The sequence below is a fragment of the Camelus bactrianus genome, chromosome 11, assembly GCF_048773025.1.
Source record: "Camelus bactrianus isolate YW-2024 breed Bactrian camel chromosome 11, ASM4877302v1, whole genome shotgun sequence".
Lineage (NCBI taxonomy): Eukaryota > Metazoa > Chordata > Mammalia > Artiodactyla > Camelidae > Camelus > Camelus bactrianus.
The window spans coordinates 24,149,888-24,293,502 of NC_133549.1; the positions used below are offsets into that span (position 1 = coordinate 24,149,888).

Sequence of the window (143,615 nt, forward strand, 5' to 3'; positions counted from 1 at the left end):
AGGGACAATAGCCCTGTCAATACACACATGTATATTTAAGCCTCAAATGAGTCTATGACGTCCGAGGCCACCAATAAATCCACGTGGGCTGAGAATTTCATGGCGCGTTAAGAACGAGCCTCCTGCCCATGTCCCCACTTGGGTATTAGATTACTTGCAGTGTGGAAACTGAGCTTCTGCCTTCTTGCACAAATAGGGGCCAGGCTCAGATTTAAGGAATAAGGAGACACTCATAGAATTAGCCGTTTAAAGATGTTCCCCAACCAAATCTCTATTTATACTTCCAAACTGTTTGTGTACTGAAGGCTGATTCTGCGATTATTTTATAAAAGATTTCACCAAAATCATTTGTGGTTGATTTCCAGGAATCATCCGTCATGTGACCAAATTTTACCTTTAAGTGAAAACAAAGAAGGTTGACTGTGCAGGTGGTGGCTCCAGGCCCCGTGCACTGGGCTTTTCTGAAATACCCATTTCACAGGTCTCCAGTCACCAGCAAGGAGGGTGAAAACAAGGAGTGAAAATAGAGACCTCAGGACATTTGATCTTGGGGCCCCAGAACAGTGGGGCTCCTGAGATGGTAGGAGGTGTGTTGGGGTGTCAGGCAGAGGGCAGGACAGAGGGCCAGTGGTGGAGGCCCCCTTGCTTAGCCGGTGGGCACCAGGCCTTCAGTTCCTCCAGTCCATCCTCCAGGGAGGCTGGGGCTTTGAGTAGCATATCCAGCCCTTCTAGTTTGTAAAGCAGGTTTATTTGCATCATCTCACTGGATGCCCACAGCTATCCGGGGAGGTATGTGTTGTTATTATGATCACATTTTACAGATAAGGAAACCAAAGCTCTAGAAAAATGACTCATCCAAGGTCACACTGCTGGTTAAGAAGCAGAGTCAGGACTCAAATGTAGGCTTCCTGACCCCAACCCACCCATGTGGAGTCATTTCCTGCTGCCTCCTGGGGGACAGTGAAAAGAGGGCATTGGCTGGGACCGAAAAAAGGTAGCTCTGAAGATAGACTCTGAAGCTGCCCGTTTTGTTGCTTTTATGCAAGGTTTGCATCTTCTCGGTGCAGTTCTGTTTGTGCTTAATTTAATAATTTGTAATGAAGCATTTTCACAGCCCTAGTGAAAATACGTGTAATTACGATGTGTAATGATGTAAGAATCCCTGAAGATCCTCACGGCAGCCCCTTCCATGGGAACGGGAGGCTTCCTGCAGCCCACTGCTTCTTTACCAAAACATCCCCCATAATTAGGTCGCATTAAGGACGCAGTGCCCGTAAAATTGGATTGTTTAAAAATAATGAAACTTTAAGCAGAAAAAAACCAAATTTTAACAATTAAAGATTTTCAGAGGGTGATTAAGGGCGATTTTCTCCAGTTCAAACTGATTAAAACGTCACCGAGGGAATCGGGTGCTGGGAAGAAATGAAAGGGGCACCTTCATCCCTATGATGCTGGAGAGACCGTGGTGAGTTCCAGCTCCAAGAAGGGGGCAGCCATGGTGAGCTGCACAGATGGAGTCTCGGAGGCTTAGGGGCTGTGGGGCCAGTTACGGTGTGATTGTGGGTTGAAATATGGCTGCTGTTTTTTGAAAGAAGCCCAACTGTATGCCTTTTGAGCTTTGATTTAAACACTGGGGAAAATCAATTAAGTCCGCCCAAGATGCCCAGTCTGGGTCCATCTCTCCCATCACCATTCCTGTGGCCCTGTCTGACCCCCAGGCACAGCCACCATCCTAACCCACCTTGTTTACAGAGGTATCTGCTCAGTCTCTGTGCCCCTAGACTTCAAGTCTGGGGTCAGAGAGAGGTCAGAAATCTTCCTCACTCCTCCCCTGGAAGCTTCCAGAAAGCTCTCTAGAGGTTCCTGGAAACCAGCCCAACGAGCTGAATTAGGAGGAATGGGGCATGTCTGCTTGCTCAGGGAGGGGCTGCTCCTTCTGGCTGAGGTTGCACCCTGATTTGGGGGCCCCCACCTTGCCTTCTGTGGAAGATTATTCTGAGTCCTGAGCACCCCACTCACTGGTCCACTCACTCCTTCATGCAGCGTGATTGAGGGGGTGGGCGCTCTGCCTGCTGTGTGCCCTTATCAGGAGAGGCAGACAGTAAATGAGGGGATAATACATAAAAAAATACTTGAGGATACCAAGAAAGTGAGCAAGGATGATGTGGGTGAAGGTGGGAGCCAGGTTACAGAGGCCGGAGGCGGGGAACCAGGAGGCAGGAGAGGACCCCAGGAGGGTTTGCAGCCCACGAGCAGGTGTGTCCGAGTTTCCTTCACCGGCTTACAGAACCTGCCTTTTCCTGAGTCAAGAATCGCTCCCAGGGCTTGTGGTGAGCAGGGTCCCCAGCAACCTGCTCCCTTGTGTGGGAGCTGCCTGGAGGGATCCTCTCAAGGATGAGGCCTCCCACCTCCTGGCAGGTCCCCCAAATGCATTCCGCTTGCCTTTCCCTCCCAGTGCTCCAGGCCCTCACATGTGGGCGCCCTAGGCTGGAGAGACCAATTCCTCCTGACAGCAGTGTCTCTTGTCACTGTGGATGGGACGAAGGGGCAGGGTCCTCCAGCTGATAGCTCGGTCAAGGAGTGGAGGGGAAGCACCATTACCTTTCTTTCCTCCTGCCTCAGTCCTTTCTGGGCCAGTGTTCCTGGGGCCTCCATGTTTATTATCAAACCAAATGCAAAAAATAAGAAAGTCCAGGTGAATACTGGTGCTCTGGACCACCCAGCCTCTCAGGAAACAGAGCCAGCTTAAGATCGGGCCACAGCTCCCAGGCCTGGCTGCACTGCTGCGGGTGCCCCTTGATTCTGATTTACAAGACCTTTTCAGAACTGTCTGAGCCTCAAAGATGGGGTTGGTTATCATCCCACAGCACAGAGTGGAAACTGAGGCTCCCCGAGAGCACAAAGGTGCTGGCAGATGCCTAGCAGGTGTCAGGGCTGGGCCTGGAGCCCCTGCCTGCCTCTCTGAGACCTGGGGCTGCCGTAACACATTACCCAGACTTGGTGGTTTAAAACAACAGAATTTGTTCTCTGATATTTCTGGAGGCCGGAAGTTTGAAATCAGTATTTCTGGGCCAAAGTCAAGGTGTTGTCAGGGCCGTGCTCCAGGCTCTAGTGGAGAATCTGTTCCTTTTCCTTCCAGCTTCTGGAGGCTGCTGGCCCTCCTTGGCTGTGGCCATGTGGCTCCCACCTTCAAGGCTAGCGTCTTCCATCTTCATGCTGCCTTCTCCTCTGGGTGTATATAATCTCCCTCGGCCTCCCTCTCATAGGATTACATGTAATTGCATTTAGGGCCAGCTGGGATAACCCAGGATAATCTCTCCCTCTCAAGGTCATATCTGCCAAGATTCTTTTTCCTTATAAGGACATTCTACAGGCTCCAGGGATTAGAACCTGATGTCTCTGGGGCCACTATTCAGCCTAGCACACTCTCCAAACCACGGAGGCTGCAACGTCAGTGAAGAGCTTCCAAAACGTCTTCCAGCTTGAGTTCGACTTTGAGTTTAGATCGATTTCTTCAGCAGCTATCCAGTCACGTTGGATTAGGGTCCACCTCAATGACCTCATTTTAAGTTAATTACCTCTCGAGAGACCCTATTTCCAAATACAGTTACATTTGGAGGTACTGAGGGTCGGGACATAAACACACGGGTTTGAGGGGACACAGTTCAGCCCATCGTGTGCCCTTCTCTTTCCCATGTGGCACTTTCCCACATGTCCTTCAAGTCTCAGCTACACTGGGGCACCTCCTCGGTGAAGCCTTCCTGGCATTCCTTTCCTCTCATTAGAGGCCTTCCCTGCAGAACGGTGTTCGCTTTGCTCACACAGTCCTGACAGGGCGTCTCACAACTGCTCACATACCTGTGTGTTCTCCCTCTTAAGCTCAGGGACTAGGGCCACTTCACCTTGGCTTTGCCTCAGTGCCTCTGGCCCAGGGTTTGGCCCAGAGGGCATGCTCACTAGACATCTACATTTGCCAAAAGAAATTAAGTGGCAGAACCCTCTTTTCTAAACTCCGGGCTCTGAAGGCTTTCTGACTCTTGCCTGTGGTTCCAGGTGGGAGTCTGACAGCTTCCAGCCTCTGGTGTGGCTCTGAGACCCCCAGCATGAGCTTGGGTCATGGGCGATCTAAGAGGCCAAAAGGAGCAGAACATTTCTGGCAACCTATCCTCTTGTCTATCACCTGCTTCTGTATCTGGGATTCTGATTTACTAATAACCCTCCTGCACTGAGAGTTAATTGCCACGGGCGCTTCGGTCTAATTGTCTGCAAGAGGGGAAACAGTAACATTCCCTTAAGTGGAATAAAGCACCAGCCAGACCCAAAGCCCAATAACATGATGATTCAGAAAGTTCTTCAGGGCTCCAGGGATTAGATGTCTGATGCCTTCAGGGCCACCATGATGCTCCCTGGACTTCACTGAGGCCGAGATGAGTTAGCGTCCATGACAACAGGCATGACTGGCAGGTAGGATGCCAGGCAAGTCTCATCTCCCTGCAGGGTTGGACTTTCTACCCACCCCCTCTTTCTGTTTCTTCTCCCCACAGTTCGTGGGGACAGTGATCTGGCTCTGCTCCTGTGTCCCGAGTGACCTCAGGCCAGCCTAGCCTCTCTGCTCAGAACAGCTTCCCAAGGAAGATCATCAAACTTGCCCCGAGCCTTTCCTGGGCTTCTCCAGAGGGTCTAATGAGCCAACACATGCAAAAGAGTGTTGAAAACTGTTGTTTAAGTATGCCATTAAAAATCGTCATGACTGTTAAAAAGCCCCACATAGGATGAGCCACGTGGCTGAGAAAAAGAGACTGGTCCGTGCCAACATCCCAAAGACCCACAGGCTGTGGGAGCGAATCCTGCCCTCTGAGCAGGGGACCAGGCTGCAGGAAGACACTTCCGGTCAAAGCCTCCCTGGCCACTGTGCTCAGTCAGTCCCCAGACAAGGGCTGGGCCAGAGAGCTGGGACCAACTGCCACTTGCCCGCAGGCCTGGAGCCCGGCTCTTGGGTCAGGCCATCTGCATGCAAGCCGAGGACAGATAAGACATTGAAATTTTACCAGCTCTCAGTTATGTGCTTGACATAGAGAAATGGCTGCAATTCTTTTTATCAGCTGAGAGGACAGGCATTAAATGACAAAATATTAGCTGGGGCCTAGATTCACAAAACCGACAAGTTCTGAAGCAGCTTCAAGAAATGTCAACTTGAGAGAGTGGGAAGGGCCTCCTTTTCAGGCAGGCTCTTCCAGCCCCTTGTCCAGGCTTGTATTTATTGTTTCCCCCAATCACTTTATTCATCTGTCTGTTTATCTCTGTCAACCCATTTTTAAAAGATTTTAATTCTTATTTATAGACTGACCTTAATAAACTCTATTCAAGTATTGCAGGTTTGTCACTGTCACGGATGAAAACATTATTAATGGTAGGCTGTTTGACCAGCGACAGCGGCTGCCCTTTAAACCCCTTGCAGCTGACCAGCCTGCAGAAACCCGGCCGGGGAGAGGGGCCGCGGTCGATGAGGTGGGGGTCCCGTCATTAACGCCCTTTCCCATCATCACAGCGACCCCGCCCGCAGGTGGAGCGGTCTGCTCCTGCACTCATGAGCAGTCCCAGCTCTCAAATGCACCGGAAAATCCCCAGCAGTGACCCTGGCCTATTTGCTTAAAATTAAGACAGATAAATGGGAGATGGAGGCAGCCGGTGAAGGAGAGTGTGTCTGACATTGCCCAGGGGCAGGGAGCCACTGGGAAGTATGGGGAGCAACGTGGGCGAGGCTGGGGGAAGTGGGATGCCGGTCCCCTAAGCTCCTCCAATGAGTGGCCATGGCCAAGCTGCCTTGTCCTTAAAAGAAAGCCGCTCCTGGAGAAAGATTTGAAGCTTGGATCCCGCAACCCAGGTCAGGGCCGATGTACCCATCAGGCACAGTGCCTAGGGCTCAAAGAAATGTTTTAATTTTCATTTTTTCTTAAATCAGAAGGAAAAAAATTAATATAACAGGAAAGACTGTATAATAATGAACCCAGCTCAGCTGTTATTTGTCTTAATACCAATGCTGTCATAAAATATAATTTTAAATGTATAAATATATGGCATATCTTTCTATACATGTTAATATATTTTTAAAATTTTTAAGTTACATGTTTTTTAAATTATTATTTTTTTAATGGTGGAAGGGACCCACAAAGGCAAAAGCATCTAGGACCCATGAAATTTCGAATGCAGTCCAGCCACTGACCCAGGCTCCCAGGTGGTTTTAAATTGGGTCAGACATTCTTCCCATAATTTCATTGACAGGTATGCCCCAGTGTTGCCTTCTCTTGTTCCCCAAGATAACAAACATTCCAAAGATGCTGGCTTTACAGGGTAGAAAAACATTGGGTCAAATTGTAAATCAAGGCTGCTCCCAGTTGCCTTAAAATTAGACACTTCTACGTGAACACTTGGACGTTGGACATGCCCTTAACAGACCACAGTCACCAGCCTGACCGGGAAACAGGCTGAGTCCTCTTTGTCGCTGGAGGACTAACCTGCTTGAAATAGATGTTTTTTTTCCTAGTGACTTAAAACAGGCTTAACCATTATTTGGCCCCATCTCTCACACCCCACTTATTTTCGTCTTGGGAGAGGCCTGTCTTGTCTGGTGATGTGGTTTGGGTATTGAAGGCGGAGCTGAAGGGCTGAGACACGACGGCTTCCCCAAGCACGTGGCCACACGGATGTGGGGAGTCCTCCCCGGCCACGGGGCCCAGAGCCGGCGAGGTAAATCATGCCACGTCCCCATTAACGTCTCCTGTTGTTGCAGAGTGGTAATTTTGACAGCAAAAAAAGCCACAAAACTGCATATGCTATTGGGTGACATGCAATTTTAACTTCATTCAGGAGCGAGACCTTTGAGACATTGTTACCTGCGGGAGCAAGCCATAAAACAAGGATGTACAGGGATGTGTCAAATAGAGGCCCTTCCTAAATTACGCCGGGAGGCCCAGATTAATACATTTAATATATTCTGGTCATGAGTGAAGTGCTCACAGCAGAACAACTGCTCCTTCAGCGATATCATTCATGGGAATGAACTACAGTCTCACTGACAGCCTGGAAAAATGCCCCCACTTTTCAAACTGTACAAATGGTGGTTGGACACAGTAACTCAAAACTGGACACTTCATTTCAAGTTTAAAGCTAGTGGCCCAGCCACAAACTATTACTCCATCTTCTTTATTTGTGGTCCATGGTTTTGTACTCTTTAAGAATCAAATAAATACTGGTGTAATGGTTAGCAACTGCCAGTTCAACGAAAAATACTGCTAAATTCACCAATAAGTCTTTTTTCCACCCACACAAATTTATGCCCCAAGAACAGAGCCCATTCCTGCCACAGGGTCTGGATAGTTTTTTAATGTAGAGGGAGACTCACTTTAGTGATAAGAGTTTAAACCCTTCCTCCTTTTTCCTTTCTTCTGGCTCATAGATCTAGCGCTGTGAACAGAGGGAGGTAAACGATCAATATATGTAAGTGGAGGTGCATTAACTCCAGCCTTTCACAGTTCGGGGGAACCGGGCAGGACTCCTTCCCACCCCGTTCCAGCTGGACTTGCCTTCTGGAATTCCAGTCCATGCTGCGAATCTTCTAGGTTGGCTGCCTGGGCGTCCACCATGCACTGAGTCCTAGCCAGCGTCATCTTCTTGTAATATTGTTGCTGTGGATAAAAATATCTCCTGTTTTCAGAAGGTCATTTTTTTAAAAAAAAGTTTTAAAACAGCTTTATCCAGAAATTATTCACTTATCACATGATTCACCCATTTAAAGTGTCCAGTTCGATGGGGATTAATAGATCAGCAGATCTGGGCAACCATCAGCACAGTCAGTTTTAGAACATTTTTATCACCCCGAAAAGAGGCCCCAGACTCATTAGCAGTCACTTCCCATTTTCCCTCATCCCCCCAGGCCTTGGCAACCACGAGTCTACTTTTTGTCTCTGTAGATTTGCCCATTCTGGATATTTAAGTTAGTGGAATCAAACAGTATGTGGTCCTTTGTAACTGGTCTCTTTCACTACGCATGACATTTCCAAGGTTCATCCATGTGGCAGCGTGGGTCAGTACGTCATTCCTGCTTATGGCTGCGAATACACCAGTGCATGGATAGAACAGATTTCATTCATTGGTTGATGGACTAGAGTGCCCCCGAGCATGTAGAGCGCAGCACAGCGTGTATTCATCCACATCTCTGAGGTCTTGTGATACACCCTGAGCACTGTACCCGGGGCTGTTAGTTTCTGGTTAGCTGATGGCCCAACTGTCTTACCTGGGACAACAGCTCAGAATGTGGCTTTCTGCTCAAGGATCTTCCTTCTACACAGATGGATACACCCTTTACGGGGTCGTAACCCTGGGAAAAGCCCCTCTCAGCGAGGGAGGGAAGTTGCTGAGCTGTGCGTTCTTTAGAGATGTCGCCTCGGGATCCCCAGGGTTCAGCAGCCTCATGAAGACCACATGGTGGGGGTGGGGACAAGCTGCAGAATGCAGAGGTCTGAGCTTCAGCAGAGCTCCTCTCAGTACCTGCCCTTGGGTGAGGGCTTGGCTGTGACTTAGCACCATTCCCAGGGTAGAAATCCCATCAGGAGGCAGGTGTGAGTCCAGGAGGGCTGGTTTCACCCAGAAGCCAAAGCAGAGATTCGGGCATGGCAGCCTCTGTTTCTGTGTGTTCCGTGCAGAGACAGTGAAGGCATCACGCCCTGGGCAGAAGCTCCAAGTTCCCGCCTGATGTCGTTCTCCCCCTTCTTCCTTATTGGCATAACCTGCGTTACCTCCAGGCATTCGTATGCCCAGTTCAAGGACTTCATTCCCCAGACTCCCTCTCTACAAGGGCTGGCCAATGGGAAGAAAGTAACAGTTGTTGGGCAAGGATTATGGGAAATCTCTCCTTTAGAAGAAACAAACTTTTTATTAAGAAAGTTTTCAGACACAAAAAAAGGGTAGAGTGACAAGGGTAATGGACACCCATATATATACCTATACTCAGGTTTAATAGTTGTTAACATACCACATTTGCTTCTCCACCCCCCACCCCCCCCCCCCCGTATATTAACCAGCCCATGTTTGAAGTTAGGAAATCTCTTTAAAAGAAACTGACTCAAATGGGAGACAAGTGTCCTTTTTCCCTCCTCCCTTTATCTTCTGCTTTCCTAAATCACAAACATGAAGGCTGGAGCCCCAGCAGCCATCTTATGACTCTGAAGCCACCAAAAGGATAGAAGCCAGGGATAAGTATGGTAGAGTGGAAAGAGGGAAGGGTAGGTTGCTGGATTAGGGAGGAAAAAAACAAACTTAACAAAATAAGATATGAAAGAAAGAAGGAAAGAAGAGAGAAAGAAAGAAAGAGAGAAAGAAAGAAAGAGAGAAAGAAAGAAAGAGAGAAAGAGAGAAAGAGAGAAAGAAAGAAAGAGAGAAAGAAAGAAAGAAAGAAAGAAAGAAAGAAAGAAAGAAAGAAAGAAAGAAAGAAAGAAAGAAAGAAAGAAAGAAAGGAAGGAAGGAAGGAAGGAAGGAAGGAAGGAAGGAAAGAAAGAAAAAAGGAAAGAAAGAAAAAAGGAAAGAAAGAAAAAAGGAAAGAAACAAAGGAAAAAAAAAAATCCCCAAACACCAGTTTACTTTGAATTTCAGATAAACAATGAATGATTGGTTTCATATGTCTCATGCAATATCTGGGACATATTTACATTTAAAAAATTATTTGCGGTTCATCTGAAATTCACATTTAACTGGGCATCCTGCATTTTGTATGGCAATCCTATAATGGGCCTGGGTCTCTGGAGTTATGGAACTGCCAGACAAGCACTGGAGGACTGTCTATCTTCTAGCCCACCCATTTTATCTAATTAATTCATTTAATGAGCAAATATTTAGGCACCTATTATGTGCTTATTCTTGGGCAAGGCCCTGTGAACACAGTCACACGGGCACAAGGGATTCACAGTCTAGTGCATAATATGACTCTTAAGGCAAATACCCAACTACCAGTGAGATGAGTAATAAAAAGGGGGCATGGTTCTTCCCTCCCCTACACTTGTCTGTACTGATTTTTCCCAGGTCCCTGAACACTGGGCTGTTTCCCACCACTCGCCTTTCCCTCATTGCCTCTCATCCTGGAACGCCCTCATCTAACACATCTGCTCATTTCACTTCTTCCACTCATTTGTTCATTCATTCATTCATTCATTCATTCAGCAAACTCTAGTTAAGCATCTGCTCTGCCAGGTACTGGGGGACAAAAGGCCCTGCTCTCCAGGTGCTTACAGACTCACCGATGAAGTCTTCCATGTGCCCCATAGAGGTAGAACTGTGTGATGATGGTGGTGCAGGCACAAGAGGTGAGGAGGAAGGGGAAGGGCAGGCCAACAACAGACTGGGTTCCTGAGGGATTTGTAGGAGCTCACTAAGCACATGAGGTGTGAACACATCAGTGAATGGATGGATGAGTGAATGAAGCTGACCATACAGATGAGGTCATCCCATGTCATGACTGGCCCCTGCCTCTCCTATCTCCTCCGAGAGGAACAAGCCAGATCCAGGGAGCCTTCAGGGTCCCCGCAGGGTGGACAGAGCACTTCTTGGGAGCCAGATAGCATTCCCCTGCCTCTGGCTATGCAGTCATATCCTGAGCCTGTCCTGGCGTAAGAAGCTGGAGTCAGGGCATTTGGGCCACAGCTTTCTCTGCCCAAAACTTAACACTCTGCACAATGAAGCTGGAAGGTCCCTGGGTTGGCACTTTCCCCAGTCCCCTCCAGCATTTCTGGTGCCCTCTAGATCAAGGCTGGAAGACTTCTTAGCCTCTATCCGGTCCAACCACCCACTTAACTGATGAATAAACTCAGTCCCAGAGAAGGGAAATAATTTGCCCAAGGTCACATTCCATAGCCTAGATGGGCGCAGCTCTGCTGGACCCTCATTCCCTGGCCTTCCAGTCCTACACAGGGTCTTCCTGTGAATCAACAACAGAAATTGTACCCAGCAAAAGTTACTTTTTCTTACTGAAGTATAGTTGGTTTACAATGTTGTACTAATTTCTGGTGTACAGCATGGTGATTCAGTTATATATATATATATATATATATTCCTTTTCATATTTTTTCATTATAGGTTATTACAAGGTATTGAATATAGTTCCCTGTTCTGTACAGCAGGACCTTGTCATTTATCTATTATATATATAATTGTTAGTATCTGCAAATCCCAAACTCCCAGTTTATCTCTCTCCCTCTTCCCCTTCGGTAACCGTAAATTCACTTTCTATGTCTATGAGTCAGCCTCTGTTTTTTAAAAAAGTTCATTTGTGTCATTTTTTTAGGCTCCACATATAAGTGATTATCATATGGTATTTTTCTCTCTCTGGCTTACTTCACTTAGTATGACAATCTCCAGGTCCGTCCATTTTGCCACAAATGGCATTATTTTATTATTTTTTAATGGCTGAGTCATAGTTCATTGTATACATATTTATCACCCCAGCAAAAGTTATGAATACTACCTTGTGACCAATTGTTTGGGGCCCCCCAGCAGTGGTGTGATCCCCTTACACACAGACCGCAGCACTCTCAGGCTGTAAGCCCCCGGCAGCAGAGCTTGGCGGCCCCCTCCAAACACCAGCCACCTTATGGGATACAGGCCGCCGCTCCAGCAGCCATCCATCCTCCCGGAGATGGCCGGGGCATGCTGGGGACCCTGTTACAGGGGCACAGGGAGGATTCCTCTTCCAGCCTCAGGTTCCTTTCCTCCCTCTGGGGACTCTGACCTCCAATCCAGCCTGCAGTGCTGCGGCCACAAGCAAACGTAGGGAGGAAGCCATGGCCAATTATTCCTGCTGAGGAAAGTGGGGAGGCTGCCTGGACTGAGCAGATTTGGGGTTGCAGCCTGCTAGGGCCAGCATATCCAATTATGTGCTTTGGGAGCCATGACAGAGCCTGGAGGTCGGGAAGTGGCTGGTTCCCCTGGACTTTGGGGGAAAGTGAGGGCAGGGCTGGAAACGCCTTCCAGAGAGGGTAGCCCTGGACTGGGTCTTAGACGATCATTAAGATCTGCCAGGCTAATCCCTGAGCTACTAATGAGGCCAGAGAGGACAACTTCGCAGACAGTGCTCAGGGACAGCGAGAGGCCAGGACGCCAAACCTAGAGGTCCCCTTGGGGTCCACCTTCACCCTAAACCCTCAATAGATGCCAGCTCCTCCAGATGCGGATGTGGCCCAGGTGGCCCACTGAGGATGCTCCAGGGTCCCGTGATGTGGCCGTCCTAGGTGAGAGTGTCTTCTCAGGAGTGCGGGGCATTACCCTTCATGGACTCAAAGGTTAGCTGCCGATTCCACCTTGCCGCCAGTAATGAAGAGCACGGAAGACAGATGGAGGCTGCGCCACTCACAGTATGCTAATTCCGCTAACCAGTGGACCAGGAAATGGCCAGTCATTTGCGCCGCCATCAAGAGTCAGAGATGCTGCCTCAAATCTCACTTGTCTTTAATGCTGTCCCCCTGTTGAGGATCCTCAGAGCGATCACTCCAGCTAATTTCCAGAGATTCAGGCAGCAGGAAGATGGGACCAGTGATGGATTGCGGGCCTTGGACGAAGCCCTCCAGCAGCACTCAGACAGCCCTGGGTCCCAGCAGCGACTGGGTGCCCTTAGGCCAGTCCCAGCACCTCCACCCCTGTTTCTGTGCCCACGAGGCATCCATCTCAGGACTGCGGCCAGGACCAAGAGGCAGGCGGGCTGCTTCGAGGGTCATAAGGCTCCTGTAAAAGAACAGAATCGCTATGGTGGCCAACGGGCTTTTCTGAACTCTCTGCCGGTTCTCAGCCCCCAGGTGGCCCCTCTCCTTGCTCCTGTGGTTAGTGGATGAGGGTAGGGTCAGAACACTGCCTGGTGTGTGCAGAGCTGTTTTCAGATTCTGTGACATGCCTGAGGCCAATCCGGGGGCTGTCTTCTTGGCTGCCATTCAATCCCTCGGGTGTCCAAGCCCTAAGCCCCAGTACTTCAGGCTTGAATCTGGTCCTCCTGGGCCCCTTTCCTTCCAACCACCAGTGGTTCTTTGCTGTGGGGAAGTTACCCATACTGGGAAAGCCCTCCCTGCCAAGATAACACAGACCTGGAGAGGCTGGGCCCCCCTGGACCGTGGGGGTGAAAGCTCTGGGGAATTGATTCATCTGTGTGTGTCTGTGTTTCACTCTCACTGGCAAAGGTATGTAAGCAACGGAGCTTTGAAGCTCTGAGCCCATAATATAAAAATGTACGCCTTTGACCTGGTGATCCTGAGATCTCACCTGGGGTATACAAGGTCCATTCATCCCAGGAGAAGAGATGCTAGCAAAGGTCCACTTTAAATGGATCTGTGTTAGACAAGGATCTCCTTTTAGTAAGTGGTGAAAACTAAAGAAGCTTGATGTAGAATTTATTAAACTTAAATTTGTCTTAAAACTTATAATTTGTATTACAATGTATTAAAGTTAATTTACTTTGTTTTTTTTTAAGCTAAGGCCATTTCTGCATCTGTAATCTTTTGAGCAAAGAATGAATTGAATGTTGATTTGGGGGTATAAATTTTTCAGCACACAAATCATGAGATGGCTCACTCTGTAGTCATTCTTTGTGGTTGATTTGCATGGTCTTACCAAGTGTCATTTTTGCAAAGTTATCCAAAGGCGTCATGCATTTTCACAGAGGCACATCTTAATCCATGGCACTCAAATCATTCCCTTTAGAGAGCCTGCCATGTCATCACCCTTGCACTTTTTTCCCCTTCAAATCAAGAATCCTCATTTGTCAATGGCTTTGCATAGAATTCGAATGCTGCTTCAGCATTGTTTTCACTTCAAGAAATCCTGTAACTTCAGGCACAATTTGCATATTCACTTCACAATCAATTTATACTTTGCAATCAATTTACACGGGTTTTGCATAGGTGAGAAAAGATGGATGCTGGAGTTTAGGGGAAGGGGGCGCTGGGTGGGCATCACATTTATACAGGTGGTCAGGTCTTTAGCGAACGATGTTACGATGACTCACTTCCCTAACGAAGCTACGTGACTGGGGGACTCAGGTACTGAATCGTAGAATAACGAGGACCCATGTGTGACGCTTCTCCTTCTGTGGTTCCAGATCCTTCTCCTGACAAGGAGTCGTGGGGGACACATGCTTCATCTGCCTGGTCTCCTCTGGTTCTTCCGGGACCACACCTGAGACATCCTGGTAGGGGACATGAGCTTCTGAAAAGGACCGGCCAACTCAACACAGCAGAGATCTATCAAAAAGAGCTCCAGATTTAACTGTAACCTCCTTAATTTGGGTTCCGGCAGCCTTCTCATTCCTGGACAGGGTGTAGGATTCAATCTAAGATGACACTTCCCTGCCATTTTCCCTGGGGGCAACAGGCTGCAAGACCCAAGGAAGTGGTGAGAGGTACTTTGGGACATCCCTCTCTTTAAACACCAGTGGTCTTCCAGATCTTAAATCATAATAGTAACAAGTAAAATGTATCAAGTTCTTACTGTGTGCCAGGTATTGCTGTGAACACATCACGGGTATTATCTTATTTAATTCTGAACACCCTTTTAGTGTTCCCCCCATTTTACACCTGAGGAAATAAAGATATAGAAAGCTGATTTTCCCCCACCCCCAGGCTATACAAATGATAAATTGCAAGTCAAGATTTGAACCCAGGCAGTCTGACCCTAAACCTCATACTTGTAACTAATATTGTGTTGGAAACTAACCTGGGTTTTTCTTCTGGGTTTGAATAACGCTGGGGAGAGTGGGGGCAGAACTGAGGTGTTATAGGATCATGCGGTCCCATCCCACGTTTGATAAGGGAAGAAAACTTGCCAAGTGCAGCCCCTAAAATCAACAACAAAGTGCACTATGAATCCAGGGTTTCCGAAACTATCAAGCATCCTTTATGTTTAGTCATGAATCCATTTTGAAAATTCTATGTGAAATTCAAGAAGCTGCCTTTTAGGAAAGTCATCCCCGGAAAAGCTGTTGTCCCTCAGCAAGGGAAGTATTTTCTCAAAGACGCCTCATTTCTTGAAACTAATAAAATAATTGGGTTGAACATGTTCAATGCAGACTTTCCCCCACCAGTGAGCTCTTTTATAGCCACTGAAAAGTCACTTTTTGGGGGGCTCATTATCCCTCAAGATCCCGTGCTGCTCATTTGCATATGAAAGAGGAAGTTCATAAAAGCCCTTTCTTATTTTCTAACATGAGTTCAAATCAGGGGCCATTATCACCCTATAGAAAGACCCAAATGGCATATGGATCATTCTGGAGAAGGGGGTGAGCGCCTTTTAAGAGAATTGTTTTAGTTTTTGCAGGAAATTAATCAGAGGGATGGGCTTTGTGGAGCGGGGAGCAAATCTAATCTGTCCTTTATTCGAATTTGCCTTGCTCCAATTCCTAGCAATTGTAGACAACATGCTCTTTTGTTCGGGAGACACTTGTTACATGCATAATTAGAGACTGCAGTAGCTGTGTTTAAAGAAGAACTGTTTTCCAATGTAATGTGTGATCTTGATAATAGTATTTTCATCAAAGGTAGCAATTACATTCATTAAGCTGGGACTGGCGTGGCGGCAAGGAAATTAAGTGGAAAGTGAATAAAAAGCTCCCCTCCCCCCCCATGTTATCTCCTTCTCTTTATAAGTTTCAATGCACCATGGTGAGCTGGAACTGGGAAATACACAGTGCATATAAAAAAATAAAGTCCTCCTTAACCTTTCTGAATAATGACCCTGCGGATGTCCTAGGGACAGCAGCTATAGATGCACTTTTCAAATTATAGGGCTTTATTCTCCCTTAATTTCCTATGCAAGTTTTAAACGAGCTCAACATACGATTCAGGTCTTTAAAGGCTGCAGGGCTCTTTAGGATTAATTCACTGATCTTCGCACACATAAATTAATAGTTTTGTGTTCTCAAAAAAAAAAAAAAAACCACAACAAGGCATAAATCAACCAGTGTAGGAGAGAAATAAAGCCATTTGCCTATTTTTAAGTATCCCTAACTACTCATTTTGGCTTCCTTATACTTTAATTTTAAAGATCCTGTACATGAAGTCCACACATGGGGGTGGAAACACAGGACAGGAAAAGAGCCCCCCAGTTTCTTGAATTTCACTGTGATGCTGTGAGAAATTTATTCTGGAAAAGAAAAAAAAATCCCACACATATGTGTGTGTGTGTGTGTGTGTGTGTGTGTGTGTGTGTGTGTGTGTGTGTATTTCCTCCAGGCAGATGCTCTATGTCCCCCCTTCCCTCGCAACACCACCCTGGATTAAAAGTCCTGCTTGAAAAATGTCCTTGCAATGCCTCAAAGGGCTTGATGATTTCAATTTTATTCAACAGAGCACAATGATAGGCAGGCATTTCTGGGCAAAAGCAGATGGAAACATGCCACCTCCTATCAGCACCCTTGCTCCAGCCAATGTTTGACCTGAAAAGCTTTCTGAGAAAATGAAACCAGTCCACAAAAATCAATTGGGGACCCCTATTTCTTGTGATTGGACATGCACGGCTCTGCGGCAAGAATCATTATCTCTGAATTGATTGACCCAAATGTCATGCAGATCATCTTGGAGTGGGAAGCCAGAGAGCTTGAACGGCCTCCGCATTTTCTGCTGGCTGCACAGCCAGATGCGGCAGCGGCCTTGATGGCCAACCTCTAACCAGGCGGGTCAGGGTGTTGTACCCTTGGCTAAGGGAGTTGCTATGATTTGAGAAAAAGAGAGACTTCAGAAGTTTTTCAACTTTACTTTCTGACCCACTCATTAGCAGTTGATTTGACCTTATGAGACAAGGGGATTGAATGAGGAGCCGGGAGACCCTCTTGTGGTCCCAGCTGGTAAGAAGAGCTGATGTTTGTTGAGTGGCTTAGTGTCTGCCAGGTCCTCTGCTGGGGGCTCACACGCATTGGATACCTCCCAGCGAGACTTCAAGGGGAGCGTTAGTTATTATTTCCATTTTATAGTCAAGAAAACAAAACGTTAGAGAGGGCCAGTGAGCCACCTCGGGCTGTCCAGCTAAGAAGTGGGGGTGTGGACATCCTGCAGTCGGGGATCGAAGACCAACCCTTGGTCATCAACGGGGTGATCATGGGAGCAGGAGCTGCTGCCTCTGGTCTCAGGTTCCCTGGACATAAATAAGTGGGTAGCTGACAAAGCCCTAGAGTCCCAAGCAGCTCGCCAAGATTTTTCAGAACTTCCAAGTTATCTTGTCAAAACATCTAGTTGCTTGGTGGGGGAGCCTCCTTTGAAAAGCCATAGGTAGCCCCCAGAGCAGAGAGAGCAGAGAGAGGACAGAGCCAGGTGCCCAAGGATCCCAGGCAGCTGAAGATCCCAGGAGGTGGCGCAAGGACAGGTGGTGGCTGTGGATCTCGGTCCCCCAGCTCGGGTGAGCAAGAAGCAAACAGCACACTGAGTCACAACGTTTGGGGGTGTTTCCTAACAGTCACCCCCAATTCCCCTCTACCCCGGCCCTCTCTCCTGCGAGGGGGTCGCTCTTCTGGCAGCAGTAGATCTCAGCTCAGTATGACAGCTTCAGAGTTGCTTTTGGTTCACAGAACAGCTTAGGTTCTTAAGACTTGGCCCTGTTCGCTTCAGCACTGCAGCTCCATGTCCGTTTTGAAGCTCCTGGGTCCTGACTCCCAGCAGTGCCGGCTCTCCCTTGGCTTCTTCCTGTTTCCCTCTGCTGTTGGGGTTGGCTGTGGGTTGGGAATAGAGGAGGGGGAGACTGCTGCCTCCTACGGTGGCTGGGCAGGTGCTGTCCCCTCCCTGACTTTGTTTTCTAGCTCCTTCTCTATGTGCATGCATGTTATGCACGAGGGTTGGCTGTCAGGAGACTTGCTTCCTGGGCCTTGGCCGGCGGGGGGGGGGGGGGGCTTTTGCAAAAGGGGCTGCATTTTAGCAGGGGCTCTTTTGCATTCTCCCTCCAGGCATACCTCTTTGTCTGCAAGGTAAAAATTCTATAGAAAGATCGTACAACACCATCTCACCTAACCCCCTGTGCCAACTCTCAGGCCTGGGGGCACAAGCAGGATCCATCTGCCTTAACTTCTCAGAACCAGGAGCTCAAGATGGGGTGGTCTTGGCCCTATCTCTGGGTGCTGTCCTTGTAGGGTCCTCAACTTTGGCCCTGGGGAGGTAAAGCCCCCTCCCCTCCACTCTAGTGGGCAGTGGTGAACTTCCTCTCTCAGCCTGTCCACCCATCACACGGAAGATGGTTTACTGAACTGATGCCTCTCTGAGACCTGGGAAGTGGCTGGTCCCACTCCTGGGGGTTTGCTGAACTCAGTATATGAGGTGCTTATGTATGGTGACCTTATAATTTATTGCCCAAATTAGAAGGCCTTTTGAAAGTGAAAGATGGCACTGTTAGTAATCCTTCTGAGACAACAGGCATAAACTGGGACTGTCCAGGGAAACTGAAATACGAGATGCCTGATCCTCGAGCACCTTTGGGCAAGCTCCTGTTCTGGAAAAGGGAAAAATCACACCCCACACCCTCCATTCCATCAATCAGTGCGACATCAGCCCTGAGCCCCATCAAGCAAGGTGATAGGATACGCAACTTTGTTCAGGGCTCTTCGCCCTGGGAGTTCTGTTTGGGTTTGGGGCTTACGCAGGGCCAAAGCGCCTCCGGCTTGTACCACACCGCCCGTCTCCACCAGGGAGGTCTGTTCTCCTAGCCCCAGGCACTTCCTTCGGGTCAGCTCCTCTGCCTCGTCTGCGACCCGCTTGTGGTTCAGCATCCTTTGTGAGGCCAGGGGGCTCTGCCCAGCATCCAGCCTCCTGGTGGCCTCTGTGTCTTCTCTGACACATATTCCCAGGGTGCTGGTCTAGCCATCCATGTGTGGGACACGCAGGCCTCTCCCTATACTCCCAACCTGGGGACATCCCTCTTTAATTTGGGGCAAATTCATTTGGGGCAACTCTCTTCAAGCCTTATTCTCCACATTGGACTTAGGTTTCTCCTTTCCTTCAAATCCTGTTTTCCGCTGAAAACAGGGACGTCAGTCAGGAAGCGCTGCTACCAGCCTTGTGGGAGGCACGGAGTGCAGAGACTGTGTGAGCAGGGGGAAGAGGGGAAACTACCAAAAAGACCGCCCCACCCCCGAAAAAACACAACCCTCCTGAAGTTGATCTTTCCACGCTGCTTCAAAGCTGGAAGTTCTTGGAGACCAGTAACGTTTGCTTGGCGAGATGCTCTGGGCTCATCCTGCTCTTTTGAGGGAGCAGCTGCTAGGCTTCTGGAGCAGCACGGATCTATGGAACTTTCTGCCGTAACTGAAATGCCCTATATCCGCCCGGCCCAGTATGGCAGCCACTAGCCAAACGTGGCTAATGAGCACTCGAAACAACTGAGGAATTGGAAGTTTTAATTTAATTTTAAATAATTTAAATAGCACGTGTGGCTAGTGGCTATCCTATTGGACAGCACGGTTCTAGAGAAATCACTAAAGGGGAGGGAAAATAACCCAACTTTTAATGTAAGGTTGTCTCAGGCTGCTAGATGGAAAATGGCTTGGATACGGGGGAGAGTGGATGTTAGAAGCCAATTAGGAGGTGACTGCGCTGTTCCCGGAGAGAGATCATGCTTTAGATTGGACTAAGATGCTGGTAGAGATGGACAGATGTACACACATTAAGAATTATTTTGGAAGCCGTACTGGTGAAGGAGGCCCACTGGTTACTGGGCTTCCGCACCCCTCTGAAGACCACATTTGTAGTTAAAAGGACCCACTCTCGATGGAACTCATTGCTGAGCCATTCATTAGTCATCCTGGAGCCCCTTGACAGCGGACACGTCTTCTTTCAGAGGTGGATGCCACCGGTTACCGTATGTACTGGGTTAAATAGTGTCTCCTAAAATTCATGTCCACCCGCAACCTATGAATGTGACCTTACTTGGAAATAAGATCTTTGCAGGTGTAATCAAATTCAGGTGAGGTCGCACTGGACTAAGGTGGGCCCTAAATCTGTTATGACTGGGGTCCTTAGAAGAAGAGGAAATTTTGGAAACAGACATTCACATAGAGGAAGGAAGGCCATGCAACAATGAAGGCAGAGATTGGAGTTGTGCTGCCAGAAGCCAAGGAAACCCAAGGATTGCCGGTGACCTCCAGAAGCTGGAAGAGGCAAGCAGGATTCTTCCCTAGCACCTCTGGAGGGAGGCTGGATCTGCCGACACCTCGACTTCAGACTTCCAGTCACTAGAACTGTGAGAGAATGCATTTCTGTCGTTTTAAGACACTCAGTTTAGGGTATTTTTTTATGACAGCTCTGGGAAACAGATCCACAGAGCCAGCATCCCTGATTCCTTCCTAGTCACTAGACTTTGTCCTGGTAAATACCCCTCCTCCTGTAAAGCCGTGTACCTGAGGAAGCTGACCTTTCCGGAGTGGGTGCTGTTGACCTAAAAGTAATCCTACCTTCTTGCCACGGATGCTTTTGGAATGGGTATGTGACCTCTAAATTGACCAGGAGGAGAAGAAGTCTGTGGAGGGCTCTGCTTCCATCATTCCTGAGAAGCTCTTCTGCCCTTGGACACTGTTGTGTCTGCGGTGACGTCTGCAGCTGCAGCAGCCTCCTGGCTATGCAGGTTGACGATGAGGATGGTGTCCACGGAAGGATGGAAGAACTGGGGCCCAATGACCCTGCTGAGCTGCTGAATCAAACAGCCTGAGGCCCCCGGACTCTGGGGTTTCAAGCTACACGAGGTAACTGAGACAAGGGTCCTATCTTCTCCATCCAGGTGGTTTATTAAACTTCAGACCCAGGGAGAGTAGTATTGGCAAATGCCACTGTCCCTTATCTGGTTGATTTTCCAAATGATATGTTAGTGCTCCCAGCAACTCCCAGCTGGCCCCCACTCGAATGAAGACAGTAGTAAAAGAAAGGAAACACGTTTGCTAAGCTGCTATTCTCTTAAGAAAAAAGCACTAAGTAATGCTTCCTATCTGGCCATCCATCCTACAGACGTGTTTTCTCAGCACTTGGTCTCAGCTCTTCTGGAGGCTGGGACACAGTGGGTGTCTTAGTTTGTTCAGGCTAAATTGGGTGGCTTAGAAACAACGAACAACAAACACTTCTCTTGGGCTGGAAAGTCCAAGATTATGGCGCATCAGAGCGGGTTTCTGGTGAGCACCTGCTCCCTCACTGGCAGCCGTGTTCTCACTGCGAGCTCACGTGGCGGCAGGGGGCAAGGCTCTCTCCCTTTTGATAAGGGCACTAATCCTACTCACCCTCACCTCCTAGAGGCCCCACCGCCTAATACTTTAACCCACTTTGGGAATTAAGATTTCAACATACGAATTTAGAGAAACACAAACATTCAGTCCACAGCATATGGGAAAGATTCTTTCTCTCACCCCAAATTTGGTGATTCTACCAAAAGCTTTTCAGGGTTCTGGGTTCTCCCTTTTGTCCCTGACTATCTCAAAAGTTTCTCTCATCCAGTAAAAAAAAAGTGCATCTCCTAATTTCAGAAGTCCTCACAACCGACCTTTTTATTTTTAACTTTTTTTGGGGGGTGGGTAATTAGGTTTATTTTTTTTTTTAATGGAGGTACTGGGGATTGAACCTAGGACCTTGTGCATGCTAAGCATGTGCTCTGCCACTGAGCTATAACCTCCCTCCACCCTGACTTTTAATTCCCCAAACTTATTTCCATATATTTCTTGTCCCTTTCTCCTAATACTTTGTCCTCCTTGGGTCTAAATGTACTCAGTGCTGATGAACTCAGGCTCAGCTGCAGGCAAACCTTCAGATCACCGCCTGGAGTCTCTCATAGCCCTTGCTCCAGGCCCAGTGGGCTTCTCCAGGGCCAGGACTGTGGGAGGCCTTCCCTCTGAATGTTCTTCTCGCTTCCCTCTCCCCAGTCCCCACAGGTGGCATCACTGGGCATTTCCAGACTCTTGCTTGCTTCCTGAGGTTGCCTCCTTGATTGTTCTTATGATTTTGGCTCCCTTTTATCCCACATCTGAAAGCCAGAACCTAACAGTCCTTGGCTCCTGGCTTCCTCTTATCCTTCCCTCATCAAGAGTAAAACAAATTGGACTCCTTTCCTCAGCGTACCTTCACCCCTACTACCCAAAATGTATCAGCTGCTTTTAGGGTAAAGCTGGATGGGAAAAGGGGGCGGAGCCTCCACCTCCTCTTTGGTCTTGAACCTGACCTCAGTCAAGGCTGAGAAGCAGACGCATGCCTCTCTGCTGCAGACCCCACATGCCTGCTTCACACACTGGGAAGGGCCAGGCCAATATCCAGCTGTTTTCCTTGTGTCAGGAACCAAATCTTAAATCAGAACTGATAACCTATATGAAGATGTGGCAACAGCAGCAGTTTTAAAACTAGATAAAAGATTAGAGCTTAACTTATTTCATTACAGCTCCAAGATTTGGGCGTGGTGGCACAAGCATTCCAGAATGATGGATTCTGCAAGTATGGCTAGGACTATTCTTGATGCTTGTACCACACTCAGACCTGGGCAAGAGGGGCTGCTGCCTGGAGGCCTGCATTTCATAAACACACATTAGTACCTGTGTTCACTGGGATTCGGCACTCATGCTGGCCCAGTGTGATCTGAGCCCTGACTGTGCACTCTCATGACTAACACCTTTTAAGCCAAGGAAGGCGTCTCCATCTCCTCTGCCCTAATGCCTGAAACCCTTTTAAAGGAGCCTGCATCCTGACATGGACAGCATCAGAGAAAGACAGCATCAGAGCAAGATGCTGCTTTAGAGGTGAGGAGGATTTGCTTAGGGAAAAGATAAATTCCCTAGCTTGTCCAATCCTTCCTCTTGGGTAACAAGAATGCAGCAGATTTGCATTGATCATTTGCAATGACTAAGTCAATTTGCAATTAATCAAATGCAATGATCATTTCCCAAAGCACCGAACTTCCCTTTGCTGGCTCTTCTTTGCATTCCAATGGGCAGTTCCAATCGGCAGTTCCAGAAGTTTCCATGAATTGGCAGAGCTTTCCAACAGTTTTACATGATGGCTGACATTTTGTCCTATTAATAATTCACATGTCTTTTAACTTGGATTATGTCTGTAGGTCTGGATGTAACATGCATGGCATGTGACACCAATTCATTATGTCAGCTAATGGACACGGAATGCTAGACTTGTGAGCAGTCTCTTTTATTAAGAAGTACTTAATAACTATTCCAAATCTCAAAAGTTAAAAATTGAGTTTAAATAACTTTAACGTTCAAAATTTATAGTTAGAATTTTATTTTGCCTTTTAACATTAATAATTTTGCATATTTTAAAAGAAAAACAACTTTTAAAAACAGAAGAATTAAATCTTAAATTTTTGTATTGACTTCAATTAACTTTTTTATGAAAATGCATTCTTTTGTACATTTCAAATAAAATTTTTTTTTAAATTTTGTGGATTATAGTGATTACACATGAGCTCATGTAGAAGGTAAAGAAGTAGAGATTAGCAAACAGAAAAGCTAGAAACAAGAAATAGAAAATCTTCAGAGAGGTGGTCCGTTTAAATTTTTAAAACTCCATGGTATCAAATGAGCACAAAAAAGACACTATACAGGGCGAAGGGTGTAGCTCAGTGGCAGAGCACATGCTTAGCATGCACGAGGTCCTGGGTTCAATCTCCAGTACCTCCATTAAAAAAAAAAAAAAGACAAGACATTACACATTATTTAATGAAGATTTAATTACAGATCAAAACCATGAAAATGTGTATGAAAACCATTCTCATCAAATCCATAGCATGAGAAAGTTTAAATCCCTGCAATTTCACCCTTTTTATGAATCAAACAAGCAGTTACTGGTTAAAACAATAGGACCACAGCTGGGCCTCCAGTGGCAGGCTGAGCCCAGGCCCAGGGACTTCGGGGCCCGGCTGGCTCGCCTTCAGGGGATGTTTGCAGAGTTGCTGGCGGGGCTGGTGTTCCCTCCTACACAGGACATGCTGAAACTACCATAAACAAGCCACCAACTCGGGAAGTGGAGATGGAGGAACTAGGGACCAAGAAATGTTACACATTAAGGGCGCAGGACATTTTCAAGACAAGGGAAATGAGTCTTCAGAGAAATAAAAGCCTGAAAACCAAACTGGCCAACCAACTAACCCACCCACCCACCCTGACAGCACTTTCTTCTGGACGTTAACAAGGAGGCATGAGGATTTCCTTTGAAGAGATATTCCTTTCACGTGCCTGTGGAATATTCTGACTTTTGCACTATCACGTGTAACTCTTTCCTCTGAGGGGCCGGTGCCAAGCACTGTGGTATTTGATCTGGACTCAGCTTCTCCATCATCTGTATTAGCAGTCAGAGATGATGAAGTAAACTGGTTTTGGAATTTTTCTTCTTCTGAAAGCTGCCCTGGATTGTGGAGGCCCGGGAGAAACTTCAGACCTGGAAGTCTGCTGGAATGAGGCCCACATTTGCATAAACTGAGGGTCAGCTGAGGTGAGACGTGCTATCCGAGACAGCATGGGTGCCCACACCACATGGCGTCTTATCTTGTGAGAACCTGACAGTAGAGGAACAGAGCCTACATTTTTAACGTAGTGTTAAAAAAAAAAAATATCCAGGCCTTTCTATGTCTGGCCACTGTTTTAACATTGGCACTTATCCATCTGAGCAATCCCAAGACTTCTTGCCCATTGGACAAGGGTTGTTTCAGTCTCAATACGCCCTTTATTACAAAATACACTTAAAAATGAGCTCTGCAGCAATCAATAAGCATATCCTTAGCTTTTGTCTACTTGGAAAAATCAATTGGGCTGAAAAGACGGATTATTAATGTGCAAAGGAACTGTACGTACATTATACGACGATAGGTTTCTGCCGTATGACCCTGTGCAAATAAAGCAAGACTCAGCGACCAACCACTCAACCAGATGTGCTCCCTTCGCACTCCCCAACCCTCCTTACAACTCTGGTACTACTTTATTGTGTTTAAGGCTTCAAGGTGTTGGGGGTACTCAGAAATTATTAGATTTTAAAACACCGGATCTAAAGGGATTTATCTTCGCAGCAGTATCTTCATTAAGTCTCTCACTAATAAAGGTAAAATCTCATTCACATGAGACCCACTGGGCCTCCTATTTTGGGGAGGACTGCAACGAACACTTTGCCCTTAATAGCTTTTGGTTCCGCAGAACCAGGTGCATTAAGCTGGTGCAGAGCCAGCCCCTCAACAGCACCTCAGTAGAGTGACTGGGTCACCTGTGATGAGCGAGGCACTCCTGGACTTGGTAGGAGGTAGAGGAAGGTGCCCACCCCTCTCTTTCAGCTCCCCCCTGTATTAGGTGGGTGTTTGGGGAGTTCAGGGTTGGTGAGTTGGTCCTGCTATACTGGGGCGCTGGGGACACTGAAAAGGAACATGGACTTTGGGGCTGGAAGCATCTGAACACTCAAGTTTCCATGTGTGATGAAAATGCTCTGGGGGATTTTGACACAGACAGAGTCCAGGCCCCAGGCCCAGTCATCCGGCTGGTAAATCAGGAAATCTGCAAGGACCTCAGGTAACTGGGGGCAGAAGGCCCAGGAGAAGGCTGTTCCAGTCTTCCCGAGACCTCCACCTGTCTTTAAGTCCCCAGTGACTACGTGAGACTCCCAGGTCTCCACCCCTCACCTTAATCCTCCTGCACTTTAGACAAAAATTTCCAAGAGCCTGCGGGGCATCCTGCCGGGCAGATCTGAAAATAAACGACTAGGCATTCTGGGGGTGGTATTCCAGTGTCTGCACTTAGTTACAGCTCTCAAAGTTATTTTAAAGCACAGTGAGGACACTAGTATAGAGGACAGAAGGGGGCAATGGTGGAATCTTGATAAATGGTAGAATTTCCACTTAAGGGAAAAGAAACCCGAAGGGTCAGCCAAAGGTAGGAGGTATTTGGCCAAAAAGCAAAGGAAGCAAGAGGGCCTTAGGAGAAGGGTATCTGAAATTCCAGGATGCCTGGAATGGATATAATCAGTCACCAATTAAGGGTGAAACAGTAACTTTTAAGAACACTGTTTACATCCACTGACAAAAGTGAATGCCAAATAAAGAGAGATTAAAGCAGCAGCCTGAGGACGAGGGGTTACTGGGGAGGTAGCGCTGTGGAGCAGAGGCTCATTCTTTAATGTTGGGGAGATGAACACTTCTGCAGATTGAAGGAGGAAGCCAATCGGGTAGACAGGCGACACACAAAACTAAGAGAGAATAATGACCAAGTTCCTAGAGGAGATCCTCTCTTGTTTTTTTAGTGTGATACCCAAACAGACTGACTTACCAACTTCAGTGAAATCTGATTTAAGAAGCAGTAATTTAATCAAGGGTGGGCAAACTTCCCAAAAGGGCCAGATCATAAATATTTTAGGCTTTGTGGGCAAGAGGCACAATTATGTACATATTTATGTACCATTTAAAGTGTAAAAAAAAAATCCTTACTTTGCAGATCATAACAGCAACAGGCAGTGGGTCGGATCTGGCCCACAGGCCCCAGTTTTGCCCACCCAATTTAAACCTGGGTCCTTGGACCTGAGTAGAGGTTTTGAACTTTCTTCTTTCCTGTCCAAGAAAATACTATCTTTGAATAACTCACACCAAATCCCGTAAAATCAAATCACAACTAAAGACAAGATGCTAATCTCAAGGCCATGCAGATGGTCCAGCCTGTACCCAAGTGTGAAAGCACCCACTCGGCAAAGCAAGACGTTACACCACTTTGTGTGGGCAGGTATTTCAACGTGGTCAGTGCTATTTATCCACAGAGGTCAAACCTTCAAGGGATCAGGCGTCAGATCCCTTTTTGGTCCTCTCTGTGCGGGAGTCTAGTCTCTCGTGTGACTGAACGGAGCTGCCTACATGGCTGTGGCTATTTGAGAAAAGCAAAAAAAAAAAATCAGTTAAAGGGAAAGTGATGCACAAAAGGGAAATTTTTCAGTAACCCTACATGTAGCTTTTATTTTATGACAATTACATGATATTGTAAAATTATAAAAATTCAAACAGTGTGGATGATGCCAATGGCCTCACCTCCGTGGCTGCCTTCTGACCCCCAGACCCAGGCCTCCAGGGCACTCATCAGTGTGACCATCCTTTCCAAGTTTATTCTAAGAATTTATACACATGCTTAGACTTACAGAAATATATAGATCTGTGCTGCTCTGCACAGATATTATGTGATTTGTTATTTTCTTAAACAATATAACTTGGTGATGATTTAATCTCAGAGCATGGTTCTTCTTTTGAACTGCCGCGCGGGATAGTGTAACGTGTATGCCCCTGACTTATTTATCCTCCTACCTGGCCATTTCTAATTTTTCACTACTACAAACTAAGCTGCCCTGAGAACCCCTGACATGCCTTCCTGTCCATCCTTCCAGAGGCGCTGGCCAGACAGTCGAGTTTCCCACACTTTTGCCGACAATTTGTAATTTATATTTTTCTAATTAACTAAGGTTATTTAAAGTTACGGTTAGCTTTTTGCATCCTATCTTTTTGTTATTTACTTATCATTGTGTAAGGTGAATACTGCCTGTAAGTCTGTCTTTTTGGAATTGTAGAAGTTTCCTTTGTGGCAAAATTCTAAATCAGACAATTCATTTGCATTTGAAAAGAAAACGTTTTCTCTCTGTATGTATCAAATGTGTTAATTATGCTGCCCAAATCCTGTCCGTTCTTACCATTTCCTCCGGGACTTGCTGATTTCTAGGTCAGAGACTGTGATTACAGCTTTGTCACTGTTTCTCACTGCATTTCTATTATTTGTTTTGCTGTATATAGTTCCCACCTGTTAGGGACATAAACTTCATGAATATTGGAACTTCTTGGTGAAGTCTTCCTGTTTCATTATGAGATACCCTTTTTTGTCCTTTAAAATTCTTTCTGCCTTTAATTCAGTTTGATATTAACATCGCTACTCCTGCTTTCCTTTTAGTAGCATTTGTGTGGGTTTTTCCTTCTCTTTCCTGTGTTGCTTTTTTAGGTGTTTCTAACTTTATGTAGCTGGAACTTAAATTTTCCTTTTGTTTCCATCTTAATATCCTTTTTATTTTTAATAGATGAGTTTAACCCATTTATATCTCTAAGTACTACAGTGTTTGGCTATATTCCTACCTTATTGTATTTGATTTACCATTTCTTTAAAGAAAAAAAAAAAGACAAACTCCCACGCAGGTAGGTTTTTTCCTTTATACGGTGAGCTGCCTGTTGGATGCACCAATGAGAACTGAATAAAGACACCTGACAAAATACATTTTGATAAGCATCTGGTCTTACTCATCTTCGCACAGCAGCCTGGAGCCCACAGCATCTTGGACCGCTGGTCACAGTGACTGCTCAGCACATGTCACTGAATGACAAACAGAAACAGGGACTGATACCTAGTTTTCTAAAAGAATGTAGGAAATAAGGGGGAACAGATGGGCTGCAATCTCTTATGACGTCAGATGATAGCATTATCACTGAACAAAAGGTGCAACAATATAAAATTTCCCAAAGTCCTACCATAAGGCACAGGCGTAACAATCAGCTAGGTAACAGCTACACCGTGAAGATGTGCTCAAAAGAGGGGACCTCTCTAGTGAAGAGATGCTTATTTTGCTTAAAAGAAAAAAAAAAGAGGGTCCTCTGGTAAAACTTTATTTAGCATCAAGAATTTAAACTTGGTCTACATTAACACTGCTTCCCTGAAAACGAAGAAAATTGGCTTACCTGAGAGGCAAGCCGCCAGCCTGGTAAACAAAGCTGCTGTATCTACCTTGCAGGAGGAGCCCATGACTTTTCTACTTCTTCTGTACGTATAACAAATACTTCTGCTTTGTCAGAGTAGCAAAAGTCTCCAGTTACTGCTTTATTTTTTTATTCTTCACAGAATACTGACTCTGTAACACCGATTAGTCTGATATGTGCCATCACAACAAAAGATTCACTTTATGAAAGTTCAGCAAAAATAGGTCAGCAAGGACATAACTAGTATATTTATTAAAACACATCATAACCATAAAGCCAAATGATCAAACAATCTTTACATCTGACACACGAGCTTCATCCTAGGAGAGCTAGTGTATTTGGCAGGTGATTAATATATGTAAGTAATGACACTGATCAATCTTAACACTTCTGAAATGTTAATTCTTTCTCAGCTAAACCTAAAATAAATCGGTAGGAGTACTGAAATATAACAAGGATGAAATCCAAAATTTGTTGAACAGAGACGTTAAATAGTAGGAAGCGCACTGAATCGGGAGCCAGCACACTTGGATCCTTGTCTTCTCCTTGTCCCTGGATGGATGACCTTGGGCAAGCAGTGTGGCTACATAAATCCTTCACTTCTAAAATGAGAGAGTTGGCTGGGTGGTTCTCTACAGTCTTTCTAGATTTAACTTTCCATTATTCTAAAATCTTTGGCACTGACTCATTTTTGTGTTGTAAAATGAAATTTCTAACAATACTAACTGGGCAGTTGAGTCCAGCTCTGACGACACAAATACGACTTGGTGCTTGTGTTCAAGTCTCTTCCTTCTGAGCTTGTGGCAGCCCTGTCCTCAAACTGACAGACAATAATGACAGGCTTCCAGAGGTAAACAAGCTTGTCCTCCACTAGACACGAACTCCAGAGAGTTTTTACAGACTCCCAGAGTCACGGTTATTAAGAGAAGCTATGATGGAAGAACTACAGGGAAAACTCGCATCCTCTTTGGTAAATGGTACAATAACACTACTCATTAACAGGAGAACTTTTATTAATTTTCAACTGTTATTATGAACATGAATAAAAAATATAAACACAATTAGAACTGTATCAATGTGAATATAAATTCAAGGTCCAGATGTGCATGGGAGCCTCCTTCATGCTGCTCATCTGAACACGAGGTTTGCTGTGGTCTCACATGTTTGCAACTGCAGGGGAGGAAGCTGGGGTTCTTTTTACTAAAGTTGGCTTCCACTTCATTATCTGAAAAGTTCACCTAATTCTCACATAATCACAGAAATTAAAGATGTCCAAGCCCTGCTTTAGGGCATTTCATCTATCCCCTACTTTCCTTATTGGATTACTGTCTTTTTGTTCTGAAAGACTGAATGAGTGGTTTCCATCAGCTCCCTACCTGAGAGTCAAGCAGACTTTATCTCTTCTGATGCAAGGTCTAAATTTGTCCATATTTCTTCTTAATATTTTAAAGTAATTCCTTTTTCAATTGCATTTACACAATTCTGAATATCTAACTATGATTTGCATTATAGAAATTAACCCAATTCAATAAACATGAATGTGCAAAGCAAAATTACTTTGAAAATGTCAAGTTTTTTAATAAACATTACCCTTTCATTAAAGTACTAACATGCTTCCTATTCAACAGTAGTGATGACTTTAAGCAACTGTATGAGCCTAAACACATTATTCAATGTCTCTAACCTGTGCCCCCTTTTTAGAAAATTTATTGTCCACCTCCGTCCAGACGGGACTCAGGGCCAGTACCCTGTGGGTTCTTTTCTTCTGATTGCGAATCCCCCATACTGAAGAAATGGCATCACCAGCTATATATTTTGCTGAGCTTTGCCCTTCTATAATTTGACTGAAAAACCACAGATTTATTTTTGTCATTTCTATATTACCAAATATCCTTTTCAAACTGCACAACCCCCCCAGCCCCCATTCCTTACAAGATTTCCATATACTTCTTTATGGGGGCAAGACACTTCCTCTTGAGAATCAATGAACCAAAATATAATTTCTGAATTACTATTCATGATAGAGCCCAATAACTAAGTTTGAGAAAACAGTATTCCATTTAAATATAGAAACTGTATCGTTGATAAAATGAATATTACAATATTGAATATATTTTGATTATTAAACCAAAATATTTAAACTTTATACTTGAAAATTAATATAGAGAGACTTGTTTTTAAAATGATCTGTTGAAACCATGAAACACATCTTTCATACAGGTCAATTATAGTAACAAATTATATCGCTTTCCTTTTGTAAAATAATGTTTTCTTCAATTATATGAACCACAGAGTTATACCCTCATTTTCTGCTCATTCTCCAAAATTTAGAACTAAAACTTCTAGATTTTTCTAAATAAATTTTTATCAGTTTCTACCCAGTATAACAACTTAGAATTGACTCTGTCCTATAGAACCGCCAACCACCACAAACATCTGACTGATGCACAACGGTGGGAATATAACACGGCCATGTCTGTAACACTGACACAGAGCGAAGCTTCCGTGCACCCTGAAGCTAGAATGACAATGCATATAGAATTTTTAAAAGTTTTAGAGAAAACACGGATGTATTTCTTCCCAAATTCTAAAAATGACTGCCTGTGCCTAAGTTAAGCAGATGAGAAAGAAAAAACAGAAAAGGTCTACCTCAAGATCCAAGATGGAGGGGCCTAAATAAAGTCGTTCACTGTCACGGAGGCGTCCACCCCCAGCAAGGCACAGTACTTAACACTTTACACCACAGACATCGGGGGGGGGGGGGGGGGGGCCCGCCCGCATGGCTGTCAGTATTCTCTGTCGATACACTTTGCAATGGTGTTCAGCTGGATATTTGAAGCCCCTTCATATATTGTACCTTAAACAAAAGGGAGGAAAGAAACAATTAGGAGTGGAGCCATAGCTAAGGATCTATATAAGGAACAGCTCCACAAACATGACCTCTGCCTTTACTGTAACTGTTACCAGGACCATTGTCCAGTGTCCCCCGAATATGGTGCTATTTGACAGAGTAATTTTGCCTGAGAAATAACAATTTTCTATTTGGTTTACAGATTTCCAGGGTCAGTATTAAACAGCTGAAGTATTTCCGTTCCTAAACTATCAATGCACAAGCCGGGATGGCTCCGCAGGACAGGGCCCTCTCACCACTGCTGTGTTTCCCTCCTCTCACCTGGTGGTGGTGCAGCGGGACTTGATTAGGCTCTCAGCTTCTAAAATTAGAGCTGACCTTCACAGAACAGCATTAAACTGATCAAAATATTAACATTATGTAAATCAACTATACTTCAGTTTAAAAAAATCTTTGAAAAAAATGAACATTTTTAGTAAAAGAAAAATTAAGACAGATTTTGCTGTGGTCTTACTGAAAAGCCTTTAAAAGGCCTTTAAGCATTTAAGAAGGCAATTTTAACTTTTTTAAAATAAAAATCTATTTTTTTGAAGGAAGAAGTTGGGGAAAAACCCAACCACAAGAAGAGGAGAGCCAATAAGCATAGTAACTGAAGAGATTAAAGCTGCCTTTGCTTGGGCACCAGTAATAAAAAAAAAAATCAAACAAATACAACAGCCTAAAACATCCACAGAGTCAAATAAAAGAAAACAAATGTAAAGAAAATCTATTTACCAATCTTTGCATCTCGGAAGTATTTTTCCACGGGGTAAGTTTTGATGTAGCCCACTCCTCCCATCCACTCGATGCATTTATTAGTTACCAGGCCTGCAATCTACCAAAAACAAGCAGCAAGTCACACGCTGAAACCACGTAACTCATGTATTACAAACACTCTTGTGGAATATTCTTAGTTACATGGATTCACTGTTATTGGCAATTGGAAGGATTGAAGTTATTCTATAAATTAGCATCTTTAGTCCCATTCTCTACATCATTTATGTCAAATATGCCATTAACTCACAAAATTCTTATTTTCTTAAGAAAATTAGGATATTTGTTTAGACTCATAAATTTGTTGACAGGTATCATTTATTCAGCAAATATTAACCAAGGGCTTTCTTACACCACCCACTCTGCCAGCCACTGGGCACACAATAGTGGGGGGTGGCCAGTCACTGCCCTTTGGGTCCTGGTGGTTATTCAGAAGAGACAGACATTGAACCACAGTCACAGAAACTGAAAACCTCTATGGGGCAAAAAGAGCTTGCTAGGAAAGCTGACATGATTTACATGGGGGCTAAGGGAGGAAATTTCAGCTTAGCTGAGAACTAAAGGGTGAGTTAGGGGACATTTTAAGCTGAGGATTGACATGTGGAAAGGCTTCAAGGGGATTCTGGGTTCACCAACCTCAAGGGCCCGAGGGCCGATGGGCGGGGATTAGGGTGAGCTGTGAAAGGGGAACGTAGGGACAGGTGGGCTGTATGTGACTGTGAGCAGTTTGAATAATGTACTGGTGCCCAAAGGGGACCCCAGGATAATCCCCAGAAAGTAAAAATCTTTGTTACTTCACAGCACAGGGATTTGCAGATGTGACTGAGTTATGGACCTTGAGATGGGGAGATGCTCCTGGACTATGTGGGCAGGTCCCCTGTAATCACAAGGTCCTCATAAGGGAAAGAGGGAGGCAGAGAAGGGATGTGACCACGGAAACAGGAAGCAGTCAGATCTGAACACACTGCACTGTTGGCTCTGATGATGGAGGAGGGGCTATAAGTCAAAGTAAGTAAGTAGGCTCTAGAAGCTGGTAAAGAAAAGGAAATGGATTCTCCCCTAGAGCCTCCAGAAAGGCAGCTCCGCTGACACTTTAATGTTATCCCAGTGAGACTCACTTCAGACCTCTGACCTCCAGCACTGTGAGATACAGAATTGTACTGTTTCAGGCCACTAAAATTTTGGCAATTTGTTAAAAGCAGCAATAAGAAACTAATAAAAAGGTCCCGTGTGCTATGAGAAGCCGCTGAAGGGTTTAAGGCTGGAGAGTGGCATGGCCTCATGGACACCCTGAAAAGGGACATTGGATTGGAAGAAGAGACAGGGACCAACAAGAGATTAGAAGGTGGCTGCAGTGGTTTGGTAAAGAGACTATGCAGCTTGGACTAGACAGGCAGTAGTACCAAGGGAGAGGAAAACTTAAATTCAGGAAACATTTAGGGGTCGGATCGTGGGGACCGAGGGAACGGAGGGCACTGGGAGGACTCTGGTCCATGACTGGTGCAGTGGGGTGAGGAGCACAGCAGAAACCGGATCTCTTGGCCTGGAACTCAGGAGGGAGGCTGAGGCAGAGGATGAAATCTGGGCACTGAAGAGGTTAAATGAGTATCTGAAGCCACGGAATGAGCAAGATACACTGCCGAGGCTGGGAAACAGCAGCCCCAGGATGAGGCCAAGTTTCAGCCAAAGTCCAAAGTGTCACATACAGAATGTACAAGTATGAGCAGGAAGCACTAAACGCACAGACAGCCTCATCCTGGTGTGTTTTATTTCACATTATCTCCACAGCACTCACTGCCCCAACTTGAAATCATGGCTACAACGCTGTCGTTCAGATGAGGCTCGTGCAGGGATTCAGGGTGGCTGTTTGACCTGAGCTGGAGACTTGGTTTCCACTTAAGATCACATGAAAACACAGATCTCACAGAATTAAAGCATCTTCCTACGGCAGCCTTACTTTTTTGCATTTCTGGTGTAGGAACTGGAAGGTCCATGTTATTTTACTTGAAAAACAAATGCTCAACCAACACTCCTAAATCAAAAGGTTAATAAATATCTTAAAAAAGAGACTGAATTACTTTTTTTTTTTTTTTTACCTCTGATGCATAGTATTTGGCCATAGATGCTTCTTTAATGAATGGCCTTCCAGCTTCCAAAAGCCTAGCAGCATTGTACGTTAGCAATCTTGCTGCTTCCAGATGGGTGGCCATATGAGCCACTTGGTGTTGGAGCCCCTGTAATATTCAGGCCCAAGTTAGAAAATTATGGTTTCCCAAAACACAGCTCATCATCAAAGTCCTGCCTGGATATGGAACACTACTGACAGATTCGAAATATATCCACCCCACCAAATTCACATTCATTTTGTAAAAATGGTTTAAAATCTGCAATCTAAAATAAAATGATAGTACATGTATTCCTTCTTAGAAAATTTTCAAATTCATGTTTATAACTGTCAAGATTTAAAAAATAAATGATCACAAAAATGATCACAAAATCAGGTTTAGAAATTAACTGCTATACTTAATAATTATCAGCCTGTTTTACGATCAAAATTAAGCTTGAACTAAATCCCAGCAAAGCAAAAATTCAAAGATATTTCTTATTTGCTTTAATTAAGAAAACCTTAATTCTGCACACAGCCTCAAGGCATTAAAATTGTAAGCTGCAAAGTAATGAAGGGATATTGGACATTTCAGTTTTCTTTAGCTTTATTAAAGTGACTCCACTGAAATTTCTATGAACAGGTAGCAGTTTCTTTAGGGTTGCAGAAGACACAAGAATAACTGTTTAAAAGAAAAAACTCAAGAAACAGTTGCCATTTTGAAATTTTAGATGGTGATTAGGCACACATTAAATGTTAGAAAAAAATGAGTGAATTAGTGAGAATATGAATATTAACAGTTTATAGTTATAAACAATTTCCTGGAAATACAGGCATAATTAAGTGTATTATAACCTAGAATGTGTCTACATATCCATCTCCCTGGATATTTACTGAGTTCCTACTATACGCCAGGTGCTGGCTTGAGTAATGGAGACACCACATTGAAACTCACAGTCAGAGTTCCTTGTTCTCATGGCTTATCTAGTCCAGCAGGGAGAACAGACTGTTAAATAATTATGATGTTGTGTGATGAATGCTAAGTCAGGGTACCTCAAGGCAATTACTCAGTAATCTCAGAGATGGCCTTCTCTAAACAAAAAGAGGGATAAGCTGGAGAAAAACAGATTGCTCGCAAATATCCTAATAGGACTCTTCACTTTTTGCAGTATTCGATACACACAAAAAAGATGATGCTACATGTATATAGGTTATGAAGCAAAATAATAAACTGAATACCCACTAACCCATATGTAGAGCAAACTCCGTCCTCCTTATGATTTGTCTGTTTACTTTATGGCATCATTTGAGGAAAAGAAAGTTGGTAACCAAATTCACCAATCTTACTATCTTTTATGATTAGTCCTTTCTGGCTGTTGTTTTCAAAATCCTTGCCTAAACATGAGGTCATAAAGACATTCCCCTATATTTTCTCCTAAAACTTAAAATTTTGCTTTTTACATTATACCTTTAAAACTTATGAAATCTATTTTCTGTGTATGGCATGAGGTAGGGATCCAATTTCATTTTTTCCACAAGGAGAGAAAATTTCCACTCTGTGATCTGCAACACCATCATTGTTATACATTACACATCAAACTGCCATCTACACATGAGTCTAATCCTGGTCTTTCTGTCAATTTGTCTATTTCAAGAATAGACAATCACTGTTCTAGAACAGAATACGCCCCATCAGTTAATTTGTCTATTTCAAGAACAATCACTGTTCTAAAACACAGTATCACCATTCTAGAAATTGTTTATGACTTCTTGTGTGGAATGCAGAAATTCTAATTATTTTCAAAAAGTACGTTCTTTTGAATTAAACTGACAGTTACCATCTGTCATTTAGTCTACTTACAATACTAGGCACCAGGAGAGGGAGAAAAGTGACTCTGGCACGTCTGGCCCTACGAGGACTCACCATTTCTGAATAAAGATTTCCTAACTAGGTTATAAACACAAGGCCTGACACAAGAACACACTTGATACAGCTATGCGAATAAAAAACGAACAATCAAACACAAAGCAAAAACCAAATCACTCTAATGCAATAAAGTAGTTAGGAAAAATTCTACTAACTTTCATCAAAGCTTCACATAGATACATAAAAGTAATAGTTTTCTTTTAATTACCCACCCTAGGCATCCTGATAAGTGTCATAATCATACCTATTCATGCACCTGATCCCTCTTCCCTCACTCCCAACCCCCGATCCCGTACATACAGGGAAACGCTGGTTCCCTTGTACAAAGGAGATCAGAAGCCTCCCTCAAAACCTCAAGGCCTAAAGCTGGTAAGACAAGAAGCAGGATTTGAACTCAGGCAGTCGGACTGCAGACCCCATGCCCTGGAACTTGGAAGCAGTGAGGAGGCAGCGCCCAAGTGCTCAGCATGATACTCTGAATCATAACATAGCCCGGCCTCAAGGACAACTGTTCTGCCCGTGGAGAAAGTCAAGGAAGTCACAGGTACACACCCTGAGGCCTATTCCTTCCTCTCCCATTAAAATCCCCACGGGGATTCTTTCCACAGCTTTATAACAAAACTCTTCATTAACAGGAAGGTGGGAGAATACAGCACAGTAGAAAGATGCTAATAATTCCATACCTGAAAATCAAATATTCTTTGGCCAAATTGTACCCTTTCTTTAATATATGGAATAGTGTAGTCAAAACATCCTTGAGCCAGTCCCAGCATCTGTTAAAAAAAATTAGAATTTCTTATTTGTTATAAGTTTATACTTTCTAATTATTCAAGTCATACATTCTTTTTACAGGCAAACCGAAAAGTTGAGGTAGAGAAAGAACAGAGATACCAACAAAGTGAGGTGTATGTTAATGACCTTCACTCACTGCATTTATAGAACCTAACTTCTAGTAATTGGGAGAAAATTAGTGATTTCCTATGAAGATGAGGATATTTGATTGCAGCTTGGAGGTACCTCTCCTGGCATGGCTGTGCTTACAAGCACACTTTTTAGAACTCTTCTCCTTTAAGCTTGATTCTCCAGGCACAAAGCGAGCCTTGGAAATTTTGCTCAGAACTGGCCTCAAAGACTGTCAGGTAGGTCCCTCTAGTCCTTCTAGAAGTCAAGTGTGGAAGGTCACTTCTTAACCTTCTACCTTCCTGCCCATTTGCATATGATCAGGATTAATAAGAACTTTGGTGGACAGGGCATCAGAACATAAAAGAGCAGTGTTTCTCAATCCTGGCAGCACATTAGAATTATCTGGGGAACTCAATAAAAAAATGCCAATGTGGGGGTCTAAGAATTGAATCCAAACCTTCGGCACGGGGGGCTGGGTATGTATGTGTGTAGGGGGGTGAGTGTGTCCTAAGAATCAGCATTCTAACAACTCCTTAATGATTTAACGCACAGCTAGAGTTGAAAACAACTGATACAGAGCATCTGGTAAAAACAACACTTTATACATTTGAAGAACAAATCAGGATGTGGTGACAATTTTAGCTGGACTGTCACATTGTTAACCAACTCCGTATCTATTGAATTAGTCAAGCTCAGAAATTGTTTCTAAATTTCAACATTAGGTAGCTATTAAATCACTATCTAATCATGTCAAACCATGTAGATTTTAGGAAAAGAAAAACAAAATCAGTAGTTAAAGCTTTGGGGGGGTAATACCCACAAACTTATCAGTATTTCTTTAGTGTTCAACTTCTTCTTTAGCCTTCTATTTTGAACTTTCTGGAGAAGAGAATATTATGCTAAAAATTAAAGGACAAAAACTCAAACTAAAACAAAACAAAACCCAAAAAGCAAATACAAGTGAGGCAGGGACTCCCTGCACTTTTGGCTATGAGGGAAGGTGATGTCACTATACCCTTATAACTACAGTTAATAATATGGAGTATTGACATGAAAATTGAAATTATCAGTTGTCAACCAAAAACAGGCTTCTCCATCCCTGTAAAATGTTTTCAGTATAAATACAGAAAAACTAACTTCTTTTCAACTATAGTTTCAAGGACAGATGCCTTCAGTTCACACTTATATGTGCCTCTTTTTCTAAAAGGTATCCACAGTATTAATCAAGAAATAATAACTATCAAACCTTCACTTTTTTAAACTTTATTTTCTGACCTTAACTTTTAATTGGGTTATCAGACAACCTGGAGTAACTGAAGTCTAGACTATGTATTTACTGCTAGAACATCTATAGTATTTATATGTCTGGGAAGAAGGAGGTTTTGGCACTGTAATTTTTAATGCTGCATCTGACCTAATTGAATCATAGAAAAACTTTAAAAAGAAGAGACAAGCCAATTCTCTTCACCTAGCATTGTGGAAAACCTTTTTGTTTTGTTTTATTTCTAGCTTTGTGGAAAACATGGGTTCAGTTTTGATCGAAGAGTATTTTGTTAGCAAATTAACAGGAGTAAGAAAAATCTAGAGTAAAACTATAATTTAACTATTCCAATAGCTAATATATGCAACATTCTCAAAAATCTATTAAGTCTTTGAATTTTGGATACTCACTGATTAAAAACAAACATACATCTACCCGTATATGTAGACATATGCATCTACAAAAATGACATAGTCCATAAAAAAACCCAAAGAACTTACTCATTTTTTTAATGTAGAAAATAACAGTTAATACCTAATAGAAAATTTTAATATACTATATAAAGGGCAAATTTGGTATAAAACTAAATAGTTCTCATGTTATGTAACTATCACTATTTCGAGTGTCACAATTGTCTGATTTTCACATGCCAAACACTAAGCAGCAAATCTTTCATTATCTATAGACTTACTACATAGTAGAACATTATTCATTCTTAATTTTAAAAGTTTCAAAATGAACTATATGCTTTGAAAAGTTGATTTAAAAAACACAACATTTAATTTATAATATATTTTAGAAGTTTTTGATCCAGGGATTAGATAATACTTTAATGGTCTCAAAGCAAAAACCTGTTACCACTAAGCCATTGTTTGGTTCTCGGGACAGCATATAACCAACCAAAGTGGAATTTTAAAAAAATCACAGCCAGAAGCTATTCTTTTACCTCCTGGAAGGGAAGGACGCCATCTTGTGTTTGCAAGCTTCCAAACACCCGCTGGTTTCACTGCATTTTTTTTTTTCCTTTTTACATTTTAATTGACTCACACTGTGGAAGAATCAAGTTAAAGGGCTGAATGTGACTAACCTGTGCAGCAATTCCTATCCTGCCCTCATTAAGACTCCCTATGGCATACTTATAGCCTTGGCCAACTTGTCCCAGGATATTGGCTTCTGGAACCTGAAAAGGAAAATGTGCAGTTATTTCTCAATTTAATTTGATACAATTCACTTTGATTGTATATTTTTAAATGCACATATAGCCCTAATTTGTGTGACATTACTCCAGCATAGTATTTATTAAGTTCTGAGGAAATTGTCTGCTATTTCTCTGTCTCCCTCTAAACCGTTTCCCACATGCTCTCCGAGGGATAGGTTCACCACGGCATCCTCCAGAGCCCAGCACAGACATGTGCCGAATGAATGAATGAATCTAGAAAAAGGGACTCTCATACAGTTAGTCACATAAACAAATAACACCCACCCGCCCAACTCTTATTTGTATGCTATAATGTGAGATAAGATATTAGGAATTACAGAAAATACGTAAGTACTTGCTAAAGCAAGGGTAGTAAACCTTCCTTCTGTTGAGACTATTACCCACACAGAAATCAGCTGAGGCGTGTGGGGGTACATATGCATGTGTGCACAAGGGAGGAGAGAGGAGGAGAGAAGAAATACGTTAAAATGTTCATTCATACTTTAAAAAAAATCTAGACTAGAAATAATAAAAAAAATACTTAGCTTTATAATGTGGGCAGTTGGGAGGGAGAATGGGTAGAATGGAGAAAGAAAAAGGAAAACGGGAAGAGAGACAGTCAGTGGGGGTGAAGTAGTGGGGCTCACATGATGTCCATAAGGACACCCCATGAGCACACACACAATCACCAATAAGTGAAAAGATCACGTTCCACTGGGTGATAGAAAATCCATCACATCCTGTCCTGTCTATGTAAAGTGTAAAGGCCTAAAGTATAAGCCTTCTGGTTTTAACATAACCTCGTTTTGTTGTTTTTTTTTTTAACATTCTCAGCCCTGAACTGGATGCGGCTGGTCGTCTTCCACTCTCGCTGAGCAACGTCGCCACCTTGTGGCCTCAGTGTGCCAACCTCACACTTCCTCCTCAGAAACAGAGTCTGGTGCACAAGCATCAAGTTTATAAATTACGAGATTAATTCTCAGAGTGGCTCTTGAGGCCAGCTGCTGGGCAGAAAGGTTACCAGACTTTGCCTAAACTCTTGTGGCCAAACTTTGGTCATGACCCAACCTAAGAACATTGTTCAGGAGTTTTACAAAGTACTCTCCTAGGCACGCCTAATACTTTCTCACACACCTGTAGTTCCAGGCAAAGCCTATTTGACATCAGTCTTTTCCTGGAAATTCTAAGATACTTACCTTGACATTTTCAAACGTTAAAGGACAGGTAGAAGACGCTCTGATTCCCATTTTGTTCTCCGATTTCCCGATATGAAAGCCCTCAGTATCACGATCTACCAAGAAGCAGGTAATTCCTCTATACCCCTGAAATGAAGATTTTAAATTCTATCACCACTTGGACTGACAAGATCCCTGTTTCCAAAGACGTCAAAGTAAATAGAAAACTAAAAATGGACTTTAGCAGTAAATATTAATGAACTCAGAACTGCAACATGTGTACTATGAAGTAAGAATGATGGGAGGGGCTTAAATTCAAAATCCAGAAACTAATGATTTATTTTATTTTTTCAGAAACCGTTGTGGCTATTAACGTTATTAAGTGACACTAAAGTATACCTGGTAATAAGAATTTCATGTTTTTAATCTAATTTAATCACGTATTTTAAAGCTTCAAATTTTAATTCATTAAATGTTACACTAGTGAAAAGACAAAAGGTGTCTTTACCATTTTGTTATACAACTAAGTATTCTTAAAAATGTATTAAATAGGCACTTATGTTCTTCATTATTAAACAGAAAATCTGAAATTCTATAAAATTCAAGGCTAGCTTCCTATATAACAGATTAGGAGATTAATGGTCTTCCATGTAACGAATAATTATGTCAGCAATATTTGTTTTAGGTGATTAGTAAATAAGAACATAGAAAGATGTCAGTGGTCTAATCTTCGTAGTGCTGAGGACAATGAAGAATTTAAGACTAAGTCCTAAAAAGGAAATGGAAGTAGGAAAAAGAAATGAAGAGAAAAGATGAGGGAAATGGGAAGAAGCTTTTTTTTTTTTCAAACTTACAAGGGAAGGGTCCACATTTGCCATCACCAGGAAGAGTCCAGCATCCTCGGCATTGCTAATCCACATCTTTGACCCATTGATGACATAATAATTTCCCTTTTTATCAGCTCTGGTCTTCAAAGCAAATGAATCACTACCCGCTCCAGCCTCTGACAGGCAGAAACTTCCTACCTGCATGTGCAGGGAAAAAATTCCAAATTATCACTATATTTATACTCTGCATAACAAATACTCACAGCAAAACAAACATTTGTAAATCAAGCCTTTAGCTACTTCCAAAAGTCTGTACTTATCACAATAGTGATGGTATTCTGACAGTCTTATTCTCCAAAATATACCCTACTATTCGTCTAAGGCAGATTTAAAGACCTAGGCAGTAGAAAGACATCTCAATGTAAATGAAACTACCAACGAAGGTATTAGAATATATAATTGGCACAAAAAAAGAAACAATTTTATTGTCTGATGATTATTCTCTAAATTCTCGAGTTGCAAATGAGACGCAGAACATTAATTCTAGCAGCATTAATTTATTGAGCATGGCTTGAGTAATTAATGGTGCTGTGCTGTGGTCCTGGATAGAACAGCCAACAATGCAGCTGCTTTTCTCCTGAAAACACCCTAAATTTAGAAAAGATCAGATCCATTTCAACAACTCATCTCTACTCACTTGTTCCGTAACTAGCTTGGGCAAATAGGTAGCCTTCTGCTCTTCTGTTCCAAGTTTTCCAATCATCATGTTAATTAACGAGTTCTGGATGTCACACATCAGAGCTACAGACGCGTCAACTTTGGCTAACTCCTCGATCACCAGCATACAGGAGAAAAAGGAAGCTCCTGTTCCTCCATATTTTGTGTCAACTCCAATACCCATCAGCTACAGGAAAAACAAGGAAACGTAGATGAAGAAAGCTATTTTTATGTGGGAAAATTTCCTGCAAGAAGTTAAGAAACAATCTGTAACCACATACGTTCTTAATTTTTAAATTGTTTGTATATCTTATTTTAATTTGGTACAGCTCTTTTCCTCTTTTATAGGTAACAACAAAATCTATAACAGAAACTAAATTTGGAAAGGATAAAAGTACATGCTAGAGCTATCATTTGTTTCCTTTTGGGATCTAAAAAACAAAAACGAGAGGTAAAATGTTTTGAAGGATGACGGAATGGAATAATGAGAAAATATGTAATAAGGAAACTGAAGAAAGCAGTGGGATGTCCAATTTCATTTGGCACAATCTCTTCTACTCAACTCAGGCTCCCCTACCTTGACCCTTTCAGCGCAGATAATAGCTGAATGACCTCTTCTTTGGGGCCATTTTAGCAAGTCCAGATGGTCAGCAGACCACATTTTGTGGTGTTTCCTAGAATCACACTAGGCCAAGGCCCAAAGTGTCGGGTGAACATGGCCAAATTCTGGCAAGCCTTTCCAGTAACTGTCTGACTGTTCAGTAATTAGCCCTAAGTCTGGAACGTGAAATGTCCATAATACTCCATTTTTAAGTATCCTCATTTCATAAAAAAGCACATGTGTACATGTAATTCAAGACCCAAAACTGTTATTGGATAAAAGCATACTATTTCTATTCTCTCCAGACACTATGGAATCCCACTGTGCTGAAGCCTGGGTGTGGCAGCTATGTTTTAAAAGCTGATGGGAAGCTGCGCTGCTATGAAGGTGGAACCACAAAGGAGGAGGACTGAAATGCTGAGAGAACCAGAAATGAATGATGTTCTAAGAGGAAGAATTCAAGGGTGGGGGTGTGCCTGAAGACTGAGAAAGCCCTGACAACATCTGACTGTAACATCTTTAGTAGTCATCTGAAGACACTGCTTCCCGAAAAAAGGCATCAATTTCTCCCACATTGGATACACTGTCTTTGTCAGCTATTACGGAAGGCGACCTCCACAGAAGTGGGACAACAGAGGTCAGGAATCACACGTGGTTGATACAGGATGTGCAGGATGTGCAATAAAGCAGATTCTCTCGGGGACGCTCCATCCCAGCAGGAGCAGGGGGTGGAACTGGCCGGCAACTCGCTGCTGCAGATGACCCCCACTGCGAGCACTACCCCCTTAGGAGAACGGTATTCAAACTGGGGTACCCCAAGACCTCTCAGGGAAGCCTGGGGGTTCTGCACACAGAGAAGATGAAACCTGGCTGAGAAGTGGACTCAGAAATGCTGTGTGACCCACTGTGGGTCCACATAAGATTCCATTTCCCCAAGAGTTTTCTTGTTGAGAAGGTTGGAAAAATCACGACTATACGTGGTATGTTTAAAAAGCTGGGCTCTTTAAAACAGTAAGAAATGAAACATTTAAATCGAAAAAGCTACTTTTCAAACAAGGACAAGATTTAAGCCAATGCCTCTGAACAGGAGCTATTAGTTCTGGGATATCCCTAGGATTACAAATAAAAATTAAGCATCACTTCACGCGTACAGAGAGGGGGGAGATGGGAGAGCACAGTGATTTTGAAATGCTCTCCTTGGAGCTCCTATGCTGATGACCTCTCCCTCTACCCACAGCCAGAACATTCCTACTTTTATCCACTTTATATATATCGTGCTTCCATTAAAGGGCTTTTAAAAAGTTGGAAATTGGTTGCCCTGGTTAACGTGGAATTCAGATACTGCCTTTTGCTTCTGAGATGTCCACATACATAGGTATCAGATTAGATGCTCTAGTGCGAAGCCTTACTAAGGTGGGGTTTCTTAACCTTGGCGTTAGTAAGGTGGGTAATTCTGTCTTGGTAGGCTGTCCTGGGCACTGCAGGGTGTTCAGCAACATTCCCCACCTCTACCCCACTAGATGCCAATAGCACATCCAGTTTAGACAACCAACGTTTCCAGACATTACCAAATGTCCCGTGGGAGACAAAACAGCCCCTGGTTTGATACCACTGCTCTCAGGAAATCACTCTTGCTTCTAACCTTTTACTTAAAAAGCACAGTATTTCTAATTTAACATACTAATTCAATTTAAAAAATCTTTAACAAGGATCTCAATCTAAAAGAGAATATAGATTATTTTGACTAGGAAATGAAGAGTTAATTATAGGCCTAAATATAAATTTCTAAATTTAAAAGTATTCATACATTTTAACACTGGAAAGTATTTATAAAAGTTTGAAATTGGAAGAAGCATTAATTACATACCCCTTGTTGAAATAATCCTTGTATTATCGATTTTTCCATTTTTCCTTTTTCATCCATTTTTGAAACCAAAGGAGCAATTTGTTCCTGGGCAAATTTTTTAACTGTGGGGGAAAAATACGAATAAGTCTTTCTTTTATTAGTGACATGTATTAGTTTTTCAAAAAAATGTTTTAAAATTAATGTCAAAAATTCCATTCACAAACTTCGATGAACACAGCCACCACTCGTGTCACACGGCATGGGATTTCATATGACCTAAGTCATGACCAGAGGACTGATAAGGCGAAACTGAGAAGATTACCCACCTGTGTCCTTGATCATTATCTCCTCATCTGTAAATGTTTGCAGGGGAGTGTAGGACAGTTTATTGTTTGTCGTTCTGAGTAGAGCTTCTGACTGGGAAGATTTTAGGACACGAGGAGGATTTTTCCAAGAAGACAGGCAAGTTGGGAAGTTTCTTCTTAGCTGTGAACAGTCCCCAGTGAATAGGGAACACATACACATAAGGTAAGTAAAGTACTGAAACATCAGACTCCTTGGGAATAACTATAACCCATTCTTATAACTTCTTTCACCAAAACAAGAGATTAAAGCGGCACATTTTAAAATTCACTATCTTGTGATCAAAAATACAAATTGACTTGTTGCAGGGAGGGTATAGCTCAGTGGTAGAGCAATGCTTAGCATGCACTGGGTTCAACCCCCAATACCTCCATTAAAAACAAAAACCAAAACAAGCTGGCTTGTTAATATCTATCTCCTGTATCCGGCAATGAGCTGTTCTAAACAAATTTCTCAGATAATTTACTTTTACCTTCAAGGAAGTACAAACTTTCTAGGTGGAACTCGTTCTTAAAATGTCCCATTTCTCCGCTTTCTTGGATAGGGAAACCTGACAACAACAGGGCTGACTGACCACCGTGAGGGGCGTTCTGCCGTGGGGCAGGCTGCAGAGCGCCCTGCCTGCCCGGAGTGGCTGCAAGCAGCTGTGCTTTTGTTTTTTTCAGCTTCTCATTAGTAAGAGACAGGGCAGCACACGGGTTAAGAAAAGAGTCCGAAAGAACTAGTTAGTTTCAAACCCTAGCATCTGGTATCTATTGACTATGTGATCTTGGGCAAGTGGTTTTTAACCTCTCAGGTAAAATCTCTCAGACTTAGTTTCCTTCCCTGTAAAATGTGAATAATAACCTTTTGGAGTTTTCTAAGGCTTAATCAAGCAATTCACATAAAGGGTTCAGCCAGTGCCCACCACAGAGTAAGAGCTCAATAAAGGGTAATGACTATCACTACTCTGACCCCTAAGAATACGGTAGTAGTGATTGTAACAGAAGCAGTTGCAGCTGTAACGTAGTTAAATTGCAAAGCTAACTATTCTTGTCATTAGTGTGTCTCCTTATTGGAGTGTCCCAAATCCTCAACTTGACAATTCAAATCAGCAATGGATTTGCTACAATTTTGTTGAAAAGAGAAATCACCCAATTTCAAAAGCTTGTTACCAATTTTATTTTGTAGAATTCTAGTACAAGGGAAACAAATGAAGAATTAAGTCTTTTCCTGAACATAAACCAAAACCAAAAAAAAAAAAACTGCTAAGTGAAAGAAGTTGGCCACAAAAGACCATATATTGTATGAAACTGTTTATTCGAAATTTCCAGTACAGACAAGTCCACAGAGACAGAAAGCACAGCAGTGGCTGCAGGCGCTGAGAGTGAGAGTGAGGAGTGACTGCAAAAGGGTACCAGGATCTTTTTGGGGTGATGGAAATGTTCCAAAACGACGGTGGTGGTGGTTGCACCTCTCTGCAAATTTACTGAAAACCACTGTATTATAGTCTCAAAAAGAATGAACTGTATTGGTATGTAAATTATACCTCAATAAACTTGTTCAAGAAATTAGTGCTTTCCTTTTACCCCCAAAAAATTAACAGAATATACTGAGCATCTGCCAAATGCCTGAGAGCATGTGCAGGGACAAAGTTCAGCTCCTGAGAAGCTGATGGTATATATACAAGGCCTAAGTCATGGAACAGGCAAGAAACAAAGCCAAGTTTTGCAGGATTAAAAAGCAAATGGAGTAATACACTGCAGTACATTTTCTCAATAGTCCTGAGAGTACACAGAAAAGTTTATGGATAAAAAGAGGAAAAAAGAAACAAGAGTCACCACGTTTGAAACCACCGTTAATCTCTCCTATGTATCAGTCAATCTTTGCAGTTTTGTGCCTAAGAGTAGATGTATTCTGCTCCTGATTCACCTGAGAAAAAGAAACACTGGCCAGTCAGAAGAAAACGTGTATTATCTCATTTTTTCTAGTTGATTTTGTTTTGAGAATTAGGAGACAGTTCAGCGCAAATTTGCATGGAACACTTTTTTCTCATTAAAAGACAGCTGGGACGTGAAAACTTTAGACTGGAAAGGAGGAAGGGGAGACACGAAGTACTGTCTTCTTCCTGATGAGACAGACAGCAAGAATTAAAAAGAAGGACAAAGAGCAGAGGGGTAAGAAACCCAAGCGTGAAGGGGCTGGGGGCGGCAGGTGTAGCTAAGAAACCACAGGGGAGAGAGTGATCCGGAGCAGCAAGAACAAAGAAAGAATGGGAAGAGGAATGGAGTTCTGGAGAAGGAAGAGAAGTGTGGGTGTGATTTTCCTCCCTGGCTGGTGATGGAGTCTTGGATGAGGCCCTTTATATAGGTAGATAGATAAACAGGTAGGTAGGTAGGTAGGTAGGTAGATAGATAATTTGAATGAATGAAAGAGCGGGTTAACCAATCTCCACAAAAGCTCACAAAACTTGTCTATTACATTTCAAAAGCTGCAATACACTGCCCACATTTCTTACTTCTAGGGGAGATTTACTTCACTAAACCCACTGCAGAATGCTTTGTGTCTCTTAGTCGATGTAACACCTTTGTACCGAAGTTTATCTTTAGCAGAACGCCCACCACTGAGAAACTTAAGAAGCCAGTGGGTCTTACAATACCCATTTTCCCCTGCTGACACAACTGTGACCTCCTTAGTCTCAGTATCACTACTGACAAAGTGTATGACTGTTCAACACACAGCAGTTACTTTAGACACAAGATAACAGGCAGATGTCCTTTACACAGTACGACGTGGAACACAAGCGTGGGGTGAGCCTAGGGAAGATGCTCATCGTAAAACACAGTGGCTATCTATGCTAAGTGAATGGAATCCACTTTTAACCAAAGCATTGAAAGACAGCACCTATTCTTTTTGGCAGAAAAATAATTTCCCTTTAACATGACAGTTTTTAATAAAGGAAATGTTTCCTTGCCTTGCCTTTAACCACCCAGACCAAGGTTTCAATGATTTTCAACTGTCCCCTGCCCTTCAGTGTTGACCTCAGCCTCTGCAGCTTTGGTGCCCACTCCATCAAAATGATTTTCCACAGTTATAACCCATTGCACCACATCATCACATTTTTTTGTATAGAGCAGCAATTGCTACTTGAATGGAATAATGGTTATTTATGCCTTGCCAAATACTTTTCGAAGTTTGAGTCTGATCTGTTTCTTACTCAACTGCCCAGAGTTCTGTTGCACTTAGAAGTACTGACGATCAAACCTGGGGTCTGCAGACCCTTGTGGATAAAACAGCAAAAGTTCATGAATCTGGATGAGGGGGAAATATATTTTTATTTCACTGGCCTCTGACTGAAACATGGCATTCCCTCCAGTTATGCATGTAGGGAACAAGTGACAGCGGTGTTGAAAGAAATCACAGCAATCATCAAACGACAGCTGAAATAGTGCTGGTGCTCATCGCTACTTCCAAATTACAGCCACTATTCCAGCTCCTGCCAAGTCTTACTTCAGAAGCACATATTCCTATAGCACAATTTAAAATATTTTTATAACTTTTATGGTAACTGATTTCCTTTGTAGTCCTATACATTTTACCTTACACATTTTAAAACTTGAGAAAAGGTCTATAAACTTGTCTAGATTGCTGTCTACTTTTCACCCACGGCACAAAAAAAGGTTCAGCATGCCTGACTACTGAGCGTTCTGGTGAATCTTCTGCCAAACTCATCAAGCCTAGCCGTTATATTCATCATAACCCTTCTCTGTTCTGTTCCAGCTAATGTTGCTCCAAACATTCTTAAAGTGCTTCAAATCGAGAAGCTTTCATATGTATGAATGAATGAATAAATAAATAAATAGAAAAGGGGGGAAAAACCAAAACAACAACAAAAAACGAAAACAAAAAAAAGGAAAAAAAAACCTATGTATGAAAGGTAAAAAGGAAGACACAGGAGAGAAGTTGTACTAAACTGCAAAAACCTACCCAGGCTTTTCTAGAGGACACGTTCTGACAGAACACGAGGGCTTCATCCCACATCCTGATTTGCATTGGTTCCCACCACGTGTGCCCCGCTGGCTCTTCCCATTGTGTGGGTCTGTGAATGTGGTTTGTTTTTTCATGGTTTGACTCCATTCCAGCACCAGAGTTCACAGGGCTCATTCTAGCTGACTTTTCTTATTGGTAACTTCTGACAATGAGAAGCCTGGCTATGACTCACCGTCTAAGGTGAACTTACTTTTTGAAACTTAGTACACATATACATACCTCTGTGAGACTCAGATCCATCAGAGCACAGTGCTTGTGTCCAATCCTGCCTTTAGCCTTACGGCGCTCAGTCAAAACACTGTTTCTGAAAGTTCTTCCTTCCCCACGCAGCTTCTCAGTGTGGCTGGGTGATTCACTGGTAATGATTCTGTGGCCAAGTCCAACAAGGGAGGATCTTCCCCACACCAACAAGCAACTTTCCAGCACCACCTGGGCGTCCTACAGTCCAACTCAATTCTGACACTATCTACCTGGAGACAGCTCCAGACCCGACTGGTTAAGGACTCAGCTTCACAAGACTGCCTACACACCAGACCCCCTCATACCAACGGCAAGCCCAGGTTGTCACCTGTGCTTCAGACCCACTGGCTATAGATCAAAAGTTCCCAGAACCTTCTCCTTGGGTTCATTTAATTTGGTAGAGAAGCTCACAGAACTTAGGACATTTTACTTTGGGGATTATTGCTTTGTTACAAAAGGATATGCCAACTAAAAATTGGCACTTGCCATCTGCTTCTATAAGGATTAGGTCATGAGCTGCTGCGGCTGCCGAACTTCAACACGCCCTGAAGGAGTTCAGGGTAGAGATCAGGAACTAGGCGTTCCGTGCTCTGGAAAACCTGGTAGGTCAGGTCTTCACATAGAGATTTTCAGATTTTTTATGAGCCCAGATTTTTGCGACTCTTCACTAGAAAAGCACTGAAATTATTAACGATGACATCTGCTCCTGTGACTAGCAGCAAGCGTCTGCCTAAATGCGTGCTTGACTGCACATGCCCCCTCGACTAAAATCATATATAATACTGACATTTCACCCGCCCCCACCTCTTCGGAGCAGTCATGCAGAGCTATCTGAAATGCTGTCTCCTGGGCTATAGTCCACATTTTGCCCCAAATAAAACTTAACTCACAACTCTCACGTTGTGTGATTTTATTTCAGTCGACAGATACTACTCAGGAACAGCCAGACTGTCAGCAGACAAGATGGGGGACCCTGGAGAGAAAGAACCAGGCATGGCTTTCTTGACATAAGAAAAGCCATTTTGACCTAAGCCATTCTGTGATCTAAGGCTGGCTACAGTGCTTACCCTAGAACAGGTCTCAGTAATTAATGATCTTAACGGAAGTGAGGGAGTGCAGGAGCAAAGGAAAAGGAGTCAAGAAACCACAGCTCGGTGATAACACAGTCCTAGATTCTCCTCAAGGGATGTACATAACAATCTGACCCACATCTTTGAGTTGTTCTGCAGGAACTAAGGTCCCGACCCAGGTGGAGGAAGCTGCTGACCTTTTCTGACCCCCGTGACTCCAGTCAACTAAAGCTTGGACTTCTGCCCCGATTCTATGCTGAATTCTCCTCTGCTCAAGCCCCTTCCTGAATATACACATACCCTTAGTTTAAAACTTCCCCAATTTTGCTTCTGGGCAGACATCACTTTGGGAAAGATCCCTGGAGTTCTCCTTACTTACAGCAAATAATAAATCTTTTCTTCTCCAGATCCAGGTTGTTTTTTTTTGTCTTGACACTCACCAAGAGGCACACTCAGTTTTTTGGGTAACAAGGTGAAGAGATGTGTAGGGCAAGATATGGGGACAGGGCTCAAAGCTTCCTTGTTCTTTCCAAGAAAACCACTCTCACAGCACCTCAATGTGTTCACCAACTGGGGAGCTCTGAACTCTGTCCTTTTAGATTTTTCTGGGGGCTTCATTACATAGGCATGGATTGATTAAATTGCTGGCCAGTGACCAGATTCAACCTCCAGCTCCCCTCCCCTCCAGGAGGTTGGGGGGAGGGGTGGGACTCAAAGTTCTAGCTCTCCAATCACATGGTTCATTCCCCTGGCAACCAGGCCCCATTCTCAGGTGCTTCCAAAAGTCCCCACATTAACAGAAACTCAGGGTGGTTGAAAGGGGCTTGCTGTGAATGACAAAACACCCACTTAATCTTTATGGCTCTGAAGTGATTTCAGAAACTGAGGACCAGAGACCAAATATTACAACAGAAGATGCTCCCATTGCTCTTATTGCTTAGGAAATTCCAAAGTTTTAGGAACTGTGAGTCAGGAACTGTGGAGAAAGACCAAAATATATATTTATTGCTGAAGAGAAAAACCACAGGTCCAAAATGGCATCACTTGTGCTAAAGTGCATGACACCAAATCTAGAACAAATACTGACCTAACTGCAGTTCTGATCCTCCTGGCTTGTTGTTGGAATCTTAGTCAACCAGTTTTGGCATTTTCTGGTCAGCACTAAAGGGATAATCTGACACGTGGGCCCTCTCCACCCCAACCCAACAAAGATGCAAAGTGCCAGATAAAAAAACTGGTGACAACTTCCTCCTCCCAGACCTCCTGGCCTCAAACGGCCCTTTCTTCTCCTAATCACTTCCTTGCCCAACCCTCTTGCTTTTAAAAAACTTTCCATTTTGTCCAACTCCTAGGAATGACCTTCTGTTTACTAGACTGCCCAATGGATAATAAAGCCAGTTAGATCTTCAAATTTACTCAGCTGAATTTTGTGTTTTTTAACATCATTATATATCACAACATTAGAACTTTGTGGGGCCAATTTGAGACAAGAGGGAAGGGGGCAGGGCACCGCCACTCAAGGAATGACAGCAACCAAAATGGTGGAAGATTCACCTCCCAGTTGGCCTTGAGGATTAAGAGGTTTAATTTCTAGTAGACCTTGAGCTTCATTATATGCTCGTTGTAACACTGTGATCAAATAACACACCCACAGATGCCATGACAGCCCCAAGGCTAACCACACCCTAGCCATGAAAGAGCCCACCGAGCCCAAGGCTTTTCTCCCCTTGATCTTTTCTCATTCTCTCCTCTATCGCTCTATCTCTTCTATCTCTTCGGACTCGAGAAGATCCACCAAGGTGACCACTCAGACATCCAAATTAAGACCACGTGGCAAGTAACCGGCAATCTGATTGGGTGAGCTTCCCCTCCATGGCTCTTTGAGCCCAATTCCACCTCTCTACCTGGTGTTGGTCTGGTTCCAGGATGTTGGAACTGCAAAAGGGGGCCCAAATTAGGGGACTCCGGGAGTTCCCCTTTAAAAATTTGCAGCCTGGCCCTCCCTGATTGCCCTCAGGGCACATGGCCTCATTGCATCCATAGGAGGGAGTGGCGGGCGGCACTCCCTTTTCAGATCACGGGTTTTGCACCCCTGAACAAGAGTTACCAGTGAGTGCTCTGTTCACAGGTCGCAGGTTTTTTGTACCCCTTGGTGGGGTTGCAGGTTTTCTCACCCTTTGGTGGGGACCAAATAAAGAAGACCTGTTTGCCTTCTGTATGACGTTGGCCAACTCAGCAAGTTCTTTCCCAAACTATCAGTAAACAAAAAATAAAACCAGAGACTAAATTCCCTCTGTTTCCAGAGAAATCTTAAAAGATGAGATTATTAATGAATTTACTACTTTTTCAATTGTGCTAATTACCTGGGTCCAACACATCACCAGGTACTGGGAATTTCTCTGACTCACCCCCCTTTTCAGGGAAATCAGATTGGTAGCAGAAAGAACAGTTAAAATAGAAGTCAGGACACCTAGTTCCAGACCAGGATTTGCGTATTCCAATGCCTGCAGGGGCCAGGTGAAGGGAGCACTGGAACATAATGCAGTTCCCCACTGTTAAATGGACGGTGGACTGAGTCTACACCATCCATCAGTTTACAATCCAGTATCTCCATAAACTGGCCCAGGCTTACTGGGCTGTATCTTGCACTTCTCAAAAACACGTGCCTCTGCTTTCCTTGGGTTGTTCCCTTTACTCTACATGGCACAAACTCTGCTTGTACTTTTTTTCTGACTGGACTTAAACATCGCTTCCCTTCTTTTGCCCCAATTCTGAATAAAGCATGTTTGTCATGAAGTCTCCTGTGATATCCTCCACTTATTCTCCTGTTGCTTTGCCTTCACTCAGCATTCACCCAGAATGTTCTGTAATGTGCTCTAAAGGCTGAGACTTGCACTCTTTTGTACCTTCACTCCCTCAGGTGTCCCATTCTCATTTGTGGCTTTGGCGATCACCTGTATCTCTAGTTCTTATTCTTCTGCTGGTTTCCAGATCATCTTCCTGCCCGGCTTCCAAAACTCTCCAGTAGTAAGTTTTACTGACACTTTTTAAAGTCTAAAGTCTAAAACAAAATTAATAATTTTCCTTCTGTCCCCCCTAAACTGCTTTTCCTCCAGACATTCCCATCTTTGCCCATCACTGACCCAGTCAGTGGAAATGAAAATGTGGAGTCCATGTAATTCCTCCACCTCAAGGTAATTACCAACTCTTCTCAAATCTTCCTTTATTAGTACATCATCCTCTCTAACCATCAGCGGTATCACCCTAGCTGAGGGCCTTGTCACCCCACAGGTGAACTTCTGAAATGGTCTAAGTGGGATCTGTGCTTTTGAGTTCTTTCTGCAAGCTACTGACTATTTATCTTGTAAAGCCCTTTGGCAAACAGCACCTCAGAATCTCAATGACTCCTGGGGGAATCCTGAAGATCAGTTTCTACAGTCAACAAATTGGATGTGGCAAATAGGTTGAGAGAGCGTTTTCTACCAGGTTGTAAGGAGAACAGGCACCTTTTCCCAGCCTCCTGGAGCACACATCAGTACAGGTCTACACCAGCGGTACTCAACTGGGCCAATTTTGCCTCAAGGGGACATTCGACAATGTCTGGGAAACTCTTGGTTGTCACAAATCGGGGTGCCAAACATCCTACAATGCACAAGACAGTCTCCCACAGCTGTGAATTATTTGGCCTCCAATGTCAGTAGTGCCAAAATTGAGAAACCCTGGTCTAGCACTTAGGAAAAAAGTAATCAAGACAGTGTGATTTAAGGGCTAGTATTTAAGGATCCTGAAAGAAGAAAAAATCTTAAGGCTGCCAGAGAAGATCTTCACAGCTGGTCTTCCAGGTACCAGAGGGAAAGAAGGATGGTAAACAGATAAATTTGCATTTGCAAAGAAATGCTGTCATTTCTGTACTGATGAGTGATAATGAGAGAGGAAGATAAGAGCACAGCCTTTTCGGAAAAGGACGGTGAATGGTAAGGCGCTGGGGCCTGAGTCCAGGAGGATAAAAACAGGTTCGCAGGAATAAATAATTCATTTTACCTCTGTTACACTAAGGGGTCCACTTATTTGCACAAGACTAGAAGCTCTACTATAAATTTAACCCTGTCTGCTCCTGTGCTTTCTTGCAAAAACTTCTCCTACCTTTCTTTTCCCTCACAGAAACACTCCCTATTCCCAGGAGCCTCCATGGAGCCACCTGCTGATCAAAGTTTGATGATTTCTAGAAATGATCAGTGATCCTGAGACAAACCCTTTGGTCCTTTTGTTATAAAAGCAACTCACCCCTTCTTCTTGGAGAGCTGGCACTCCCCCCCCCACCCCGCCTTCTCCCTTGTGCACAAGGTATCTCTTTTAATAAAAAGCTTTGCTTGCTCAAGAGTCTTGTGGACACTTTCTACAGTACTGCTGTTCAAGAATCTGCAAGGGGCTTGGTAACGAAAGTGTTATAAATGCTTGTATTTAGTAAACAAAAAGGGCTCTTATCCGTGACTGTGGGCAACTCTGTTTGGGCTACACTCACTGCTACAGGAAAAAGCAAAGACCTAAGGTCTTGCCAATTGTATTCCTTCCATGCCTCTGCAAACTCACCTCATCAGCTATCCTGGCATAAATATTCCTAAAACAAGCAGCGTATATTCCTAACTCTACACCTTTGCTCACACATCTCTTCGGCCTGGAATCTACACCCCTCTGCTGCTTTACCTCAACCTAAGCCGTTCAGTTCAAACCCCACCTCCTATATAAGAGCATCTGTCCAAGCTATTTATTTAGCGTTGGCAATACCTCAGGCACAACTTCACGACAGCTGAGTCTATGCTGGGCACTATTTTAAGTGCCTCACACGGATATACGAATTAATTTAATCCTCACAACAACCCTGTGGTATAGATATTCTTATTCTCCCCATTTTACAGATCAAGAAACTGAGACCCAAAGTGGTTAAGTAACCAGCCTAAGAGTGTAAGACTAGGAAGTGTCAGAGCCTGGGATCAAACCCGAGCAATCGTCTACAGAACCCACGTTCTAAATCACCATGCTACAGGCAACATTCTGTGGATCTCATTTGCTAACTTATGTAAAAGAGCTCTAAAAATTACTTGCAGGATGGAAAGCCATAATAAAACCAACAAATCCAAACAAAATAGGTCTGCGAGATCTCTGAGGAAGGGGAGGCAGTAGTGCATAAAGGTTACGTTTTAGACTCAGACCAGAGTTAGAACACCAGCTCTATCACCTTCTAGGCGAGTGACTTGGAGTAAGTCACTTCATCTTTTTCAGCATCAGCCTCTGCATCTGAAAGATTAAACTACTTTTTACGATGGCTGTGAGACTTAAAGGAGATGGTACAGTAGAGCAAAAGGATCACACCTGCCACACAGTGTGTGGTGAATAAATGCTGGCTCTAAAAGCAAAGACTCAAATTGTGAAATGCGGTGAACTTTGCTAAATCCTTACACAGCAATTATGAAATAGTGTTAAGCAATAACCATAAAAATCTATTTCTTCGGGCTAATACACTATTATAATTTTACAAATTCCCTTAATACCCCAAGATTGTACAACAACCAAATAACATTAATTATCTCTAATGAAACAAAAAGAGCCCTGCCTCTGGGCATCAGACTGAAGCAGCTGCGAACCTTTAACTCATTTAAGACAAATGTCAAGAAATATAAAAAGTAAACAGCCAGCAGTGGGAAAGTTCCCAACAAAGTGTATCAACAAACGGGAGTGTATCCAAATCTGTGGAGTTCTAGAAAGAGCAAGGGGTGAATGTTCGATGTAATGAAAACCTGACTCAAGAGCTGGCCAAGAATCAACAGGTTGTGTAGGTAAGGAGAGCAAAACTAAGTACAACTTCTGGATACTCCTGGCAAGCAGGTTTCAGTTCAAGTTCTAGGAAGTGGAATAGGAATGGGTTCCCCTGTGCCGTGGTGAGCCTGTCCACGCAAGATGCTCAAATCCCAGCCATGAGATAAGGCGCGGAGGAAACCCTCTTTCCCGCGGCTAAGTCCTACCAACTCCGAAGTCCCTTCCTAACTTTGGAGAAGGGTCGCAAAAGGGAGGCCAGGGAAACACTGCGCAGAGTAAGACTGTTTTAACAATCTTTTGGAGGGGCGGCTGGGCGGTGAAATGTAATCATTGGGGAAAGACAGTATGGGAGAGGTGACATCTCTCGCTACAAAATGCCTCCAGATTCGAGACTCGGTGGCTCCTAGGGCCCAACGGCCTGTAAAGGGTATCTTGCAGCTGTGGCTCTGCACGGAAGGTGACTGACTTCTCCACCAAAAAAGCTTCTAGACCAGCCCCCAGCTCCCTGCTCACCAGCTGCCACGCCACTCCCAGGCCTCCATACAGAAACTAAGGCCGGTTAGGCCAGAGACCTGTAGACAGGTCGGGATCGTGGCCCGTCCGCGGTGAAGGGTCTAAGAGCGATCCGACGGAGGGAAGTAAGCGCCTGCCAGGACGTGGAGCGGACGCCCGGGTCTCGTTAGGAAAAGACTCCTCCGCCGGGGCCAAGGTCGTCCGGCACCCCCAGGACGCCCTCCGCGAACGCACTCACCAGCACGCTGCAGCGCAGCAGCCGAACCGCAGGTCCCTCCATTAGCGCCCCAGAACAGGTGTCGCCACAGACGCCGCGCTCTTGTTACTGGAAGCCTCTGGGCCGCAGGCCAACGCCTGAGAAGCGACGGGGCGGGGTGGGGCGGGGCGAGATGACAGCCCCGCCCACTCCACCTCCACCCCACAAAACACCCCCTTGTCCCGCCCCCTCGTACCTACGGAACCCCAAGAGAGACATGCAGCCCGCTCCCCGCTTTCGCCTTACGCCCTGCTCACGCGAGAGTTGGGAAAGGCAGTGGGGCGGGAAGGGAGCAGGAGACACAACAAACATGGCGGCGGCGGCGGTGACGAAGGCGGCCACGGCGACGGCTACAGCAGCGGCGTTGAACAAGGCGGTGGGGGTTACTCGGTGCGGCTGTCAGGTGGTAAGTCGCAAGTTACCCGCTCGGATGGCGGTGACACGGCTGAGCAGAGGGTTTAAGAAGGAGCGGCGGGAGGTGAGAGCCGGGTGTTCGCGACGGGCCGGCTGACTCCGCCCGGGACTCAGCCCTAGCGGAGGGTCGGGCGTGGTCGGTCGGTCGGCAGGGTCATGACCCAGGACCTTCCTGGCCAGAGCGCGGAGGGTACGGTGTCCAGCCACGGGAACCCTGAGGGAGCGGTGCCTGCGGGGGCGTCGCCGTCGGGGAGGTCCTAGGAGGCTCCCTGGTAGGGAGTTGCCTTTCGCTCTGACAGGTGGTTGTGAGAGGGGTCCCCGAGCTTTGCGTCTTCATCTGGGCCCGGAGCCAGGGGATCAGGCTAGGCGAGGGTCTCCTAGGTGTTCCGAATCTTGGTGAGGAATGTCTCCAAATCCTGTTGAGAATGCCGCCCCGACGCCAGTTCCCGGACTGCTCATTGGGAGGACTTTTAAAACCTCTGGCTTTTATCTAACGATCCTTCCTGGATCCGTTTGTACTGCTTGTGCAGTCTTAATTTGGGGGAGATGTGAGGTTTCGGGGGGGTACTTTACAGCCAAGAACTGTTCAGATTCGTGAAGGATTTAAGTCTTTTAATAAACTGTCCGGAGTGTGAGTAGCCAAGCGACGCACCCAGTAAGTGCTCGTTAACTGTGAATCTGAATTGAAGTGAAACCAGTTCCAGCTGCCACTAACCACGTGGCCCGTTTAGTGTCCGCTTAGTGTGCCGTTCAGACCCAAAAGAAGAGTGATAAGTGGGGGAAGAAATAAAAGAGCTTTACATTGTGAGATCTAAACAACTTCAGTTTAGAAGAAACACAACTTCTTTAGAGCAACTTTTTAAACGTCTGGACTAACAATTTTTAAAATTCCCTTTAATTTTAACTTATGTCGTGCATTTATCCTAGCTACAGGGTAATATAATCTTGGGAACTCGTTACAGCGAATTGAGACGTTTGGTGGTTTTGGTCTCTAGGGGCCCAACGTGTTTCCCAGAAAACCCTAAGTGTTTTGGGTTGCGATAGAGAGCATAATAAAGATAGGGATCAGATGCGCCCGTACTGGGCGTGCGTGGTGGGTTTTCTTTTTTAAACCCTTTCCCACAAATGTTTCCCTTTGGGGATAGGCTCAACATTGTTTTTATGCAACTATTGCTGTTCAGCAATACTAAGCCTGAGCCATTTAGAAGTGTACTATGGACACTTGAAATTAATAACTTGAATTTAGAAAGACATTAAAATTTTTGTCAAAAATGAAATCTTAAGAAATCCACCTGGGTTGGGGGAAGATAGTCACACCAGTGTGTGTTACTCTTTGGTGATTATTTTAGGAGCTTTTGCTGAAGTGAACCTGCTGCTTTGTTCACTGATTATCTGTTAGCATAATTTTCTTTCCTGTTAATGGTAAGATTGGCGCAAGTTGGTTTATTAGCTTGTTAAACTTGTAGATGCTAATTTTTTGTCACGAAGGTTTTGATTCGTGGTGTGTTTTTCTTTGCAGACTGCTGTATGGCTTTTCAATTTTAGTTGAAATTCCCTCCATGGCCTTTTGGAGCCCCTTGGTGTGTCTCCAGAGTAAATTTCTATTACTCTACATTTCATCAATGTTGGAGTGGCAAGAAAAAGGAGGAACTGATTTGGGGTGAAAAGGTTAGATTGTGTAACTCCTCATTTATTTCTTCTAACTTGTATTTATTTATGTTGTTTTACTTTTATATTATGTTTTCTGACTTCTCCAAGCCTCATAATGTTGCTTTTTGCCTTCAAAGAATTTGGTTTTTGACAGTCCTGTAATCAGAGGAAATGTGTTCTAATTCTTTTTGAAGGTGCTTGTTATTCTCTGTACAAACCAAGCTGTATTTATCAGACTTCTCCATTGATATGTGTTCTGTGGCTAAGTAAATCATTTAGTGACCATAATTATGCTATAAAAGTAAACACATCTATTGAACTGCAATCACTTTATGTGTGTAGGACTGCCGAAACCCCAAGCTAACTAACTGTATAATGAAGTTAGTTGCTAAGTCAACTACTTGATGTTTAATAACCCTTCTCAGAAATGGTAGGTGAATAAAGTAGATCCTACTATTCCCTAATCATGTTGGTCTCAAAATCTCCCATACCTTATAAAAAAGATAAACTTAGGGAGGAAGGTAGCTTAAAGAGCCTCTTCTGGTTCTTATAGTACCTCTGTTTCATAGATATGGTTGTCTTCTAATTTGCATCATGATGCCTCTATTTTAAGTTGTTAGCTCCTGGTTAAGAGAGGGGGTGTATGTATTCATCAGCCACTTCCCATTTATGAGACTACAGAAGATCCGAGGACTTGAATATCAGAAACCAAGGAAGGTTGAAGATAAAGAGGTTTTTGTATCCTTTTCGGATATCAGAGCTTATTTCTCAAGTGATGCTTTCCTTCATTTGCATGGGTAGCCTCTGATTGTTTTGAAAGAACCTAATTTGTGAGCTTTGTAATGGATAATTTGGGAGAGCTGTTGGCATAAAAATAATTTAGGTGCATTCTAGCCAGTTTCTGTATAGACATGTATATATACCCCGTGGAATACCATACTAAACCAAGCTCAACTTTAATCAGAGTAATCACAGGGAGGGCTCAGAAATTCTGCTGTATCATAAAAAGTGATAATCATAAAGTATGGAAATGAGAGCATTATAGTTGGCTGCTTCCTAAAGTAGATTTTTATGTTAAATTTAAAAACTTTTGCAGAATATATCAGTGTCTCAGTGGCATCTCCAGAAGTCAGTTAATTTGTGGAGTTCTTAGATTGAACGTTCAGTCCTGAGGCTGATTACTTTATTAAAGACAGGAAGATGGTTTGGATACAGAATCTTAATTTTTTTATATTGAGAAGTCTTCTGTGGTTTCCGAGTTAATTATTTTTCTGTTTATTGTCCTTAGAAATACTGACTTGAGATGGAGAAAGCTGGGTTTTGAACCAGAGACTCCATTCAGATTTAGGCATCTTTCATTCATGCTCATCTGTTCTGTAGACTAGAGCTCTGCAAGGGCCTGTAATGCTATGTGTGGAAGTGGGGGAATGGGGGTAGGACAGAGGTGATGTAGGTGAAGTGGACATAAAAATGCTTAGGGATGGAATGACAATTTTTAAATCATTGCAGAATGTTTGCAGTTATAAACCATACCAATATATTTAAAACTCTAAGAATAGAATTTCTCTCATGTTTACAGTGTTATCTTTTCTTTTTTCATTGGCATCGTTTGTTTTTTTTCAAGTCCATCACGCGTTATGATTGAAAATCAACACAAAATTTATAGCAGAGAACACAGTGAAATTTATAATGTGACAGTGTGATAACAGCCAAGACTGTCAAAATATGCCAGTCGTCCTCTGTGATTAGGTTCATTTGTGTTCTTAAAACTTGAGATGCATGTATAAAAATACCAGTTTCTTCTGCTTAATGGTAATCTTGTGAATTTTTTTCTGCTTAGTCACATGTACTGTAGCAGTGTTTTGCTTTCTAATCAGGATTTGGTAAGATTTATCTTGCTTATTGAAGCCTATCGAAGTATATTCAGATATTTTACAGTGACAATGTCAGTTTTCATTTGAACTGATTAAGTGATGCTCAGTTGCAATGAAATACCAGGACTTCTTTCTAAATTACAGCTTTTAGAACACAGATAGTCTGTAGGGCCTTACAGCTTTTATAATTTAAAAAACAACTTCCCAGATCCTACTTTTTTTTTTTCTATATCTCCCAATCCTTTTACCTTTTATTACTTTTTTCCTTTTTATATTATAGGTGGGACGTCTACCTGCAATACTGTGTTGAATAGCATTTTTGTCTTGATTCTAAAGGGAATGCATCTAAATTTTCTCCATTGTGATGTAGATTTTTGGAAGCTATCCTTTACCCAAACATTCTAAGTTTGAATAAATAATTACTCTGTTGTTTTCTTGCAGCCGGTGTTGCCACTGATACTCGTTACTTGATTGTTTTTCTAATGTGAGTGGGTTGGCTTTTCTCTCTAGAAAGTTTTATATTATCCTCTGTCTTTGAGATTGTTAAATTTCACAGTAATATGTCTAAGTTTATTTTTATTATTATATATTCTATTTTGCACTCTGTGATCCCTTACAGACTAGATTGAAAGGGATCTTTAATTCTAGAAATTTCTTGATCACTTTTTTAAAAAAGCATTTCTCTTCTTTGTTTTCCTCTGTCTTCCTGGAGTACATTCTACATCTTTATCGGCTATATTTCTTACCTTTTTATGTATTCTTATATGTTGCTCCCCATCCCTGTATGTTTTGAGGGTTTGGGGGTTTTTTTTTTTTTTTTTTTTTTTTTTTTTGGTTTAAAATATAATGTTATAGATTGTTCTTGATTTTTTTATTTTATTCTTGATAATTGCTGATTGGCTCACTTTTTTCCTAACCAAAGAGCATATTTTAAAGGACAAACAGCAGAATCAACTACACAAGTCACAAAACAAATATTAATACAATGATTAGGAAACATAGAGAAGCACTTCAAGTAAATATGGTAAAATGGGAAAAAACAACTGAAACAAACTTGTTTAGAAACCAGCAATAATTTTTAAAATTGAGAAAGCTGAGCCAGGCTAGACCAAGTGATTTAAAGAGGAATTCTAAAAGAGTAAAATAAGAGATGAATTTGGGAAATCACAAATTGATTTGGGAAATTGCAGATTGGGATACATGAATGAGACTAAGGTGGATCATGTTCCTTTCATTGCAACTAAGGAACAGCTACATAAAATGACATAAGGTGTTCAGTCAGTGATAGAAAAAAGGAAAAACCTTAGAATCTGGGACACTGAGGAGTTTCACAATCCCAGTTATAACCACTTTTAGCTGCAGAAATAGCTACCCTTATCTGAGAACATACCATAAGCCATATATATCTCTATCAGTCTGGGACCAGCAAACCAGGGAAACCAGCACCAGCCCTGCGCTCCTTCTGAGCTCCTCAGGCTCTTGCTGCATTACGTAGTACAACAATTTATAGTAGCTACACGGTCAAGGGTTGGTCTATTTCCATTAGATTTCTAGGAAAGTCAATTAAAGTAGAAGTTTGGGTTCTTAAAACATTGATCAAGCTTATGTTAATTGGAAAATGTGCTTTCCTCTCATTTCCACAACCCCACAGTTCTTGCCACTGAAAAATTTAGGTTGAAAAGGACCCAAAGTAGTCTAAACATTCTTGAAGAAGAAAAACATAACTGGCAGGATTAGATTACTGAGATACTAAGATTTTTATTATTGACACTGGTGGTGTTAGTGTGAGGATGCACGAAAGTAGACCATTGAAACAGAACAGACAATCCAGAAATAGAATCACATATATAATCACCTGATTTAGAAAGGTGATAGAAAGTCTGGTGGAAAAGGTCTGGTTTATCAAATGCATATTGCTTGGACAGTTAGCTATCTCCTTGGAAAAAAGTATATTTTAACTCTTAACTCACCATACACAAAGCTCAATTTCAGATAAAAATATGGAAGATTAAAAAATTATAAAGCTTTTAGAAGAAAATACAGGAGAACGTCTTCTAGTAAGATAGGCAAGGACACGGACAACTCTAAATATGAGGGGGAAAATGGGTAAATTTTTATTAAGAAATTCTGTTCATCAGAATTTACCATTACAAAAGTGAAAAGGCAGCTAAAGAGTGGGAGAAGATACTTAAAATACACATAGCTGATAAAGAACTTATATCCAGAATATTTATAAAGAACTTTTATATTAATTGGAACATGATGGACAACGTAATAGAAAAATGAGCAGAAGACTTGAACAGATACATCACTGGGTATGAAATGGAGGGTATGTAAGTGGCTAATTAACATTAAAAGTACACAGCTTAATTAGTTATTAAGAAATACAAACTAAAACCAGTGTGATACCACCATCACCCACCAGGATGGCTAAAATGGAAAAGGCAAAAAAATACCTGAGTGTTGGTGAGGATGTGGAGCAACAGAGCTCTTGTTCACCAACTGGTGGAAGTGTAGATTGGTATAATCACTTTGAAAAACTCTTTGGCATTATCTAAAGCTGACTGTGTGCATACCCTGTGGCCCAGCAGTTTCAGAAGTCAGGGTTGTGAAGCCCTCACGAGTACACATTTAAATATTATTGTTCACCAGTTTATGTATGTCGTCTTTAATTCACCAGGAAAATTATAAGATATTTAAAGGCAGGGACCGTGTCCCCTTGTAGTGCCTGGCACATAATAATCTTTGTCATGTTGTTTTAATACGTACTGTATTTTCCTAAATAGTGTAAAATAATTTCATTTTTTCCACTGTAGGCATAACGAACTGTAAACTCTGAAAAAAACAAAACAAAAAAAAATAAAAAACAAAGATGGGTGAAAAGAAACCAGAACCTTTGGACTTTGTGAAGGATTTCCAGGAGTACCTGACTCAGCAGACGCATCACGTGAACATGATTTCCGGATCAGTTAGTGGGGACAAAGAAGCAGAGGCTCTTCAGGGAGGTAGACTCAACTTAATACTGTTAAATAATCAACTTTTTATAAATGCATTAATGTTTGTGTTTAATTATCCATAGTGTGAAGCTCACTATTCACTAATGTGAATCGTACCATTTTTCCTAGAAAGATACGGGCAGTTTTTTTTCTCTTTAAAACATGCCAGGCTTTTGCTGAGGGAGAGTAAAGCTCCCTAAGGGCCTCACGTGGTCCAGAGAGGCATTGTGGTCTTGTGGGAAGGTTAGGGATTCTAAACACCCTTCCTGTCCTCCAGATTCTGTTAGCTAATGGTAGACACAAGGATCCCAAAGTGGGTCCAGCTTTATCACACCAGGGATTTGGCCTTTAGGATCTGAATTAGATCTGAGACAAAACAGGGCTTTTTGTTTCCTTTCTTCTTTTAAAATGCAGAGGGCTGACCATGTTTACTCACCTAGGGAGAGAAACTAGAATAGAGAAAAGCAGTGACCTACTTGAGCCTGCTGCAGACAGACTGTCTAGTTTGCTTACCACACGCAGGCTGGAATCTGTTCCTGAACTTAGGAAGCAAACTGCAGCCCACAGACCCCATCTAGACTGCTGTTTTTATATGACCTGCAAACAAAGAGTCATTTCTACATTTAAAAATGGTTGGGAAAACACCAAAAGAAGGATGTCATTGACACATGGAGATTACATGAAATCCAGATTTCCACATCCATAAATAAAGTTTTATTAAAACAGCCATGTGTATTTCCCTTTTTCCCATAGCTGTTTCTGAATGACAGCAGCAGAGTTGAGTAGCTGTTATACAGACCACGTGGCCCACAAAGCCTCTCAGACCCTTAAAGGAAAAGTTTGCTAACTCTTGACCTAGCTGATCTAAGACCTTATACTCCTTGTAAGCCTACACTGCTACCTCCTGAGGATGGAGTAGAAGTGCTTTTCCCATCAAACTGTAGGAATAAAAATTTCCCTCCAAATACTCTGGTATGCAGATTCCTGGACTGAGATTCAAGAGGCCAGGGCTGTAGTCCCCACCATCTGTTGGTTTTCCAGGTCATGAGTACTTGCCTCTTCAGTTTCTTTATCTATACAAAGACAGAGTGGATTAGATTAAAAGCAAACAGCCAAACATTTCTGTGCTCTGAAATTCTTACAGTTCTAGCATTCAGAGGTATCAGATACAATATTCTCCTTTATGTGCTTAATTAGAATTTTAAGATCCTAAATGCAACCCAGAATCCGGAACATGTGTAAGCTGAGTGGAATAGTACAAAACTCAACAATAATTGCTTTAGATTAAATAGAGTTAGGATTTGGGAAGATTATCATGATTGCCCATTATATTTGTAGAAGTGGCTGGAATCTTAAATAAGTGTGTCTGCCATCACTATTTTTTCCCCTTTGTCTCCTTACCTGTCAAATAAAGATAAGATCCTGTTTTCTTCCTCAAAAGCATGTTAAGGAGTGATATAATTTATATGCTAGTAATTTGAGATCCCCCTATAAAAGGCTTTGAAAAACAGAATATAATGCTGTGTTTTTATAAAATTAAGCTCAGTTCGGAAAGTCTGTAATTTTATGAATTTAACTTTTGTGCTAAGTGAACTGTCAATTTATGAAAGATTTTCTACCATTCAAGACTAAATTGCTAAATTGAGTTGACTCTGAGATGCATAATTTCTTTTGCTATACTTTGTTTATAGCTGGAACAGATGGTGATCAAAATGGACTTGATCACCCATCTGTTGAAGTTTCCCTGGATGAAAACTCAGGAATGTTAGTAGACGGGTTTGAAAGGACCTTTGATGGGAAGCTCAAGTGTCGGTACTGCAACTATGCCAGCAAAGGAACCGCCCGGCTCATTGAACACATTAGAATCCACACAGGTAACAGAGAGGCGGCTGGAGAAGGCATTTCTTTGTGGGCAGGAAAGGGGCCAAGGAGGGCAAGTAATATAAATAGTTGTGATAATTTAAAAGTGAAGATTGGTGTTAAGGTTTGACTAAATGGACAAGTGACTCCACTTTTACAAAGCAGTAGCACAACAGCATACAAAGAATTGGGGCCCCTTGTAGAGCTTCCCCTTCCTTAGCCATCTTCCTTCTTGATCTAAATAATCTCGACATCTGTCTGCTTCTCGGGTTGGGTAAGTCAATGCTGAAGACAGTATGAAGCGATAAAATGTTTTTATCTTTATCCTTACTGAGTATGTTTTAGTTGCAGACCAGGGAATTTTTCTATACAGTTGCAGACTACGCTGCTAACCCTCAGATCTCACCTTAGCCATTCCTCTGCAACCTTCCTAACTACGCCCTGCCCTGGCCCAAGGCCAGGTCAGGTGTCCCTCCTGCCTGCCGCACAGCTTCCTGTGCTGCCTCGTCACAGTGCTTCCTGTGCTGTGTTCTGGTGACCTGAAAACCTTGAGGACAGGGATTGTGTCAGGGCCATCTGTGCCCCCAGAGCCTAGCAGAGCATCTGACACATAGTAGGTACTCAGTACTTATTTGTTGAATGAATGAATGAATGACTCCAAATCTCATATTCCCATTGTTTATTTTACATATTTGGGCCATCTCCAACTGAGTGCACTAAAATTGTCCCTCTGGCAACTGAAGAGGAGAGGAGGAAGGCAGAAGTGAAGTACTGGCCATTGTGAGAGGACATTTTGCATAACTTATACTTGAACTAGGAAGCCTGTTTCAACTTTGAGCTTTCTGTCTAATATAAGGACTTTTTTTAAAAAAAGGGTTTTTGTATTTTTTTTCCTGAGAAGTATTTGTGTGCTTGTGAATAAGTGTTCATGTGTAGATGTGTACGTGACCATATAACTCTGGGGTATAACTTTGATAATACCATTATGCAGGGAGTATTATTGTCAGTTGTGCTGTATCTTCTTTCTCCAAATTCCAGTTGAAGCCATAACAGTTTTTATACTGTATTGACTAATGGAATATATCTGTACATCTCAGAATGTTCCTGATGAGTTCTTAAGCTTTAAGTTTGCAAGTTTCTTAACAAAGTTTAATAATCGTTTGTGCAAACATGCATTTCGGAAAAGCATTTTATTTTGATCAACTTCTAAATCTAATGAATGGACAAAACATGAAACCTTTCATAAATGAGCAACTCTTGAAGTTTCTCCCCCATTTTTCTTTTGAAACAGGTGAGAAACCTCATAGATGTCACTTATGTCCATTTGCATCTGCTTATGAGCGTCATCTGGAAGCCCATATGCGTTCCCATACAGGAGAAAAACCATACAAATGTGAACTGTGTTCCTTCCGCTGCAGTGACCGAAGTAACCTGTCCCACCATCGAAGGCGCAAGCATAAAATGGTACCAATTAAAGGTACTAGGTCTTCCTTAAGCAGCAAGAAAATGTGGGGGGTTTTGCAGAAAAAAACCAGCAATCTGGGCTACAGCAGAAGAGCGCTGATCAACCTCAGCCCGCCTTCCATGGTGGTTCAGAAGCCAGACTACCTGAACGATTTTACCCATGAAATCCCGAATATCCAGACGGACTCCTACGAAAGCATGGCAAAAACCACACCAGCGGGTGGCCTGCCAAGGGACCCCCAGGAACTCATGGTTGAAAACCCTCTAAACCAGCTCTCAACTCTAGCAGGACAGCTGTCCAGTTTGCCACCTGAAAACCAAAACCCCGCGTCGCCTGATGTAGTTCCCTGCCCTGATGAGAAGCCCTTCATGATGCAGCAGCCCTCTGCCCAGGCAGTCGTTTCCGCCGTGTCTACAAGTATTCCTCAGAGCTCCTCTCCCACAAGCCCTGAACCTCGGCCATCACACAGTCAGAGGAACTATAGTCCGGTGGCAGGTCCAAGCAGTGAGCCCAGTGCCCACACGAGTACTCCTAGCATAGGAAACAGCCAGCCAAGCACTCCAGCTCCAACCCTGCCAGTCCAGGACCCGCAGCTTCTGCACCACTGCCAGCACTGTGACATGTACTTTGCCGACAATATCCTTTACACTATTCATATGGGATGTCATGGGTATGAAAATCCTTTTCAGTGTAACATATGTGGATGCAAATGTAAAAACAAGTATGATTTTGCCTGTCATTTTGCAAGAGGGCAGCATAACCAACACTGATTGAAAACAATCACATTTAGCTTTACTTGGTTTTGCCTTTTTGTGTTTTGTAGTTTACCGTTGTTTTTCTGGGGGAGAGGGGTGGGGGACTCATCCTTAATAAGGTGTCTGCTAATTTGAAGTTTATACATTATAGAGTATAAATTTGACAGTGGAAACAAAATTTCTTTTTCCCCATAAAAGCCTGGTCAAGGTCATTTATGTATTAGAACAGTTGGACCCATTGGTGTCTTTTTTTCCTTTCATTTAGACATTTGAGAATTGGAGTGCAGTCATAATTTTGCATTTATGATCCATGAAAACTTCCAGACCGATAGATACTCTTGGTATTTCATATTTCAGTATCTACATTGCAGCTAGATGTTATTTTTGCCATAATTTCAAAATGGTAGAATAAATTACTTTCTCTTACAAAAAAATCTGTTACAGCTTATTTCAGTGTTTAGTAGAATTGCTTTTAAAATTGCCCTTAATGGAAAACTATTTAGTTAACATAGCTTAGCTGAATCAGTAGTTTAATTTCAACTGATAACAGTAGAGCAATTTCAGTATAGTAAATCTTTCTTTTTTCCACAAGGGGAAATGGAGAACATTTAATTCTTTTAAAATTAAAGTTATAAAAATATGAGGTAGAAGTTCTGAAAAAAAAACTTAAGACTTTAAATTGAAAGTGGAATTTAAAATACCTGCTTATTCAATTTCTAGTTTAAAGACACATCAATTTTCTTTTAGATTCTTTTTATTATACTTGTAATTTATTTTAAAAACCACAGGTAAATATGTGAGAACTCTAGAACTATTAGGATTATCTATGAAGATGCCTTTTTTCTTTTACTTTGAATCTTTCATCTGAATCTTCATTCTGTGTAACACATGAGGTTGATAACTATGGAGAATCTTATTTCTTCTATTCCTTTGATGACCAAAGAGGTACAGTGGAAGTCATCCATCCTAGCAAATGTAGTCTTTACAAAAAAATCTGAGGCTTCCTTTTCCTGCCTTCTATCCCATTTATTGCCCATAACTTTCAAGAAAAGATAGCTATAGAAATACATGGGAAAAGGTGACGGTGAAGTAGCATTTACAAAAATGAGAACATATGTCCAAATGAATTCTGGTCTCCTCTTCAAAACTGGCTATTTAAAATATTTTCTGTGAATTCAAGTTGTAATGCCTATTTGCAGTTTTACTAGCCTTTCATGTATAACAAGGAAACTGTATGGAAACTGATTGGATCATCGCCTTAGTAGAAGAGGATAAAAAGCATAAAAACAGATATAAAAATGCAGTTAAACATGATATATAATTTGTTTAAAAAAATAAAACTTGCTATATAAATCTAGATAAATAATTTTGACTAGGAGGCTGTTTTTATATTGTGTAATAACTAGCTTACTCCGAGGACAGCTTGGTCAAACAATAAAATATATTGTTACTAACTGTTGGTTTCTGTGTACTTTGCAAAAATTTTGTTTTTTTAATTTGGTTCAAATCTTGAAAGTGTTACTAATTGGCTTTTTAAAAGAGAATAGTCTAACCATTAAGCATTAACTAAGAAGGACCTCTGCACTTACAGTAAATGAAAGGGAAATACTGATGGTAAATGTCCACAAAAACCCCCAAGTGCCAAGTTAGTGGAACTTCTGCCCTCCCTTCCAAATGCTAGAAAGCCATTAAAATGAATTCTTGTGGTTTAATATCCAGTCTAAACTGGCCTCCACTGCATTGTTCAAAGAGCAGCATCAAGGAGTTTCTCCAAACAACTACAACCCTCTCCTAGTGGGTCTGAGGTTGTGAATGTAAAGCCTGCAGTCTGTTCTGCTCTGTCGCCTAGAGTGCTTGCTGCTCAGGTTAGTTTTACTGCAGCCATTCCCAAATGTGTAATTTGGTCCAAGTGTATATTTATTGCCAGACAGAAACAGGCTGCTGTCATTTGGAAGCTTTTGCAGTTATTTTTTTTCTTCTATTTTATTCAAATAAAAGCAATACCACAAAATAGAAAACGAAGGTTTTCATTAAACAAAAAGGAAGAACTCTCATGTTAAAATCAGTTTATTAGCTGTATATTCTGGGCCAAATAGTGACAAATACATTTTTTCCCAACAACTAAAGATAGGTGTTTTGAAAGTGCATTTTAGTTTAAATAATTTTGTAATTACAGACTAGAATGTATAATTTTAAAATTCCTATGACTTAAAAGAGCACAGTTGGTATTCCAAAGGTATCAGTGCTTGAAAGCTACAGTTAATTCTAAATGCACTAAAGTTTTTGAAGCAAATCTACCTTAAAAACTTTTTTAGTGTTCTATTTTTAAAAATATTTAGGATTTTATTTAAATTTTCTGTGAGTTAAATTCTGTATTGGAAAGATGTTAGTTATCTTCCATTAAGTATTGAGTATGTTTCTCCCATTTTATTTTTAATCAAATATTTTATAGAAATGAGTTGATAAAAGTTTAACATGTACTATTTATAATACTTTGTTGTTAACAGGCAATGTTCTGAAACTAAATTTATTTTTGTTCAGTGAACATAAGTTTAGATTTTTAAAGTTGGTAGATAATTTATCTCCACTAATATTTTTTTAAGAAACTGTGAAGAGATTAACAGGGAATAATTTTATTTTAGATTTTACTAATATAGTATGGAGCTACAACTTCTTGAAGTTTAAGTAAAGGCTAGACTTTTACTTTGAAAAAAATTTCACTGGATATATTCCAGTGCTATTTCATTTTAGAAATAAGTGTTTGCCATTCATCTGCAGAATTGTCTGACAAAGGGAATATTACTTTAAAAAAAAATGTTCAGAGATAAACCTCATTTAAGTTCTACAAAAATATTTATCAAATGGATGTACTATTTTTTAAAAAATTCCCTGCTAAGGACTTTTCATTAAATAGTCTTAGAGGGTATATGATTTCTAGAACTTGTTTTTGTTAATATGTACTTTGATGTAAAGAACATATTTTGTATGTAAAACATAAAACTTGAGTATGGTTGCAAAACACACTATATTGTTTAGGGATTCCAGAAAGCAGTTCAATGCTGAAATAACTAGTATGTAGATCATATTGTGAATGAAGCTTTGCTTTTGTAATATGTGAATAAAAAATAACTTTCTAATGATCTCGATTTTTTTTTTAAAACTAGGATCCAATTAGTTTTATATATATATATTTTTTTTTAATTGAAGTATAATCAGTTTACAATGTGTCAATTTCTGGGGTACAACACAATACTTCAGTCATATAGAAACATACGTATGTTTGTTTTCATATTCTTTTTCACCATAAGTTACAAGATATTGAATATGGGTCCCTGTGCTATACAGTATAAACTCGTTTATCCATTTTATATATACTAGTATCTGCAAATCTTGAATTCTCACCCCCTTCCTCCCCTCCCCCCCGTAACCATAAGTTTGTTTTCTATGTCTGTGAGTCTGTTTCTATTTTGTAAATAAGTTTGTCTTTTTTTTTTTTTTTTTTAAAGATTTCACATATAAGTGATTTCTTTCTCTTTCTGGCCCACTTCACTTAGAATGACATTGTCCAGGTTCATCCATGTTGCTGCAAATGGCATTACTTTATTATTTTTTATGGCTGAGTAGTATCCCATTGTATAAATATACCACAGCTTCTTTATCCAGTCATGTGTCGATGGACATTTAGGTTGTTTCCATGTCTTGGCTATTGTACATAGTGCTGCTATGAACGTTGGGGTGCATGTGTCTTTTTGAATTAAGGTTCCCTCTGGATATATACCCAGGAATGGGATTGCTGGATCATATGGTAAGTCTATAATGAGTTTTTTAGTAATTTTCCAGTTTGTAAGATACTAATTTTTTTAAAAAGGTCTTATGGCTACATTGGTTTGGATTTGTGGAATGCCTCACTCATGAGATCTGTTGCATAGTTAAAAACAAAAACAGTTCCATTATCAGCATCTTGTCTCCTTCCTAGCTGCTTCTCTTTATTTAGGATGTGACCCCTGCCCCGCACCCACCCTCCAGGTGTTCTGGCACATAAATGAGGAAGGCTGCTTCTGATGCTTAATTATGCATGTCACATCTGACAAGTGACTGACTGAAGTAATTTCTGTTATGACAAATGGATCTTTTGGAATAATTTTTTTTTTAAATAGGTCTTGGCAATTCACTTCATTGGCCTAGCAAACATCCAGTGCTACAGCATTGTTCTCATTAGTTTGCAAAATCTTAACCAAAATATGTATTTGATTGGAAATTCAGAAGTTTTAATGCTGCTTTGAAAAATATTTCTGTACAATGTTATCTTTTTCATAATGAAAAAAAGAAATAACATCTGATAAGTCAATGGTTTCACGAAAGCACAGGTACTTTTTGTTTCCTTGTCTTAGGTCTTCCAAAAACTCCGCTTTCAGCTTGTTAAGTTCTTCTGCTAGAAGCTTCAACTTGTAAGGAAGCAGTTGTTCATCTAAAATAAAGATATTCCCAAATTATTTGTGTAAATTAAATCAAGCTGGACTGTCTGATAACACCAGGAAATTAATCTGATTACTTCAGACAAATCATAATCAATCACAATTGAGTTGGTGTAATAAGTGAGCAGAAAAGACAAACTGGAAAGGGATTTTTTTGTTGACATAAAATAGTTGACTTAACAATCTTATTGAATTAACAGGCTGTCAGGCAAAAAAGCAGTGCTAGAAAATGATAGTTTGGATTTGAAGCTGAAGTTAGAACAGTTGTCCAGCATTACTTTCTACAATGATGGAAATGTTCTATATCTGCCCCATTTAATCCAGCAGTCACTAGCCATGTGGGTTGTGTGACTGAGAACCAAGTTTTTTTGTTGAACACTTAGAGAATTCACATTATATACAATTTATCTGTTTCAACAACAATTCAGTGGTTTCAGTATATTCACAGATATTCTCAATGATTACCACAATTTGAGAACATTCTTATCATCTCAAAAACCTGTACCCTTTAGCTATCACCTGCTCCATTCCCCCTCTCCCTGCCCCAGTCCCTACGCAACCACTGATCTATTTTGTGTCTCCTAGATTCCCCTGTTCTGGACATTTCACATGACTGGACTCATGACATATGGCCTTTCATGCCTGGCTTCTTTCACTTTGCATGTGTTTTCAAGGTTCATCCACACAGTACTTTGTTTCTATGGCTGAATAATCCATTGTATGGATAGACCACATTTTGTTTTTATCCATTTGTCAGCTGATAGACATTTGGGTTGCTTCTACTTTTTGGCTACTAGGAATAATTGCTATAAGCATTTTTGTACAAATTTTTATATGAATATGTATTTTTATTTCTAGGTCTCAAAGTAACTATAGTTAATCATCTGAGGAACTGCTAAGGCTGTTTTGCAAGGCAACTGCGCTGTTTTACATCCCCGTCAGCAGTGCATGTGGGTTCTGATTTCTGCACATCCTCACTAACACTTGGACTTTCTGGGTTCTAGCTGGCCTAGTGGGTGCGCAAGGGTATTTCACTGTAGTTTACATTTGCGTTCCCTGGATGACTAATGATGCCAACCATGTTTTCATGTGGTGATTGGCCATTTGTATATCTCCCCTGGAGATACTCCAGATTCTTTGCCCACTTTTAAAATTGGGTTATTTGTCTTTATTATTGATGGTGAGAGTCCTTTATATATTTTGGATACAGGTCCCTTATGAGATACATGGCTTGCGAGTATCTTCCATTCTGCAGGTTGTTGTTGCACTTCCTTGATGGAAGGAGAACAGAATTTTTAATTTAAGTGCAGTTCTAGAATCTAGTATCACCTCCACTCAAAAAATTTTTTTTAATGGGTAGGAAGAGTCAAGAGCGATTTGAGCAGAGCTCTCTTCCCTTTTCCTTTCATGTTTCCTACACCTATTTTTAAAATTCTGATTATGAAACCATTTTTGTTCCAATCCTATTCTTCAGGCTATAGATTGTAACTCATAAGGGAATCGCAAGTTGCAACCAGTGTTTTTCTAAGATGGGATCACAGAGAACACAGTAGAGTTCATTAAACACGTGGGAGTTTTGCACAACTTGTTTCTGTGCACGACTACGTTCAAGTACTGGGCTACACGTTAGGTTACAGAACAAAATCTATTTACAGATCATGGTAAAGGTTGAAAAGCACAATATGGTTAGGGCATTGTTTCTTTTCCTGATGTTCGAAGTTTTTGAAAAGGTAGCAATAATAAATATTGGTGATGCTGGGGAGCACAACAGAAAGCACAGACTAGAATCAGACTTAAGTCTGAGCCCCAAGTATTTAGCAGCTGTTCAGCCTGGGGCAAGTTACTTGATTCCCTCCATTTTCCCATCTGTAAAATTACACTTACCTTGTAGGATTCTAAAGAATATAAACAATATTTACAAGGCATTGAGCATATAAAAGGAGTTCAAGAAATGTTAAGCTGTTATTTTTTGAATCAAATTTTAAATATAGCAAGGAGTTCAATGTTTAAAACTTAAATTGTTTTATAAAACTCTAATTACCACATCCAAGTTCAGACTGGCAGTGCGCTGTGCTTGTTCAGATGCCCTGCTGCATTTACATCTGGCCTCTGACTGCCTCTCGCACTCCTTACTTTACCCCCCCAGACTCACTGGCTTCTTTTCTGTTCTAGAACATACCAGACAACTTTACCTGTGGGCTTTTGCACTTGATGTGTCCATGGCCTGGAGTGACCCTCCAGACAGCAGCATGGCTTGCTGTTTCATTTCATTTAACATCTCTGCTTAAATGGCATTTCCTCTGAGAAGTCTTCCTGATTGCCCTTTAACAAATAAGCCCTCCCATCACTCTACACTGCCCTCCCCTGCTTCATTCTTCTTCAGGGCAACAGCATATGTCCACATGTTTATTTATTTGTCTGTTTCCTCACTATGACGTTCTACTCCCTCCCCGCTCCCCAGTATCTAGAATAAAGACTAGTACAGAGTAGCCACTCAATAAAAACCTACTGAATGGATGAATACCTGGTTCCAGAGGTAGAAGTTCTAGTGCTATATAACCAAGTTGCAATATTTTAACTGAAAACCTAATGTAAATTTTATGAGTGAAAGCAAATAAACAACCCGCGTCCCAGGAACAAGAGTAGCAGTGAACAGAATCTTAACTACCCACCATACCTTTTGCTTCCTTCATTGTCTGAGAGACAGCTCTTCGGAGTGTCTGATCGACTTGATGAAGAATATTAGTTGAACAAATAATTCTGTCTGTTTCCTAGGTAATAGACATGGTTATTGGAACAGTTACCTATTTTATAAAAGAAATGGCTAAAGTGTAGGTGATGCATATGTGAAGAGACTAAAAGAAAAGTTAAAGTGGCTTTTCTGTTTCAGTTATTCTTCTCTGGGAGATGGTCCAAATAAAATACATCCTGTTGTAACTTGGGTTCCACGTAGGCAGTATGCTGGCAAATGTCTAAGAACGGGCTCTCAGAGAAAAACAAAATTCGATACCTATCTATAGTGCTTGCCAATTTCTACAGTGTAAATATTCCCATCCTTGCCCACTACAAGCTGCCAACATAATGTCAACAGGCTCTCCAACACTTCCTAAAATTTAGCAATCGGCTTTAACCAGCCAGTGCAAGCTGCCACCGAGCACCACTGCATCCAGGGTAGAGGCTGAATGCTGGTGAGACGTCGAGGCAGTGACAAAGCATCTCTCATATGTTACTCATATTTTACACTCAGCTCAAAAAGATCTTCTACAGAAAGTTCCTTCTCATTTATACTACATCTAAACTGGATGACTTACCTTTTGTTCCACATTGTCCTCCACATATTTTATTGGATTTTCCAAAGCAGTAAGCAATAAATCAGTCAACTTCAGGCTACAAGAGAAGGTAGGATAAAATAAATCCTAATATTACACATTTGTTTTTAAAGAATTTGTGTTTATGAATATAATTCTAGAGGAATAAAAGTGTTATATCCAGGATCCTAAACAGAAGGGGAAAAACAAAGTGACTTGGAAGCCAACTTCTACTTGCAAAATTCAAGTGTAAAAGCTCAAAACAAATAATAAGCCCCTCAAAAATCCCCTCATGGAAGAAATATTCATTTCCTCAGACTCATATCAGTAAGCTTTGAAAAGACATCCTCTCTCTTCCCTCAGTAAGTGCTGAACTTCAGCCTCCTAGAACTTTATGTTCCCTAAAGGACGCTCAGTCTTTATCTTCTGGCTTCTGCTCATTTACTGGATGTGAATTTACAACATTCCCCACTGGACAAGGGGTCATCAAGGGTTGAGGTGGAATTCATTCATTCATTTAACAAATATTTACTGCATATCTTCATATGTGTAAAATATTGCACAACTATGTACGTGCAACTGTGTGCTAAGCTGGGGGCGTAGCAAGATCCCTATCCTCTCTAAGCCTGATCATGTAATGGAAAGAGACAGAGAATTAATCAAATAAGCAAAGAAGAATAATTTCAGACAGCGACAAGTAGATTGGTGAGTGAAGACAGTAAACAAAATGATGACATAAGAGAGTGACAGGGCAGTCTAGTTAACATTCTTCACTTGAGTCAGGACAGTCAGGAAGCCAGCCAGGCTTAAATATGTGGGAAGGTAGAGCGGGCAGCAAACACAAGGGCCCTGAGACAAGAAGCAGCTTCTTGTGTTCAGGGAACAGAGGAGGCCAGTCTGGTTGAAAAGGAGCAAGGAGAGAGTGGTGGGATGTGAGGCTGGGGGGGTTCATCAGGGTAGACTGTGTAAGCTGTGTTAAGGAGTTAGAATTTCACACAGAATACAGGCGGTAGCCCTGAAAAAAATTAAAGCCAGTGAACTCACTGAGTTGACTCTCAACCTTAAGATGATTTTTCTCACACAGAAAAGAGCCCAGGTTCTAGAGTGAGGCAGGCTGCCCTGGGTCCAAATCTTGGCTCTGCCACTTACTACCTGGATTTGTTACTTGACTTACCTGGGCCTCCGGTATCCTATCATAAAAGGGGGATAATTCTATCTCCCCTCAGAGGATTGTTGCGAGGACTGAATGAGGTTATAAAGTGTTCAGAACATGCCCAGGACATATTATCTGCTCAGCAGCTGCTGCCAGTAGTAGCCGCAGCGGTTGCAGCGGTAGCGGCAGCAGCCATGGTGCCGGTGGTGTTAGCAGCATTACTTCACGGAAGCTGGGAAGGGTATATTTGTCACATCATCTTTCAACTTCCAACACGGGGCCACCAGACTTCAGACTACCCCTTCACTGTTATGCTGTGACTGTTTGGATATGGGAGGACAGGTGACCAAGTCCTTAAGACCCAAGACAAAACTGCAGATTATGCTCAGGGTCGGCACTGGCAAAGCTCACACCCGAGGCTCCCTGCAAGCGCTGGCCCTCACTGGTCTGAAGGCTTTGATGAGAACCTTATGTGGCTCCCGTGGAGGATCTCAATGCCTCAACCAGCCATTCACTTCCACAGCCAAACATGTTAAGTATTCCAGAAAGAGCAGCAATCAGTTGGCTGCGTACCTGCCTGCTCAAAGTTTCAAGATATTATGAGAAGTTACAATTAGAAACCTCAGCAGTAGCTTCCTTCCTATACCCTATAAACAATAGTTATTTCAATTTGTTTCTTTTTTTTCTTTAGTATGTTAAAGTACCTCTTATAAGATGCATGGAACCTGTATCCTGGGAACTAAACATTTTGAGGAATGAACTTAAAAAATTAGCCTTTTAAAAACTGCTGATCCCTTCTGAACAACAGTTAGGCAGGAACCAAGGAACTGTGGGGCAATTGCTCTAGAATGGCACTGTCCTCTACGGCATCCACTAGCCACATGCGGCTATGTAAGTAATTTAAATAAGATTTAAAACTCAGGTCGGTGGTAAGTTGCGCTGGCTATATTTCAAGTGCTCGAGGATCAGTCACATGTGGCTAACAGCTACCATACCGGGTGGTGCAAACAGAACACATCCATCATCAGTGAGATTTCTATTAGAAATGTGCTGAGGTGGGGGGAGGGTATAGCTCAGTGGTAGAATGTGTGTCTAGCACGCACAAGGTCCTGGGTTCAATCCCCAGTATCACCATCAAATAAATAAGCCTAATTACTCCCTCTCCTCACAAAAAAGACCAAAAAACAAAAAATAAATGTGCTGAACTAGAACTTTCCAGAACTCCAGAACTCTCAAGACCTATTTCATGAATGAAATGCATTAGACCCCATAGCCACAAGCCCATGGCTACAAGCAGGGTAACCAGAGCGAAGTTTAAGGCAAAGTTAGGACTTGGTCCCAACTCTATAGCTTTCCCTTCTACAAGAAAGTTACTGGGCAACCTATTTGGACAACGCTCCTTTAGCAAGAGTACCAGAGATGTGTCCTACTCTGAACTCCCTGCTCCAACCTCTGGGAAACAGAAGAATTTTAACAACAGTACACATTTGCAAACAAACCTAGGTTCACATCTCATCTGTCACTTACAGTCCCACTGACTCTGGGCAAACTAAACTTCCTCGCTCAGTTTCCTCTTCTATACAAGGGGAAATAGTAATCTCTCTCCAGGGCTGGTGTGAAGGTCAACCAAGTGGACACAGGTAAAGCATTCGGCACAGCACCTGGCGCAGCCAGGAACCCGGTGAAAGACACCTTGAGTAGGATACCTGGCCTCTGAAGAACAGGCTGGACTCTGAAGTGTGAGGCTGTTGTGTTCCCAAGCATTTTTCTCAGGGTTGGGCCTTTCTATCTTACTTCCCATCAGGTGGATGGTCTCGGCAGGCAGTGGCTGGGGTCTCTGGCCATTCCTCTGTAAACAGGTCTCCAGAGAACAGTCTAAAAAGACCTGGCAAAAACCTAATGAATCTGAAAACAATTCAAAACCAAAAATGAGTAGCGAACTATTTTTCCCAAAATGTGAAATAAACATATTAGACAAATTATCCCGCCTGGAGCAGGAAAGACCATTCGTAATACTGAACATGTAGCTCTGAACATTAAGTAAATCCACATAAACCTCCTACTCCAATTAAATTCTCACTAAAGACAGTAGTGATTTTGGTATGTGAACAAATGTCTCCATGTATAAGAAAAAAAATGTTTTGATTACATTTCCGAGCCAGCTGATAGACTTCATATCTCATACTTTGATAATAAAAGTTGTCATCTAAAATCAGAAACAAAGGTCTGGAAACAGCAGTCTTCGTTAAGAGGTAGTGTGACGGGGCCTCAGGTGCTGCAGAAGATATGAGATCTTGATCCTTCAAGGAGGTTATAAAATCTTCCCACATGGCTTCAGTCCTGTTGGGTGGGGCAGACATCTGACACCCGTTAATGACGGCCAGCAAGAAGTTCTCCAGGTACTTTAACAGTTCCTGTCGAAGCAATTTCCACTGGGATGGCTGCAAAAGATCACAGAACTGCACTTTATATTTGGCTTTGGCCAGTAGGGTGGTCATGGCTAACTGCCACCCTGCCCAATATGATAGTTTCAGAACCATTTGGAGTTCTCTAGACACAACTTGTTTCCTCCTCCTCCATGTCTCTGTATACACCATTCCCTCTGCCTGGAAAGCTGCTCAGTGATGTCAGTCCTCTGTGAACTCTTCTCAGACTCAACCATGCAGAAAGCAGCTCAGATCCTCCCTTGTCTATCATGACATCCTGTTCTGTGAATATTGGGCCTCCACTCTACCAGGGTTTACATTGTTTAGGCATCTCTATGTTCTCACTAGATCAACAGTCTCTTGTATACCCAGTCTGCAGCAGGGGGTCTGGCACCTAATAGTTACTCCAGGAACGTTTATGAAATGACTGAGTAAGTGAATAGATGAAAGAATGAAAAGCTGTTACCATCCAGGAGAAAGGAGAAACCAAAGTCAATATCCTGCCAAAACAAAATAGTCTGGCTAAGATACAGCAATGCTCATTTGCCCTTGAAATGAGAAAAGTTGTGGACAGAAAGAGTATAAGTGGACAGAAAGAGGATCAGCGGACAGGGCCCTGGGTCAACAACAGGATTGGAACGGGATAGGGAAAGATAGAGGAAGCAGGTGGAGGGGAAGAGAATAAATAGCTTGAAATTACAAGTAATCTCGCATTGCTCCAGGGCTGTGGAGAACACTAATACAGTTATGAGGTCAAGGTTGGAGAGAAAACACAAGGATAGGCGATCAGGACCCCTGTCCTTCCTGTCCATGCCTCAATACATAACTGAGATTACAGCACATACAACAAATACAATAACAAAACCCCCTCAAAAGGAAACACAGATCACTTCCTAAAAGGTGAGATATCCTACTAAGAGTGATCGGATGGATCCCATGGCCTTGGTCTGTAGGGGGAGAGTGGAAAAAATATAGTAAGAAAAGTGAGGGGAAAAGCCAGCAAATACAACAATCCCTATCAACCACTTCCAGCTTTCTCCAGGGTGGTGAAAATACTATCACCCAAGTAAAGCCGGTGCCACCAGGACCCTCACCATTTACTAAGAATGGGGAAATACATAACTTTGCTGGCAAAGTTCAAAATTTTTCCACACACCAAATGTACTGTATTTTTGCATATGTACTTATAGAATGGAATCACATATTTGTATTTTATTTATGTGAATTCATCTATATTTGGCACTAAATGACAAAAATAACTAAAACCTTCAGAATACATCAATCAAAGAGTATTTTCTCTAGAGTGAGCATGAGATGGGCAACGTGAATCTATTCTTCCCCCAGAAGTCTGTTTTCACTAGCTTCTCCAAGGGGATGCATCTCACTCCACTGAGGGTGATCTGGGGGCTTAAAGAGAAGTATGTACTTGGAACACCAAGTGGATCCCTCAGTCAAAGCCTATTTACCTTATCTGGTGGTCTACTGAGAAACAGCCATCTTTTCCTTTGCTGGCAGAGGCAGGTTTACCCTGAGATGAATGAACATAAGCTTCAGAGGCCAAGCCCTTCATTTGTACAGGATCTATTGTCATGGGAGGGACCCTAGTAAGTACTCTGCTACTTACAGTTTTGTATCCTTTTTTTGGGGGGGGGGGGCGGTGGGGGTAGGTAAGTAGGTTTATTTACTTATTTTTTTCAAAATGGAGATACTGGGAATTGAACCCAGGACCTCGTACTTGGTAAACATACGCTCTACCATTGAGCTGTATCTCCCCGCGCCCTATATTCTTTTTCTTAAAAAGGGTCCCCTAAACCGCATGACTTAAAGCTCCACAAAACCTAGATTCGTCTGGCTGGATGTTTGACTGACTGTTTAGGAATTTTTGAAGATTCTGCCCCTCTTTTCAGAACAATCTTCCCAAAGGACTTTTAAGAGGATATTTGACTGGAGGCGGGGGGAGGGGGGGTTCCACTTTGCACGCTGACTTCAGAACGGAACCCTATACTGGTGGTTGTTTGTACTTGTTTTATATTTCTAATCGACTCATTCTGCGTTAAACCAGCTCCACTCTCCTCGAACAGCTGTCTCTCCTCGATCAGGGACCCACGTCCCACACTGGGTGTTATTCAGCGCTTCTACAGCGGAGCTGGCACGTTTCCCTTTGCGCCTACAATCTAGGCCCCGCCCCCTCCGCACTGACCAATGGGTTCGCCTCCTCGAAGAACGCGTCCGGCATGACGTCATCATAGGCGACGAGGCCCACGGCCCAGCCCCGCTCCTGCCGTAACCGGTGGCTGAGGGCACGCGCCAAGGTGGATTTTCCTGCTGCGGGCAGTCCACAGAGGACGCAGAGGCCCAGCTTCCGCGGCCCCTCGCTGCGAACTCCTCTGGCGTCCTCGCCGGCCTTCATGCCGCTGAGGGAGACACGCGACGGCTGGGAACGGTGTCTCCGGAACTGTCCGCCTGTGGCGCACGCGCAGAATCTCCCACCGCTCTGTTGCGCCGCCTGGTGCCGCAATGGAGGAATGGGGGAGAGTCTTCCAATCCAAAAACCTGGCGTGGTCGTGGTTTTTGAGGTCGTCCCCTTGGTCACCAGAACCGCTGATGCTGAGCTTCCTATGAGACGAGTCCTCTAGGCTGGGGAGTCCACGGCGATGCGTTTCCTAAAACCTGGACGTTTCCTAGAGGGTCAGAGACTTGGACTTAATCTTCAATTAGAATCAGCTTTCCTGCCGACACTTGCAAACCATTAGGATCTGCGTCTCGGTTTTGTTTGGGTTGGGTTGGTATTTTTGTTTTTTTGTTTTGTTTTGTTTTTTGTTTTTGTTTGTTTGTTTGTTTGTTTTTATAATGATGAAGTCCCCTGCCCAGGAAAATCGCAAGAGAGACTTTGAGCCTCTTCCTCCAGCGGTCTTTGGAAGGTCAGTTACGGGTAATCAGAGGAGGCGAAGCTGACAGTCCAACAACTGCGCTCCTCTGCCCCACTCAGATGTGATGGGTGGAACGGCAAACGCCCCGTTAGCGCGCAGTAACATACTTTGCCGGCAGCAAGCCTGAGGGAGTAAGGGCAGGAAAGGAACGACCCTAGACTTCAATTCCAGCGCATTCATGCAGCGCACACTAGGTGTTTTAGTGTTAAAAAGAAATACTAAGTTGTGGAGAAGTATAAAACGAATTCCTTTTGTGGGGATGTGGTTACGCAGCAGGTACACAGTACATTATCTGTTTTCTTTCTCTTGGATTGAAAGTGAGCATTGAGTTAAACATACTTTTCATTTCATGTCATTTTATTATCATAGGCCCAGTGCGAGATACCTCTCCTTAATTTATTATTCTTTTTCATCACTCATGTACACTCACACTGATTTCCTCCCCCTTTCCTAGGCAACCTTTTTTTTTTCTTGTTTAAACATGATTATTTTGTTTGTTTACTTGTAGGCTATTTTTTTAAGAGCAGTTTCAAGTTCACAGCAAAACTGAGTAGAAAGTACAGAGTGTTTACATATACCTCTGCCCCCCAACCCCACAGTCTCTTCCACTGGCAACATCCAGTGTGGTACATTTGTTACAACCAATGAACTACTCATCATTATCTCCCAAAGGCCATAGTTTATACTGGGTTTACTCTTGGTGTTAACATTCCATGAGTTTTGGCAAATGTATGATGACATGTATCTACCATTATAGTGTCATACAGAATAGTTTCACTGCCCTAAAAAAAAAAATCTGTTCTCTCCCTACCTGGAGACTGCTGATGTTTTTGCTGCCTCCATTGTTTTGCCTTTTCCAGAATGTCATATCGTTGAAATCATACAGCCTTTTCAGACTTGCTTCTTTCATTTATGTCTTTTTATAGCTTGATAGCTTGTTTCTTTTTAGCACTGAAGGATATTCCATTGCCTTGATGAATCACAGTTTATTTATCCATTCACCTATTGAAAGGTGACTTGATTGCTTTGAAGTTTTGGCAATTGTGAATAGTTACTATAAACATGAATGCAGATTTTTGCATGGACATAAGTTCTTGACTTATTTGGGTAAATACCAAGGAGCGTGATTACTGGATCTTATGGTAAGAGTATGTTTAGTTTTGTAAGACGCTGCCAGACTGCCTTCCAAAGTCGCTGTACCATTTTGCATTGCCACCAGCAGGGAATGAGAATATCTGTTGTTTCATATTCTTGTCAGCACTTGGTGGTGTCAGCTTTAGGTTTTAAATATTCTGATAGGTGGGTAGTGGTATCTCATGTTACTGTGGTTTTCACTTCCCTAATAATACATGATGTTGAGCATCTTTTCCTATGTTTACTTGTCATCTGTACACAGTCAGCCTGCTGTATCTGTGGGTTCCACACTTGCAGATTCAACCAACTGCAGATTTAAAATATTTGGAAAAAAATTCCAGAAAAGTTTCAAAAGCAAAACTTGAATTTGCTCCTGCTGGCAATTATTTGTATAGCATTCACATTGTATTTACAACTATTTACATAGCATTTAACCGTATGATGTATTATAAGTAATCTAGAGATGATTTAAAGTATACAGGAGTTGTTCATAAGTTATATGCAAATATAGTATGTCATTTTAGATAAAGGACTTGTGCATCTGCAGATTTTGGTATGCACAGGGGTCCTGGAATCAATTACCCCACAGATAGTGAGGGCTGACTCTTCTTTGGTGATGTTTTTGTTCAGATCTTTGGCCCACTTTTAAACTGGGTTCATTTTCTTACAGTTGAGTTGTAAGAGTGTTTGTATTTTTGGATAATAGTTCTTTATATATCTTTTGTAAATATTTTCTCCCAGTCTGTGGCTTTTCTTCTTGTTCTCTTGGAATTACCTTTGGCAGAGTGGAAATTTTTCCTTTTAATGAAGTCCAGCTTACCAGTTACTTCTTTCATGGATCATGTCTTTAAAGTTCTATCTTAAATGTCATCACCAAGCCTGAAGTTATCTAGATTTTTTAAATGTTATCGTCTGTAAGTTTTATAGTTTTACATTTAGCATTTGTCTGTGATTAAATTTGAATTAATTTTTGTGAAAGATAAAAATCCTGTATCTATCTATATATATTTTAAACATACGGTATCCAGTTTGTTCCACCTCCATTTGTTGAAGACTTTTTCCCTCCATTGCATTGCCTTTGCTTCTTTATCAAAGATCAGTTGACTATATTTGTGTGGGTCTATTTGTCGGCCATTTTGTCCATTGATCTACTCGTCTGTTCTTTTCCCTACCACACTGCCTTGATTGCTGTAGCATTACAGTTAAGTTGGGTAGTGTCAGTCTTCTGACTGCTCTTTCTCTTCAATATTGTGTTAGCTATTTTGGGTCTTTTGCCTCTCCATATAAACCTAAAAATAATATTGTTGATATTTACAAAAGCACTTTCTGGGCTTTTGATTGAGATTGTGTTGAACCTGTAGTTCAAGTTGGGAAGAAGTGACATCTTGACAATATTAAGGCTGTCTATCCATTAACATAGAATATCTCTTTTCATTTATTTATTCTTTGATTTCATTCATCAGTTTTGTAGTTTTCCTCAAATAGATCTTGACAATTTTTGTTAGGTTTATACCAAGTATTTCATTTTTAGGGTGTAATGTAAAGCATATTGTGTTTTAAATTTAAAATTTCACTTGTTCATTGCTAATGTTAGGAAAGCAGTTGACTTTGTATGTTAACCTTGCATCCTGCAACCTTGCCATAATCACTTATTAGTTCCAGTTAGTTTTGGTTGATTCTTTTGTATTTTCTACATAGGCAGTCATGTCATCAAAAACAAAACCAGTTTAATTTCTTCCTCCTTAATCTGTGTACCTTTCATATCCTTTGTCTTACTGCATTAGCTAGAGCTTCCAATAAGATGCTGCAAAGGAGTGGTGAGAGGAGATATCCTTGCTTTGTTCCTGATCTTTGTGGGAAGTCTTCTAGGTTCTCACCGTTAAGTATGATGGTAGCTGTAGGTTTTTGGTAGATGTTCTTTATCAAGTTGAAGTTCCCCCCTATTCCTAGTTTGCTAAGAGGTTTTTTTTTTTTTTTTATCATGAATGGGTATTGGATTTTATCAAATGCTTTTTCTGTAACTACAGTACAATTATGTGATTTTTCTTCTTTAACCTGTTGGTATGATGAATTACATTACTCAATTTTCAAATATTGAACCAGCTTTACATGCCTGGAATAAATCCCTCTTGGTCATGGTGTCTAACTCTTTTTATACATTGTTGGATTCATTTTGCTAATATTTTGTTAAAAGGAACCTGGATTTTTGCATAAGTTTTCATGAGAAATATTGGTCTTTTTTTGTTCTTTTCTCATAATATCTGTCTGATTTTGGTATTAGGGTAATGCTGGTCTCATAGAATGAGTTGGGGAATATTCCCTCTGTTTCTATCTTCTCAGAGACTGAAAATAATTGCTATAATTTCCTCTTTGAATGTTTGGTAGAACTCACCAGTTATCTGGGACCAGTTATCTTTTTAAACAACATATTTTGGAAAAAAATGATTTTAAAAAATTTCATATTGTTTTATATTTCAGAATTTCAAAATGAACTATTGTAACTTCAAGTTTAGGTGTCCACTATCTAAAAAGATATGCTTTTTAAAGAACAGGTTCAAAAATAAGCATGTGATGTTGGCATCCAGCCATAATTAGGGTATAACCTTGAATTTGTAAAGCTTTCTTCACAGACCTCAGTCTCACCTGAGGCCCAGAAAAGGACAATAATATGAGATATTTACTAAATATGTGGTTCTCTTAAATTAGCAGGGTGTCAACATGGCACCATTGCATTTAGTCCCAGAGATAAAAGAGTATTTGACAGAGTCCAGGTGGTGGATTTGGGTCTAATAATGGGGCCCAGACCACTTGGGTATGGGAACTATGTCCTGCTCCACACACTCCCTTCTTCCCTCAGCCCCAGGACTATCCACTTCACCATAGGGAAGGAAGCTACGCCTGGCTGTAGTTCAGTGGCGGAAGTATTACAAACCTTCCAGAGTTTAAAACTGTGCTGCAAAATTATTCTCTTCTTGAGAATGATCTTAGAATGCAGTAACTTCTTTCTTACCAAAGAAAGCAAGTGACAACTCACATATACCTGACTCTGAGTTGCTGCCTTCTCTCCAGAATTTATGCAGTCAAGTGAACCAATCTCAAGAGACATTCATGATCATTTTCCCTCACATATAAACACATAACCTGAAGGCACTCAGGTCACTCCTGTTTAGGACTTAGTGTTAAACTCGATTTAAGTCACTATTACATTAGATTGGTTCAGTCATGTGGGCAGTGTCACCAAGTACAGTCTCAGCTGTCATCATTCTGACCCTTCTGGTCCTCAGAAGAGGAGGCTGGGCAGTAATCATGCTAGAGCAGTCACTCTGCTTTGAACTTGGGGTGAGACCGCTTGACTAACCTCAGCTTACTGGTCCTCTCCTATCAGCTCTGCCACTCAGGGGCACAGGCAATTGTGTGGGACGCTGGCCTCGCCTAGGTCTCCTGCCTACCACATGGGCTGCAGAAGGGACCCAGCACCCAGTTCCAATTTAGCCTTGGCTAAATCTTCCCATGTTGGAGGCTGTTCATTCTGTTCTCATGAGAGCTTTCAGTTTACTTTGATCCAGCTGCTTGTTCCAGACCTGCTCTCCTTACGGGGAACTGGATTCACCTGGAAGCGAGTTGAGTAGAAAGAGCAATGTGCGACAACTCTGGCTTTAAGTTTCCTGATCTGTATAATGAATGAAGTCCTCAAAAGGGGACTTAGAAAATCTGAGATTCAACCGTCTGATGTCCCCAGTATCTTCAGAAGTAGCCTTTCTCCTCTGGTAACTTTAACTCAGCACTTAAGGTCTTTAATCACTAACAGAAATGGCCAACAGTCTAGCTGCCAAAGCCCAGAATTTCTTAATCACAACAATGGCCATAAAACCTCATTCCTCACCACTTTACCCATCTTCTCTTCACTAATTCCACAGCCAAGCCTTCTGGAACCCCTTTCTAGTCACAAACAGATTTTCAACTTTATGAGACTGACACGCTGCCTGCTGCGCTAAGAGAGCAGATAGATTTTCACTTTTAAAAGGAACCTGAACTGCTTTACCTTAACCCAGACACAGTTTTGCCAGCATGACATTGCTCACAGCCTCTCCAAAATCTCACTTCTACTTGCTGAGAGGATTAAGCAAGTAGCCTAGCAGACATTTATATTTATAAACGCTGGTCTCCTTGGCTGCCACCCACTCACAGGCCTGTGAAAATGAACTTCCTTAATTTACTCTCCAGTGAGGTCTTGTTCTTACCCATTTCAGTAACTCCTCCTCTAAAATTCAGGCCAGTGTAAAATTATAAATTTATCGGCTCCTTTTCTATACTCACCATCAATGTCATTTCCAGTTGAATCAAGTCACCAGCACCAGTTTTTTCTTCTAATCTTCTTTAAAAAAACCTAACAAAGATAGCCTAAAACATGAGCCAGATAATCAAATGTTACCAAGTCTTGAACAAATTTTACACTGTCTAGTGTTTTTCTGATTCCCAAAGATGATTTTGCTCCTGGTTGTGAGGCAGGAAGCAAAGTAAATGCCCTGATGCGCTGAAAGTGAGCGCTCAGACCCAGAACGGTCACCCACCTTGCTCACCCTAAGAACGGCCGAAGTGTCCAAGGAAAGATCAAAGCTACAAGAAGTCCTGCTAAGACAGAGAGGATCTGAATGCTACCAACCTCTGGCCAATAGCGACAATGATGAAACAGATGTCAATTGCTTGGTTTCCTTTATTTGTTTTCTTTTTATTGTTGGATCATGCTTATTTATTTACACATACACACATACATACATACATACTGGGGATTGAACCCAGGACCTTGGGCATACTCAGCATGCACCTACTACCGAGCTGTTACCCTCCCACCAATTGCTTGGTTTCTTAAGCTTCCAGAACAATTTTCTCAGAAGAAAGCAATTCCTAGAGATTTCCAATGAATTTCTGTTTCCTTACTTCCATCATTGTGTTATATGTTTAAAATCATTATAAAGATGTTTAAAACAATCAAATCCTTCAACAGTCTAATAAATGAGCCTTGTATTTAACACTGTGAAGTTATCCATTTAATGTTCACTTGATATTTGTGTACCAAATATTGTGTTAAATGCTGGGGATTCACACATAAATAAAGACATCTGTTTAAAAACTCATAATTTACTTGAGAGAAAGTGAGAAAATGTACACAGCACAGAGATTAATATAACTATAAATTAAAAAAATTTACATTGCCTGTTCACATTATGTTGTATATAAAAGCACAACTATCAAAGGTAAAACTGGTAGAAAAGATTCTACAGCTTCCCCTTAACCTGCAGTCTAACAGTACAGCATATTCCTGGAGGGACTTTAATAAACATACCTCAAAATTCCACAATTTTACACAAAGATGGGTAATTTTTATTAAGAAAAAACCCCACAATATTCAAAATGAGTTGTGAAATATTCTGTAAAATTTTTGCTCAGTTCTTCAGAATGTACAAGTGTCACAAAAACATAGCAAAAAGTAACAAAACACATCCTATAGTTGATTTAGCTTGGTTGCTACCCTGTTTCATTGTTAACTTACCAAGAATTGGTTCACCTAGACTTTAAAACTCTAGGTAAACAATCTAAGTCCCCAAGAATGCAGGAGAAAACAATCCCACAAAATGGGTCCATTATGAAAGTTCTTTTAAACCAGGCATTCTGCAGCTGGAGTGGATTTTTCTATAGATACCATGTTATTCATGCTGGTTACCTTTTCAGTCCATTCTTTTTACTGGATTCATTCACATTAGTGTACATTACTGTAGATCCAAGCAGAATAAGGCTGTTAATTTTTTTTTAACTTGGAAGATAAAACCTATATAAACAAAAGCTCTTTGCAATTCCGAATAGTTTAAGGATGTAAAGAGGTTCTGAAACCAAAGTGTTTTGAAGGATCAAAGGCATGCAGTTAGCAATAAGACATGGTCACGTGCCTCCTACCTCCCTTACCCCTAATACCTATATTTGTATTTTTAAAGAAATCTTATTCCCTAATTTTAATTGTCCTCTTTACTAAGACTCTAGGGTAGTGACGGTGGCCAGAGACAGGGAAGAAACGCACGTAGCAGTAGGGTAGGGCTTTTTTTTTTAAAAGCTGCACACACCCTCCCCTAATAAAACTCAACTACTCTCGCCACTTAGAATTAACCACTGTTACTAATGGAAGAACGGCCATCCAATTCTTCTCGTGTCTTGTTGCTACCTGTGTGTGCCTTATAACAGATTCTTACACAGGCAAGGATACTGATTAACATTAGCAAAGCAAAGGCTCATGGGGCAGAATCCAAGAGAGACCAGGTGCAAGCTTCCAGTTGTCCTCTCCTAGTGGAGTTGCGTGGACAACATTTAATTTTCCCAGCAAGGATGCGTGACAACACGTACAGAGAACTGCCAACCAAGGAAGCTCATTTGAGTCTTGGTGTCCAGGGTTTTTATTGGGGGTCAGTCATGTAGGCATGGAGCACCCATGTGCTGACATGAGTTACTTAATCTTTAGCCTCTTAAGAGACCAAAATAACAGAGTGTGGCCCTCATCATATATCACATTGTTACTGCAACCCAAGGTCCCTTGTTATAAAGAAAATTTTATCAAGCAGGATATTCCAGCAGCTTAGAGGATATGACTAGGAGCTGGTCAGGAGCCAGGTCTTTGGAACGTGAGCAAGTTTTGAACCTCCTACACTTACCAAGTTAACCTTTACTGCAAAATAGCTTTAGGATAAGAAGTTGTCACCTAGATGATAATCAGGGATGTGGGCACAGATTCAGCTATAAATCAAAGAGCTTTCCCATCATTTCGTCATTTCTTCAGAAAGGTTGAAGCCAGGCTGTATTGAAAACTGTTTCCTGTCCAACAATGCTGCTAACCAGGACAGAGGTTATAAATGAGGTGGGGCTGGAGAGCAGCTAGGAATGAAGCTGAGGAAAACAAGGAGGGATGTTACTTTCTCTCCCACTTCTTAATTGCAGGCCCAGCACTGAGGCAGGGTGAGAAGGAATTCCAGGCAACCATGGGGCTTGCCAGGACCAGAAAGAAAGGGAAGCGAGGAGAGGAGGTACAACTCAAGTGCTGCTAGCTGGGAGGAAAGTTAAGTTCCATAACCACCTTGCTAGGAAGTATACTCCTGGGTAAAAGGCAGGGCAAATAGGGTAAGAACTCATTCTACTTAAAATTAAGATTGTCAGCATCGAAATTGTCATATTGCTAAATGAATGGGCCCAAGAAAATTAATGCCACAAGTCACTTCTTTATAAAACATACCTTTCAAATATTACTGGCTCATATTCTGAAAACAGATTTGAAATATGCTCCTAAAGAGCATATGGAGCTCTTGCATATTAAGTTGTAATAAACTTTAAGTGACTAAAAAAATTGCATAGTTCACCCTCACAATATTGTTGGGAAGTTTCCAACATATATTTTATGATTTGTATCAAGGAGTAAAATGGAGCAAAAAAAATCAATTACAATTCACAAGAGTAATTTATCATATTAAAATTGAGGTCAGCTCTGAACCACCACCACCCTAGCCTTGAAGAAAAAAAGCATAAGCTTGAACTTACTACTTTTTAGTTTTGCCTTTTTCTGTATCTCTTGTTTTCTAAGTTTTTTTTTAAATTGAAGTATAATAGATTTATAATGTTGTGTTAGTTTATGGTGTACAGCATAGTGATTCATTTATACATATATTCTTTTTCATATTCTTTTTCATTGTAAGTTATTACAAGATATTGAATGTAGTTCCCTGTTACATTAGGTCCTTGTTGTTATCTATTTTATTTATCTCTTATTTTGTGATAAAGATGCCACCAACTCTCACCAATCTATCAATTCCATACAACAAAGCTATAAATAAAATAATTACCAGGCATAAAATAATTACTAATCTCAGCAAGCCTACAGATAGTAGGGAACACAAATATGTATACTGATAAAGTGTGAAATCATAAGGGAATCATTAATACCTGACAAAGATTCCTGCTTGGTCTAACGTTATTCAGGCTCCTGAAACTTCTCCTAGGCTCATTTGTGTACTTCCTTGTAAAATCTAGTTTTAACAAGAACACTGCTAAGTCAGTTTAGCAAGATGCCCCTCCTTCAAGTCTGATCACCCTTGATATCTAATCAGCTTCCTCACCCTCCATCATCCCCTAGGTGATGTCTGATAACCCTGGCCTGTCATCAGCAAGAATTCTTTTAGGTTGGTTTAGCCACAATCCTCTTGACCCTTGATGTTTCTCATTAGCAATTTTCTATCCACTGACCCCCACCCTGCTCCTTGGCTACAAATTCCCACTCGGCCATGCTGTATTCAGAATGGAGCCTGGGTGTATACTAAGGTCTTTTCCTCTACTGTATAGTTCTGAACAAAATGTTTTTCCTGTCCAGTTCTAGTTTTTCTTTGACATACCTAAGAAGTGTAAGTGTAGTCCAGAGGAATGAGTTTGATGCTGTAGCAGAGTGGAGATCTGCTTGGCTTTGAATGAACAGGATTTTCCCTGTTCCGAAAGAACAGGCATTCTAGCTGGTGGGAAAAGAGGGTGCAAAGATGGGGGAGGTGGAGGGCAGGGAGGTAAGCAGGAGCCAAGGTACAAAAGGCTGTGCTCAGTCAAGAAACAAGCACCAGAGGGAGCACAGGGCAGTGGGGAGGAAGGAATGGAAGTGACTGAGAATGAAGGCTAATGACTGTAAAGAAGCTCCTGGAACTGTTCAGATGAAAGCTACTGCTTGAGAACAGAAGCAGCAGAAACGAAGAAAGATAGGTTTCCTTTAAGAAAGCCAGGCCCTGGTGATTTACTGGCTGTGTGAAAGAAAGGGGGAGACCACAGAAGTCTAGTTTACTGGCTGCTGGTCATTCAGCCCTATTCAAGAAAGTCAAAATCCCGCTGATAATATTGAGCTCACTCCTTAAAGTGCAGATGGGTGTTTCTGAAGAAGAGCCTATTTTCCTTGGGCTGTCTAAAGATGTTAACGTGAATGAAAGTTAATTTATGACCACAGGAAGCAGGACCTATAGGAAAGCAGTACCAATGATGGAGAGAACTGAGAATGAGTCTGGAGTATTCAAAAAAATCTTTGCAAATTAGAACCTTTACAATCAAGGCTTTCGAAACTTTTGATATTGCACTTTTTTAAAATTGAAGTATAGTCGGTTTACAATGTTGTGTTAATTTCTGGTGTACAGCATAATGATTCATTCATATATATGTATGTATATATATATTCCTTTTCATATTCTTTTTCATTAGATGCTATTTCAAGGTATTGAATAGACAAGTACCTTGCTGTTTATCTATTTTATATACAGTTGTATGTCTCTGCAAATCCCGAACTCTGACATTCCACTTTTCTAACTACCTTTTTTCTTACAAAAGATGGAAAAATCATCGGCACAAGCCTTTTCAAAGGAGGATGGGTGGTGGGGTCGGGGATCTACCTCCCGATCCCGCGGGGCATCTAGGAAGTTCCAACGGCTCCCACTTCTTCGACTCACAGGGTAAAGGTCTTCCAGGCCAGCTCAGCTTCTACTTCAGCACAGACCGGAGGCTGCGCTCACCCCGCTCTTCCCGGGGCAGGAGGGCAGACGGCGCGGCGGCCCCGGGACTGCGGCCTGGGCGCCCGAGCTCGCCGGTTCCCGCCGCGCAGCCCGGCGGCACCTGAGAGGGGACGTCACGGGCACCCACAGCTTCCCGGACACCTCCCGCCACCGCCCCACGGCCGCTCGGGGACACCGTCCGACCCCTTCCTGGAGAAGCCGAACTGCCGGCATCCACCCGACACCCTCCGAGGAGGGAACGTGAGAGGGGAGAGGGGGGAGGAGTCAAAAGAGAAAACGATTTAACTGCAAGCCGCGGCCGCGTCCCGAGACTCGCGCACTCCAGGGACAGCGAGGGTCGGGAGGAGGACCTTTAGGTCGCGTGGACCACGACACCAAACCCACCTCACGACCGACTCCGCTCACTGGACCAACTCTCCCGGTCGTACCCGCAACGGGCATCCACACCACCTGCTATTTCTCTGCTGCCAATCTCGAAAATCCACCGGGTTCCCGCGAGCACCCACCGCGCCTGCGCACAGCCGAGCTGCTGGACGAGGTGCTGTCAGTGCGCATGCTCCGGCCTTTGGCTCTTCCCCTCACGTTTTGAACCCTTTTGCCAAATCGGGCCGGTATACGCATGCGTGTCTGCGGCACCTAGTCTCTCCATACCAAGGCGAGAAGCCGCAGCTCTTAAGTTTGGGCCTGGAGCCCGAGAAGGCTCAAACTTCTTCACCTTCCGTCTGTCTGGCGGAAACTCAAGCACTGGAAGAGGGGTTCCGGGCCTGGCCTGCCCTGGAGGTGGCCGAATGGAGACCGGAACCGTGGACGGGCCGCTGACCGGCCGCCCGTCGCTGGCCTCTTCCTGGGATGCCGCATGCGGAGCCCTGGCCCAGAGGCTGCATCTCACCCGGGCTGATCTCGGCGCCCGGGACGCCGACTGGGAGGAGCTGCTGGCGCCGCCTGACACGAGGTGCGCCGGGCCCGCGGGACTGGGGTTGTGCTCTGAGACAGCCCCGCTGCTGGGGGAGCCGGGAGCGGGTCGGGGGCCAGGAGGGGACAGGATTTGGGCCCGGGCCCCCAGCTGGGGACGGGTCCGGGCCTGCGGCGAGGGCCAGGGGACAGGGCCCGAGTGTCCGGAGGGCGGGGGCGGGACCGCGGGAACCGGCGGCGACTCCATTGAGTGTCGGGCGCTGGGGACTCGGGGCAGGTGACCAGGGAACTGGGCCTTTCACACACATCCCCTTGTGCCCGTCTCGTCGGCTTCTGAGGCCCTTGTCAGAAGCAGAATCGTCTCTCTTATATATAGGAAACACACAAAACCCTCCTATCTACCAAAATAGGCGTTTAAAAAAATTGTCGAACGTCTTCATCAGCTTAATCTTGAAAAGGACACACTTTTGGCCTTTATTCCATTCTGCACGCCCCCACCCTCCCATTCTGAACTATTTTGTTATTCACACTAGCTGCTTAGTAAATTTATTTAACTGGAGAGGCAATTACAGAGAGTTCTTAAAATGTACAAGTCAAGGGGAAAATAGAATGGAGAGCCCTGATGTCTAAAACATCGTTTCTTTAGGAATTCTGTATTGAGCATTTGTTCAATGCGTTGCAAGGCGCTTGGACTCCGCCGAATGCACATGTAAATGAATTGGATAAAATGTCAACCCCTGTGGTCCAATAAGTGGGTTAGTAATAGTGTTCAGCGAACTGTGCGGTGTAATATCTTCATTTTCTTTGCAGCCAGGACCTGGTGGTTTTGAAAAGGAACCTGAACAGCCAAGATGAAAACCCCTGCTTCCTTTACCTGAGATGTGACCCTGGTGGAGGTGAAGAAATCGTTTCTATTGGCATTTTAAGTTCAGCAAGAAATATGGAAGTATACTTAGGAGAGGAGTACTGTGGAACCAGTAGGGGCAAGAATGTTTGTAATGTTCTGGACAACAGGTTTGTGACCTACGCATGTGCAGGTGTTCTTGTGAAGTACTGTTTTGTTTTCTTCAGCTTTTGCATATTTACTGATTCCCTGATATTAGTGTCAGACACAAGGGGAGAGTAGATAAAAACATACCAATGGACATAGAGGTTTAGCCCTTTAGGAATCTTAAAGACAGTCTGGATGAGCCTGGTTGTTTTTATAAATACAGAAATTGAGAGCTAAAGGAGGAGAGGAAAGTTGGTGGACGGTCATAGCTAGTTAGTGCAAGAGTTTTGTTGGTGTAAAGTGCTGATAAATGTTTCTAGTCTGTTTTCTTTAACTCACAGGCATCTGTTTTCCAAAAATGAATTTGCCAGTCAGTCTGGGACTTTGAACATTTTCTTGTAGGAAACCCATACAGATACCGCATGCGCCCAGACTGCACCATACCGGCACATTTAACCCATTATTAGACTTTCTGATTTTTTTTCTGATTTTTTGTGATGATTCTGTCTGAATCTTTTTTTAATATGAATCAAAATATGAACTGTTTCATAGACTATGCATGTTGAATATAACAGACATGTTACTGAGCTTTGAAACATGCTCTGTGCTACGTGATTATACATTTGATACCTGATTTAATTCTCTTTGTAGCTAGTAAGTGGCAGATGCCATCTTTATACTGAGTGCAATTCGGAAGGAAGCCCCAACTCTTTTTGCCTCACCAGGAAGACTGACTCTAAGGAGCTGAATGTTGCCGTGGAAACCTTTATTTTTAAATGTAACTGTTAAAAGTGATAATGTATGAAATTTTTAATAAACTAACTCTTTTATTTTTAGTGAACATGAAAAGATTATTTTGTACAAAAATTACCTAGAATTGGAGTCTTCCACACATGCTTGTAAAATAAAGGTAAGTCGTTCCCACATTTTAACTAAATTGAAAACTACAGTTGCTCTTCTACTGTATGTACTTCTTTTCTGTTTGTTTGGTAATGTACTTAGTCCCATTTAGTCCCTGGTTTTAGTTCAGAGATACTTAGTACACATGTTAAAAAAAAACTCTTTTCTAAAAAATAATCAACATTCTTCTGTTAAAATCTGACCATTTATTAGCCATAATCATGTCATGTCCTATTGTTAATAGAGATGTATTGTACTTTTCAGCCTTGAGAAACTGAATTAAAAATTTTGTTTCTCTTTATATAAAAGTAAAGTGGCAAGAAAACCACAAGCAGTTTTGGTCCCCAAATATCTAAATAGTTAAAAAGACAGAACACAACTAGAGACGTTTCAGACAAGGGCACCACAAAGTTAAAGGGATTTGGACTTGTGTCTTCAGCATGAAAAGTATCGTTAAGGTGAACTTTAATGATGTCGTCAGGGTCTAGGGAAACGGTGCTGAGCTGGAAATCACAAGCCCTGACTGTTAAATGCGCTCTCTTGCTGACGAGCAGAGGAACCCTGGGCAAGTTTCTTCACCTGTTTGGACCTACTTCATGGGTAATACTAGGGGATGGAAGAAAATAAATCCTTGGATTGATTATTTTTATGTCTACAATTCTGTGCTGATTATTGTTTACAGAAGACCACAGAACTGATTGTCTCAAGATGATGTTTTAGGTGGATATAGTAATAGCTTCCAAAGCCATTTAAATAAAGTGACTCGTTATCCAAGAAACATTTGAGTGCCTGTTGATGCCAGATACTGTTCTGAGCACTAGGAGTTGGCATTTATGAAATAAATTGGAATGAAGGCCTCAACGTTGAGAATATTACAGTGGTCAAGACAGATAATAAGTCAATTCAGTGTGAATAATAGGTGCCACGTTCCCTAGTGAGAAAGGCTTTCAGGTTAAAAAGCAGAAGAGGGACAACATGGAGGTTGGAATGTGGGTGTATGCAACTCATGCGCTATTTCCTTCCGTGTTGCTGAGAGTCACGTCTTTGGGGCCACGCTGAGTTTTTACTGAATGGGTCTGTATTCACCTGCGTCTGTGTGATTTATGGGTTTGCTGTGTCTCTGAAGGTGAATGGTGTGTGTAACTGTGCTGTGGGAGAGCCAGGCCGTGCACAGAGTGTTTCATTTAGGGAAATCCTTGGGTCTGTGTGAGGGCTTCTCCTGGGGCAGCAGTGTGTGAAAGTTAAAAGTAATAGTTACTGCTGCATAGCTTTGAGCATTTACTCAATGATATATACTGGAAATTTTTAACACATAATCCTCAAAACAACCATGTGAAATCATTTTACTCCTGACTCTGGTTGACATTTACCCAGGGGCATCAAGGCAGAGCCATCACTGAACTCAGGCCTGTCTGCTTCTCAATCCTGTTTTCTTTCCACTCTGCTCCTTTGTTGTCCCTCACCACACATGAAATGTCTTTTGGTTTAGAAGCGTGGACAAGCTGAGGCAGCATAAAGGATTGGAAAAATTCCTGGGATAGAAGCCAGGAAAACTAGGCTCAAAGCTTGACCTTCATTTAATCTTTTGAAAAGTTAGAAAATCATGCTGAATTCATCATTTCTATGGGTAAACTGTTGAGCTCTATTCTGTTATCTTGACTTTTCCTTATGGTTCTAAATTCCAAAATTCTGACTTATATTTAGTATTTCAGCAAACACTGTGAGTGAGATTCTGGACAGTCTTACATTAAATAATGCTATAGCAAGTTTCAGTATGTTAAGATCTCAGATTGGTATAGTTTATCTTTAATTCCTTTACACATAATACTTTATTTTAAAAGGACTTTTAAAACATTACATTATTCTTTGAGTCTTTTTCTGACTGTGAATATTCTAGAGGAAACCTAAAAATGTTCTTGAAGTTAATTTTTAGATCTTGAATGATTCACTCTTCGGAATTAACAAGAAGTGGCCTTAAATGATGGTTGTTTTTAATATCATTATTAATTTTGCTGCACTTTTGTATTATAACAGTTGCTCTCCTTTGGGGAAAAGCAGTGTGTGTTCATCAGTAAAGTGGTGGTACACATGAGGCCAGTTTCCACAAATTCCTCCGCAAGCTCTCCTGCTCTAGGATCAAGGATAGACCTGGAGAGGGTCCAAACCATCATGGAGTCCATGGGGTCAAAGTTATCACCTGGAGCTCAGCAGTTGATGAATATGGTTAGATTTCAGCAGCAGGTGAGTAGAAATGGATTTCTTTTCTGATGCCATTAACATTTTTAAATGATGGCTTTTTAAAAGGACATGTGCTGACTTACATTTTTTTCTTTCAACTTATTACTGATTTGAGTGTTACCCTTACGGACTTATGTAAAAACAGCATTTTGTGGACCTACTATCTTTCAAAAGCAATATGTTTGTTACAGACCCCACAGTGTGTCATGAATTCTCTTGCTCATTCATTCAGCAAGTGCTTTTTAAGCACCTTCTCAGAGAATAAAGCACTGTTTTGGTTCCTTTAGGGGCTCAAAGGTCAGTCTGCAGCCTGTCCTTAAGGAGCTTCACGGTGGTGTTGGGTGAGGTAGGGCATCTAAGTGGGGGATGACGAGGGGGACTGGGAAAGCTCATTAGAGGAAGTAGCGTTTTATCTAAACCTTGAAAGAAGAAGGGAGGGTTTGGGCAAGTAGATTTGCAGGATGCCACTGGACAGGTAGAAAACAGCATGGATGAAATCTTCAGTGCTGGAAGGAATGGGCTGTAGGTAGGAAATGAACAGAAGTTCGTTTCTCTGGAGTGGAGAAGGGACGGGGGACTGGGGCGGGATCATAGAGGATTTTGAATGCTGTTTTAAACCTTGTAGGCGTTTTCAACCTAGGTTTGAATCAATTCTAATCCGTTTTTATGCACAGAATGAATCAGTAGGAAAGATGAGTCAGTAGAAGTGGAGGCCACACGAAGGAAAGCAGCTCTCTGTTATTTCCCTCGTCCAGATGAGGGTTAATAAGCCTAGACTTGGACAGAGTAACCTGATGCTGGATTGTGAGATGCGAAAACAGTGGGGCCATTGGGACTTGACGACTAACTTAATGTTGGTATTGTTGGAGAAAAATAGAGTCAAACATGAAACTAAGGTTTTGAAAGTGGTGATGCCAATAGTATACCAAGGAGGGACCCAAGAAAGGAGGTGACTTTGGGAGGGAAAGGAGTTTAATTTGGGGAGTACTGAGTTTTAGACGTGAATAAAACCTTCCCTGGGATGCTGCTGGGAGCATTTGGAAACACTGGCCGGGGTGGTGGAATGGAGGGAGGTTTGGGAAGAGCACCCCTCGTGGGTGACAGGCAGGTGGTGAAGGGAGAGACTGGAGCAAAGACCCTAGATGTAGATACGTTTGGTAAGCATACAGGGAGAGAGAATGAACCAGAGGAGCAGAGACAGCAGTGAATAGAGATTCTCCTTGTTTACAATCTAAATGATAATACTGCTCATATCACAGGATGAATGTGAAAGTTTAAAACAAATAGTACAAATGAAAACCTCATGTGACTTTTGTGAGATTTGCCAATATTAATTCAGTACAAGTGTCGTTGGAGCAGTGGGCAGACATAGGAGACCCAGGAGAGTTGATGATGATTGTGGAAACCATGGAAGGGAGAGTTTCAGAAAGGACAGGGTCCATGCTTTCCTTTCTCTGCCATTATCTCACCTCCTTACCTCAGGAGGTTGCTAACTGGTCCTCGTGCTCCACTGCGGTCCGTCTGCTCAGTGCACCCAGAATGATCTGACAGGGTAAATTGGACTCTTCCTTCCCCTGTGTAAACTCCTTGGCTGCTTCCCATCACACTCAGAATTAAGCCAGATCCTTACTCTGGCATCTGAGACCTGGGCCCTCCTTGTCCCCTCAGCCTCATTGCCTGCCACAGAGACGCCTTGCTCTAGGCATTCTGATGTGTGTGTTCCGCAGACAGCCAGATGTGCTCCTTCCTGGGGGCCTGTGCACTCTTACCTGTTCTCTTTGGCCAGAAACCTCTCCTCCTGACCTTAGTGAGTCTGCCTTTTTCTTGTTATTCCAGTCTCATCTTAAATATTCCCTTTTGAATGAGACATTCTCCAACCATCCAGTTTAAAATATTCGCATTTCACTCAATATCTGTATCATATTTTCATCAGCACTTTCTTCACTATTTTTGTTGTTGTTTATGTATTATTCTGTTTATCTTACTAAAATATAAGCTTTGTGGGAGCAGGAACCTGTCTGTCTTGTGTATGGCTCCTAATAAGTATACAGTATATATGCTCTTTGTATTATCAACCAAGTATTCCTCGGAGATCTTGAGGGGTTGATTTGAATAGTGATGAGGTAGAAAGCAGATTTTGAGGGATTAGATAGTAGATGGGTGGTTGGAATGTGCCGGCAGTCAGGGTGAAGTGGGTTGGTTTCAAGGATCATAGAGATAAGGAGCCTGCCCTTATCAGAATCCCTTGGAATGTTTATAAAGTATAGAACACTGGTCCTCACCCATGACCAGAAACCCTGGGGATGAGATCCAAGAATCAGTTCTTATAAACAGGCAATGCCAGGTGAGTCTTATGCATAGTACATTTTAAGAATAAATGTTTGAGGGGAATGATCCAGTGGAGATAGAAGGAGATTAAAAATTTAAAAACAGAGGAAATACTTGTGTGTGTGCAAGATTTAAGAAGCATTAGAGAGAGTTAATGAATTGAAATCAGTTTATGGGCTGATTTTTATCTTTTAAAAACGACCATGGGGGAAAAAATGACATGGATAAGTAGTTTTTCTTTTTTGCCATGTCTTTAAGTTTTTTCTTTTTGTTTAATTCCCAAAATGATATATTTTCTCTTCACGAGTTTCAGTCAGTTCACAAGTGCATTAGGTAAAATGCAAAAGTGCTTTCCCAGTCTCTTCCTGTTTCTCAGCTTGATGAGTATCCGTCGACTGAAATAAAAATGCACAATGTAAAAGCTGTGAGTTAAGTGTTTTTGGGGGGTCTTACTAAGGACTGTGGCCCTGGAGACAGCCTGTCAGAGAGCTCTGAGAGATTGCTTTGAAGAGGTAGGGGAGGAGCCAGGATATATATGAACTTATGTTTTGCTGGGAAAAGACATGTATAAGCGTCAAAAGAATTCTGTTAAATCACAGAGAACAGACAGCTCAAGTTAATGATTTTAGTGCTTTTCTATGTGTAGGAAGATGCAAGAATCTGACGTCATTTGACATTTTTTCTTAGATACGCACCTTAACTACCCAGGGGCCAGTATATCCAAAGCACAGAATGGTTCCTGTTTGTCTCCATTCTGAATTCTCTTAGGGTGCACTGTCAGTGGACGACTGCCCTGGCTGGAGAGTGACTTGATCCTTGTGGAACCGGAATGGCAGGCAACGTTTTTTTTATCAGTCCTTCTAGAATTTTAATCATGTGGAAACACATAGCAGTCCTCCTACCCAACACATGTATTCTAACCTGCTTCACTGCCCCCACCCCCACCTGTGCTAAATCATTACATATGGGGACACTTGGGGAGCACCCTGAGAAACAGGTGATCCAGTTAAATCTCCTTTAAACATGCTAATAAAGGACCTTTTTCTAGTGGGGAGGCTGTATTTATGGAACGATTCTTACAGGAGATACCTGGCTCTTTAGGATTGATTATTGTTAACAAACCTGGAATCCACGGAATGTCTTTCTGGAAAGGGTCATGTGAGCCCTGTAACCTTCCGTCGAGTATAAAGTAGGGACGTTTTGTGGTGAGAACTGCCCCTTCTGCGGAAGAGGGGTGAGCACACACTCACACTGTGGAGCCTTCGTGTGTCCCTCGGGGCAGGGCCTGTCCTGAAGGGGAAGGAGAGGACCTGGGAGCAGCTTCCTGGGCCCTCCCTGCTTCTCCTGTCCCTTGTGGCTCCTTGTTCTCTAGAAAGTTTTATTTAAGTGATTCCTTATTTACTTGTATTTGAAGTTCAAGTGTGCTGATTGATTTGTTTTTGCTTGAGCAATTCAGAGTAATTGAATAGGAATTCTGTATCAGAGGGCCTAGCAGTGTAGTTGTCATTTAATGTTACCTGAAGGAAAGACGTGCCCCATTTTCTCAAAGAAAATATATTTAGTTATTCAGGATTTACACTGTTTATTTTTCACCTTTGAAATAAAAATATCCTTTTTCCTTGCCCTTTCAAGGTGATACTTGTTCAAATTCTTTATAATTAAAAAGTTAAAGAAAATGCTTTCAGAATTCCTACAAGATGTTCAGAGATAAACACTTTTTTAGAAATCTGGGAGAATATATGCACATATATGAAATCAAGTGTACACATATATAAGTGTATGGACATGATTCTACCTAAATGCTTTCCTTTTTTTAGGCTGCTCTATTTTTTTTTTTTTTCACATAACATATGACATGGACCCTAAACAAAGTATGTATGAATTATTTTATACATATTCCTCTGCCTACTTTTAAAAGGGTTTGATGTGCCTTGCAAGGCAACATATGACAGCTCGAGAAAATTAAGAATTGAATAAAGTCAAACAAAAGGAAGCAGAAGAATAGCCACCAGCACCTCAGGTTGGTTGATTTACTGCACTGCCATATAGATTTACCTGTGAATTTATTGATATTTAACACAAAGTGAAAAATAATTACCTTGAGAGCCTTCATCTCAGAAAAATGCCTAATTTTTATAATCAGTGAATTTCTTATAATAACCAAAATATTATGATAAATCAGAAAAAAACAGCAAATGCCTTAATTGCATTGGATTTTTCCAATTAAAATTTCTGCCAAATCAATTGTGATGTACAATTTTAAGGTTAATTTCACTATTTATGTGATTATTGTTTTGTAGAATTTTCAATTTTCTATCAAAGTTTTTTTTGCAGTACTAAAATTACACCACTACCAAAAATAATTGAGTTTTACCTTAATGATTGAGTAAAGCTCCTTTCCACCAAAGGAGAGTTTTCTAACTTTCAAATTTTGTAAATATAATTATACATAGTGATGTTCCCTTAGGAGTAATTTAAAGTTTATTTAAAAATTGCATTTAATAGACGATAGATTTCCTTATAAAGAGAGTTTCTCCAAAGTGCAGTCCAGTGGGAGAAGTTGCATGGTGGCTCTCCTGTCCCGCCCCGCCAACCTCCCTGGCTCTCACTATTCCCTTTCCTGCTGTATTTTCCCTGCAGTGTTTATCACTGTCTCCATCTGTGTGATGTATTGTCGGTCTTTGTTTTCTGTCTCTCCCTGCTCTCTAGATTATAGTATCCACAGATCAGCAATCAGCAATTTTCATTTGTTTTGTTCACTGTCTTATTTTTAGTATCGGAAATAGTACCTAACACAGAGTAGATTTATGGTAAATATTTGATAAATGAATGAGTTTTGGGCTGGCTTAATCCAAGAAAAATTTTTCAGAATATCTAGAAAATTTGTGAACCGTCTTCAGCTAATTTTGAATAATACTTTTGTCAGCCTCTCTCACCAGGTACTGAGCAACAGTGAGAATGAGATGCTGTCCCCTGACAAGTCTCTCTAGCAGAGCTCTATGTTCAGAATTGCTAACGGCTGTCTAGGCTGGGGGCAGATTTGCTTTTCTCCTGTCGAAATACTGGACAGCATAGCAAGAATGTGCCCTGTAGAGGAGACATGTGACCTCCTCTCAGAGGTGAGCCAGGGCTTCTCAGGAAGTCACGCAGCACAGCCGGCTGGGCTGAGGCCACAGAACATAATGGATTATCCTTACAAATTATTAAATCTGAGACAGACAATAGGTGGCTCATTTTAGTCACTGAAAAATGTCACAAGTGTACCCATAGATCATCAGACTCTATGTATGTAACTAGCTAGTGTAACTTCCATGAAAAATGAGTTGCAGAAGATATCCTTAGGTTGGCTTACCACATGTGAAAGTGGACAGGTGACTTTTAGTTGTATGAAAGGTATCAATTATCGTGACTCAGTTGAGAATACTGCATTTTATTACCGTAAATTAAGGAGGCCTTTGTAGTGGAAACATTAAAATATGCCCGTGCAACTTTACGAGGAGTGATATTTATTTCAATATTTTCCTTAGCAAAACTACAGTGAAATGATTAAAAGTCCTGGCTCTGGAGTTAGGTGGCCTGGGGTCCTGGTCCCGGTCCTGCCACTGACTGGTTGTGTACCTTGGCCAAGTCACCTTTAGTCTCGGTCTCCTCAACTTAACAGTGCGACGGTGACGGTAGCCGACTCCGTCTGGATATACTAGGGATCGAGTGAAGGAAGGCGCAGTGCCTGACTGTCAGTCACTCCGGAAGGAGCTGCCCTCATGATTAGTGTTAATATTTCCGTATTTCTCTTGCTTAGAATTGCGTTCCCATTGGAGAGCAGCTTCAGTCGGTTTTGGGAAATTCCGGATACAAGCATATGATTGGACTACACTCCTCATCTACCTCAGGAGCCTTCGCCAAGTCATCCTCCACACCTTTTCCTTTCAGAACTGGATTGACATCCGGAAACGTGACTGAAGACTTCAAAGCTTCCGTTGATAAAAGTGCACAGCCAGCTGGTGGAGGAGCCATCACAAACCTCCAGGAGTGTAAAATTGTGCCACAAAACCATTCTCTTCTTGAGAATGATCTTAAGAAAGCAGTATCTTCTTTCTTACCAAAGAAGGCGAGTGACAGCTCACATATACCCAACTCCGAGCTGCTGCCTCTCCTGCAGAATTTATGTAGCCAAGTGAGCCATCTCCGTGTGGGGCCTACCAGCAAGTGGCAGGAAGGCATCACCGCGCCCGCTGAAGGCACTGCTGGTGTCACGTAAGTACTCAGGGCAAGTGGGGCTCAGCTTTGCTGGGTGGGAGAGGCAGCTGGAGGAGAACAGGTTTTTTCAGAAACTACTGCCTGAAAATGTTTCCAGAGTAATTTTAGGAGCTTTTGCATTTTACCATTAAGACACTTAGAGGAAAGAAATGTTCTGCAGAGTAGAATGTGGAGGAGGTGTGTAAAACTGGAGGCGTGGAGGTGCGGAGCACATCTCAGGCTTTTTGTGGAAGGAGGGTGAGCATCAGGTAAGGGCTGGAGTAGAGTTACATGTGTGGATGGAGAGGAGCTGTGTAACCATATGTCCATGTTTGCCTGATTGTATGAAGTGAGCCTTGTACCAGTGTTTCTTTGTAGATATTGTGTGACGTAGGCCGATTTTGGAGGCATCTACACATTTTTGAGCTCTCAGTTATTTATAGCATATAGGCCCTTACCCCCTGATCGCATAACTTCAGTGTTTTGCCCGCCTGCTTTGAGTGAGGGGTGCCTAAGCGTTAGCATGTTCCCCGTCCTTATGTAGATGTACTGTGTCCAAACATTGCAGTAGACTGGAATTCAGGACTCTGTTCATAGTTCTGGATTAACTCTTTTTTCTTCCTGTTTAAATCTTTAGGCTTAGTTTTTTTCACATGAGTTTTTAAAATGAGGTAGTTTTATTGGTTGAAATTTTCTTAATGTCTCCAACAGCATTGAAATTTGAGGAGTTTAGTACATGATTGGAAAAAAAGGTGGTTCTTATTCTGCATGGAAATGGAAAGGCAGCAGTAGTATTTAACTGTTCATAGTCTTTATCAATGTTAACTAACGGCTTTAGGATATGGAAGCAAACATAGAAAAACTAAAACATATTTTAAAACTTCTTCTGGGTCTAGCTGAAGTGGAATATCCCTGTTCTGAAAATCCCTGGACATACTACAGCAAACATACAATGATTCCAAAAGGTGGAAAGAAGTCAGATTGCTTAGGGACTGTGGGGCTTAGCGTTCCTTAGTTTCTAGTTATCTGAGAGTGTCTTTTGTCATAGATGAGTACAGGATTTTGTCAAATAGTTTTTCTTTGGCAATTAATATGAACATATGCATTTTATCCTATAGTCTGTTGATATAGTGAATTATATTAATTTCAAATATTGAACCCACCCTGCATACCTAGAATAAATCCCACTTATTCATGGGCTATAATTCTTTTTTATACAATGCTGAATTTGACTTAACATTTTGCTGAATATTTTTGCATCTAATTTATTAGAGATACTCGTCAGTATTTTCCTTACATTGTCTTTGGTTTTATATTAGGGTAATAATGGCCTCATAAAATAAGTTCTACATCTTAGAATAGATTGTGTATATTTTATGTTAACTCTTCTTAAAATGTTTGGTAGAATTCTCCAATGAAACCAGCTGGGCCATGATATTTTTTTCCTGGGAAGTTTTTTTTTAATGGTGTTATTATTTTTTCAACTAGGGTGGGTTTTTTTGGTTTTTTGGGGGGGTTGGGGGAATGGTAACTAGGTTTATTTATTCATTTGTTGATTTACTTATTTTTTAAATGGAGGTAGTGGGGATTGAAAGGAGGACCTCATGCACTCTACCACTAAGCTATACCCTCCCACTTCTTTCCTGGGAACTTGTAAATTACAAATTCAGTTTCTAACACAGGAAAGTTGTCAGTTCTCCCCCATGGATATGCAGGCTTAAAGTAATGCATATTATATCCCAGCACAATACTTTGTAGACATAGACAAGGTTATTTTTAAAAATTATATGAAAAGCAAAAGAGGTAGAATAGCTAAAGCAACCTTTAGAAAAGAGGAATGAAATGGGAGGAATCGCTCTTCCCAATGTCAAGTCTTACACAGGGAGAGTCTCTATCTAAGCCTGTGTAGTGTGGGCAGAGGGAAAGAATCGTAGGTCAACGGAACATAATAAAGGGCCCAGAAATAGACCCACATAAATTTGCTCAACTGATTTTGACAAAGATGCAACAGCAATTCAATAAAAGAATAGTCTTAAACACATGGTGCTGGGGCAATTGGATATCCACTGGGTAAAAAGTAAAACATGACCTAAACTTAGTACCTTATGCAAAAATTAACTGACAATGGATCACGGACTTAAATGTAAAACATAAAGCTATAAAACTTTTCTAATAATATATAGGAGACAATCTTGGAGACCTAAAGACTTCTGAGATATGACACCAAAAGCAGGATAATTGAAAATTTGATATATTGGACACCATAAAAATGTTTATCTTCTGCCCTGTGAAAGAATCTCTTAAGAGGAATAAAATACAAGTTACAAAGTGGGACAGAATATTTGCAAATTACAAATGCAACAAATGGCTTATATCTAAAATATAAAGAGAACTGTCAAAACTCAACATTTTAAAAATCCAGTTAGGACATGGGGAAAAGACATAAAGAGACGTTTTACCCGAGAGGATGTTCCGATAGCAAATCAGCACGTGAAAAGATGATCAACATTGGTCTCGTGGCTGTTAAGGAAACACGTATTAAACCCACAAGATACCACTTTACAGTTACTCACGTGTCTGAAGTAAAAGTTTAAAAAATGGTAGGAATACCAGATACTGATCAGGATGTGGAGAAACTGGATCTTTCATACATCACTGGTGGGGACTAAAAATGGTACAGCCCCTCTAAAATGTATTTTGGCCGTTTCTAATAGCTAAGATACAGTTACCATGTGAGTCAGCAATTGTATCTCTGGGCATTTATCCCAGAGAAATGAAAACTTCTGTCCACTCTAAAACCTGAGCACAGTTTTTCAGAGGAGGTTCCAGTAATTTGGTAAGGTTGTGTGAATGAAAAAAAACTGTTTAAATTGCACAGTTTCTTGGGGAAGTACGTGGAAGACATACATGGAGAACTTAAAAAAAAAATCAGCATGATCACTCTTGATTTTGAGCTCAGAATCAAAAAGACCTTTTCTAAAGACTTGGTCTTTGAGGCTAGAAATTCTTTCATCTTCATTTTTATATTCTCATTTCAATTGAATGCTTAAGTACTTAAAGAATTGAAGAAATACGAATACTTTGGGCATTCAGGATTGTGGTCGTCTGTTTATGTGTTTTAGAACCTGCAAACATGTTGTTAGAAGACCCACAGTGTGGAGACAATTTCAGCAATTTATGTTGGCTGCTGCTTGTACTATAGTTTGGTTGTTTTTGTTATAATATTAGGGATAATTGTTATATTGCTGTTTTTTAAATTTACTTTTAGAGTGGAAGAGCAATCCATTTGTCCACACTTGGAAAAGATTCTTTCTAAAAATATGGAACTGATGGAAAAGAAACTTGCAGACTACATTGATCAGCGCATATGTAAACTCCAGGAGCACACAGATAATAAGATTGCTTTGTTAATGGACTTGCTGCAAAACCCCAACTCCCCACCCTCTGGGATGCCTCTAAGACATTATGACTCTGGAGAAAGACTTTCAAATGGAGAAAGATAAGCACTCAACACATACTATGTACTACAGATATTTATTACATATTTATTACAAAGCCAAAACTCCCCCAAAAGTTGAAGCAACTATTTACTATCATTTGAGGATTAATATTTACTTACATAAAGTGACCTCAGCGTTCATTAACTATATTTGTTGTAAATAGTACTGTACACTAAGAGTTAACATGATAGGGTCGTAAGTTGTTTTTCTGTGCATATTTTTTCCCTTTTATAAGAAATTCACATACACTTCTGGGTTGCTTAAGTGTTCTGGATTTTTAAGGGTCTGATGCAGTTTATTTGTATTACATGTGTGTTTGACCGAAGTACTCTTAATGAAAAGACCTCGTGTTCGGGGGTATAAAAATGTTTAGAGTATTTTTATTGGTATTGTTTCTTTTTCTAATTGATTGTTTGTAATTGACTTGCAATCTTTAATGTCAGGTCACATTACATTTTTAATTGTTTATTTCAGATAAGAAATCAGACGTGATGTTTGGCATGTTTAAAACTGGTTTACATTGTGGCCATGAATTTTATGTTCTTTTACGTGGTAGCTGTGGATAGAAAAGTGAAAATCAGAACTGACCTATTCTTTCTTAGGTTATTACTTAAGATTTAGTGGTTGATGTAAAATGAGAGAAGTCATCTTGTTTTATCATAGTCAACCCAGAAAGTAGAAGGAACTCTCTCCTTTTCTAAGCTAATACAGGTTCTTCTCTCCAGAGCCCGTTTCTTTGTCCTTAAAGTGTGAAATGCTGGGTTCTACACTGAAGGGTTAAGGCATATGAATCAAGGAGACTGCAGTTCTCCCTGGCAGACTTAATTTTCAGAATTTATACCTATTGTATATGTGTTGTATGGTGATATATTTGCATCTAAAAAATAAATGCATCTGTTACCGACCCGGGCCCTTGGACTCTTTAATCAAGAGATTGGTAAGAGGCTAGAAGAGAATTTCAGGCAAGGCATTATTGGGCCTCATGCTGTGGCACAAGGGAACAGAAACAAGAAAGAGGTACCCTTGTTCGCTCCTGCAGAGGAGCTGCTTGGGTCCTTAAAAGGTAACAGCAGGGGCAGGTCGTGGGTTGGGCGGGAGGCGTGGCTTAGGTGGTCTGCCCACCCTCTTGGTGGTGCTGTGTGCTGGGATCAGGAGCAGCCCCCTGCTTTTACTCCAGATACCTCAGAAGTGGCAGCCGTTTTGTAGCCTATGGTTCATCCTTGCCCCAACTGGGCATGCGTGCAGCTATTTTCAGTCACTCATAGTTTGTATTCTGTTGCTTGAGGAGGCAGGAGACATTTGTCCAGTTGCAAGCAGTCTTGTAAAGGGTCCCAGGTCCCGGCCGACCTCACATCCACTCTGGAAACTAGTTGTCTTAAATGAATAAAAATATTTTCTTTTCATCTCATATTTGTTTAAGATGAAAAAGGATGGTTTACACTCATTTAATATTTTGATGAATTCAGTTCTTTAAAGTGAGAACTAGTATAACATTTGCTCATTTATGAATCACTCTGACCTCAGTGACACGAGGACCTGTGTATCACTTTAATCAGTCTTCTCCTAATCTGTTGCTAACATACATAGCCATTAGAGGTAGCATTTGTTTAAGCGCTCAGGAGAAATGTGTCTCACTTAAAGCCGAACACTTTCGTTAATAAATATACAGCTTTTGATGGTTGTGGTCTGTTCTTGATTCACAAACTGCCTTAATACAGTTATAACTAGAACACCTAAGCTATGTTTTATAAAGTGATTACAGTAAATATTCATGATTATAGTTGTAGAAATAATTCAGATAGGCTTTAATTCTTGATCTTCCATTTCTTAATTTTTCCACATTAATAAAGACCTAAGTTATATTTTATATATGTTAGGGATTCACAGGTATTGCTCCTATATTTATAAATTGCTATACATATATATATATATAATTGCTTTATAAAGATTTTTATTTCTTAAGAAAATGCTGGCTGAATTTGCTCAAACAGGAGAAGCAGACCTGAGGATGTACAAAATCTCTATTAAATTTTGTTTTGTAACTTTCATCTGCGTGTATGCGGCACGCCCAGGAAATCAAGTCTGGGAAATGGGGGTGGCCAGATGCACCTTCAGAGGGGTCAAGTGACCACTGCAGTTTGAGGTGACTGCACGGGGTGTGTGGGCGATCAGAACATTAAATCAAGATACAGGTTATGTATTTTAATTTTCACATTGCCTCCCCTTCGAGTGTGAAGTTTAGTGTTTTAGGGCCTAGAATGTGGAACTAGACTAGCTGGGTACTAACTGTGGCCATTCCATTTACAAACTACGACCCGAGACAGCTCTCAGCCTCGCTGTGCACCAGGGCTCACAGTCCTCAGCCAGCCATCACCTCACTGTCGTCACCCAGAAGCCGCTGACCTCTTTCCAACCGAGGTATTTCAGGTTGGCCAGGGACTTCAGCCACCCTTGTTAGGAGACCAAAGTCTCTGCTTACTGAAGGTGACAAAAGATGGTTCCTGATACTTTTCCTTCTGGTCTTTCAGTGTCCGGGTGCAGTCCTCACTGGGACTGAGTGTCAGGCTCAGGGCTTTGTGGGTCTCTGTTTCCCACGTGAGATCCCCACGGCCACGCAGCAAAAAGTAAACTGTATTTAGCTCATCACAGAGTAAGCCACCAGGAATTTATTTCCCCAGAGTGAAGTTCGAGGGAGAAAAATATGTACACTTTCCCTACACAGAGTTCATAAAGGGTAAAAATGTCTTAGAGCCTGAAGAACGATGGTTTTAAAAAAGAAACTAATTGAATGTGAACAAACATACTTCACAATGCAATCTAATGGTTGGTAACTCCACTTGTAGAGGTACAAACCTTCTATTTTTCTTTCTTCTCTGTGGCTGATGAGTGATGTCCCTACAAAAATAGCATTTTATAGGTTTTTAACAAAAATAACACCTGTGTTATTTTAGTCACTGAGGTGTGATTGACAAAAATTGTATATATGTAAGTTTATACAACATGATGTTTTAATATAAGTATGCATTGTGAAATGATTACCAAAATCAAGCTGACTAATGTATCTACCACTCACATACCTACCATTTGTGTGTGTTGTGTAGTGAGAACACGGGATCTACTCACTTGGCAAAATTCAAGTATACAATATGCATTACTATTAACTTCAGTCACCATGCTATACATCAGGTCTCCAGAACTTTTTCACCTTGTAACTGAGCATTTGTACCCTTTGACTGACGTCTCCCCATTTCCCTGGTAGTCACCGTTCTAACACTCTGTTAACAATAAATTTGACTATTTTGGGTTCTACATGTAAGTGAGATTATCCAGCATTTGTCATTCTGTGTCTAGTTTATTTCATTTAGCATAATGTTATCCAAGTTTATCCAGGTCACAAATGGCAGGATTTCCTTCCTGTTTAAGGGTGAATAATGTTCCATATTATGTATATATTACATATTATATATTCTTTTATATACAATCTATTATATATATAATATATATCACATTATTTTATCCATTCATCTGTTGACAGACACATAGGTTGTTTCCATATCTTGACTGCTTTGAGTAATGCTGCAATGAACTTGACAATGCAGATATTTCTTCAAGATTTTATTTTCTTTGGATATACACCCATAGTGGGATTGGTGTATCATATGGTAGTTCTATTTTTAATTTTTTGAGGAACATGTAGACAGTTTTCCCTAATGGTTGTACCAATTTACATTCCTACCAACATTGTACAAGAGTCCCTTGTTTTCCACATCTTGGCCAATGCTTGTTATCTTTTGACTTTCTGATAATAGCAGCACTAACAGGTGTGAGGCAACGTCCCATGGTGGCTTTGATTTGCATTTCTCTGATGATGACTAATGTTGAGCACCCTTTCATGTAACTGTTAGCCATTGTATGTAGTATTTAGGAACGTGTCTATTCAGGTCCTTTGCCCGTTGTTTGATTGGGTTGCTGGGGGTTTTTTGCTATTAAATTGTATGAGTTTCTTGTATATTTTGAATATTGATCCCTTACAGAGTGTGTAGTTCGCAAATATTTTTCTCCCATTTCATAGGTTGCCTTTTAATTTTGGTTTGTTTTACTTTATGTGAATAATTTTTTTAGTCTGATACAGTCCTATTGTTTACTTTGCTTTTTTTTTTTTTACCTTTGCTTTGGGTGTCAAATCCAAAAAATGTCAAGACAAATGCCAAGGAACTTACCCCGTGTTTTCTTCTAGGCCTTTATAGTTCCAGGTCTTACATTCAACTCATTAATCCATTTTGAGTTGATTTCTGTGTATGTTGTAAGGTAAGGGTCCAGTTTCATTCTTTAGCAAGTAGATATCCAGTTTTCCCAAAACCATTTTTTGAAGAGACTATACATTCTCCATTGTTTAATCTGGCCTCTTTTGTCAAAAACTAATTGAAAAAAATATATGTTTATGTCCGGGCTATCTATTAGTTTCTTTGGTTTTTATGCTAATACGTTACTGTTTTGATTACAACAGCTTTGTAATATAATTTGAAATCAGGAAGTGTGATGCCTCCAGCTTTGTTCTTTCCCAAGATTACTTTGGGTTTTGGGGACTTTTGGGACTCTGTACAGATCTTAGAATTGTGTTTTCCATTTTTGTGAAAAATGCTGTTAGAATTTTAATAGGGTTTGAATTGAATCTGTATATTGTTTGGGGATAGTATAGACATTTTAACGTAATTAATTCTTCCAGTCTGTGAACATGGGAATATCTTCCATTTATTTATGTCTTCAGTTTCTTTCATCAGCTGGAAACTGCTGTCTTTGTTAGATGCTTAGTTCTATGTTTGTTCGCTTCACCTCATCCCAGAGGGAGTAGCCGTTTCCTTCATTTCCTATTTATCTTTTTTACCCCTTTTTAGTAAGTAACCAATTGTTACTAGTGAACTCTTTAATTATTACAACTTCTGTCTTACCAGTACGCACTGCATTGCTTGGAAGCGACCCATCATCCTCTCAGGAGAAACATATTTTTACCTTATTTGTCTATAAATTAAGACATCCTCTTCGACATCCCATTGAATCTTCAGAACAACCCTATCCAGTGGGTCCTACTGCCTGTTTCACAGACAAGGAAACGGGGGCTTGGAGGAGTTAGGTGCCACACACCAGGTTAACTGAGGTGGTGTCAGATCCAGACTTGCTGGCTCAGAGCCGCAGAAGATTCAGACGAGGGGGTGTTCACGTAGGAGGGTCGGATCCACCCTCAGTCTAGTGGGGACCCCTAGGAGCTTTAAGCCGGAGCTCCATAGGGCAGGATGAAGGTCACATCCCTTAGTGTGGCCTCTCTCTCAGCAGAGTTTACTTTCCCGGCCTCACCTCCCTCTGCGTGTCCCACACGTCTGCACCTCTGAGCCTGGGCCGCACCTCTGAGCCTGGGCCGCTTCCTTTGGCTGCTGGGCCTCCCCTCCTCCTCTACCTGCTTAAATGAGGCGCTAATGCCTTCTCTTCAGGGAGCCTCCCCTGAGCCTCTCACCCCACCACCCCCACATTAATTACTCCTTCTGCTGTGTCTCCATGCCCTTTGCTCCTGCTTCTAATGAAACCTGAATTTTGTTTGACCTACAGGTTTCCAGGGTATGATTTCGCTCCCTTAACAGGTACTTGAGTTTAGGAACCAAAGCTTCTGTGTCTGTACACAGAGCCCTCGCTGAGCCCATCATTTTAGATCCAGGAGGTGCTCAGGTGAATCTACACTGAGATGACTTAAGTGGACTTTGTTGGTTCACTTTCATAGTCCTAAACATGCTTTAGTTTGCAACTGCTTTTCACATCCAATCCAACCCTGTTAGGCAGGGTTCTCCAAAGAAGCAGAGCCAGTAAGATATACATAGATATATAAGAGGAGATTTATTATGGGAATTGGCTCACACAATTATAGAGGCTGAGATATGTCACGATACACCTCCTGCAAGCTGGAGAACCAGGAAAGCCTGTAGGATATGATTTAGTCCAAGTCTGAAGACCTGAGAACCAGGGGAACCAGTAGTGTAACTCCCAGTCTGAGGCCAAAGGTCTAAGAACCAGGGGAGGGAGTATGAGGTGGCAGGGGTGCTAGTGTAAGTCCCAGAGTCCAAAAGCCCACGAAACAGGATCTCTGGTGTCTGAGGGCAGAAGATTGATGTCCCAGCTCAAGAACAGAGAGACTAAATTCGCTCCTCCTCTGTCTTTTTGTTCTATTCAGTTCCTAATGGACTGGACGATGCCCACATACATTGGTGAGGACAGAACTTTACTCACTCTGTTGATTCAAATGCTAATCTCTTCTGAAAACACCCTCACAGAAACACCCAGAAATAATGGTTTCCCAGCTATCTGGGCACCCCTTAGCTCAGTAAAGTTGACCCATAAAAGTAACCATCAAAGTCCACCCTTTGTCAATTGGCACCCATACGCATCTTCTTGAACCATACTTAATCTCCAGATAAAGATAGTAATAAGGTCATAATTACACCTAACATGATAACTATTCTGCTTACAACCAAAAACACAGTAGTTCCTTCTCCTGAAGGGGAGGTAAGTCCTTGAGTGATGTTTACTATTTTCCTGATAATCCTGTAACTTAAGTACTATGATGTAAAATTAAATACTAAATGCTGATATAAAGTCAATACATCTTATGGGAATAAGAGAGGAAAGAAAACAGGAAAGAGAAGAAATTTGCTGAATATATGTAAATACGCACAACGTATTCATAACAAATAAGGAGGAAATATTCATGACAAAGTCCTTGTTTCTGTAACTGATTGCATGGTAGCAGCTGGTGTTTATAACTACTTTCTACTGCTCATTCTGTAGTCAGCGAACCTTGCTGATGTCACAGAAGCACGACGGGGGGCATGAAAGCCGACAGGCAGGCTGCATTCTTCACAGTGCTGGAGGCTGGGATAAGACACAGTGGTGGAGGTTGTAGTCCCGGTGACCTTGTCTCGATTACTACTGGGTATGGCCACAGCAACGGGGGCTTCGGGGCTCTTAAGAATGTCATCTCAGCCTGTCCTCTGAGTGCCCAGAGGCAGAGACACGCACAGTCTGCAGTCTGCAGCGCTGTGCAATCAACCAGCTAAGGGTAAACTCAGTGAGGTCAGGCGACAGCAAAGCAGCACAGAGCCACTCGGCTGAGAACATTCCACTTGTGAGCTCGCAGCCCCAAACCAGGAGGGGAAGAAGCCAGGATTCTACCCTGCCTTTGTCTTCGCAAATCTTCCTGCCAGTTCCCGACCTCCCCCAGGGGGTGGCCACAGGGCAAGGACTGACCCTGCTCAATCCAGAGCCCCAGTGTCCCACTTAGAGGGTGTGAGCCACTCTGACCCACATCACTCACTTTAATGCGCTGGCTACTTTGTAGTAAAGACAAACGACAACACCCATCAGCACAAAGCGGTAGTCAGTAAGCCGCCACCAATGGCATTCATAACCTTGAGGTCAAACATCTTACACACACCTGGGCAGAGAGGCGCAGGCAAGCAGTGAATGTGGCTCCCCTCCCAACACAGCCACTTAGCAACCTTGATGTGCTTCCTTCAGGGGAGAAGTGAACCCAAACCACAGATCCTCATGCGTGTAAAACACAAATGAGTCTTTCTTGCGGGGGGGGGGGGGTGGCTAAGCTGTCCCAGAGACAGAGAAAAGGGTTTATTTATGAGATGGGACTGAAATGCAAAATCCAGAGAGAAGGAAGGAAAGAAAGTGGGAAGAATTTTTTTCTCCCTTTCACACGCACAAACATGCAGCTGTAAATAACAAACCAGCCTGCACCTGAGCAAATGGTTTTATTCCCAAACACCTGGGTCTTCCTGAAATATTTACTGACAGAGTCAGTATTGACCCCTTGTTGTACATCAAGTTTAAAAATATTATTTTGTGGGAATGATTAAGGGAATGATTTTTTTTCAAAATATGCTGTGTAATGCGCAGACTACACAAACCCATTTTGTGAGTGATTACGTTTTAAGGGAAAAAAGTTTTTAATTCTCCCACTGACAACTGTCATGCCATCTCCCAGTTTAAGGAGATTCTAGGATCCCTTGTTCCTCATTCTGTTTCTCTAGGAGACCCGAGGCCTTTCTGCCCCTTTTTACTCCTAAATCTTCCCAGGAAATCAAGTTCATCTGGAATCAGCCATTTGCTTAATCTAACACAATGAAATTGGGGAACAGTGAGCCAGGAGAGAAGCTTAAACAATTCTACTGCTGAGCATACTTATTACAGTTAAACCATCCAGATCTGGATGAAGGCCACCTGGAAAAAATTTTTTTTTAAAAACCCAAAACTTTAGGGAACAGGATATTTCATCAAACCCGTAAGTTGAGAGAGAGGGATGGAATCACCCCTGTTAGGAGGAATTAAGATTCAAGATTGAAGAGCTCACTTCAGCAGCACAGCCACTGTCCAGCTCCAGCTGCTACACTATCAGGCCACAGGCATCGTGACATCAACTCTCTGGACACCGGCTCTTTCATGGAGTTCTGAATTCTGTTCCACGTGTAGGTATATTTTAGGCCCCATGAAATAGAAATACTATATGGATCACTTAATTCTAAGTCTTTACCTTTTCAAGTTTTATTTCCCTCACATTAAGTTTCAGGATTTGATTGGGAATCAAAAGAAGGTTTAAAATTTCAAATAAAAAATAAGAACAAAAGACAGAAACGTGGGGAGGTTAAAAACACTCTAACACTTAATGGTTCAGTTATAGAAGACTGGTTAGACTTTGTCTTAGGTACACAGTGAAATAATATGGAGTCATTTACTAGGATTCAAGCACATGCTCACCGGAAGATTTTCACACTTTATAGTTAGATAAAAGGATTACAAAAATGAAAGTTGAATAGGATACCTGTTCTAAGTCAGGTGTGTATGATTTAAGGCACTCAGACCCAGCCAGTCTAGGAATATGAGATGAGGAAGCTCCGGCTGTGGACAAGACGGCTTAGATCCGCTCCTCCCTGCTCTTCCTGCAAAGAGTAACTTCATCATTTCGGGAGGAGGAGGGAACAAAGGTCAAACAAAGGAGAACTCTGAAAGTTGGACAGGAACGCAAACTGGTTAGGGACCCTAGGCCCGGATAAGCAATACAGCATCAGGACAGAAGCGGGGGCCTGGTCCTAGTGTTTTCCAACTCTGAATCTAGCCAACGAAGGTGGCTCTAGAGGGCTCATTTCCCCTGGATTTATAAGCCCAGGCTAGCCCAGCACGGGTGGCAAGGCAGACAGTGTGGGAGCCCCCTGACAGGAAGAAGCAAGGGGATGTGCTCTTCCCCCTCACTGGTCCTGACACTCCTCCCCTCCACTGAGAGGCAGTGGGGTGGCCAGTTGGCAGCCCAAAGGGGATCCCACCATATCAAGTGTCTTTGTCCTCACTGGCCAGAGGTTCCCTTCTCCCACATAGATGTAGCAGGTGGCTCTAGCCTGGGGAATCACCTTCTGCTCCATCAGGCAGCATGGTTGGGGGCCTAGGAGCCCCAGTGGCACCAGAGAAACTAAACAGATCAAAATAGCACAGTAAAGCCTCTGAATATTAAATTGTCATTGGAACCTTATCCCACAAAAGTAGACCAGGACTTGCATTCAAACCTAAGCAGGGTGACTATCTGATAAAATTAAAGATTTTTCAAAGACCTAGTCTCTTAACATAATAGCAAAAATATCCAGGATTCAATGGAAAATCACCTGTCAGACCAAGAACTAGAGAAGTAATATCTGAATGAGAAAAGACAATGAACTGATGCTAACAGCAAGATGAATGAAATGTTGGAATTATCCAAAAAGCATTTAAAGCAACCATCCTAAAAAGGCTTCAGCAATCAATAAGAAATCTTCTCGAAATAATGAAAATACAGAAATGTCAGTAAAGAAATGGAAGTTATAACAAAAGAACCAAATAGAAATTATACAACTAAAAAGTACATTAACAGAAACACACACACACACACACACACACACACACACACACACACACACTGGAATACTACTCAGCCATTAAAAAGAATAAAACAATACCATTTTCAGCAACATGGATGGACCTGAAGATCATCATACTAAGTGAAGTAAGCCAGAAAGAGAAATAAAAATGCCATATGATATCACTGATATGTGGAATCTTTAAAAAAGGACACAAGTGAACTTATTTACAAAACAGAGACAGACTCACAGACATAGAAACCAAACTTACGGTTACCAAGGAGAAAGGGGATGGGGAGGGATAAATTGGGAGCTTGGGATTTGCAGATACTAACTACTATATATAAAATAGATAAACAACAAGGTCCTACTGTATAGCACAGGGAACTATATTCAATACCTTGTAATAGCATATAATGGAAAAGAATATGACAAAGAATATATATACACACATATATACATAAGTATATATGTGTATCTGTATATATGTATATATATGTATATCACAGATATATCTGAATCACTATGCTGTACACCAGAAATTAACACAACACTGTACATTGACTATACCTTAATAATAACAATAAAAAAAGAACTACTGCTCAATATAATTGACTTTGCATGTGACTTCCCTATAGCCTACAATAGGATACAGAAGAGGGACTTTCAGCTGTATTGGCATAGTAATGATGCTAAGAAACACATATGTCACTCTTGCTATTTAAGAAGATAGAGGAGAAAGAGAGAGAGAAAAATTTAACATTTGCTGGACATCTCCTATATACCAGGCCTGTGTGAGGCAACTACTATAAACTTCATGTAAGAAAATGAAATAGACTGTGGTATCTCCAATTGTGGAGATGAGAAAACTGAGGCAAGAAAGATAAGAGCCACTCATCCAGAGTTATACAGTAGGAATAACTGGGATGGAAGGAGAATTCAGGTTTGTCTGTCCTTATGCTTTTTCCTTCAAGTCAGCTTGGTAATGTTCTCGGAGAGCACTTGGAGAGAAAAATGTCAAAATGGTAGAAAACTAAAATTCTGGGCTGCTGTCCTATACAGGGCATGAGACTGTCCTTAAGAGTGAGGACCTAGTGATGTAAGAAAAGGAAGGGGCAGCTAGGAAGATTTGCCTTCACTAGGGAGAGGTGGCCATGGAAGAGGAGTTGCTTCACCTTTCAGTAGCCTTGGATTTCAAATGTCAAAGGCGATCAGTTCTAAAGAAGCAGGTTTTCTACCAAATTCCACATGGGCACAGGGAACAGAAAGATGGAAACAAGGAGAAAGACAAGAGTCCTGGACTCCAGGCACATCCTGCCCGCTTACCTGATAGAGTGGTTGGCAGAGTGGTAAAGCTCCTCGAGTCTGTTGCTGCTTCTCTAGAGTGAATAGATGGTGAATAGATGTTGCATGGTTTGACATCCAATTTGGATGCCTTTTATGTCTTTTTCTTGCCTAATTGCTCAGGCTAGAATTCCCAGTTCTATTTTGAATAAAAATAAATGACACTCGGTATAGCATATCATCCTTTCAATATGCTGCTGAATTCATTCTGCTATTTCTTAAGGACTTCTGCATCAATGTTTGTAAGGGACGTTGGTCTGTTGTTTTCTGGTTGGGTCTTTGTCTAGCTTTGGAATCAGGGTAATCCTGGCCACATAGAATGAGTTAGGAAATGTTCCCTCCTCTTCAAGTTTGTCGACAAGTTCAAGAAAGATTGGTATCAGTTCTTTAAATGTTTGGTACAATTCACCAGTGAAGTCGTCAGGTCTAGGGCTTTTCTTTGTTGGGATGTTTTTAATTACTGATTTAATCATCTCACTAGTTATATGTCTATTCAGATTTTCTATTTCTCTGTAATTTAGTCTTGGTAGAGTTCTGTGTTTCTAGGAATTTGCCCACTTCTTCTAGATTATCCAATATTTTTGTCCTATAATCATTCACAGCACTCTCTTGTAATTTTTATTTCTGTACCACCAGTAGCAATATCCCTACTTTCATTTCTAATTTTAGTAACTTGAGTCTTCTTTTTTTCTTAGTCTAGCTAAAGGTTTCCAATTTTGTTGATCTTTTTGAAGAACCAACTTCTGGTTTCATAGAGTAATTACTGATAAGGAAGCATCTCTGTCATTTTGATATTTGTTTTCTATAGTTCTTTCAACTTTTCTATCCCTTATTTCCTGCATTACTGTCTTTTGTGTTCAGTCAATTTTTTGTACTGAAATGTTTAAATTTCTTTCTCATTTCCATTATGTATATTCTCTAGCTCTTTTCTTTGTGGTTACTATGGGGATTTATAATACTAAAGTTGTAATACCCTAATTTTGTGTTTACACCAGTTTAAATTCAATAACATACAAAAACTTTGCTCCTTTACAGCTTCATCCCCACCCCTTTTGGTTTTTGATGTTACAGAATTTTATCTCTATAAATTATGTGCCCCAATACACAAACTAATAATTCTTTTAAATGCATTCATCTCTTAAATTATGTAGAAAACAAGATCTGGAGTTCCAGGCCAAGTTTATGATAATACTGTTTATTAGAATGATAATCGTTTTTTCCCTTTAAGCATATTAGTCTCTTAAATCATGTATAAAACAAACAGTGCAATTACAAACCATTTTTACAATATTTTACAATAATATCAGCTTTTATAATTGTCTTTACCTTTATTGAGGTCTCTATTTATCCACATGGCTTCAAGTTACTGTATACTGTCCTTTTATTTCACTTTGCAGAACTTTCCTGAGCATTGCAGGGCAGGTGTAGTAGTAACAAACTCCCTCAGCTTCTGTTTATCTGGAAATGTGACAATTTCTTCCTCACTTCTGAAGGATAGTTTTGCTGGAAATAGGATTCTCAGTTGTCAAGTTGCTTTTGTTTTTAGTATTTTGAATATATTTCTTGTTTTCAGGCCTCCAAAGCTTCTGATGAGAAGTATTCTAAGAATCTTACTGATTGTCCCCTATATGTGTTGACTTTTTTTTTCTTTTTCTGCTTTGAAGATTCTATCTTTGGTTTTTGAAAGTGTAATTATAATGCATCTTTGCGTGGGTCTCTTTAATTTCAGCTTATTTGCAGTCTGTTAAGCTTCTTGGATGTCTAAATTCATGCCTTTCATCAAATGTGAGAAGTCTAGAGCCATTAATTCTTCAGTTATTCTCTCTGGCCCTTTGTCTCTCTCTTCTCCTTCTGGGATTCCCATGATGTATTTTTTGGTCTGTTTCATGGTATCTCACAGGTCCCTTAGGCTCCATTCACTTTTTTCCCAAATAGAATAATTTCCCTTGTCCTATTTTCAAGTTCATTAATTCTTTCTTTTTCCTGTTTGAATCTGTGTCTGAATTCCTCTAGTGAATTTTTCATTTGTTACTGTACTCTTCAGCTCCAGAATTTTTTTTGGTTCAATTTTAGGTTTTCTATCTTTTTGATATTTCCATTTTGTTTATACATCATTTTCTTCACTTTGTCCACATTGTCCTTTAATTCTTTGAATATCTCTTAAGACAATTGTTTAACGATATTAGTTTAGTATATCTGCCATCAAGTCTTTTCCAACACACACACAACACAGGTTGACAGGCACATGGTAGATAAAGAGGCAGATATAATGTAATTCAGATCTTCAGAAGCAGAAGTTGGAAAGATTAATAAGATGAAAGTGAGAAATTAATGTTCATCTGAATTGTTTCTAATACTATAATCATATGTTACTTTTATTATTTTATAAAACATGTGTACTCATTATAATAAAACATTTCTATAACTATAGCCCTACTCACTAGGATTTTAAAGTGTACTTAAATTAATTTTTATAAAGAAGACTATTTGTTTTCTGGTTTACTTTTTAAAAAACATTTTCATTGTTTTCAACAGAAACCTGGACAGTTAATTCATTTGTGCTCTATTTGATAATAAACAGAATGTAATCTACAAAATATATGTGGCATTCTTAAAAGAAAGGGAGAATATTTCTTTTAAAGCACTAAGTTTCATTGTTTCTTAAACCAGTGGATTTTAACTGTACCACCATACTGACACATTAATAATGGCAAGCAAATAAGGAAAAGTATTTAAATTCTAATACATAGGTTTCAGTCTTTTAATTAATTAATGTGAACTCAGAAATAAAGGTTAACAGAATTTTGCTATCTTGTAATAGGTCAAATTCAAAGTCTTATTTCATATTAGTCTGAACTAAAGACTTTATCTCTCTAGAGAGATTTTACCATCTACAAACTGGACAATTCAGTTCAAGAATATTTTGTCATCTCTTTTCAACACTGAACCCTTTATACATTGTTTTGATGTGACCATATTTCTGTTTCAGATGTAATCAAGATGAGCCTTGTAAGATGAATCCTGTAAGGAGGTATTCTTAAATCAACATACTACAACTACTAGGAGCTGTAAAAACAAAGGGTTCAGCTTGCAGTGAGACACATTTCTCCTGAGTGACAAAAGAAATAATATCTTACAGCTATGGATGTTGTGAATGTCCCATAAATTAGAAAAGACTAGAAAAATAGGCAAATTCTCAAATGGCTATAGTGAAGTATGTTCCATTTACTGTGTCACCTTTGAAGTATGATACAAATGAACAAAAAGTATATAAATTAGCCCTCATTTTAAAGAATTGACCAAAATAGTGAATGAGTGTGAAACTCCTCTTCTCATAAAATAAAACATGTTAAGCAAAGATTAGTTGAAAATAAAAATTTCTATTTACTTAGACAAGTAGTTACCAGAGTGGATATACTTATTTTTTTAAATACAAATACATCACCCTTCTACACACACACAATAGTTATAATTTCTAAAATTTCTAAAAATAAGTCTGCCAGAGAGAACTACAATCTCCTTGATTCATATGCCTTAACCCTTCAATGCAGAACCACAGCATTTTACAATGTAAACATACAGAAAAGGGCTCTGAAAAGAGGGACCTGTATCAACTCAGAAAGGAAGAGAGAACCTGATACTTTCTGGGTTGACTGAGATAAAACAAGATAACTTCTCTCATTTTACATTGTCACTAAATCTAAAATAATTATTCTAACAAGGGAAAGGCTGGTTCTGATTTTTTACTTCTCTACCTACTGTTACGCTATACTGGAAAAATAATATTAAAAACCCCAGTGTAAACTAATTTTACATGTGCCAAATACAGCATCTTCTTCATTATCTGGGACAAATAATACAAAATGTAAATCACTGATTTGAATTAAAGGTTCTAAGTCTTAAATATCCAATTCTCCAAAAACAAGTAATTAGAAAAAGAAAAATTATCAAATATTCTAAGCATTATTTTTTATACTTGTAAGACTAAAGCCTTTGTATAAATAAAAAATATACTTCTATGAAATACACATACAACACAAACTAATGAACTGCATTAGAAATTCTTAAAATCTTAAACGCTTAGCCCAGAAGTATACATAAATTTCTGTAAGTGAAAAATATTGCAAACAAAAATAACTTATGACCCTATCATGATACAGTACTGGATTTATGAGTGCAGTAAAAATGAACACTGAGGTCACTTTTTGAAAAAAAATGGTGATTTTTCAAAGAACATCAAATACTTGATTTTTATAAAGTTTTTGGGGGGTTTTGACTTTGTAATAAATATGTAATAAATATCTGTAGTACATAGTACGTGCTGAGTGCTTATCTTTCTCCATTTGAAAGTCTTTCTCCAGAGTCATAATGTCTTAGAGGCATCCCAGAGGGTGGGGAGTTGGGGTGTTGCAGCAAGTCCATTAACAAAGCAATCTTATTATCAATGTGCTCCTGGAGTTTATATATTTGCTGATCAATGTAGTCCGTAAGCTTCTTTTCCATCAGTTCCATATTTTTAGAAAGGATCTTTTCTAAGTAGAAACAAACAGGTTGCTCTTCCATTCTAAAAGTAAATTAAAAAAAAATAGTATAAAATTATCCCTAATATTATAACAAAAACAACCAAACTACAGTACAAGCAGCAGCCAACGTAAATTGCTGAAATTTGTCTCCACACTGTGCTTGGTCTCCTTACAACATGTTTCAGGTTCTAAAACACATACACAACAGACGACCACAATCTTGAATGCCCAAAGTATTCGCATTTCTTCAATTCTTTACTTAAGCATTCAATTGAAATGAGAATATAAAAATGAAGATGACAGAATTTCTAGCCTCAAAGAAAAACAAGTCTTTAGAAAAGTTCTTTTTGATTCTGAGCTCAAAATCAAGAGTGATCATGCTGATTTTTTTTTTTAAAGTCTCCATGTCTGTCTTCCAAGTAATTCCCCAAGCAAACATACAATTTAAATAGTTTTTCTCTTTTTTCATTCACACAACCTTATCAAATTACTGGAACCTCCACTGAACAACTGTGTTTAGGTTTTGGTGTGGACAGAAGTTTTCATTTCTCTGGGATAAATGCCCAGAGATACAATTGCTGACTCACATGGTAACTGTATCTTAGCTATTAGAAACGGCCAAAATACATTTTAGAGGGGCTGTACCATTTTTAGTCCCCACCAGTGATGTATGAAAGATCCAGTTTCTCCACATCCTGATCAGTATCTGGTATTCCTACCATTTTTTAAACTTTTACTTCAGACACGTGAGTAACTGTAAAGTGGTATCTTGTGGGTTTAATACGTGTTTCCTTAACAGCCACGAGACCAATGTTGATCATCTTTTCACGTGCTGATTTGCTATCGGAACATCCTCTCGGGTAAAACGTCTCTTTATGTCTTTTCCCCATGTCCTAACTGGATTTTTAAAATGTTGAGTTTTGACAGTTCTCTTTATATTTTAGATATAAGCCATTTGTTGCATTTGTAATTTGCAAATATTCTGTCCCACTTTGTAACTTGTATTTTATTCCTCTTAAGAGATTCTTTCACAGGGCAGAAGATAAACATTTTTATGGTGTCCAATATATCAAATTTTCAATTATCCTGCTTTTGGTGTCATATCTCAGAAGTCTTTAGGTCTCCAAGATTGTCTCCTATATATTATTAGAAAAGTTTTATAGCTTTATGTTTTACATTTAAGTCCGTGATCCATTGTCAGTTAATTTTTGCATAAGGTACTAAGTTTAGGTCATGTTTTACTTTTTACCCAGTGGATATCCAATTGCCCCAGCACCATGTGTTTAAGACTATTCTTTTATTGAATTGCTGTTGCATCTTTGTCAAAATCAGTTGAGCAAATTTATGTGGGTCTATTTCTGGGCCCTTTATTATGTTCCGTTGACCTACGATTCTTTCCCTCTGCCCACACTACACAGGCTTAGATAGAGACTCTCCCTGTGTAAGACTTGACATTGGGAAGAGCGATTCCTCCCATTTCATTCCTCTTTTCTAAAGGTTGCTTTAGCTATTCTACCTCTTTTGCTTTTCATATAATTTTTAAAAATAACCTTGTCTATGTCTACAAAGTATTGTGCTGGGATATAATATGCATTACTTTAAGCCTGCATATCCATGGGGGAGAACTGACAACTTTCCTGTGTTAGAAACTGAATTTGTAATTTACAAGTTCCCAGGAAAGAAGTGGGAGGGTATAGCTTAGTGGTAGAGTGCATGAGGTCCTCCTTTCAATCCCCACTACCTCCATTTAAAAAATAAGTAAATCAACAAATGAATAAATAAACCTAGTTACCATTCCCCCAACCCCCCCAAAAAACCAAAAAAACCCACCCTAGTTGAAAAAATAATAACACCATTAAAAAAAAACTTCCCAGGAAAAAAATATCATGGCCCAGCTGGTTTCATTGGAGAATTCTACCAAACATTTTAAGAAGAGTTAACATAAAATATACACAATCTATTCTAAGATGTAGAACTTATTTTATGAGGCCATTATTACCCTAATATAAAACCAAAGACAATGTAAGGAAAATACTGACGAGTATCTCTAATAAATTAGATGCAAAAATATTCAGCAAAATGTTAAGTCAAATTCAGCATTGTATAAAAAAGAATTATAGCCCATGAATAAGTGGGATTTATTCTAGGTATGCAGGGTGGGTTCAATATTTGAAATTAATATAATTCACTATATCAACAGACTATAGGATAAAATGCATATGTTCATATTAATTGCCAAAGAAAAACTATTTGACAAAATCCTGTACTCATCTATGACAAAAGACACTCTCAGATAACTAGAAACTAAGGAACGCTAAGCCCCACAGTCCCTAAGCAATCTGACTTCTTTCCACCTTTTGGAATCATTGTATGTTTGCTGTAGTATGTCCAGGGATTTTCAGAACAGGGATATTCCACTTCAGCTAGACCCAGAAGAAGTTTTAAAATATGTTTTAGTTTTTCTATGTTTGCTTCCATATCCTAAAGCCGTTAGTTAACATTGATAAAGACTATGAACAGTTAAATACTACTGCTGCCTTTCCATTTCCATGCAGAATAAGAACCACCTTTTTTTCCAATCATGTACTAAACTCCTCAAATTTCAATGCTGTTGGAGACATTAAGAAAATTTCAACCAATAAAACTACCTCATTTTAAAAACTCATGTGAAAAAAACTAAGCCTAAAGATTTAAACAGGAAGAAAAAAGAGTTAATCCAGAACTATGAACAGAGTCCTGAATTCCAGTCTACTGCAATGTTTGGACACAGTACATCTACATAAGGACGGGGAACATGCTAACGCTTAGGCACCCCTCACTCAAAGCAGGCGGGCAAAACACTGAAGTTATGCGATCAGGGGGTAAGGGCCTATATGCTATAAATAACTGAGAGCTCAAAAATGTGTAGATGCCTCCAAAATCGGCCTACGTCACACAATATCTACAAAGAAACACTGGTACAAGGCTCACTTCATACAATCAGGCAAACATGGACATATGGTTACACAGCTCCTCTCCATCCACACATGTAACTCTACTCCAGCCCTTACCTGATGCTCACCCTCCTTCCACAAAAAGCCTGAGATGTGCTCCGCACCTCCACGCCTCCAGTTTTACACACCTCCTCCACATTCTACTCTGCAGAACATTTCTTTCCTCTAAGTGTCTTAATGGTAAAATGCAAAAGCTCCTAAAATTACTCTGGAAACATTTTCAGGCAGTAGTTTCTGAAAAAACCTGTTCTCCTCCAGCTGCCTCTCCCACCCAGCAAAGCTGAGCCCCACTTGCCCTGAGTACTTACGTGACACCAGCAGTGCCTTCAGCGGGCGCGGTGATGCCTTCCTGCCACTTGCTGGTAGGCCCCACACGGAGATGGCTCACTTGGCTACATAAATTCTGCAGGAGAGGCAGCAGCTCGGAGTTGGGTATATGTGAGCTGTCACTCGCCTTCTTTGGTAAGAAAGAAGATACTGCTTTCTTAAGATCATTCTCAAGAAGAGAATGGTTTTGTGGCACAATTTTACACTCCTGGAGGTTTGTGATGGCTCCTCCACCAGCTGGCTGTGCACTTTTATCAACGGAAGCTTTGAAGTCTTCAGTCACGTTTCCGGATGTCAATCCAGTTCTGAAAGGAAAAGGTGTGGAGGATGACTTGGCGAAGGCTCCTGAGGTAGATGAGGAGTGTAGTCCAATCATATGCTTGTATCCGGAATTTCCCAAAACCGACTGAAGCTGCTCTCCAATGGGAACGCAATTCTAAGCAAGAGAAATACGGAAATATTAACACTAATCATGAGGGCAGCTCCTTCCGGAGTGACTGACAGTCAGGCACTGCGCCTTCCTTCACTCGATCCCTAGTATATCCAGACGGAGTCGGCTACCGTCACCGTCGCACTGTTAAGTTGAGGAGACCGAGACTAAAGGTGACTTGGCCAAGGTACACAACCAGTCAGTGGCAGGACCGGGACCAGGACCCCAGGCCACCTAACTCCAGAGCCAGGACTTTTAATCATTTCACTGTAGTTTTGCTAAGGAAAATATTGAAATAAATATCACTCCTCGTAAAGTTGCACGGGCATATTTTAATGTTTCCACTACAAAGGCCTCCTTAATTTACGGTAATAAAATGCAGTATTCTCAACTGAGTCACGATAATTGATACCTTTCATACAACTAAAAGTCACCTGTCCACTTTCACATGTGGTAAGCCAACCTAAGGATATCTTCTGCAACTCATTTTTCATGGAAGTTACACTAGCTAGTTACATACATAGAGTCTGATGATCTATGGGTACACTTGTGACATTTTTCAGTGACTAAAATGAGCCACCTATTGTCTGTCTCAGATTTAATAATTTGTAAGGATAATCCATTATGTTCTGTGGCCTCAGCCCAGCCGGCTGTGCTGCGTGACTTCCTGAGAAGCCCTGGCTCACCTCTGAGAGGAGGTCACATGTCTCCTCTACAGGGCACATTCTTGCTATGCTGTCCAGTATTTCGACAGGAGAAAAGCAAATCTGCCCCCAGCCTAGACAGCCGTTAGCAATTCTGAACATAGAGCTCTGCTAGAGAGACTTGTCAGGGGACAGCATCTCATTCTCACTGTTGCTCAGTACCTGGTGAGAGAGGCTGACAAAAGTATTATTCAAAATTAGCTGAAGACGGTTCACAAATTTTCTAGATATTCTGAAAAATTTTTCTTGGATTAAGCCAGCCCAAAACTCATTCATTTATCAAATATTTACCATAAATCTACTCTGTGTTAGGTACTATTTCCGATACTAAAAATAAGACAGTGAACAAAACAAATGAAAATTGCTGATTGCTGATCTGTGGATACTATAATCTAGAGAGCAGGGAGAGACAGAAAACAAAGACCGACAATACATCACACAGATGGAGACAGTGATAAACACTGCAGGGAAAATACAGCAGGAAAGGGAATAGTGAGAGCCAGGGAGGTTGGCGGGGCGGGACAGGAGAGCCACCATGCAACTTCTCCCACTGGACTGCACTTTGGAGAAACTCTCTTTATAAGGAAATCTATCGTCTATTAAATGCAATTTTTAAATAAACTTTAAATTACTCCTAAGGGAACATCACTATGTATAATTATATTTACAAAATTTGAAAGTTAGAAAACTCTCCTTTGGTGGAAAGGAGCTTTACTCAATCATTAAGGTAAAACTCAATTATTTTTGGTAGTGGTGTAATTTTAGTACTGCAAAAAAAACTTTGATAGAAAATTGAAAATTCTACAAAACAATAATCACATAAATAGTGAAATTAACCTTAAAATTGTACATCACAATTGATTTGGCAGAAATTTTAATTGGAAAAATCCAATGCAATTAAGGCATTTGCTGTTTTTTTCTGATTTATCATAATATTTTGGTTATTATAAGAAATTCACTGATTATAAAAATTAGGCATTTTTCTGAGATGAAGGCTCTCAAGGTAATTATTTTTCACTTTGTGTTAAATATCAATAAATTCACAGGTAAATCTATATGGCAGTGCAGTAAATCAACCAACCTGAGGTGCTGGTGGCTATTCTTCTGCTTCCTTTTGTTTGACTTTATTCAATTCTTAATTTTCTCGAGCTGTCATATGTTGCCTTGCAAGGCACATCAAACCCTTTTAAAAGTAGGCAGAGGAATATGTATAAAATAATTCATACATACTTTGTTTAGGGTCCATGTCATATGTTATGTGAAAAAAAAAAAAAATAGAGCAGCCTAAAAAAAGGAAAGCATTTAGGTAGAATCATGTCCATACACTTATATATGTGTACACTTGATTTCATATATGTGCATATATTCTCCCAGATTTCTAAAAAAGTGTTTATCTCTGAACATCTTGTAGGAATTCTGAAAGCATTTTCTTTAACTTTTTAATTATAAAGAATTTGAACAAGTATCACCTTGAAAGGGCAAGGAAAAAGGATATTTTTATTTCAAAGGTGAAAAATAAACAGTGTAAATCCTGAATAACTAAATATATTTTCTTTGAGAAAATGGGGCACGTCTTTCCTTCAGGTAACATTAAATGACAACTACACTGCTAGGCCCTCTGATACAGAATTCCTATTCAATTACTCTGAATTGCTCAAGCAAAAACAAATCAATCAGCACACTTGAACTTCAAATACAAGTAAATAAGGAATCACTTAAATAAAACTTTCTAGAGAACAAGGAGCCACAAGGGACAGGAGAAGCAGGGAGGGCCCAGGAAGCTGCTCCCAGGTCCTCTCCTTCCCCTTCAGGACAGGCCCTGCCCCGAGGGACACACGAAGGCTCCACAGTGTGAGTGTGTGCTCACCCCTCTTCCGCAGAAGGGGCAGTTCTCACCACAAAACGTCCCTACTTTATACTCGACGGAAGGTTACAGGGCTCACATGACCCTTTCCAGAAAGACATTCCGTGGATTCCAGGTTTGTTAACAATAATCAATCCTAAAGAGCCAGGTATCTCCTGTAAGAATCGTTCCATAAATACAGCCTCCCCACTAGAAAAAGGTCCTTTATTAGCATGTTTAAAGGAGATTTAACTGGATCACCTGTTTCTCAGGGTGCTCCCCAAGTGTCCCCATATGTAATGATTTAGCACAGGTGGGGGTGGGGGCAGTGAAGCAGGTTAGAATACATGTGTTGGGTAGGAGGACTGCTATGTGTTTCCACATGATTAAAATTCTAGAAGGACTGATAAAAAAAACGTTGCCTGCCATTCCGGTTCCACAAGGATCAAGTCACTCTCCAGCCAGGGCAGTCGTCCACTGACAGTGCACCCTAAGAGAATTCAGAATGGAGACAAACAGGAACCATTCTGTGCTTTGGATATACTGGCCCCTGGGTAGTTAAGGTGCGTATCTAAGAAAAAATGTCAAATGACGTCAGATTCTTGCATCTTCCTACACATAGAAAAGCACTAAAATCATTAACTTGAGCTGTCTGTTCTCTGTGATTTAACAGAATTCTTTTGACGCTTATACATGTCTTTTCCCAGCAAAACATAAGTTCATATATATCCTGGCTCCTCCCCTACCTCTTCAAAGCAATCTCTCAGAGCTCTCTGACAGGCTGTCTCCAGGGCCACAGTCCTTAGTAAGACCCCCCAAAAACACTTAACTCACAGCTTTTACATTGTGCATTTTTATTTCAGTCGACGGATACTCATCAAGCTGAGAAACAGGAAGAGACTGGGAAAGCACTTTTGCATTTTACCTAATGCACTTGTGAACTGACTGAAACTCGTGAAGAGAAAATATATCATTTTGGGAATTAAACAAAAAGAAAAAACTTAAAGACATGGCAAAAAAGAAAAACTACTTATCCATGTCATTTTTTCCCCCATGGTCGTTTTTAAAAGATAAAAATCAGCCCATAAACTGATTTCAATTCATTAACTCTCTCTAATGCTTCTTAAATCTTGCACACACACAAGTATTTCCTCTGTTTTTAAATTTTTAATCTCCTTCTATCTCCACTGGATCATTCCCCTCAAACATTTATTCTTAAAATGTACTATGCATAAGACTCACCTGGCATTGCCTGTTTATAAGAACTGATTCTTGGATCTCATCCCCAGGGTTTCTGGTCATGGGTGAGGACCAGTGTTCTATACTTTATAAACATTCCAAGGGATTCTGATAAGGGCAGGCTCCTTATCTCTATGATCCTTGAAACCAACCCACTTCACCCTGACTGCCGGCACATTCCAACCACCCATCTACTATCTAATCCCTCAAAATCTGCTTTCTACCTCATCACTATTCAAATCAACCCCTCAAGATCTCCGAGGAATACTTGGTTGATAATACAAAGAGCATATATACTGTATACTTATTAGGAGCCATACACAAGACAGACAGGTTCCTGCTCCCACAAAGCTTATATTTTAGTAAGATAAACAGAATAATACATAAACAACAACAAAAATAGTGAAGAAAGTGCTGATGAAAATATGATACAGATATTGAGTGAAATGCGAATATTTTAAACTGGATGGTTGGAGAATGTCTCATTCAAAAGGGAATATTTAAGATGAGACTGGAATAACAAGAAAAAGGCAGACTCACTAAGGTCAGGAGGAGAGGTTTCTGGCCAAAGAGAACAGGTAAGAGTGCACAGGCCCCCAGGAAGGAGCACATCTGGCTGTCTGCGGAACACACACATCAGAATGCCTAGAGCAAGGCGTCTCTGTGGCAGGCAATGAGGCTGAGGGGACAAGGAGGGCCCAGGTCTCAGATGCCAGAGTAAGGATCTGGCTTAATTCTGAGTGTGATGGGAAGCAGCCAAGGAGTTTACACAGGGGAAGGAAGAGTCCAATTTACCCTGTCAGATCATTCTGGGTGCACTGAGCAGACGGACCGCAGTGGAGCACGAGGACCAGTTAGCAACCTCCTGAGGTAAGGAGGTGAGATAATGGCAGAGAAAGGAAAGCATGGACCCTGTCCTTTCTGAAACTCTCCCTTCCATGGTTTCCACAATCATCATCAACTCTCCTGGGTCTCCTATGTCTGCCCACTGCTCCAACGACACTTGTACTGAATTAATATTGGCAAATCTCACAAAAGTCACATGAGGTTTTCATTTGTACTATTTGTTTTAAACTTTCACATTCATCCTGTGATATGAGCAGTATTATCATTTAGATTGTAAACAAGGAGAATCTCTATTCACTGCTGTCTCTGCTCCTCTGGTTCATTCTCTCTCCCTGTATGCTTACCAAACGTATCTACATCTAGGGTCTTTGCTCCAGTCTCTCCCTTCACCACCTGCCTGTCACCCACGAGGGGTGCTCTTCCCAAACCTCCCTCCATTCCACCACCCCGGCCAGTGTTTCCAAATGCTCCCAGCAGCATCCCAGGGAAGGTTTTATTCACGTCTAAAACTCAGTACTCCCCAAATTAAACTCCTTTCCCTCCCAAAGTCACCTCCTTTCTTGGGTCCCTCCTTGGTATACTATTGGCATCACCACTTTCAAAACCTTAGTTTCATGTTTGACTCTATTTTTCTCCAACAATACCAACATTAAGTTAGTCGTCAAGTCCCAATGGCCCCACTGTTTTCGCATCTCACAATCCAGCATCAGGTTACTCTGTCCAAGTCTAGGCTTATTAACCCTCATCTGGACGAGGGAAATAACAGAGAGCTGCTTTCCTTCGTGTGGCCTCCACTTCTACTGACTCATCTTTCCTACTGATTCATTCTGTGCATAAAAACGGATTAGAATTGATTCAAACCTAGGTTGAAAACGCCTACAAGGTTTAAAACAGCATTCAAAATCCTCTATGATCCCGCCCCAGTCCCCCGTCCCTTCTCCACTCCAGAGAAACGAACTTCTGTTCATTTCCTACCTACAGCCCATTCCTTCCAGCACTGAAGATTTCATCCATGCTGTTTTCTACCTGTCCAGTGGCATCCTGCAAATCTACTTGCCCAAACCCTCCCTTCTTCTTTCAAGGTTTAGATAAAACGCTACTTCCTCTAATGAGCTTTCCCAGTCCCCCTCGTCATCCCCCACTTAGATGCCCTACCTCACCCAACACCACCGTGAAGCTCCTTAAGGACAGGCTGCAGACTGACCTTTGAGCCCCTAAAGGAACCAAAACAGTGCTTTATTCTCTGAGAAGGTGCTTAAAAAGCACTTGCTGAATGAATGAGCAAGAGAATTCATGACACACTGTGGGGTCTGTAACAAACATATTGCTTTTGAAAGATAGTAGGTCCACAAAATGCTGTTTTTACATAAGTCCGTAAGGGTAACACTCAAATCAGTAATAAGTTGAAAGAAAAAAATGTAAGTCAGCACATGTCCTTTTAAAAAGCCATCATTTAAAAATGTTAATGGCATCAGAAAAGAAATCCATTTCTACTCACCTGCTGCTGAAATCTAACCATATTCATCAACTGCTGAGCTCCAGGTGATAACTTTGACCCCATGGACTCCATGATGGTTTGGACCCTCTCCAGGTCTATCCTTGATCCTAGAGCAGGAGAGCTTGCGGAGGAATTTGTGGAAACTGGCCTCATGTGTACCACCACTTTACTGATGAACACACACTGCTTTTCCCCAAAGGAGAGCAACTGTTATAATACAAAAGTGCAGCAAAATTAATAATGATATTAAAAACAACCATCATTTAAGGCCACTTCTTGTTAATTCCGAAGAGTGAATCATTCAAGATCTAAAAATTAACTTCAAGAACATTTTTAGGTTTCCTCTAGAATATTCACAGTCAGAAAAAGACTCAAAGAATAATGTAATGTTTTAAAAGTCCTTTTAAAATAAAGTATTATGTGTAAAGGAATTAAAGATAAACTATACCAATCTGAGATCTTAACATACTGAAACTTGCTATAGCATTATTTAATGTAAGACTGTCCAGAATCTCACTCACAGTGTTTGCTGAAATACTAAATATAAGTCAGAATTTTGGAATTTAGAACCATAAGGAAAAGTCAAGATAACAGAATAGAGCTCAACAGTTTACCCATAGAAATGATGAATTCAGCATGATTTTCTAACTTTTCAAAAGATTAAATGAAGGTCAAGCTTTGAGCCTAGTTTTCCTGGCTTCTATCCCAGGAATTTTTCCAATCCTTTATGCTGCCTCAGCTTGTCCACGCTTCTAAACCAAAAGACATTTCATGTGTGGTGAGGGACAACAAAGGAGCAGAGTGGAAAGAAAACAGGATTGAGAAGCAGACAGGCCTGAGTTCAGTGATGGCTCTGCCTTGATGCCCCTGGGTAAATGTCAACCAGAGTCAGGAGTAAAATGATTTCACATGGTTGTTTTGAGGATTATGTGTTAAAAATTTCCAGTATATATCATTGAGTAAATGCTCAAAGCTATGCAGCAGTAACTATTACTTTTAACTTTCACACACTGCTGCCCCAGGAGAAGCCCTCACACAGACCCAAGGATTTCCCTAAATGAAACACTCTGTGCACGGCCTGGCTCTCCCACAGCACAGTTACACACACCATTCACCTTCAGAGACACAGCAAACCCATAAATCACACAGACGCAGGTGAATACAGACCCATTCAGTAAAAACTCAGCGTGGCCCCAAAGACGTGACTCTCAGCAACACGGAAGGAAATAGCGCATGAGTTGCATACACCCACATTCCAACCTCCATGTTGTCCCTCTTCTGCTTTTTAACCTGAAAGCCTTTCTCACTAGGGAACGTGGCACCTATTATTCACACTGAATTGACTTATTATCTGTCTTGACCACTGTAATATTCTCAACGTTGAGGCCTTCATTCCAATTTATTTCATAAATGCCAACTCCTAGTGCTCAGAACAGTATCTGGCATCAACAGGCACTCAAATGTTTCTTGGATAACGAGTCACTTTATTTAAATGGCTTTGGAAGCTATTACTATATCCACCTAAAACATCATCTTGAGACAATCAGTTCTGTGGTCTTCTGTAAACAATAATCAGCACAGAATTGTAGACATAAAAATAATCAATCCAAGGATTTATTTTCTTCCATCCCCTAGTATTACCCATGAAGTAGGTCCAAACAGGTGAAGAAACTTGCCCAGGGTTCCTCTGCTCGTCAGCAAGAGAGCGCATTTAACAGTCAGGGCTTGTGATTTCCAGCTCAGCACCGTTTCCCTAGACCCTGACGACATCATTAAAGTTCACCTTAACGATACTTTTCATGCTGAAGACACAAGTCCAAATCCCTTTAACTTTGTGGTGCCCTTGTCTGAAACGTCTCTAGTTGTGTTCTGTCTTTTTAACTATTTAGATATTTGGGGACCAAAACTGCTTGTGGTTTTCTTGCCACTTTACTTTTATATAAAGAGAAACAAAATTTTTAATTCAGTTTCTCAAGGCTGAAAAGTACAATACATCTCTATTAACAATAGGACATGACATGATTATGGCTAATAAATGGTCAGATTTTAACAGAAGAATGTTGATTATTTTTTAGAAAAGAGTTTTTTTTTAACATGTGTACTAAGTATCTCTGAACTAAAACCAGGGACTAAATGGGACTAAGTACATTACCAAACAAACAGAAAAGAAGTACATACAGTAGAAGAGCAACTGTAGTTTTCAATTTAGTTAAAATGTGGGAACGACTTACCTTTATTTTACAAGCATGTGTGGAAGACTCCAATTCTAGGTAATTTTTGTACAAAATAATCTTTTCATGTTCACTAAAAATAAAAGAGTTAGTTTATTAAAAATTTCATACATTATCACTTTTAACAGTTACATTTAAAAATAAAGGTTTCCACGGCAACATTCAGCTCCTTAGAGTCAGTCTTCCTGGTGAGGCAAAAAGAGTTGGGGCTTCCTTCCGAATTGCACTCAGTATAAAGATGGCATCTGCCACTTACTAGCTACAAAGAGAATTAAATCAGGTATCAAATGTATAATCACGTAGCACAGAGCATGTTTCAAAGCTCAGTAACATGTCTGTTATATTCAACATGCATAGTCTATGAAACAGTTCATATTTTGATTCATATTAAAAAAAGATTCAGACAGAATCATCACAAAAAATCAGAAAAAAAATCAGAAAGTCTAATAATGGGTTAAATGTGCCGGTATGGTGCAGTCTGGGCGCATGCGGTATCTGTATGGGTTTCCTACAAGAAAATGTTCAAAGTCCCAGACTGACTGGCAAATTCATTTTTGGAAAACAGATGCCTGTGAGTTAAAGAAAACAGACTAGAAACATTTATCAGCACTTTACACCAACAAAACTCTTGCACTAACTAGCTATGACCGTCCACCAACTTTCCTCTCCTCCTTTAGCTCTCAATTTCTGTATTTATAAAAACAACCAGGCTCATCCAGACTGTCTTTAAGATTCCTAAAGGGCTAAACCTCTATGTCCATTGGTATGTTTTTATCTACTCTCCCCTTGTGTCTGACACTAATATCAGGGAATCAGTAAATATGCAAAAGCTGAAGAAAACAAAACAGTACTTCACAAGAACACCTGCACATGCGTAGGTCACAAACCTGTTGTCCAGAACATTACAAACATTCTTGCCCCTACTGGTTCCACAGTACTCCTCTCCTAAGTATACTTCCATATTTCTTGCTGAACTTAAAATGCCAATAGAAACGATTTCTTCACCTCCACCAGGGTCACATCTCAGGTAAAGGAAGCAGGGGTTTTCATCTTGGCTGTTCAGGTTCCTTTTCAAAACCACCAGGTCCTGGCTGCAAAGAAAATGAAGATATTACACCGCACAGTTCGCTGAACACTATTACTAACCCACTTATTGGACCACAGGGGTTGACATTTTATCCAATTCATTTACATGTGCATTCGGCGGAGTCCAAGCGCCTTGCAACGCATTGAACAAATGCTCAATACAGAATTCCTAAAGAAACGATGTTTTAGACATCAGGGCTCTCCATTCTATTTTCCCCTTGACTTCTACATTTTAAGAACTCTCTGTAATTGCCTCTCCAGTTAAATAAATTTACTAAGCAGCTAGTGTGAGTAACAAAATAGTTCAGAATGGGAGGGTGGGGGCGTGCAGAATGGAATAAAGGCCAAAAGTGTGTCCTTTTCAAGATTAAGCTGATGAAGACGTTCGACAATTTTTTTAAACGCCTATTTTGGTAGATAGGAGGGTTTTGTGTGTTTCCTATATATAAGAGAGACGATTCTGCTTCTGACAAGGGCCTCAGAAGCCGACGAGACGGGCACAAGGGGATGTGTGTGAAAGGCCCAGTTCCCTGGTCACCTGCCCCGAGTCCCCAGCGCCCGACACTCACTGGAGTCGCCGCCGGTTCCCGCGGTCCCGCCCCCGCCCTCCGGACACTCGGGCCCTGTCCCCTGGCCCTCGCCGCAGGCCCGGACCCGTCCCCAGCTGGGGGCCCGGGCCCAAACCCTGTCCCCTCCCGGCCCCCGACCCGCTCCCGGCTCCCCCAGCAGCGGGGCTGTCTCAGAGCACAACCCCAGTCCCGCGGGCCCGGCGCACCTCGTGTCAGGCGGCGCCAGCAGCTCCTCCCAGTCGGCGTCCCGGGCGCCGAGATCAGCCCGGGTGAGATCGAGCCTCTGGGCCAGGGCTCCGCATGCGGCATCCCAGGAAGAGGCCAGCGACGGGCGGCCGGTCAGCGGCCCGTCCACGGTTCCGGTCTCCATTCGGCCACCTCCAGGGCAGGCCAGGCCCGGAACCCCTCTTCCAGTGCTTGAGTTTCCGCCAGACAGAGGGAAGGTGAAGGAGCAGAGCGACTTCCGCCTTCCCAGGCTCCAAACCTGCAGCTTCTTGCCTCTTCTTGCTACCGTAGACACGCATGCGCGTGCGGCCAGAGCGGTCAAAAGGTTGAAAACGTGAGGGGAAGAGCCAAAGGCCGGAGCATGCGCACTGACAGCACCTCGTACAGCCGCTCGGCTGTGCGCAGGAGCAGTCGGTGCGCGCGGAATCCTGTGGTTTTTCGAGGTTGGCAGCAGAGAAGTAGCAGGTGGTGTGGATGCCCGTTGCCAGGCGGACCCGGAAAGTTCGTCCAGTGAGCGGAGTCGGTCGTGAGGTAGGTGTGGTGTCGTGACCCACGCGACCTGAAGGGCCTCCTTCGACCCTCGCTGCCTCTGGAGTTCGCGGGACCCTGGACGCGGCGGCGGCCTGCGGTGGAGTCCGCTTTTCTTTTGACTCCTCACCCCGCTCCCCTCTCACGTTTCCTCCTCGGAGGGTGTCGGGTGGATGCCGGCAGTTCGGCTTCCCCAGGAAGGGGTTCGGACGGTGTCCCCTAGCGGCCGTGGGGCGGTGGCGGGAGGTGTCCGGGAAGCTGTCCCCTCTCAGCTGCCGCCGGGATGCGCGGCGGGGACCGGCGAGCTCGGGCGCCCAGGCCGCAGTCCCGGGGCCGCCGCGCTGGCTGGAAGGTGGAAAGAGACCAGGGCCCGAGGGGGAGTGCGCTGTGCCGGGTCTGCCCTCCTGCGCCGGAAAGAGCTGTATGAGTTCGGCCTCGGGTCTGTGCTGAAGTAGAAGCTGAGCTGGACTGGAAGGACCTTTACCCTGTGAGTCGGAGAAGTGGGAGCCGTTGGAACTTTCTAGATGCCCCGCGGGATCGGGAGGTAGATGATGCCTCTCTGTCCCTTTCTGTGCACCCCACCTTGTGGAAAAAATGGAGAGTATGTTAAAATAAAATTGTAATGTCAGCATTCTGTAAATTTGGCCTGTCACTCATGTATTGGTTGTACCTTTATATGTGGTGGTTACAAATCACAAGTTACGTTTCATTACAGTATATTTTTAATGCAATTAAAGAATCTTCTACTAAACTTACCTTTCTTTACATAGAGAAATTATAAATGCTTTTCTCCCAAAGGGCTCCAAGAAGAAGTGAATTCTGGTTCTTGGCTTTGTGAGGAGATAAATACACTTCAACATTAGCTGCATGTTGGCTATGGTGCACTGTGCAGGCCTCCAAACCTTGTAATTGCCCAGGAGCGAAACCAAAAAAAGAGCCAGGAGATAGCAACAGAGATGGCAGCCGTTTATTGGATAGGGAATCTTACAAGTCTGAAACAAAGTCCTGGAGCAACACCCCCCTGCGTATGGCAGACAGCAGGCAGAACCCAGCAGCAGTGCTCACTACTCAGGTGAGAAGGAGGCTAGCATTTATGGAGGGAATCGATGTCAGGTTGGCTCCTCAGTTACCAGGGAAGCCAGCTGCGGGGACCGGGGCAAGCGTGCAGGTAGTTACTGATGAAGCCTTAGGATTAAGAGGATTAGATAGTCACGTGAGTAGGGTGTAGCTGAAGCAGGGACTGGTTGAGCAGGAGCTGTTCTGAGAACAAAAGGACAGTCATTTTGAGAGGCCCAGCCATACAGTGGTTGTGTGGGGATCCCATGTGGGAGGTGGAGCCCCACTTACTGGGGGCAGGGCACTGCTGACTCCTCAGAGCCAGCTGTGGTCTCTACCAGGCAAATCCAGCTGGAGGAGGGTTAAAAGCCCTAATTCTACAACTCAGTCCCAGTGAGAACTGCATGTGGGCACTAGGGAGACCAGAAAATAAAAGCAGAGAATCATCTTTCCCGTTTTCAGTAAGTAGAGGCTGCCACCTAACAAGGGTGGGTGAATTCTGGCTGTGTTGGGGAATCTCTATGGAAAGAATTCAGCTGCTCCTGTAGGTGGCCGTAACAGTCACAACAGTGATGTTAATGGCTGATACTTGCTGACTGGTGACAGCGTGACCAGCAATGGCTCTTACATATATTTAATCCTCACAGTGACTCTAAGAAGTAGGCAATGTTGTTATTACCCTCCATGATAACAGTGGAGGCAGTGACTAAGTGGGAGATAGCATAGGGGGGTTTTGAGAACCTGCCCAGAGCCACACAGCTGGTAAGACAAAGGGCCAGGGATAGAACTCGGCTAGTTCAGTTCCAGCGGCAAGCTGTAAACCACAGAACTGGTGTTCCCAAACTCAGCTGTGGAGCTTTCAAACCCCAGATTCCCAGGCAGCACCTTATAATTCATTCATAAGCTCCTGGAGTGGGATTCTGGCTCCAGCGTTTTTTGTAAGTGCCCAGGTGATCCCAGTGTGAGGCACTACAGAGACTTGCTCAGGGCTCCGTGAGCAGTGCCCCAGTTAATCCTGTCAACAACCCTCTGGGGTAGATGACCAGAGAAGTCACTTAACACACGGTCACATAGTAGTGAAAAATGGAGGAGGAATCAAATCTAAGCACCCTGGCTCCAGAGTCCGTGTTCTTTTTTTCTTTTTAATGGGAATGCTGGAGAGTGAACCCAGGACCTCGTGTATGCTAAGCATGCGCACTACCACTGAGCTATACCCAACCCCGAGTCCATGTTCTTTTTTTTTTTTTTAACTTAATTACATTTTGGGGGGGGGTGGTAATTAGGTTTATTTGTTTATCTTTTGGTGGAGGTACTGGGGATTGAACCCCCCGAGTCCATGTTCTTAAACACAGATCAGTAGTTCTTAAAATAAGCTTGCATTCCAGTGAGCTAGGGTTGCTTGATGAAACACAGATGGCTGGGTCCCACCTCTGAGTTTCTGACAGAAGGTCTGAGCTGGTGCCTGGGACTTTGCGTGTCCAACAAGTTCCCGGGACTGCTGCTGATGCTGCTGGCCTCGGGACCACACTGTGCGAGCAGCTGTATCATTATTTTAATAGTAGTTAAATATTATTGAAGTGACATCCATTTGACTCTCAAGCTAGGAAATAGAAGAGAAGAGAGACTTCCAAATATTTTGGAATGGTAATGTTATTAGAGGCAATACATAACGTTTTTGCTGTTTAAATAGGAGATCAGAAGCATAGGAAGAACAAGGGAGGAGGAAATGAACATTTAACATTTGCTGGACACTTGTGTGCCTGGCCTGTGCTAGGCGCTTCATGTTCAGAATATTATAAACCTCATGTCGTGGTATGAAGTAGGCTGTGATAGCCCCATTTTACAGACCAGAAAACTGAAGTCAAGTGATGTTAAAATCACTTAGCTAAAGTTATAGAGTGACTGAGGTAGATGAATTCAGGTTTGTCTACTTGTAGTTTTCCTTCTAAACTGACTTGGAATGTGTCTTCTGAGGGCATTTGGAGAGACCCTGTCAGAAGGAGCAGAAAATTAAAATTCTGGGCCAACATGTCCAATGCACGGCATGGGACTATCTTTAAGAATGTGAAAGTGGTGATGTGGGAAAGGAAGGGGGAACTGGGTAAATGCTAAGTTTTGCTTTACCTATCGCTGCACACGGTGCATTTAAATGCCCTACCTCTCAAGACTAGTATCTGGGCAGGGGAATTGCAAGACAAAGTCTCAGGACAGCCACAGAAAAAGAGCTACTTCACCTGACAACCACTTCGGATTTCAGATGACAAAGGGGATCAGTTACCAGTGAGAAGATTTGTTATGGGCTAAATTGTGTCCTCCGCATTCACTTGTTGAAGTCTTAACCCACAGTAACTCAGAATGTGATGTATTTGGAGATTTTAAAGAGGTAATTGAGTTAAAATGAGGGCATTAGGGTCGCCCATCATCCAACATGACTGATGGCCTTATAAGGAGAGATTGGGACACACACAGAGAAAGGAACACATAAAGACACAGAGAGAAGGCTGCCATCTGATTTTTTGTGTGTGTGCCACTGTTACCCTAACCTTAAAATAGTGTTGACACATAGTAGAAGTTCAATAAACATTTAGCATTGAATTAAAATGAATAGAAACAAAACATTGAATGGAAAAATCCATACAGGAATTAATTTTTACCTTATGGAAAAATACATTGCACCAAAAACTCCCTGGTCTTGGATTCCTCCATTGCTCATTAATGTAACTGTCATCTTGTTTATGGATGAGATGTTGGGGCATGAGAACTGGCACAGACTCTGCAGCAAGGGTCTGTCTGGCCCCTCACCCAAAAGGGCAACATTGTTTTCCAGGCTGTGGAGGGCAGGGCAGAGATGCACCAGTGTGCACATGCTGTCCTAGGTTGCGGGGCTGCAGGTCCCCATTTGCTCCCTCTAGCTCAGCACACACCCAGCCCCAGAGGCAGGGAGCACTAGGGGATAAACTGCCTTGCACTAAAGATGGTGGTGTGATTGGTCAAAAAGGCCTCACCAGAGGAGTCAGGCAGGAGAGCTCAGTGCAGGGCAGGGGCTGGCTATGGGGGCTGGGCAGCTTGGTGACATCATGTGGCTGCTGGTGCTTAGAGGTGGAAGGTGGAGGGAGGGACAGAGTGGCTGAAGGAGGAAGCAGGGAGAGGAAGCAGCAACCCAGGGTGACTTTCTCACCTGCCTTGATTTCACACCTTTTCACTTCCGGTGGCTGATGATAAGATCTGTCTGTAATTACTGTGACGTCTGTTTTCACATGCAGCGGCCATGTCCAGGGAGAAGGGGTTGGAGAAGGAATCTTCAGGACCAGTGAGGATATTTTTGCAATTCTGATTTCGGCCCAGGAAATGAGGGAGAGGCCCTTGGAGACTCCCCAACACGGCCAGATAGCTGCACCCCCTGGTGACAAGACGGAGGCCTTAACTTACTGGCAGTGGGATATGCTTTGTTTTCTGGTCTTTCTAAAGTGTCCAATGGTGGTTCTCATTGGAATTGAGTTGTGGGGTCAGGGCTTTGTGGGCCTTCCCCCCAGGCTGGGCACTGCATCTTGTTTGTCAAGTGGAGACCATAATTGGCACCAAGGAAAGTAGATGGTCCCCCCTCGAGTGGGGTGCCACCTTCCACATGCGATCTCCAGAGAAGCATGCTGCTAATCACACATGACCTTTAGCATTTACAGAGCGAGCCAGCAGACACTGGGGTGTCTGCCTGTGTAAACGTGGGACTGCTGGCCTTAGGATGCAAGTTGTAGTTGGCATTGCTATCTTCCTGGTGGCTGTCCCTGGGCTGATTGTTTCTGATAGGCCACTGCAAAGTCACGAGTCATGACGGTTACCAGCGAGTAGTACCCCTTTCAGTGGGACATGTGGGCATTCTGCTTCAGCAGG

The 143,615-nt window shown here is 41.8% G+C and overlaps 5 protein-coding genes and 1 non-coding gene across 8 annotated transcripts; 2 read left to right on the forward strand and 4 right to left on the reverse strand.

Moving 5' to 3' along the window:
* Positions 1-28,961: 28,961 nt before the first annotated feature.
* On the reverse strand, positions 28,962-57,353 carry ACADSB (acyl-CoA dehydrogenase short/branched chain). The gene is made up of 11 exons (XM_010953235.3): positions 57,219-57,353; positions 45,278-45,437; positions 44,973-45,073; positions 42,485-42,691; positions 41,815-41,985; positions 40,982-41,107; positions 39,675-39,767; positions 37,107-37,196; positions 34,489-34,626; positions 32,354-32,453; positions 28,962-31,585 (listed from the first exon to the last, which is right to left on the reverse strand). Exons 1-11 carry the CDS (start codon positions 57,258-57,260, stop codon positions 31,515-31,517), a joined length of 1,299 nt encoding a protein of 432 aa, XP_010951537.2. The 5' UTR covers positions 57,261-57,353; the 3' UTR covers positions 28,962-31,514.
* A 140-nt stretch (positions 57,354-57,493) lies between these two features.
* Positions 57,494-69,704, forward strand: IKZF5 (IKAROS family zinc finger 5). 2 transcript variants are annotated; one of them, XM_045515230.2, is made up of 6 exons: positions 57,494-57,642; positions 59,170-59,318; positions 61,616-61,658; positions 63,991-64,179; positions 65,862-66,044; positions 67,322-69,704. In XM_045515230.2, the coding sequence occupies exons 4-6, from the start codon at positions 64,047-64,049 to the stop codon at positions 68,263-68,265; spliced, it is 1,260 nt and encodes a 419-aa protein (XP_045371186.1). In that variant the 5' UTR covers positions 57,494-57,642; positions 59,170-59,318; positions 61,616-61,658; positions 63,991-64,046; the 3' UTR covers positions 68,266-69,704. The 2 variants fall into 2 exon arrangements, with proteins under 2 accessions (XP_045371186.1, XP_010951253.1); XM_010952951.3 differs by lacking the exon at positions 61,616-61,658.
* Positions 69,705-70,301: 597 nt separating this feature from the next.
* On the reverse strand, positions 70,302-82,092 carry PSTK (phosphoseryl-tRNA kinase). Its single transcript, XM_010952962.3, has 6 exons — positions 81,813-82,092; positions 79,336-79,627; positions 78,893-79,091; positions 76,037-76,112; positions 75,403-75,496; positions 70,302-72,718 (listed from the first exon to the last, which is right to left on the reverse strand). Exons 1-6 carry the CDS (start codon positions 82,020-82,022, stop codon positions 72,519-72,521), a joined length of 1,071 nt encoding a protein of 356 aa, XP_010951264.1. The 5' UTR covers positions 82,023-82,092; the 3' UTR covers positions 70,302-72,518.
* TRNAG-ACC (transfer RNA glycine (anticodon ACC)) lies at positions 81,313-81,384 on the reverse strand. The gene has a single exon. It is a non-coding gene; the product is annotated as a tRNA-Gly (tRNA).
* Positions 82,093-93,796: 11,704 nt separating the features above from the next.
* On the forward strand, positions 93,797-109,254 carry LOC105067420 (ATPase PAAT). Of its 2 annotated transcripts, XM_074373442.1 has the most exons (6): positions 93,833-94,197; positions 94,968-95,171; positions 95,986-96,058; positions 98,083-98,289; positions 104,414-104,868; positions 108,119-109,254. In XM_074373442.1, the coding sequence occupies exons 1-6, from the start codon at positions 94,034-94,036 to the stop codon at positions 108,351-108,353; spliced, it is 1,338 nt and encodes a 445-aa protein (XP_074229543.1). In that variant the 5' UTR covers positions 93,833-94,033; the 3' UTR covers positions 108,354-109,254. The 2 variants fall into 2 exon arrangements, with proteins under 2 accessions (XP_074229544.1, XP_074229543.1); XM_074373443.1 differs by lacking the exon at positions 108,119-109,254 and having other exon boundaries at positions 93,797-94,197; positions 104,545-104,676.
* Positions 109,255-122,989: 13,735 nt separating this feature from the next.
* LOC141579073 (ATPase PAAT-like) lies at positions 122,990-138,642 on the reverse strand. Its single transcript, XM_074373500.1, has 6 exons — positions 138,125-138,642; positions 137,151-137,354; positions 136,264-136,336; positions 134,033-134,239; positions 127,454-127,908; positions 122,990-124,193 (listed from the first exon to the last, which is right to left on the reverse strand). Exons 1-6 carry the CDS (start codon positions 138,286-138,288, stop codon positions 123,959-123,961), a joined length of 1,338 nt encoding a protein of 445 aa, XP_074229601.1. The 5' UTR covers positions 138,289-138,642; the 3' UTR covers positions 122,990-123,958.
* Between the last annotated feature and the right edge of the window lie 4,973 nt (positions 138,643-143,615).

Excerpts from the sequence above, each read along its gene's own strand:
- ACADSB (XM_010953235.3), bottom strand. The coding sequence starts at position 57,260 with ATGGAGGGACCTGCGGTTCGGCTGCTGCGCTGCAGCGTGCTG. Across the intron at positions 37,197-39,674 it reads GGATAGGAATTGCTGCACAG|ATGCTGGGACTGGCTCAAGG; the intron begins GTTAGTCACATT and ends TTTTTTTAACAG. Across the intron at positions 32,454-34,488 it reads CCAAATACTATGCATCAGAG|ATTGCAGGCCTGGTAACTAA; the intron begins GTAAAAAAAAAA and ends TGTTTTTGGTAG.
- LOC105067420 (XM_074373442.1), top strand. The coding sequence starts at position 94,034 with ATGGAGACCGGAACCGTGGACGGGCCGCTGACCGGCCGCCCGTCGCTG. Across the intron at positions 95,172-95,985 it reads TGTAATGTTCTGGACAACAG|TGAACATGAAAAGATTATTT; the intron begins GTTTGTGACCTA and ends TTTTATTTTTAG. Across the intron at positions 98,290-104,413 it reads TGGTTAGATTTCAGCAGCAG|AATTGCGTTCCCATTGGAGA; the intron begins GTGAGTAGAAAT and ends TCTCTTGCTTAG.
- PSTK (XM_010952962.3), bottom strand. The coding sequence starts at position 82,022 with ATGAAGGCCGGCGAGGACGCCAGAGGAGTTCGCAGCGAGGGGCCGCGG. Across the intron at positions 79,628-81,812 it reads TCGAGGAGGCGAACCCATTG|CCATCCCAGTGGAAATTGCT; the intron begins GTCAGTGCGGAG and ends GATCTTTTGCAG. Across the intron at positions 76,113-78,892 it reads GCCTGTTCTTCAGAGGCCAG|CCTGAAGTTGACTGATTTAT; the intron begins GTATCCTACTCA and ends CTTCTCTTGTAG.
- IKZF5 (XM_045515230.2), top strand. The coding sequence starts at position 64,047 with ATGGGTGAAAAGAAACCAGAACCTTTGGACTTTGTGAAGGATTTCCAG. Across the intron at positions 64,180-65,861 it reads AGCAGAGGCTCTTCAGGGAG|CTGGAACAGATGGTGATCAA; the intron begins GTAGACTCAACT and ends CTTTGTTTATAG. Across the intron at positions 66,045-67,321 it reads ACACATTAGAATCCACACAG|GTGAGAAACCTCATAGATGT; the intron begins GTAACAGAGAGG and ends CTTTTGAAACAG.
- LOC141579073 (XM_074373500.1), bottom strand. The coding sequence starts at position 138,288 with ATGGAGACCGGAACCGTGGACGGGCCGCTGACCGGCCGCCCGTCGCTG. Across the intron at positions 134,240-136,263 it reads CACATGCTTGTAAAATAAAG|TTGCTCTCCTTTGGGGAAAA; the intron begins GTAAGTCGTTCC and ends GTATTATAACAG. Across the intron at positions 124,194-127,453 it reads GAAGGCACTGCTGGTGTCAC|AATGGAAGAGCAACCTGTTT; the intron begins GTAAGTACTCAG and ends ATTTACTTTTAG.